This window comes from Xenopus tropicalis, chromosome 3 (assembly GCF_000004195.4).
Source record: "Xenopus tropicalis strain Nigerian chromosome 3, UCB_Xtro_10.0, whole genome shotgun sequence".
Taxonomy (NCBI): Eukaryota; Metazoa; Chordata; class Amphibia; order Anura; family Pipidae; genus Xenopus; species Xenopus tropicalis.
Genome location: NC_030679.2, coordinates 59208495 through 59309553, shown reverse-complemented (window position 1 = coordinate 59309553; position 101059 = coordinate 59208495). Strand labels below are relative to the sequence as shown.

Below are 101059 nucleotides of genomic sequence, written 5' to 3'. Positions count from 1 at the left end.
CTGATGTGCTGAAATTGCGCAAACATTCCTGCCATGGTCTTACACAAATATTGTGGTTGAGATCCAAAAGTTACTAAATTTTCGTATCCAAACGATTGGAAACGGCACAAAATCTCTTTCTGACTTTGAAATTCAATGCATGATTTTGGAAACCTTCCATAGGACTCAATGGCACTTTGCAGCTCCAACCCGGCCCAAGGAAAGTCACGATACCAAAGCTTGAATGAATCCGAAACTTTCATTATCATTGCGCAAAATACGAAAAGTACAACTTTTTCTTGGAATAACGAACGTATCACGAAAAATGTGTACATTTTTAACCATATTATTGTTAACGGTACGAACATTCTTTAAAGTTTAGAAAAAATATGAATTTTTTTTGCCCATCGTACTTTATTAAATGGGCCCCTAAAGGTACATTTATATTCTTTTGTTATATTGATCCCTGTTTGTTGTTGTATTGCATTATTGTACAGCAATTGGTACACAAAAAGCTACAGATAAGCTAAAATATACATTTATTAACAATTTTCTGAATTTCCAATTTCAGATTTTTTAGCACTAAAAGTCGCAGAAAAAAGTTGCAACTTTTTTGAGATTTACTATGCAACAAAATGGCTGACAATCTGTATCCAACAATTTGCCAGCTAAAACTTGTCGAGATCATGTAGACGTTAACAGCAGATGTCTCTTACTTTCCCTGGAGGATCCTTCTTTGCTTTGAAACTTAGAGGTTTTTTTTATGCTGGTTTCTGTGCAACCATTCAAAAAGTGTAGAGGTTTTGGTGCAACAAGCTGAAAAATTTTTTTGTGACTTCTGTGATATTTTCCCCGCATGGACTTTTTCAATTCAGACTTTTTAGTAAATGTCCGACATTTGTGGAAATTTGAATTTTTCAAAAGAAAAAAATGAGCAGTGTTAGAGTTTTAGTTAATCTGCCCCTAAATATATATTTTTTTGTTAGAAAGTGCGGATATGTTATGATGCAGTCTGCTGAGATTATATTTTATTTACATGTGTGTTTGCCCATGCAGATTTTACAATCTAAGGTTCCTACCATGCACAAACTCTGTGGTCAATTTTAGGAATTACGCTTATGATAAATTATAGCAAATCTCCCAAAGCTGGACAGTATAGATTTTTACCTCACAAGCCATGGTCCTGGTTTGACCTGCAAATGTCCTGTTCTGCTGCCAACCACCTTTTGAAACCTTGTCAGCCACAATAAGGGGGAGCATTTAGGAAAGATTTGTGCAAGTGTAGGGATGGGTGTCTGCCAGTGTCGTAGTGGTCAATTTTATCCCTCTTTTCATTATTCAAATTTTGGGAGGTATTTATAGTGCAGTGCTGACCAGCTTCTGTGGTAATGAGGTCCTGAATTTTTCCAGCCTGCTTGGTAAAGGGCCAATAATGGAAGCCAGTGTTGACAACTCCCTGTTTTTAAACTACACCCACTATAAAACCACCCCCATGTTATTGCAAGAACTTTTAAAGGGGTGGTTCACCTTCAAAACAAAATTGTTTAAATGGCTTTTTCTCCACTAAACAAGTATTTTTTCAATATACTTGTACAGGTATGGGATCCCTTATCTGGAAACCCGATATCCAGAAAGCTCCAAATTACGGAAATCCTGACTCCCATAGACTCCATTTTAATCAAATAATTCAGATTTTGAAAATTGATTTTCTTTTTCTCTGTAAAAATAAAACAGTGCTTTGTACTTGATGCCAACTAAGATATAATTAATCCTTACTGGATGTAAATAATCCTATTGGGTTTAATGTTTTATTGATTTCTTAGTAGACTTAAGGTATGAAATCCAAATTACGGAAAGACCCCTTATCCAGAATACCCTTGGTCCCGAGCATTCTGGATAACAGGTCCTATACCTGTACTGCCTAAAATAAATGGTTAACGAGATATCAGCTTGCAAATTTCCAATGTGCCATAATAAACCTTCTGACAGACCTTTCCATTGCAATTGTCCTTCAGCATATCTTTTGTCACACGTATTATGGTCACTGCTTTTTTTAAGTACTATTGTGCATGTCCGGATATATTTTTTTTTTCACTGGACTGCATTTATGGTTAAAGCAGGCCCTGTGGAAACTGCGTGATATAATCTGCTATGGAGGACTGAGTCAGGGAAACCCCCCAATTGGAAAGATAGTTTCACTTATTCCAGTTCGAGCTTTTTTAGGAGTTAGCAAATAGCAAAAGTAAAGGCCACTTGTAGCAGTATTTCATTTTTTTCCCCAATAAAGGACAAGGAAAGTGGCACTGCTGGAGTGTCTTTGTTAGGAAACCACAGCCCCCCTTCCCCCCCCCCCCCAGTGAATGCAAGTGCCAAACTTTGGACCCCAGGCTAGTGCTTCTCTTCAATGAAACACACCAGCCCCGGGATACTTTTTCTGGAGCACCATGCAGCCAGCTTTAGTCTCTTCCTAGGAATCCCTTGTGGCTGTCCAGGACTGAGATCTTGAGATCACTGTAGTTTTGGCTATTATGCTTGGTCATCCAAGGATGAAAAGACAATATTCTATCAAGTTCAACCCTGTAAGCTTCATTAGGGCAGGGACTTATGTGAATGATGTATGATAATATAAACCACTACGGGATATGTCAGCACTATATACTGTATATACTCGAGTATAAGTCTAGTTTTTCAGCACCCAAAATGTGCTGAAAAAGTCACCCTCGGCTTATACTCGAGTCGGGTGCCATGGGTCCTTCTAGACTAGCACCCTCTCTCCTTTGTGTGCAAATTAGGCCACCTGCAACCAGACCCTCCAGTGCCCTCGCCTAGGCTCCCACTAGCAATACTTATTTCCCCTTACATCTCCTCCGGGACTGGGTCTGCTGCCAGTTTGTCAATGTGCAATGAGCGTGGGGTAGTACTCATATTGTTTTTGTTGACCCTCTTCTCCGCTTACAGAACTAGTTTACTGTTTTTCTTTAAAATAAATATTGAAAAACATATACCCCACTGATGCCTCAATTAATGTAATTTTATTGGTATTTATTGGCATTTTTTACAAATAAATAACTGCAAAGTGGGGTGTACAGCTCCTTCTTTATTCAAGTAGTCGGACACCCTATTGATTTAGCATCCCTTGTGTTCCTTAATAGATCCATTAACTTGAATGATTATTTTTTTCCAAATTAAGCTGTTGCTGGCTGTAGCTCTAATATTCTGTGGCAGCTTCTGTTAAATTACCAAGCAGCCTTTGATTGATTGCCCTTAAAAATACTGCAAAGGTGACAGTTGAGGTCCTTATAAAATGAATGGGCACATAATAAATGTTATTAATCAGTGGATACACCAAAATATATGGAGGCCAAAATGGTTATGGAAAAATGACCCAAAGTTTGGATTGTCTACTGTACCACCGTGTCCTGGTGCATAAAGGGTAATAAATATTCTGTGGGTTGCTTAAAGTCCTCCTTCCAGTAAACAGCTTTACCAGCATACAAGTTTCTTCCAGCAAAGTGTAATTGTTTTTAACAGATTCTGCCCACAATAAACACTCACCTAAAGGATTATTAGGAACACCTGTTCAATTTCTCATTAATGCAATTATCTAATCAACCAATCACATGGCAGTTGCTTCAATGCATTTAGGGGTGTGGTCCTGGTCAAGACAATCTCCTGAACTCCAAACTGAATGTCAGAATGGGAAAGAAAGGTGATTTAAGCAATTTGGAGCGTGGCATGGTTGTTGGTGCCAGATGGGCCGGTCTGAGTATTTCACAATCTGCTCAGTTACTGGGATTTTCACGCACAACCATTTCTAGGGTTTACAAAGAATGGTGTGAAAAGGGAAAAACATCCAGTATGCGGCAGTCCTGTGGGCGAAAACGCCTTGTTGATGCTAGAGGTCAGAGGAGAATGGGCCGACTGATTCAAGCTGATAGAAGAGCAACTTTGACTGAAATAACCACTTGTTACAACCGAGGTATGCAGCAAAGCATTTGTGAAGCCACAACACGCACAACCTTGAGGCGAATGGGCTACAACAGCAGACCCCACCGGGTACCACTCATCTCCACTACAAATAGGAAAAAGAGGCTACAATTTGCACGAGCTCACCAAAATTGGACAGTTGAAGACTGGAAAAATGTTGCCTGGTCTGATGAGTCTCGATTTCTGTTGAGACATTCAAATGGGAGAGTCAGAATTTGGCGTAAACAGAATGAGAGCATGGATCCATCATGCCTTGTTACCACTGTGCAGGCTGGTGGTGGTGGTGTAATGGTGTGGGGGATGTTTTCTTGGCACACTTTAGGCCCCTTAGTGCCAATTGGGCATCATTTAATGCCACGGCCTACCTGAGCATTGTTTCTGACCATGTTTCTGCCCTGGATGTGCATCACACAAATCTCCATCAACTGCAAGATGTTATCCTATCAATATGGGCCAACATTTCTAAAGAATGCTTTCAGCACCTTGTTGAATCAATGCCACGTAGAATTAAGGCAGTTCTGAAGGCGAAAGGGGGTTAAACACCGTATTAGTATGGTGTTCCTAATAATCCTTTTGGTGTGTGTATGATAAATAGGGCTGTTCTGCATTTAGGACTGCAACCTTGCCTGACCCCTAAAAATTCTTTGTACTTATTTATAAATAGAGAAGAAAGCTTAAAAGATAGGCAGGCTAGTATATTTTTCCACAACAAAGGTGGCAGGCATAGGCACAGGCACAGTTCTGAGAATATTCCAGGAATTCGAGGAGTCTCCCTTGCTTTTTGCAGAGTCATAATCCTAGGAATGTATAAGGCAGCAATGAGAAAGAGTAAAGGAGAGGAAAAAGAAGATTTACATGATTGGTTTGTATAAAAATGTGTTGCTAAGTGAATTAATAAAATAATTCAGTGAGAAATGCCATTATAACAGCATGCTTTGGTCCTGTGCGTAGTTTAATTATACAGCCCTATGTATACTGAGATTTATAAATATAGATTTTTAAGCCTTGATCCAAGTACAAATACTGTAAATAACTAAAATGTATGAACATAGTGAATTATGAGCAAACAAATAGAATATTGAATTGTTGCTATCATTGGAAAATACAGTTAATTTTCTACAATGAAAAACAGATTAACATCCCCATTAATATATATTCAACTATTATTAGTTTTACAGTCTTCAAATACAACAGTACATTAATAATTATGGGATGGATTGCACATGATAATAAAGCATTTATCATTAACAAAGAAAAAAAAAGAGGCAACGGTCAAGAAAATAGATGATTTAATCAGGCTTTTGTCAGTTTCTCTTTAATTGCCTCTTCTTCGATTGCAGACTTTCACCTAAGGGCAAGCAATAGATGTGCATTGGGATGGTTTTAAAGTAGCTGGAGACCCAAGGCCTGTGAGAAAAAGTAAAATAGATTAGCTAATATTGCTGTGCTCTCATTACATAGATCAAGTTGACAATGACCATACAGAAACTCATACTGTAGAGAATAAAAACATGTTTTAGATAATGCACTACAAGACTGTGCGCTAGAAGTGTCACTGGGTGGATGGGGCAAATCCTCATTCCGCACACTTTGAAAAATTTATTGTGAACACAAATTCCAAAACTGGGTTTCAGGCAAGATCCCCAAGAGCCCTTTATACTCCTAGGCCAACTGAGTCTTCTGAGTCTTTATTTATCATTTATTGTTTCAATGTTTTTAGTAAATTGTAGACTTAGTGCTCCAAATTATACAAAGACCATTTACATAGAAAACTTTAGAAGCCTAGCACCCTCATAGAAAAACACAAGCAGCCTAAAATACATAGTACATGTACAATAGGTTTAGTATATACAATACAGCATTATAAGCATTTCGTTTTTTTACCCTTAATTCTCACTTCCATGGCATTATATACCTTTGATTAGCAACCTGCACATAGTTATTTTGCACTTAACATTTATTATGTATCATGATAATCATGCTTAAATGTTAACCATGAAGTTGCAGTTGCCTAAAAAGAATAATAATAGCTTTGCGGCCATTAGCATGCATTGCTTTTGTGCCCAACACTAGTAATTGAACTCTAAAGTACCTGTAAAGAGCAAATTAGCCTGGACCATTATTATTTAGAACAATTTTAAAGATAGAAAAAAAAGTTTACTTCTTCTTTAAGGATATAAAATGGGCCAAATGCCCCTGGTTTACATGAAATTCTAATACCCCACTGGCTAAGGGAATCAGCAGATATCACATGGTGTTCTGGTCCATGGGCACCCAAGAAGGTATATACCATGCACATACACAAAACAGGAACAGCACACTTGGAAAGTGAAGTGAGCATGCTCATTAGTAGCCACAGTGTCACATACTGTAGTGATAATGTTTTAGAATTAAACCCCTGAAAATTGTAGGTTATCCCTTACAAAAATTGTATTTTTCTTTGTTAGAAACACACCATTTATAACTGCATAATTACTAATAAACTTTCACTTGCTATATGTGCATGCAGATCACATTTAAAGAAATATAAATAGGCCCCATCAACTTGGTTCACTGTTACCCAAGCAGCCAAGTAATTGCCAGTAACCAGCACCTATAGTTTCTGGAATTAAGGTTAGCTTCATAAAGTTTCTCTTATACTTTAAAGAGGTCTAGGGCAACTCCTGCTAGCTCCTCCTCCTCAGGGCAATCTCCTCCCCCTGACACACAGGGAAACCAACCACTGCTACAATGTTTCTTATGATTTTTTTTGCATCATATTTCCATCTAGGGTCCAAATGTAGTTATTACAGTAAACTCTAACTGTATAAAACAATTTGAGACATGAATCCCTCTTATACACATTTTTTTTTGTCTTATTTGGCCTTTAGTATGCCCTCTATATATGCCCCCCTCAACAAGGGGAGCTAGTGCTAGGCTACTTTATCAATTATGTTATATAGTGTTATGCTAATGGGTTTCACAGTAAATTGTTTTAAAGGTACAGTGTTTTAGAAGAATGTATGTGCTCATGTATGTGCAGTTGTGGTCTCCACACTTTCCCCACAGTCAGTTGTACATAAAACCGATTCCATTAAAGATACTTGTGTGAAAATGCGCTCCTTGGATTTCAAATAGTTGTGCCCAGCTCCTCTGTACTGCTGCTGCTGCCCTAATAACATGGGGGAACCCTGGAGCTACCACCACCTGGACCAGGCAAAATCTCAAGGGTCATTACACAACCCCATGTTAATCCCCACAGTTAAGTTGTGCTAAAAGAATAGGGTGCACAAGTCACTCACAAGCTAAACACCAGAACTGACACCAGGTTTCGCCCATTTGCAGTAACAATAATGCCGAAATTCTGGGGGAAAAAACAATGCATTGTGGGAAAAAAGCATAGTGATTTTAATCGAAATTGCACTTTCCTCACTGCACTTTAGTGAGCTGCTTAATACAATTTGTGAGATTTAAGTGCTCTGAGCATGTGGGATGGTGGAGAGGATGGAAACCTTACTGAAACCTTGGCAGTGATGCTGAAACCATGCATTGATTCAAATTCTGGGTTCATTTAGACTGATTTAGGTCTGTTTCCATTATTAGGGGAAAGCCATGAGTTTGCTGAAATGCTGCATCATGTCAGAAAATAGCTGCCTAAACAGGGGATAGCAGTTATTTATAAAGTTTAAGGTTCATTGTCTTTAAAGTGTTTCAGTTTTAATTATTAAGAATATCATGGCACTCTTTATTTAAGTGTTCTCTTATATAGAATAATAATATGCGGTGTACTAGTGAGTATCAAATACTAACGTGCTATACACATTCCATGTCCACATGTGCACCTCACATAATTGCACACTTAATAATAATAATAAACTAGATTCCCTTTAATATGTGCATACCCTTTTGTGCATTTATTCAGTTTACTTACTTGCTAAAACGCTGACTAACAGTTATATAATGGAAGTTTCTCCATCTGTCTCCGTTTTCTTGTTGCCTAAGAAATTCATTTTCCATCTCCTTTTTCTCTCTTGCTCTTCTTTTTTCTTCAAGATGACCAAGCTACATGTAATACAAACTGGATTAGGCTGCAGACTATACAATATTCTGTTTGTGTATTTTTAGATTACACGCATATACCGGTTACATTTGCTAATCTGTCCATTTGAATTACATAAGGTGACAGTTATACAGATCATGGGCCTAAGCCGAGTGGTCAGTCAAAATTGCTGCCCCGTTGTTATCTGTTCTATTTGGCATAACTGCCAAGTTATTGGGCCAATTGGGAGTCATATAAGTCATTAACCTGGCCTTTAGGATGTAGAAGTTAAGGCTAATATTGCAGAGACTGTGTAAATAAAAAGAGATACGGAATTTGTTGTGGACAGTGGATATGCCCAGGTTTATGACACACACACCTGAAAACACAGATATTTGTGTTTTACAACTACAGTAAAACAGGTGTGCCATAATATTAGCTTTGGTTTATAATACATTGGAGTCATTATTGCCCATAAGTGCAGGAGATAATTTGTGTATTTAAAAATATGCTGTTTATTAACAACAATGGGAAGAAGTAGACTGCAGCAATGCAACAGAAAATGAAATTAATATTGTATAGTAATAGTGTATTTATTACGTTTACAGTATGGTAAATGGAAACTCAAACAAATGCTAATCAGTTCAGCTATTAGACTAACTGGTATATTTTATGCACCACCCTGTTATGCTTACAAAGAACCTTGTACCTGAATGGCCACTAATGAGATTTCACACTTTACTCCAATCTCAGATGAAGTACACTCTTTTCTATTCCTGGAGACCTGCATTCTCTCATTTCTTTTCAGCAATAATGGGAAATGTGATATTGGAGACAATGAGAGAATGCTCTCCAGTGAGTATAAGAGCTTCAATTCATTTGCCTGAATGGAGACAGAAGTATTTTGTAGCTATGTCAGTGCTTTCTTTAGATGCACATTTTATGCCTGATTTCCTTGATGAAGTATCTGCCTGTGAAGTTCTGCTTTGGGAGTTTCATAAAATGTATTAGACTGCCCTTCTTTGCTAGATAGATAGACAGATAGGTGGATAGATTTGAATATCTTCCCATGCATCTCCCATACCTCCTCTAAAAAGGAACACTCCGTTGGCTCTCCAGGATCATTTTCCTGCTTTGGTTCTTCAGCCATTATTAAGCTTTCACACCTAAAACAAGGAGGGGCTTATACATTAATGGGGGGGGGATATTTTATTATTAAAGGGGTAACCCCGTTAGAAGGTTAGCAAGAAGCAGAAGAAGACAAATAATTAGGAAACTATAAAAATAAATAATGAATACCAATTAAAAAGTTGCTAGGAATATGACATTCTATAACAGTGCTGTCCAACCTCTGCGGTACAGAGGACCGGAAATTTCTGGCCTACTTAGTAGAGACCCACATACCCACATTAATGTTGGTAGCTCAGCAAAAACCCAAATGGTTGATGCTCACTGCAAGAACATCCCCCATCACTCATATGTGAAAGAAGTTTATTAAGTCATATTAAGCCACACCCTTAAATTTATATGCCTCCTCCCCTGTGGGTAGCACTGCAACCCCCAGTACATAATAATTACACACCTTTCGGACCTCCTAACAACTGTTTCCAATTTTTTTCCCAGAAAAAAACAAGCCAGGTTCACCTTCAACAAGCAGCATATGGCAGACAGAGTATTGCACACAGACAGCATAGGGCAGGCAGAGTATGGCACACACAGGCAGCATAGGGCAGGCAGAGTATGGCACACACAGGCAGCATACGGCAGGCAGAGTATGGTACACACAGGCAGCATACGGCAGGCAGAGTATGGTACACACAGGCAGCTTAGGGCAGGCAGAGTATGGTACACACAGGCAGCTTAGGGCAGGAAGAGTATGGCACACACAGACAGCATTGGGCAGGCAGAGTATGGCACACACAGGCAGCATTTGGCACACACACAGGCAGTATAGGGCAGACAGGCTATGACACCGACAGGCAACATAGGGCAATCTAAGGTATTACAGATGTGATCAATGCTGGGGCTTAAAGGTGTGAACAATACAGGTGAGTGCAGCTTGAATCTGAGGTGTGAACAATGCAGGGGGCCAGGTCATCTCAGTACTGATATCATTTAAACACAAAGGTAAGACACACAGACAGGTGGGGGGGCCACATGGGGGGTTTGGCTGTGGGCTGTCAGTTGGACAGCACTGTCCCATAACATAAAGCATAAAGGTGAACAACTTTAAGGAATCACAGCAATGCACGAATTTGCATGACTGGAAGAAAATCCTTGGTTTTAAAGAAAAATTGTAATAATATAATATATATTATGTCTGTTTGCAGTTTCATTCTCCCAACTTGAGCACTGGAGTGTGCTTGGCCCTAATTACCTTAATTAGTACATGTGCAATTGCAATTTCATGGCCATATAGCATTATAAAAAAACATTCAATTTAGTAGGGAAGCACCCAACCCACTTTTTTGGGTTTGGCTGAACCCGCCAACACACCCAGCAGGATTTGGCGAATCCCAAACTGAATCCCAATTAGCATATGCTGATTAGGATTGGAAGGGGTTAAAAATCGGTGCCCATGCGGCGCAAAAATTTTTCCACTCCCCGTTTAATCCTTTCCAAATTCTAATTATCAAATGCTAATTTATGCTAATTAGAATTCGGTTAGACTGGGTCCGCAGATCCGGCCGAAACCAAATACTTAAAAAAAAGCTGGGATTCAGCCGAATCCCAAACCAAATCCGGGATTCGGTGCATCCCTTCTATTTAATACTAAGATGTTGGCTGCATTAATCATTCTGCTTTTTGCTCCACGCTGTGCCCAGCAAAACTCAGCACCTTTCCATTGAGCAAAAATTTTCATACAGTTTCAACATATTTCTTTTACAAAGAAAGGATTAACTGTGCAGAAATCAGCAAAACTGCCATTGGTACAGTCAGTAGTGCATTAAGATTGACAGTACATATGCTGCTTGTGATGCATACTCAAGGGGTGTCCTGGAGGGCAGAACATGTGTAGAAAAGAAAGACCGGAGGGCTGATTATTTCTGAATGCACTAAAACCCAAGCACAGAGCCCCATAGTTGATTTTACTTCTACACTACCATTAGACACAAACTTTGCAAACGTTATTCTCCCTGCTTTAGAAGATGACACTACTATAATTTATATAATAAGCTGCTGTGTAGCCACGGAGGCAGCCATTCAAGCTGGAAAAAAGGAGAAAAGGCACAGGTTACATAGCAGATAACAGATAAGTTCTGTAGAATACAATAGTGTTTATCTGTTATCTGCTATGTGCCTGTGCCTTTTCTCCTTTGAATGGCTGCCTCCATGGCTACATAGCAGCTTATTTATATAAACTATAGTAGACTTTCTGAAGTAAACACAACTTTTACCAGTGCAGGGCAGCAGCATATTATATTTTAGTTACTTTTATACACTTTAATTTTTTGGTGTTACTGTTCCTTTAAATGCACCTTCTGCCATCTAGGTGCATGAGGAATTTTCAGTAATAAACTTTACAGCTATCTCACTTGTAAATAATTTGTAGGGTCTTCTTTGGAGAACTGATATTACAGTAGCAGTTCTACTGGCTACTCATTGCAAATTTATGCATCTTTGGGTTTTTTCCCTTTCCTTCAGATTTGCTTTCATTTAAAGAAAAATGTTTCACAATGAGATCTATCTCTTCTATAATATCTGGCTTGGTTGGCAGATTCTTCTTTAACTCTTAGTAAAGTTAAATTGTTTATCTTATTTACAGTAGGCATTTGTTCCACCTGAGGGTGAGACTTTTCACAATGATAGCAATGTTTATACTAAATCGCTTTGCTGTTCTTGTTGTATAGGGTTTTACTTACTGTGGCAAAGGTACATTGAAGGATACATTTAGTTTTTTTTCTATCAGGCCTTGCCTGACCGTTAGACTTTTAGACTTCCTGCAAGATATAAATCTTGTATGTCATTTTGTGTATCTAGAGTTTTTTCTGCCTCTGTGCTACACTAAACTGAATGTGCAGTAGATGCCAGTTTGTTCTACATAAATATGTAGCCAAGTGAAGAAAATGAAGAATTTTGAGTTAAACTATACTAAGTTTGCAAGATAACCCTTCTGAGTACAGCTTTTAAATTAAATTGCTGTTCTACAAAGCACAGAAAACTTCTTAAACAGTGAAGTGTAAAACATCTTGAATGTATTACTTTGGTTGTGATTGTGTGAGACAGAGCTCCATCTTGTCTGTGTGAAGATCATTTTCACTTCTCTGCTCCCTTGAATAGCAGCACTGCAATACAGAACACACAAAGCATAGCTAACGCCTGACCTTCGACCACACTCAAACGCATCACTACACAGAGACACAGAAAGGAACCCGAATCTGTAAGATCAGATATACAAATTCATTGCCTGCAAATGAGTGTGTAACATTGATATGTTCTACACTACACTATTAACGGCAGACTAATAGTGCCAGAAGGCCATTTGTTGCTTTTGTTGTGCTACTGTCTATACAAACAATGCAGTATAAATCTAGTAGCTGTCACTTAGCATAGTACCAAGGCCCTCAAAAAATCTTTACATGTTATCGCAAGTTTGTCAGTGTAAGGTGGCCATACACGCACCGATAATATTCGGCGATATTCGGTGCGTGTATGGTATGTCGGCAAGTCGATCGCAGGAAGCTGCTGATATCGGCCGACTCGCCGATCGGACCAGTTTGAAAATTTTGATCGGGCGCCATAGAAGGCACCTGACCAAAATCTCCCTTCAGCGCTGAATCGGCAGAAGGAGGTAGAAATCCTATTGTTTCTACCTCCTTACCTGCCGATTCAGCCCTGAATGGTGTGTGGCGGATCTGACGATGTTTCGACCATCGGTTGCACGAAACATCGTCAGATCGCCACGTGTATGGCCAGCTTAAAAGCAGTGGCTTATATTCACCATTAAAATGGGGCATGTGAGACAAATAACACGGTGTTATGGGAAAGGGCTTTATGCAATAACAGAGAATTTATAAGCATTGTTACATAATAACACATGTAGTGAGTTCCCAAAAAAGAGCCATAAGCAATGAGCTGTATATTAAAGTAGTGGGGTGCATTAAAGAAACTGTATCTTGTAGCCTGAGTACACAGCCTTCCACATATATGGAATAGATAGAACAGTTGTAGCTTAACCAGTTAGATGGTATTGTTATTGCATTCTCTACATTAGTGATGCACGTCCCGACCCTGGCACTGTAAAGGTAAGCGTGGGGGCCGAAGGGGGGGCATCACAGAGGCTGCCTCAGGGACCAGAAAAGCCCCTGGGAGAAGTGTGATACAGATGAAGAGAAGAAGGTGAAGGCATCAGTGAGGATTATAGAGGACAGGAGAGTAGATAAAAATAGAAGATATGCAAAAAGAAGGAAGAGAAAGGTAGTAGATTGGGGAATGATGAGAGTTTGTGCTATTTTTGATGACGCACAATTCACAGGCAGGGTGCTGTGTTGAAACTGAATTGGCAAGAATTGCCAAGAAAAGTCAAAGGCACAATTTTCATTTTGGGGTCTCTACAAGCCACATACTGAATGTTTTGGTGGGTGATGCTTATTATAACAGTGGATGTCGCTTATAATTGTGGAAGGGGCTTGTTTTTTGCACACTGTGCCCCCCCCCCACCCATTTTTCACCCCTTTAAAGCACTGGCCATAAGTAAAAGGCCCCCTATATCTCTTGAGCAAAAATACACTATGTGCAAAACATCCAAACTCAGTATTATGTAAACTTTTCAGAGGTAAAAATTCAGTTATTAAAAAATGTTAACTGTAGCTCTAAATAGCAGCAGAATGCACTATGACATTGTTTGATGCATATGATTGAAACTTTTATTATAGAAACAACCGTGATCACTTGAAAATGAAGAGACAATTACGGGGGAGAGAAAGAAGCAATTCTGATGGTGTGCCTGACAATTGTGTTCACATAGCGCTGTGGATCAAAAAAAATCAGCTGCGATACTTAATACAAACTAGATTCCTTTGCACGTTTCCAATTATTCAAAGGGAAACTAAACACACCATGTATAATACAAACCTAGCTCAAACAACTGTGGTTCATGTTACCTCATCTATTGTCGCTGGAATATTATGTGTCCTCATTTTTGATTCTCGGTTATGCAGAGCAGCCTTTGGATTCCTTACACATGAATACCAGTTACTTACACTGCTGATACCAGTGAAGTGAGACGCATTTTTTTTTTGTAGCCACTACTGCCACTTGCAAGGTGAAATAATGGCAAATTACTCAGAATTTAACATTGTAATAAAATGCAGTGGCTCAGAATGCACTAAATGTATTATTTAAATGGATTAATTCTATCTGTTTTTCACTATAACTACAAACATTTCAGTGTTTAGTATGTCAGATTATGTGTCTGGGAAGACATATAACTACAAACCGTGCAAAAATAAATTTTCATTATATGTGATCTAAAGTTACCATGAAATTCCTAAAATATATTCACATAAAAAATGAGTAAGCCAAATATCCATTTTTAATTTCTTAATGTGTATTAATAGACCTGTGGATCTTCACCATTTTTCTATTAACATGTGCTTAGAAAAGTCCAGCCAGTCCAAGCAATTAAATAAGCACAAATCCCCCCATGGAATAGAAGGCACAATATTGTCCCAAGTGCAATAACAGCAACCAACAGGATGGGGTGAGGGGGGGGTGCCAAAATGTTAGGCACCCTTAATGATTGTAATCACTTATCTGATACCTCGAGCTGATGCTCTTGTTAGCAGAAACTGCACTGGTCTGGGGTACTTATGAGTGCTAACCACTTCCCTGTTCTTTAATGGTCCCAGACCAGCACACTTACAGTACAGTGGCTTTGGCACAAAGAAGGAAGACGCAGGAAGAGGATCAAACTGTGGTGCTCACTCTCCAGGGCTGTGCCAGTTTTCTGCTAACAGAAGCACCAGCCCAGGGTATCAGGTAAATCATTATAATCATGGGGGGGGGGGGGCACCTCGCAGTGACTTAACCTTCCTTTCTCCTTTAAAGAGATAGTGACACTATGTCACTGTGTCACTATTCCACTATAGACCCAGATATAGATAATCTTTTCTAGCATAAATGCCCCCCTGCCTCCTCACACCAACCCCACTTGTGTGTGGTAATCTACAGCAGCATCCTGAATGGCATGCTTGGGAGCGAGGCAATGCTCTGAAAGGCTGGGGCACAGTTCTGTGTTTATTTGCCATCCAGAACATCATCAGAACCGTACCCACTGCCCAAGCACAACTACATTAATGAAACTGCTCTTTGTCAGAGATCAACGCAGGAATAAAGGCATGGGGGGACCTGCACAAGGAAAGCTTTTAATATCTGGTTTTATAAAGGAATAGTGACATGTTTCTGTTAAAACTTGAAACTTGTCACTATCCCTTTAAATATAATGTGTTTGTCTCAAAATCACCCCTACATTTTATATAAATAAGCTTCAATGTAGACATTAGTGTAGCCATTCAAGTGGAAACAGAGCTACATAGCACACATTTATAAAGCAGATCACAGATGAAATGTATAGAATACAGTGGGCTTAGGTCTTATACAGTATGATAACTTAGAGAAAAATAAATGTTAGAATGAAATTGTATATAAAAGATTCTTTTGATGTATCATTCCATGAGAATATGTAATATTTCACAACTTTATTTTCTATATCATGTTACTTATTTAGTTTAAATGATGCACTCATATGGAATAAAACAACATGATAATCTTTCCTTAAAGGAGAAGGAAAGGCAAAGTCACTTGGGGGTGCCAAAATATTAGGTACCCACAGTGACTTTAATCGCTTACCTTTTACCCCTGGCTGGTGCCCCTGTTGGTAGAAAACCGCACCAGCCCAGGGTACCTGCAGGGACTGTCTCCTGTTCCTTCTTCCATCTTTGTGCGCTTGTGCATGCGCAGTAGAGTGAAAAGCCGAACTTAAACAAAAAAAGCTTTTTCATCTACTGCGCATGCGCCGGCCCAGGGATTCCGAAGACAGAAGGAAGATGAAACACTCGCTGCAGGTACCCCAGGCTGGTGCGGTTTTCTCCTAACAGGGGCACCAGCCCAGGGTACAAGGTAAGCGATTAAAGTCACTAACATTTTAGCACCCCCAAGTGACTAAGCCTTTCCTTCTCCTTTAAAAAAGGGACATTTGTATATGTATATTTTTATTTATATTTTGCTACTTAGGTACACAGGGCTGTACAACAGAACAATAAATCAACAGAACAAACAGATTAATACAATAATCAATACAATGTACAGTTGCAGTAAAGAGTGCTAACTATTGAAGAGACCAAAGGAAGGCGTGCCTTACCTGTAGAGATTACAATCTAAGTTGGCAAATAAATTACAAACACAAATAGAAGGATATTCTTTTGTTTGTTTGTTCTTGTGAAATAGGTTATTTGTGTTAGATGATCAGATAACAGCATTAAAAACTTAATCCAAAATAAATGTATGGTATTATTGGCACTTTAACACATTAACAAATAACAAGATGCTCGTAATTTAATTAAAAAAGTTTTGATATTATACTATGTAAGTAACAAAGGGGAGCAGCACAAATTAGTGCTAGTTAGGAAACACTAAGCAATAGGCATTGTTTCTCTGGGATATCTGTAATCAACTCTCTTCCCTAAATGCATGTTTTTACTTTTAAGAAGTGCAACTGCTTGCATTCACTTCTGAAATAAATGAAGCTTCACAGTTCTAAAGAGATGTCCATACTTCTACTCATCGCAAATGGCTAAGGGCGCTTAGGGATATGAACGCTTATGCTGACTATGTGTAATGTTATAAGTCATAATGACAAACCATAAATGTCCAGGAGAGACAAATGACTGGCTTCTCTGCTGACATAAAGCAGCAAAGGCAACAGAAAGGGAGACAATGTCCATTTCATACTGTGAAACATTCAGCCGTGAAACAAAATAAAATATGAACTCAACTCAATCTAACATTATTTTTATATCTTTGGTTCCAACACCCTTTATGTAGAAATGAATACTAATGTCCAATGGTAGCAGTTACCTTATGTACTTTTGTTGTCCTTTTCTTTAATTCATGGTTACTTTCATGCTTGTCCATGTTGGTCCAGTTGTGTCTTCTGTGTAGAAGCTCGGTACGTGAGTGCGGCAACGATGCAGAATCTTCTGTGCTATGCATTCCATAAATAATGCACTGGTTAAGAATCTACAGTTTCTTTCCCTGAGTTCTAATCCTCTGCAACTGTTCTCATTATTCTGAGCACAGCTATTTGTGCCATAGCTTTTGGCTTGCCCCCTGTAATATAGATTAACATACCTGATTACAGAGATGAGGGTCTTAACAGCTTCAACTATAAGGGAAGGTCCAAAAGAACATTTAGCCAAACAGGGAAGCTGTGGTGGTTATTTAAAGCAACTGCAATCAAACTAAATTCACTAAAGTGCGTTAAAATATGTGCTATTTATAGCATGCGGTAAAATTTTTAGCACGTCTAATTTTTCGCGACTTAACGCACAATTCACTGAAAGCATACTTGCGTTAATTTACGCACGATACTGCATGTGTTATTTCAGTCGCGAAGACTATTTTCGTGCGGTATTTGACGGTACATGCCCTAATCAACGCCTGCGTATAAATAGAAGCATATAAATAGTAGCCGCATATAAATAGTAGCCACATATAAATAGTAGCATATAAATAGTAGCCGCATATAAATAGTAGCCGCATATAAATAGTAGCCGCATATACTGTAAATAGTAGCCGCATATAAATAGTAGCCACATATAAATAGTAGCATATAAATAGTAGCCGCATATAAATAGTAGCATATAAATAGTAGCCGCATATAAATAGTAGCATATAAATAGTAGCCGCATATAAATAGTAGCATATAAATAGTAGCAGCATATATAAATAGTAGCCGCATATAAATAATAGCCGCATATAAATAGTCGCTGCATATAAATAGTAGCCGCATATAAATAGTAGCATATAAATAGTAGCCGCATATAAAAAGTTAGCCATACATGCCAATACTTGCGGAAAATTACTGTACTGATAATGCCCATTTCCCTGCAAACTGGAGGCTGCATCACTCTAGGGCCAAAACAGACTTGAATAAATCCCACAACAAAGTCCATATTGTGTTGCCAAAAGCTCATGAACTGTACTTTTCTATAATTACCACCTGGCCCAAGTAGGTGTTAATTTTCGCATAGACTAATGCGATATTTAGCGCGTCTAAGTGTTTGTGAATCATGTGATAGTGTTATTTCGGCACGCAAATTAACGCACGCGGTAATACTGTAGTGAATTGCACGTTAATTTTCGCGTCTATTTTAACGCAAAAAAGAGTGCAATAAAAATTAACGCACTTTAGTGAATCAGCCCTAAGGTATCTTTTGTGTATACATGTATGGAAACCTGCACTGTTTAAGTATTACTATTAAATGTACTATTTCATAATTTCATTTTGCAGAATAATACAATTGTTGCAAATTTAATTAGTATTAATTCATGTTGGAAGCAAACAAAATAAAAATTCAGCCAAATATAGAAAGTCATCTTATGCTTTATCATTTGCAGATGGTGCCCTTACCTCTTGGGCAGTAGCATCAAGTATATACAGTATTTGCGCTTGATGGTCATGGTAAGGAGCAATTCACAGCACTTCAGTGAGTGTGAAGAGTTTTAATCACAAGTAGTTTTTTAATATCTTTTTATATAGTGCTAACATTGTGATGCAGAAATTTTACAGAGATTATAAATAATTCATATTAGTCCCTGCCACAAAAGAGCTTATAATAAGGTCAACATCACATACACAAATTAAAGTCAATTTCATTAGGAGCCAATTAACTTTATTGTAGGTTGGGGAGTGTGGGAGCAAGACACACATGGGGTGAACATAAAAATTGTTGCAGTGCCCAGGCCAGAACTGAACTCAGGACACCAGCAGAAATAAGCAGAACTGCAAACTACCCAGCCACCATGCTGCCCAATTACAGAATTGCTTGCACATGGTCCAGGCTACTAGAACTCCTATATCTAGGGCTTGAAAACAACCATATCCTTGGGAAATGGCATCTTCATTTATTTATTTAGCCCCAGCAAGGCAGCACTTTATATTCATTTATATCTAACAGGAGCCTTAAAATAGCTTAACAAACAAGGGTTACAGAGTAATAAAGAGGATCAGAGGGCTCTACTCACAAGAGCTTACAATCTTAAGATCTATCCTATCTATTCTATCTATCTATCTCTAATAGTTTCTTTTGGTTAATTAATTTAAAAAATACAAACATACAATTTTAAATCATAAAAGATTTATCCTCAGGATAAAATATATCCTGCGGAAAAAAACAAACAAAATAAAGTCAAACATATTTTGTAATTTGGACATTGATCAATGGTTGTTTTGGTAATAAATTGCCCCAGATTTCTGCTCCTAGATGCCAGAAATGGAATGTATCTATCATTTCAGATCTGAAAATTAAAACCCTATTTGTCATATAGAGCTGAGTCTTTAATTGCACAGTGACACAACTTCATGATTTGAAAGCTGGCAAGCTTCAGACTTTAATCTCAGTTGCCAATAGTGAGTTAGATAAATTGGGTGTATGAGGAATGTCTAAATACCCATAAGTTGCAATCAACTTTCGGGAAACTTTGGTTAATACTGTGTTGGCCTAAATGTAAGTTAAACTAATGAAACAAAGAGATGCTTCATTTTAAAAATTGACCTGGCTCATTAGAACAATCATTTAATGACTGACGGTTTCCTATCAAAATGGACATGTTTTTCACCTTCTTAAATGCAGGATATTTACTACTAGTAAGTTTTATGTGGGCCACATCCTCCAGTACCTTTTTAGACCTATTTCAATTGGTCATATTAAACCAGGACAAGGTTACAGCATTTCTGCTAATGTATCCACACTGTAGTACAGGGCAGATGCTGCCCACCTACCACACCCTCTGTATGCAGTGCTGCTGAAGTGAGGCGAGGTGCAGCTCTTTGCATTCCATTGTAGGCACAAGAGTACAACTTGCAGGGGAAGGTGGCATTTATATGGCATGTTGGTAGCAGTACTGTATTTAAGCCAGATACTGTGTATTTTACAAAGCATAAGAGTAAAATAAATCCCATTGTTGGAATAGTAAACCTTCTGTGTTTAATCAACTGAAGCCAATTTATACTGTTGCAGTTTGCCATACTAAAGAAGTAATGGGTTTTAATTGAATGTATGACTTCTTGATAGCTGGTAGTTACAGTGCTGTAACATTATAGCCTGGAAACAATGCAATGCAAACACAAATTCCCAATCTCAGTGAAGCGCAATGTATGAAGAGACAGACCATACATTTTGAACAATGACATGAGTAGTTTAAGAGACGCACAATAACACTTCCTTCCAGAGGTAATGGATCTGCCATAGAATGTAGTCAGAAGGTATCCGTGTATAGAACTTGATAGGCTTCTCCTTTTTGTTCATGCAGCTGACTTTGTATTCACTGCCTTGCGTCATCTTGTAGTCAGAGAAAGAGAATTGCTAACAAAAATGTTAATATTCTGCTATCTGTATCTGTTAGATTATGTTTTCTCTGCACCTATTTATAAAATCACGACAGTTCACTGGTACATTAAAACATGGAGGGCTCAGCTGATAATGTGCCTGATATATACAGTGGAAATCAGAGTGTAAGCAAGTCATAGTTTTTCCCAACAGATCCACATACCTATGTCAGAACTGTTCAAATGCAAACAGTACAGCATTGCAAGAATCTGTTATAGATTGTACCTTATAAACACAATTGTTTGCCTTCTTCTGCTGACTCTCTCAAGCTTTCAAATGGGGGTCCCTGACCTGCAGCCCATAAACAATTGCTCTGTTAGGATACAATTTTACTGTTATTGTCATTTTTTATTACTTATCTATTTATTCAAACCCTCTGCTATTCATATTCTAGTCTTTCATTCAAACCACTGGTTTCTAGGGTAATTTTGACCCTAGCAACCATATAGCTGCTAAAATTCCAAACTGGAACAGTCGATCCCCCGTGGATTCCTGGTGGATCGTGATCAAGCAGGGGATGCGGAAGTGCTGCGTGATTGCATACGTACGCTGCGTCATGTACATACGCATTCACACTGCACTTCCGCATTCCCCGGTCATCGGTCGTTCGCGAATAAAGACTGGCCACCCCTGCTCTACGTCATACTAAATGTTAATTCAAAGGTAACCAACTCTTCAGTCAGTTACATTACTTTACAACCATACTCTGGCTTGCCAGTTCCATAATGTACATATGACAGGTTACATTACTCTTTGCTAATTTACTTTGGCCTCAGGCTTAGTTACATCATCATGTCCATCAATGAAGCTCTCTATATTAAAGCTTGAGATTCCAAATTATTATAGTTTTCCCATATTATCCCACTACACAGTTACCTCGTTACTAGGAGAAAGACACAGTCCATTACACACAATGTAGCGCTGCATTCATACAATATATCTTTTATAACAGACAACAATTTTAATTTAAAATGTACCCTTTTCATGTGGTTTTGCTTCCTGCTGTGTTGAATCCCAGCTGCATGGAAGGGATGGATTTGCTGTTACAGAGGCCTTCAATGGAATTTACTGTTATAAATCTGAATCAACACTTTGTTCCCCTTCCTCGCAGAGTATTTGTACAACTTCTTTAACCTCCTATTTGCTCTGACAGAGTAATTACTCACCCTCCTGAGCCACTGGCTCCTATGTAAAGTGGGCTTTTCATTCACTCAGCTATGAGCTACAACAGCATGCAGCATGTCATTTCCTGACATAGACCACAGGAGACCTCAGCCAATCAGCACATTGTCACCAACACTGTTACTTACAATAGAGAACATCAGGCACCTTTTCTTTATAAATTAAAAGCTATGGTCTGGTGATGCCCATTTGTAAGTGTGTGTGATGACCTTTTCTATTGTAAACACAAGTGTAGGTACTAAATTGAATGCAATTTGATGCTATTCATAAGAGGTATTTGAATCCATACATACCTCTTGTAAATAATTGTCAGGTGCCCCACAGTACCTGCCCAGCTTGCTCTGATAAGTAGCAAACTAATGGGCAGGAGATGCTTGGAATTTACACCTCTTGCGGGTGGCAATATTTCCAGGGTTCCCAATAGCTGCAAGTGACTTGCACCAAGCAAATCAGATACTAATACTGCTATTAACACCTCACGGTAGAAGTGAAGCCATTCTAGCCCAAATCACACTGAATTTGTCTCCGTGACTACCTGCGATCAATTTGCCAAATGTTAAATTTGCATCCATAATGATGCATTGCATGCAGGTGGTGATGGAAGCAACTTAGCATACAGAATTCTGGAAAACAATGGTGCATTATGATAAAAACATGGAATATTGCATTTAAAAAGTGCACTTTACATGTGCTGCATTCATAACTGATCCCTATATATGGCCATCTGTCTGCTCACTTATAATGAGAAAAATATTTAATTGCTATAGAAAACAGTAATCTCAATGAAAATGTTTGGGTGGCCATTTTAGCAGGCGTAGTGCAGTGCTACTCATTCTGCATTAAGTGCAGTGCTAGTCATTCTGCTTGTTCTGCTCACTCATTCAGTGCTACTCATTCTGCATTAAGTGCAGTGCTAGTCATTCTGCTCACTCATTCAGTGCTACTCATTCTGCATTAAGTGCAGTGCTACTCATTCTGCTCACTCATTCTGTGCTACTCATTCTGCATTAAGTGCAGTGCTACTCATTCTGCTCATTCTGCTCACTCATTCAGTGCTATTCATTCTGCTCACTCATTCTTTGCTACTCATTCTGCATTAAGTGCAGTGCTAGTCATTCTGCTCATTCATTCAGTGCTACTCATTCTGCTCACTCATTCAGTGCTACTCATTCTGCATTAAGTGCAGTGCTACTCATTCTGCTCACTCATTCTGTGCTACTCATTCTGCATTAAGTGCAGTGCTACTCATTCTGCTCATTCTGCTCACTCATTCAGTGCTACTCATTCTGCTCACTCATTCTTTGCTACTCATTCTGCATTAAGTGCAGTGCTAGTCATTCTGCTCATTCATTCAGTGCTACTCATTCTGCTCACTCATTCAGTGCTACTCATTCTGCTCACTCATTCTGTGCTACTCATTCTGCTTTAGCATGCTAATGTGCTAAAGTAACAACAAAAACAACTGAATTGTATCTAGAATGTTTAATTACAGTTTTTGGATCAGAAGATTTTCTCCCATACACATACCTTTAAAGTGGAAAAGCCGAAAGGGAAATAGCAGTTAACTTGCTCAAATTTAAAGCACTCTTACAATGTACTGTGAGTTTTATTTTTAACTGTTTAGGGTAATAGCAGAGAAAATTTGTTGCCCGCGGTTAGATCTGCATAACTATGGGTGACATATCTCCCCAAAATGCTTTCCCACTGGCAATAAGGTGAATTGCCTGTGTAAAAACATAAACAATGCTTTGTTCCAATGTCACCCAAAGTTTCCTGGATTGGGGAGGGATGCAGAGAAATGTCCAAGAGTTTTGAATCCCGGTTCTCATGCTTCTTCCCACTTCTGCATGTAAATAACATGGAGAGGTTAAAAAGAAAAGAGAGCATATGGAATATAAAAGTGGGAAAAAAGATTTTTGGGAGAGAAGTAGTGAAGAGATGGAGAATGTTATATAGATAAAAAAGGTAGAGGGAGCAGAGAGGGTTTAGACAACAGGAGAGAAGATGAAAATAGAGGAAACAAAAAGATAAAATAAAGGTAGAGAACAGTAGCAGACTGAAGAATGACAAGAGGGATAGTGTTGTGTTACAACACACAATACACAGACAGGAGGCTATGTTTGCAGAAGCTGAATTGCCAGCCAAGAAAATACACATGCACTGTTTTTGTTTTTGGATCCCTACACTCCACAAACTTTGCTAAATCTTTGCATACTGCGCACCAAACTGCTCAGTGTATGTAAATAGCAAAGTGGCTTTGCTTTAAAGTGGGTGAAACCAGGAAGCGTTGGTGGGCGAAGCTATTAAAGGAACAGTAACACAAAAAAATGAAAGTGTATAAAAGTAATTACAATATAATGTACTGTTGCCCTGCATTGCTACAACTGGTGTGTTTGCCTCAGAAAAACTACTACAGTTTATATAAGTAAGCTGCTGTGTAACCATGGGGGCAGCCATTCAAAGGAGAAAAGGCACAGGTTACTTAGCAGATAACAGATAACCCCCCATTATATGGGGCTTATCTACTAGTTATCTGCTATGTAACCTGTGCCTTTTCTCCTTTTTTCCAGCTTGAATGGCTGCCCCCGGGGGCTACACAGCAGCTTATTTATATAGAAGCTTTTCTGTAGCAAAAACACCAGTTTTTTGCATAGCAACAGCACATTTTAATTACTTTAAAACACTTTAATTTTTTGATGTTACTGTTCCTTTAACAGTGGGTGTAGATTCCAATTGTGGGAGGGGCTTGTTTTTGGCACACCCCACTATGCACAGTGGACATAGCATTCCTCCACCTTTATTCACTCCAATTCAAGCACTGCTAGCGGGGAAAGTTATTTCTAGTTTCATACAGCTAAAAGTGCTTACAGTTCAGTAGGTCTGTGAGGGCTGTTGGACTGATGATCAGAGGCTTAATTTGATGTGCAGGCAGTGTCTCCAATGAGCGTTAGAGCATTAGGTCCCCAATGGGAGGCAAAAGGTAGACTTAGAAAGCTGGCCTAAGCTAAAGGGAAAATGCAAGTACAGCTGTAATTTCTCCAGCAAGTAAAAGCAGGGACAGATAGCCCAGCAGCCCTCAGTTAAAGCAGTATGAAACTTCTCTGTACAAACACCTTTCTTGCGCCACCCCAGCCCTAAACCATTTGTGCAGTCACTTCTCTCTGAATATGACTTCTTTGCCCTCCATAACTCCTCTGCAAAATCACCTTCTTCACCTCCACACAAACAATATTTTCGCATCATGCACTACAGCAAAGGAAACTTGTGCATGTCTTTCTTGATGTGAAGAAGATGCTTGTGCAACATTCTCCCCAACCTCAGCCCTACTATTGTTTTACAACAAATTGTATATGTGTGATTCAAGTGCTCAGTTTCCATTAAACAATAAAGACATACAATACCTTATATGAACGGCTAAAATGAGTCACTAGAAATTGATAGGTGTAGCCGTATATCAAATGTTACAATAGGGGGGAGCTATAACACACAGAAATGGTTCATGTACTGAGCTGGATCTACACCGATTGATTGCCCTGGATAATGTTACTACTGTATTTTTTGCCTTAAACATATTTTTTGTATAAAGGTAACCATTTGCTCCTATACCCCATTCTTTATGTATCTATGGGGCTGATTCACTAAAGGTCGTTAACGATTAACACATAGGGGGAGATTTATCAATCCACAAACGCTCCAAATGCGTTTTTTTCGTAATGATCGGTATTTTTGCGGCTGTTTCGTCGCCGTCGCGACTTTTTCATATCTTGCACGTATTTTTTGCAACTTTTTCTCCGCCGTCGCGAAAAAATCATATTGTTGCGCCGAGTGCGAAAGTTTCTGATTCATTCAAGCTTCAGTATCGTGACTTTTCTTGGGCCGGGTTGGAGCTGCAGAGTGCCATTGAGTCCTATGGGAGGCTTCCAAAATCATGCAAAGTCGGAAAGGTTTTCCTGGCATTTATGATCGTTCAATACGAAAAAGTTGTGACGGCGATGAAATAGTTGCGCAAAATACGATAAAGTCGCAACGGCGACGAGAAAGTCGTGATCTTCAGAAATTTTCGTTTCCAATCCGAATTTTTCCAATTCAGGATTCGAATTTGTGTTTTGGTAAATCTGCCCCATAGCTTTATGCGTTAAAAAGTGTTTGTTAATTAAGTAGCAATTCATCAAAGTAATTTTGCATGCGTTACTACTCATATTGCATGCACAAAAAGCTCAATTATAGCAAAGCCTTATGTCCATCGCATTGCGGTAATTATCTAATAGAAACAATGCACAAACATATTTGAAGCATTAAACGCATGAAATATGGTGATAATCAGTGCTAATATTAACACCTACTTGGAGTAGGTGTTACTCAAAAAACATTGTGGTTCGTGAGCGTTTGTGAAGACAACATGGAGTTTGCAGTCGGATTTTTGTTGGATTGTGAAGAAGAGAATCAAGTATGTGATTGTCCTAGAGTGATGCAACCTCGAGTTTTCAGGGAAAGATCAACTCTAGAGGGATTATTAGAGGAGGAAATAGTGAGGTGCTTTAGACACGCTGCTCTCTCCCCTCTCCTGCTCCCCCCTCCCTCAAGAATGCTAAGAACTCCCTCCCCCCCTTAGGAATGTGGAGCTGAACCAATCAGCAGGAAGCTTCTTCATAGTCTTACACACTGAGCATGTGGTCTCGGTGCAGGAGTGAGGCATTATAGGAACTTTCTTCACAGAGCTCAGCGTTTTGTTTTCCTATGAGGCTTCTGATCATCTGAACGGGATAAATATTGAGAGACTTAAGGGCACTATTGAGAGAACTGAAGGTATGGCTGAAGCTTGAGATTAACTCTTTATTAGCCTTTCCTTCTCCTTTAAAGGAGACATATTGTGTAAAAGTCAAGGATGTGCCAGTGCATTATAGAAATGTGCTGAGAAAAAAAGTGTTTCAGGTTGATTTATTAAAATCTCCCCCAAAAACCCTGCTCACCCCTCCCATTTTTTCCATTTCCTGCTGCCTCCTTTCCCAGGCTATGCATGGGGCGGCAGCAGCACTCAGCACACTGCACTGTAGGTCAGGAACCAATCAGCAGCTAGGCTGACCTGGGAACTGAAGCCTGTCTTTGCTTGTGTGACTGCAGTGCTGTCTATCCCCCTCCTACTGTGCTTCTGGCAGGGACAATTAGGACACGCCCACCCCTCATTTGAAACACGGACAGGGACCAGGTAGGATCTATAGGGAGCTCTTTTTTAAAAAATAATATGAATTTTTGGTACAAAGTAAAATCAGCACCATATTCATTATTGACTACAAGATTGAAGGAGTTTTTAATTATGCTATAAGTCTTCTGTATTTATGCTGAAGTAAGAATTCTTCTATTCATAGGTAGCTCATAATTTGCCTGAGGATTAGATAAAATGGTCATATTCCCTTTTAAATTGGGGCACAAAGTGTTACATGGTTTAGATAACCAATTCTTGCTCTCCAGAATTTGTTTTTCTTTTACTTTGTCTTTGGTGAAAGGGATGATGTGCTCACAATGGATGCTATACTTTTAACTTCTTTCCTTCATCATTAACCAGATAACAAACACACAGACAAGAAATTTACTTTCTGTATTATGTTTATTATACATTTTTTTTTAAAGAAGTATGTCTTGTATTGGAGAGGAGAATGGCCACAAGTGAACTTAGACAGAGCATCGCCTTTAAGTATTTTTATGGTAGAGATTTCAGGAATGTGAAAAAAGCATATTTGTTGTGTTCATTAACAACTAAAGCCATAAATTAAGACTGATTGACATGGTTTATGAGACTCCAAGATACATATCCATTGCCCCACTGTGACAAACAAATGTCTGCGAATATCTGTGTACCAGCCACCCATCATTCTGGAACACACCTTATGTATAGGCACTACTGTCAGGAAATGACTGGTTATGTGCAGGCTGCCTCTGTCAGAAACATGATCAGTACCTTCATTCTCAGATAATATGTATATTTTAACACACTTTTTGAGGCTTTGGCACCAATTTAACTGCATTTTCAACATGAGTAGGTCTTGTCAGGGCAGGAACTAAGGGTAGCCAGGTCCTTGTGACTGCACTTGCTTGCACACTCATTCATTCGTGCCCTATGAACAAATGAGTGTCAGCAAATGAACACGGGGCGGGCCGCCAACAAACTTTCTGCCTATTGTTTTAATCACAAAATATCTATAGTTTTTGTTATTTCTTGAGCTAGGTAGATAATTAGATTACCAATGCAAAGATAACAAACAGTATTAAGGGGGAAGGGATGGGTTGTATAGTGGTAATATAATGGAGTAGCTTTACTTTCCCTGTTTGCCCTGTTTAGCTCAGAAAAAAACAAAAAACATGGATTATATATAAAAACACTCTCAGGATTTGCACAACAGAAAGAAATAAAGAAATGTATTGGATTAGTCCAATATCTCAGTCACTAGTGATGCTGGCAAAGCAGATTAGACGCAGCATACTTCTACCTAAACAAATATGTGCAGGCGTCATATTGGCACAGACCAGGAATGATGCAATCACACCTCGCATCAGCTGCAATGTTGTTGGATAGAACTTCCCCTTGCGGCAGCAATTACATTGGAATTGTAGGGGGGGGGGTGAAGTTGCATTGTGGGTAAAAATAGGGCTAATTTCATCATTAACTGCTCACTGTAGTAAATTATACATAAATACAATGTATTTTTTTTGGTTGTTCTTTAAATCCTGAGAGTGCAGTCATTTTTTACCAATATGTATATTCCTCACTGACACCTAGGTACTTAATTTTGTAAAAGTAATCCTCATTGGACTACATATATTAAGTTAGTTTATATGTAAATGGAGTTGTAACTTAGCGACTTTTTGTATACTCTTTTTTTTTTTTTTTATACAAACTTAAATATAATGAAGTATTCAACCAGCTCTAAAACTGACTATATCTTGGAAGTAATACAAAATGATTAGGGTATATCACAATTTAGAAAATCATACAAATTTAATATATACATTCATCCATTCAATTTAACTGTAATTCGTTTTGTGTGCCAGTTAACTGGAAAACAAATGTAACATTAGTAAAAATGACATACAGTAGAACCCTGATTTTATGTTTTTCAGGGGCAGTGTAAATTCTGGGAAAATGTAAAATCGAGGAAAACAAATGCAGCTTGTCTGTATGGGACTGTGAAAAAGGGGATCAATTGCATTAAACTGTAAAATGCAGGGAAGTAAAATCTGGGTTCTACTGTAAAACATTAACATTATTAACTTTTTATGGAACCCAAACAAAACTACCATCTAGGTGTATTTAAACTCCAGCTGTGACCGCCAAACAATGTACTTTCCAAGACACATGAGCACAAGTGAGTTAAAAAGTAAATAATAAGCCTGACAAGTCCAGCTGAATTTCTGGATGGATCATCTGTAAAGTTCCCTGCTGTGGGGATGGACCTACAGACTACTATAGTCTTTCTCTGTAATAAGTACAGATTGTGGATACCAATGAACAGAAAAGACCACAATGCTCTAGTTGCACTTTCTATAAAAGTAAAAATAATAGTCTGTGAAGAGCATTCCGGCAAAATTTGGATCTGTTGAACAATTTGCAAAATCCTGTGGAGAGAAAGGAATCTGAGTCAGAATACAGGGAAAACAAAGAGAATCTATATTAGTACATGAAATTGTCTCATGGAAATATCTTATTTAATGAAACAATAAAATATCTGTCTGTGCTTATGTACTAATCTGGCAGTTTACACATGTTGAATTTTATATCCAGGCAATAAAGGAATACTTACTGGAGTAGCCACACGGAAATGAAATGCACTGTCATACAGGCGAGCTACAGGTAGAATCCAGTGGTGCTGGAGGCCCTGCATTGTAAAAAGACAAAAATAACTAGAAAGGGAAGTTTGAGAACAAACTTAATGTTGGGTTGAAAAACATGAAGTCACTGAATGAAATCTGGCTGTTGTTGACCCCACCCACTTTTTCTAACCTTGGACAACAGTTATATAGTAAAAACCACTGTGCAAAGTTTGGGGACCCTGGTTTTAATAGTGTCTGAATGGCAGCAGTTTAAATTTCCCCACTGAAAGTCAACGAGTGACATCTGATGGCTCCACCCACTTTTTCTAACCTGGAACTTCATTTACCCAGTGACTAAGTTTTGGGACCCTAGGATTAATAGTTAAATAATGGCAGCAGTTTAAATTTAAACCAATAAAAGTTAATAGGTAAATTGTGATTGGTGATTGGTGGGTGTGTCTACTTTTTCTAACATTGAGTCAAAGTCACCCAGGGGCAAACAGTGGGCACCCTGGCATAAATAGTGTGAGAATGGCATCATTTTAAATTTAAACCAATAGAATTCAATGGACAAAATCTGATTGGCTGTTAGGGGCCCAACCCACTTTTCCTATTTTTGAACTGCAGTCCCCCAGTGATCAACTTTGCAAAGTATGGGGACTCAGGCATAAAAATTTTGAGACTGACACCATTTTACACTTCACCATTGAAAGTAAATAGGTGAAATGTAATTTGCTATTGGTGGCCCCACCCATTTTTTTCTAACTTTAAATGGAAAATACCCAGTGACTAACTTTGGAAAGTTTAAAAACGCTGGAATTAATACTTAAATAATGGCATCAGTTTAAATATAAACCAATGAAATTTAATGGGTGGAAATGGATTTGCTGTTGGTGGCTCCGCTTTGCAAAGTTTGGGGACCTTAGTATTAATATTTAAAGAATGGCAGAAGTGTAAATTTAAACATCTGAAGTCTATAGGTAAAATCTGATTGGCTGTTTTCTAAAAATAGTCATCCAGTGAAAAACTGTGCAAAGTTTGGGGACCCTGATATTAAACATGTAAGAATGGCAGCAGTTAAAATTTCCCCACTGAAAAGAATGAAAGAAATGTGATTGGCTTTTGACGGCCCCGCCCACTTTTTCTAACCTTGAGTACATAGTCATGCAGTGACTGACTGCAAAGTTTGGGAACCCTGGCATCAAACCAATAAAATTCAATAGGTAAAATGTGATTGGCTTTTTCCAAACTACACCTACAGTCCCCTAGTGACCAACTACACAGAAGGGGTTGTGGGAGCACTCCAAGGCTAAATAGAGTATACAAATACAATGGAAGTGCGACTGATCTGGCCAAATTAACTACAAACATACAAAAAGAGAGGGGGATTGATCAATGCACAGCCTGTAGCCTGTAGAACCAAGCTGTGGTCCTGGCAATCTCTCTCTATAAAAGCAGAAGGCATTGGAGTGACTAAGCCCTCTGACTCAAACCAGCCCCCAGGTCAAGAATGGCAATAGTGCACGGGAGTGCCAGCCTTTGAAAAATATGACCAGAGGTAAATAGATAGGACCACCATACAGGGTTTACCTTGACGTGGTATGGTGGCTTACCAATCTTAAATTCATCATTTTGTAACTAAAAACCCCTGTTTTTTGTCAATACATGCACTAGCATAGATAATTTACTTATGAAACAGGGGACCAGGGAATGTGCATTGATCAATCCCCCTCTCTTTTTGTATGTCCCTAGTGACCAACTGTGAAATGTTTGGGGACCCTGGAGAAAAGACCGTGAGAATGGCAGCAGGTTGAATTTCCCTATTAAAAGTCAATAGGTAAAATCTCACTGGCTCTTGGTGGCTGCACCCACTTTAAAAACAAAAAAAAACTTGAATACACAGTAACCCAGTAACTGACTGTGCAAAGTTTGGGAACCCTGGCATCAAACCAATAAAATTCTGTAGGTGAAATATGATTGGCTGTTGGTGGCTCTGTCCACTTTTCTGCAGTCCCCTAGTGACCAACTGTGAAAAGTTTGGGGACCCTGGGGTTAATTCTGTGAGAATGGCAGCAGGTTGAATTTCCCCATTGAAAGTCAATAGGTAGAATCTGATTGGCTGTTGATGGCTCCACCCACTTTTTCTAACCTTGAACCGCAGTTACCTGGTGCCTAACCCTGCAAAGTTTGGGGACCCTAATGTTATTACTATGAGAATGGCAGCAGGTTGAATTTCCACCAAGTCAATAGGTAAAATCTGATTGGCTGTTCATAGCTCCACCTACTTTTGGGCATCCAGCAATCATCATATTTTCATTCAGGCTGACCCCATGACTATGTGATTCAAGTTTGGGGTGTGTCGCCTCAAAGCTGTAAGATTGGCAGCAGTTTCAATTTGCCCATTAAAGTCAATGGGTGAAATCTTATTGGCTGTTGCTGATTCCTCCCACTTTGGGGTAATCCAACAAATGACGGTGTTTCATTCGGGGTGACTCCATGATTATGTTATTCAAGTTTGGGGGATGTAACAAAGCTGTAAGAGTGGCAGCAGTTTGAAAATCTTCCCTGTCAAAGTCAATGGGAAAATTGGGGGGGTTCGGAGCGGCTCCACAAAAAGACGGGGGGGAGGATCTCTTAGAAAAGCACAAGCAACCTGCTCCGCTATAGGACGAAGAAGTGTGGAGAGTTTGGGTGTTGTACCCCTAAAACTGTAGGAGGAGTAGCGTTTAGAAAATGGGGGGCACTAAGAAGAAGAAGCGGAAGAATAAGCTGAAGTCGAAGAACAGTATTTTGATGCTGTTTCATAACAGCCCCTGTAACTAAAGATCAGACCGTACCATTTTATTGGATGGGGGGGTCGGGCCCGTACCATTTTGTTGGAAGGGGAGTTGGACCGTACCATTTTGTTGGAGGTGGGGGTTGGATGGACCATACCATTTTATTGGGGGGATCGGGTCGTACCATTATATTGGAGGGGGGGGGGTTGGACCGTACCATTTTGTTGGGGGGGGGGTTGGACCATACCATTTTGTTGGAGGGGGGGTCGGACTGTACCATTTTGTTGGAGGGGGGTTTGGACCGTACCATTTTGTTTGAGGGGGTTGTCGGACCGTACCATTTTGTTTGGGTGGGGTTAGGCTGTACCATTTTATTGGAGGGGAGGGTTGGGCCATACCATTTTGTTGGACGGTGGGTTGGACCATACCATTTTGTTGGAGGGGGGGTTGGACCGTACCATTTTATTGGAGGGAGGGTTGGACCATACCAATTTTTTGGAGGGGGGGTCAGACCGTACCATTTTATTGGAGGGGGAGTTGGACCGTACCATTTTGTTGGGGGGGTCAGACCGTACCATTTTGTTGGAGGGGGGGTTGGATGGACCATACCATTTTATTGGGGGGGGTCGGGGTGTACCATTTTTATGGAGGGGGTTTGGACTGTACCATTTTGTTGGAGGAGGGGGTTGGACCATACCATTTTGTTGGAGGGGGGGGTCGGACCGTACCATTTTGTTGGAGGGGGGGTTTGGACCGTACCATTTTGTTGTAGGGGGTTGTCGGACCGTACCATTTTGACGGTGTTTCATTCGGGGTGACCCCATGATTATGTTATTCAAGTTTGGGGGATGTAACTTCAAAGCTGTAAGAGTGGCAGCAGTTTGAAAATCTTCCCTGTCAAAGTCAATGGGAAAATTGGGGGGGTTCGGAGCGGCTCCACAAAAAGACGGGGGGGAGGATCGCTTAGAAAAGCACAAGCAACCTGCTCCGCTATAGGGCGAAGAAGTGTGGAGAGTTTGGGTGTTGTACCCCTAAAACTGTAGGAGGAGTAGCGTTTAGAAAATGGGGGGCGCTAAGAAGAAGAAGCGGAAGAATAAGCTGAAGTTGAAGAACAGTATTTTGATGCTGTTTCATGACAGCCCCTGTAACTAAAGATCAGACCGTACCATTTTATTGGAGGGGGGGTCGGGCCCATACCATTTTGTTGGAAGGGGAGTTGGACCGTACCACTTTGTTGGAGGGGGGGGGTTGGATGGACCATACCATTTTATTGGGGGGATCGGGCCGTACCATTTTATTGGAGGGGGGGTTGGACTGTACCATTTTGTTGGGGGGGGGGTTGGACCATACCATTTTGTTGGAGGGGGGGTCGGACCGTACCATTTTGTTGGAGGGGGTTGTCGGACCGTACCATTTTGTTTGGGGGGGTTAGGCTGTACCATTTTATTGGAGGGGAGGGTTGGGCCATACCATTTTGTTGGACGGTGGGTTGGACCATACCATTTTGTTGGAGGGGGGGTTGGACCGTACCATTTTATTGGAGGGAGGGTTGGACCATACCAATTTTTTGGAGGGGGGGGTTTGGGCCATACCATTTTGTTGGAGGGGGGGTCGGATCATACCATTTGAGGGGGGGGTTGGACCATACCATTTTGTTGGAGGGGGGGTCAGACCGTACCATTTTATTGGAGGGGGAGTTGGACCGTACCATTTTGTTGGGGTGGTCAGACAGTACCATTTTGTTGGAGGGGGGGTTGGATGGACCATACCATTTTATTGGGGGGGTCGGGGTGTACCATTTTTATGGAGGGGGTTTGGACTGTACCATTTTGTTGGACGGTGGGTTGGACCATACCATTTTGTTGGAGGGGGGGTTGGACCGTACCATTTTATTGGAGGGAGGGTTGGACCATACCAATTTTTTGGAGGGGGGGGTTTGGGCCATACCATTTTGTTGGAGGGGGGGGTCGGATCATACCATTTGAGGGGGGGTTGGACCATACCATTTTGTTGGAGGGGGGGTCAGACCGTACCATTTTATTGGAGGGGGAGTTGGACCGTACCATTTTGTTGGGGTGGTCAGACTGTACCATTTTGTTGGAGGGGGGGTTGGATGGACCTTACCATTTTATTGGGGGGGTCGGGGTGTACCATTTTTATGGAGGGGGTTTGGACTGTACCATTTTGTTGGACGAGGGGGTTGGACCATACCATTTTGTTGGAGGGGGGGTCGGACCATACCATTTCGTTGGAGGGGGGTTTTGACCATACCATTTTATTGAAGGGTCAGACCGTACCATTTTGTTGTAGGGGGTTGTCGGACCGCACCATTTTGTTTGGGGGGGTTAGGCCGTACCATTTTGTTGGAGGGGGGTGTCGGACCATACCATTTTGTTGGAGGGGTGGGTTGGGCTGTACCATTTAGTTGGAGGGGGGTCGGATCATACCATTTTGTTTGAGGGGGTTAGGCTGTACCATTTTATTGGAGGGGGGTAAGACCATATCATTTTATTGGAAGGGGGTTGGACTGTTTGGGTGTTGTACCCCTAAAACTGTAGGAGGAGTAGCGTTTAGAAAATGGGGGGCACTAAGAAGAAGAAAAAGCCGAAGAATAAGCTGAAGTCGAAGAACATTATGTTGATACGGTTTCATGACAGCCCCTGTAACTAAAGATCAGACCGTACCATTTTTGGCAGAGGGGAAGGGTTGGACCATACCATTTTATTGGAGGGGGGGTCGGGCCTGTACCATTTTGTTGGAAGGGGGGGTTGGATGGACCGTACCATTTTATTGGGGGGGTTGAGCCGTACCATTTTATTGGAGGGGGGGTTGGACTGTACCATTTTGCTGGAGGGGGGGTTGGACCATACCATTTTGTTGGAGGGGGGGTCGGACCATACCATTTAGTTGGAGGGGGGTTTGGACCATACCAATTTATTGAAGGGTCAGACCGTACCATTTTGTTGGAGGGGGGTGTCGGTTCATACCATTTTGTTGGAGGGGGGGTTTGGACCATACCATTTTGTTGGAGGGGGGTGTCGGACCATATCATTTTGTTGGAGGAGTGGGTTGGGCTGGACCATTTTATTGGAGGGGGGTCGGATCATACCATTTTGTTTGGGGGGGTTAGGCCGTACCATTTTGTTGGATGGGGGGTGTCAGACCGTACCATTTTGTTGGAGGGTCGGGTCAGGTCATACAATTTTGTTGGAAGGGGGGGTCGGATCATACCATTTGAGGGGGGTTGGACCATACCATTTTGTTGGAGGGGGGGTCAGACCGTACCATTTTATTTAAGGGGGAGTTGGACCGTACCATTTTGTTGGGGGGGGGGTTGGATGGACCGTACCATTTTATTGGGGGGGGTCGAGCCATACCATTTTATTGGAGGGGGGGTTGGACTGTACCATTTTGCTGGAGGGGGGGGTTGGACCATGCCATTTTGTTGGAGGGGGGGTCGGACCGTACCATTTAGTTGGAGGGGGGTTTGGACCATACCAATTTATTGAAGGGTCAGACCGTACCATTTTGTTGGAGGGGGGGTGTCGGTTCATACCATTTTGTTGGAGGGGGGTGTCGGACTGTATCATTTTGTTGGAGGAGTGGGTCGGGCTGTACCATTTTATTGGAGGGGGGTCGGATCATACCATTTTGTTTGGGGGGGGTTAGGCCGTACCATTTTGTTGGATGGGGGGGTGTCAGACCGTACCATTTTGTTGGAGGGTCGGGTCAGGTCATACCATTTTGTTGGAGGGGGGGGTCGGATCATACCATTTGAGGGGGGTTGGACCATACCATTTTGTTGGAGGGGGGGTCAGACCGTACCATTTTATTGGAGGGGGAGTTGGACCGTACCATTTTGTTGGGGGGGGTCAGACCGTACCATTTTGTTGGACGGGGGGTTGGATGGACCGTACCATTTTATTGGGGGGGGTCGAGCCATACCATTTTATTGGAGGGGGGGTTGGACTGTACCATTTTGCTGGAGGGGGGGTTGGACCATGCCATTTTGTTGGAGGGGGGGTCGGACCGTACCATTTAGTTGGAGGGGGGTTTGGACCATACCAATTTATTGAAGGGTCAGACCGTACCATTTTGTTGGGGGGGGTGTCGGTTCATACCATTTTGTTGGAGGGGGGTGTCGGACTGTATCATTTTGTTGGAGGAGTGGGTTGGGCTGTACCATTTTATTGGAGGGGGGTCGGATCATACCATTTTGTTTGGGGGGGTTAGGCCGTACCATTTTGTTGGAGGGTCGGGTCAGGCCATACCATTTTGTTGGAGGGGGGGTTGGATCAAACCATTTTTTTGGAGGAGGGATCAGACCGTACCATTTTATTGGAGGGGGAGTTGGACCGTACCATTTTGTTGGGGGGGTCAGACCGTACTATTTTGTTGGAGGGGGGGTTGGATGGACCTTACCATTTTATTGGGGGGGGTCGGGGTGTACCATTTTAATGGAGGGGGTTTGGACTGTACCATTTTGTTGGAGGAGGGGGTTGGACCATACCATTTTGTTGGAGGGGGGGTCGGACCGTACCATTTCGTTGGAGGGGGGTTTGGACCATACCATTTTATTGAAGGGTCAGACCGTACCATTTTGTTGTAGGGGGTTGTCGGACCGTACCATTTTGTTGGAGGGGGAAGTCGGACCATACCATTTTGTTGGAGGGGTGGGTTGGGCTGTACCATTTAATTGGAGGGGGGTCGGATCATACCATTTTGTTTGAGGGGGTTAGGCCGTACCATTTTATTGGAAGGGGGTTGGACTGTACCATTTTATTGGAGGGGGGATTGGACCATACCAATTTTTTGGAGGGGGGTTTGGGCCGTACCATTTTGTTGGGGGGGTTAGGCCGTACCATTTTGTTGGAGGGGGTGTCGGACTGTACCATTTTGTTGGAGGGGGGTTGGACCGTACCATTTTATTTGAGGTGGTGTCGGGGGATGGGGGGTGTTAATGATACAGTTTCATGACCCCCTGTAACTAAAGATCGGACCACACCATTAGCAGTTCACTGTCATTCACTTTACTTTCCCCTCCAGACTCACTCTGGCATCAAACCAATAAAATTCAATAGGTGAAATATGATTGGCTGTTGGTGGCTCTGCCCACTTTTCAAAGCTAAAACTGCAGTCCCCTGTAGGTTGAATTTCCCCATTGAAAGTCAATAGGTAAAATCTGATTGGCTGTTGGTGGCTCTATCCACTTTTTCCAACCTTGAAGTGCATTTACCTGATGCCTAACTCTGCAAAGTTTGGGGACCCTGATGTTATTACTGTGAGAATGGCAGCAGGTTGAATTTCCGCCAAGTCAATAGGTGAAATATGATTGGCTGTTCTCAGCTCCACCTTCAGGCAGTCAGGCTGACCGCAAGACTGTGTGATTCAAGTTTGGGGAGTGTAGCCTCAAAGCTGTAAGATTGGCAGCAGTTTCAATTTCCCCATTAAAGTCAATGGGTGAAATCTGATTGGCTGTTGCTGATCCCCCCCACTTTGGGATCATCCAACAAATGACGGTGTTTCATTCGGGGTGACCCCATTATTATGTTATTCAAGTTTGGGGGATGTAGCTTCAAAGCTGTAAGAGTGGCAGCAGTTTGAAAATCTTCCCTGTCAAAGTCGATGGAAAAAGCGGAGCGGCGCAACAAAAAGACGGTGGGCGGGATCTCTTAGAAAAGCACAAGCAACCTGCTCCGCTATAGGGCAAAGAAGTGTGGAGAGTTTGGGTGTTGTACCCCTAAAACTGTAGGAGGAGTAGCATTTAGAAAATGGGGGGCGATAAGAAGAAGAAGAAAAAGCGGAAGAATAAGCTGAAGTCGAAGAACAGTATGTTGGGGTTTTCAACCCAACATAATAATGTCATAAGAAGGCAGATTCTGACATGAAGGAATCTCTTGAGTTGCCTGTATACAAACAGGAATTGTTAATCACTGTTAAATGATGTCTGTCTAGCTACAGGCTTATGGGATTATGTATGTACTGTAACTTGTATTAATATGGTGATACTTGTATCTGCAGAGCTATATGTTTCCATTAATACAATATACAACAATGTCAGTAAAGAAAACATAGAAAATTACATCAACAATTAAAGGGGTAGTTCACCTTCAAGTTAACGTTTAGAATGTTATAGAATGAGCAAATCTTAACAACTTTTCATGTTTTATTTGTTATAGTTTTTGAATTATTTGCCTTCTTCTTCCTACTCTTTCCAGCTTTTCAATGGGGGTCACTGACCCTGGAAGCCAATAACATTATGCTCTGTGAGGCTACAATTTTATGGTTTCTGTTATAGTGTATCTTATCTTTCTATTCATGCCTCTTCTATTCATATTGCAACAAGATATTTGCTAAAATTCCAAGCTGGAGCGCTGCTAAACAAAATGCCTAATCATTAAATATACATGATAAAATATGAAGACCAAAATTTCTCCCTATATCATACTAAAAGTTAATCTAAAAGTGAAGAAACCCTTTGAGTGTTAAGATAGCAGGTAACAAGGCAAGGGTTATAAATGCAGCAGTTCAAAATGGTTGATATAATCAAATATTATGTTTTTTGCTGAGCGAAAGTGGTTTGCAGGGGCTATTCTGTACCCCCCCTTCCCCCACCACCCAATACTGTATTGCTGCTGTCCCCCCCTTGTCCTCCATGCTTACTGTACCTTGTCTGCACTCTGATGGGAAATTCACCTATTTGAATTTCCAGTAAAAGAAACAGCATTTTGGTTCTAAATGTTTTCATGGGAGGCATTTTGACACCCCTGGTAACCTGCTAGACACTGCCACTAGAGACAAGGCTCTCACCTTTCCTTATGACAGAAGCCGCCCTGGTGGCTAGGCAGAGAAAGTGACACATTTCGGCCATATTGAGAAGGGAAAAGCAGCAAGCTTTGATAGTGTTGTTGATATTATGATAGAAAGTTTCTCAATGGATGTTATTAAAAATGGGGAGTTATACCCTATCACCCCATAGGTGAAGTCACAACCTGCTTGCAAAGACATGCAAATGATAGCCTATTCAAAAAAGCCAAGAAAATAACAATTTGTCATTGCAAATCAAGATGTTTTTAATTAATAACTATGAAATATAATAGTGTAACTTGTTAGTAACTGAGATTTAACAAAACATGATCACCTTATGATAAAATGAATAAATAAGGCCCTTTTTTCACAAGCTTTACCTAAGAACAAAGTAAACTTCTATTTGGTTCACAGTAATGCCATAGTTGTGCAGAAAATGCAAATGTAATTTGTTGTTGTTTGCAGTTAGTTTAAGGAGCAAAGCAGAGATAGACCTGGAACTAATCTAAACTCCAAAGCACTACTTCCTAGTGGCATTAAAATAAGAAATATGAGTGACAGTTAATAGGAAAATGGTTTTTCATTTCACGCTTTAATAGAAATAGCAGAGATATCATCTATAACTGATAGCATAAGTATTACATATAAATTATATATGCTGGGTTCAGCATCCTGGCTTGAAAAACCACCACAAACCCCAAAAGGATGTTGTTAAGACTTTAGAAAGTCCATATATCCCTATTACATCAGCTCATTTTTGTGACAAAAAGGCATTTGTGTATTCACTTTAAATGCTGTATGGAGAAAAAAAAAGCTGGAAGGCATCAGACCAACAATTTTACAGGGAAAAGTGTTTTTTTTTTTTCATTTGAATGATATTCCTACAAGTTGTGAAGCAGGCAGATAATGGGGGGTGGGGATCAGGAGAAAGTAGGTGGATACTGGAAGTGGGGGGGAGTTAGAGCCCCCTGGGAGGGAGCCGGAGAAAGCAGGTGGACGAGGGGGTGGAGTTCAGGAGAAAGTATGTGGATGCTGGGGGGGAGCCAGAGGAAGCAGGTGGACGATGGGGGAGTACAGTACAGTGCCTGTACTGTATTAATAATAATAGTAATTAGTAATAAATGTGATTTAACAAATATCAAACTCATTTGTGATCATTTGTGCGGGAGCAGGGAAGAGCAGGATGAAGCTGGTGGACACGGGGGGGGTAGCAGGTGGATGCAGTTGGACGCGCGGGGGGGGAGTTGGTAGATGCCGGAGGAAGCAGGTGGATAATGGGGGGGGTCAGGAGAAAGTAGGTGGACAATGGGGGGGATCAGGAGAAAGTATGTGGATGCTGGGGGGGAGCCAGAGGAAGCAGGTGGATGATGGGGGGGGATCAGGAGAAGCAAGTGGACAGGGGGATCAGGAGAAAGTAGGTGGATGCTGGGGGGGGGGGAATAAGGGTATGCTGGGGGGGGGAGCCGGAGAAAGCAGGTGGATAATGGGGGGGGGGGTCAGGAGAAAGTAGGTGGATGCTGGAAGAGGGGGGGAGTTAGAGCCCCCGGGGGGGAGCCGGAGAAAGCAGGTGGACAAGGGGGTGGAGATCAGGAGAAAGTATGTGGATGCTAGGGGGGAGCCAGAGGAAGCAGGTGGATGATGGGGGGGGGAAATCAAAGCACGCTGGGGGGATCCGGAGGAAGCACGTGGATAACGGGGGGAGATCAATGGGGATCAGGGGTCAAGAGAAAGTAGATGGATGCTGGGAGGGGGGTGGAGTTAGAGCCCACTGGGGGGGACAATGGGGGGGGGATCAGGAGAAAGTATGTGGATGCTGGGGGGGGAGCCAGAGGAAGCAGGTGGATGATGGGGGGGATCAGGAGAAGCAAGTGGACGGGGGGGTGGAATCAGGAGAAAGTAGGTGGATGCTGGGGGGGGATTCATAGCGTGCTGGGGGGGAGTCGGAGGAAGCAGGCGGATAATGGGGGGCGGGGATCAGGAGAAAGTAGGTAGATGCTGGAAGTGGGGGGGAGTTAGAGCCCCCTGGGAGGGAGCCGGAGAAAGCAGGTGGATGAGGGGGTGGAGATCAGGAGAAAGTATGTGGATGCTGGGCGGGAGCCAGAGGAAGCAGGTGGACGATGGGGGAGTACAGTACAGTGCCTGTACTGTATTAATAATTATAGTAATAAATGTAATTTAACAAATATCAAACTCATTTGTGTTCTGTGTAGTGTGTGCCATTTGTTAAAGAGACATTTTATTGCATAGGCTGCTTGGAAACTGATGGGAGGGGCCATTGGGGGCGTGGGAAGAGGGGTGGCCCAGAAAATTTTGTTGTGAGGGGCCCTGTGATTTCTGATGGCGGCACTGACAATGGCTAAACGTTTCTAAAAGAATGTGAATGAGCTTAGAGCTGTGTTCAGAGCTTAATTCATAAAAACTCACCCACATTCTATTCATTCCTATGGAAAGGGATGGTTTATATATGTTCCTTGAGTTAGAAGTATAAGATCTAGACCTGAGACAAAGAACCCTACAAAGTGGGATTAAAGGGACACTGTCATGATTTTTATGGTGTACTTTTTTCTAAATTACACTGTTTACATAGCAATAATTCACTCTATTATTTAAATTTTATTCTTGAACCAACAAATGTATTTATTTAGCTGTACTATTGGTGTGTAGGCAGCCATCTTAGTGCATTGTGCCTGAGTCTGAGCTTTCACATTAGAACTGTTTTTAGGTAACCTATTGTTTCTCCTACTCCCATGTAACTGGAGGAGTCCCAAGCTGGACTTCTTACTATTGAGTGCTATTCTGATATCTACTAGGAGCTGCTATCTTGCTGCCTTCCCATTGTTCTGCTGATCGCCTGCTGGGAGGGGTTGATATCACTCCAATTTGCAGCTCAGCGGTAAAGTGTGACTGAAGTTTCTCAGAAGCACAAGTGACCGTGGCACCCTGGGAAATGAAGAATATGGCTATCCCCATGTGAAATTTCAAAATTAAATATAAAAAATCTGTTTGTGTTATTGAAAAATGGATTTCAATGCAGGATTCTGCTGAAGAAGCTCTATTAACTGATGTGTTAAAAAAAACATGTTTTCCCATGAGAGTATTCCTTTAAGGGATTTTAAATAAAGTGAACTTTTCCTGAAATAGAGGAGATATTCTTTTTACTATTGGTAAAATGTAGTTCTCCTCCCTTACCATACAGTACGGAAGATGTAAACCGAATATTTGTTTTATTTACGTAATTACACTCCGGCTGCTTGACTGACCTTGATACAGATAATCCCATTGCCAGCTATAGGCTAATGTTGGATTGATAGGAGTACAGGCTTGTAGTAATTTGGTAGCTGTCTCATTTAATCAGCAGATGCAGACAAAGAAGCCCTGTACAGCTGTACTATTTACATTAATAATAATGACAGTCACTGCTAGCTTGTGGAAATAGGCTTCAGTTTTCAGTTAGTTTTAATTACATTACAGCTTCATTTTATGCAATTAATTTCTAGCCGATGGCACAGGTAAACAAGCAGAAAACAACAATGCAAAACGTATGATTTTGGACTTATTTTTAATCTAATGAACAGATGGAATTAAATAATCTGAATGTATTTGGAGTAATTATTAAAAGCATACAATATTCAATATTTTTTCAGCTCAGTGAATATGTAATCCTCTGAAAAGGAGTCTTAAAAAGCAACTATAATTTAATATGATCTGTTTATCATTGCCTGTCTGTGGAGTATAAAAATATGAAATACAGATTATAGGCTTAACCCTGTCATATCCCTCACCATATACAGGTATTTGTGGAGTATTGCACTTACACACAAAGCAGGTAAAACCCCTTATTATCATCACTATGCAAATTTCCACCTGGGCAGTAACCAATAAAATTTCTCCTTTTCACTCATTGGTTACTATGGGGTTACTGCCAAATGTAAAATTGTGCAGTGTTGATAAAAAAAGAGCCCCAATAAGTACTTACTGCATATCTAAATTCCTAGATCCCTGCTTGCTTCTCTGAGATATGGTGCTGGCAGCCTACAGCAGTGTGAAGACTACAGTGACATCACTGAAATCTCTCTCCCCTTCCTGTAGGCCAATGCACATGTGTGTAACTTGATCCTGTCTGCTGTTCTGAGCTACACATACCCACCAGCCAATCAGAAGCGGATCTGGCAGAGGGGAGGGGGGAAGGGAATGAAACACATGTGTAGTATGAAGCAAGGAGGGAAAGGAAGGGAGAATACCTTTTTAGAGATGGCTGCCTGTTCTAGAAAATGTGAAGTTAGTGTGACTGAGTAAATATTTCATTAGGTGAGCCAACAGTGTGACGTTTTTACTAAACAATAGGAGGACTATTGGGCAGTATGCTTTTTAAATTTTGACTTGCATTCTCTTTTAAGGGCACATTTATGAACAGGGAAAATATACAAAGCGCAAAAAATACAGGTACAAAACACAGAGCACAAAGGTGGACGAATGCCTACATGCCTCACCCCCGCTCACCATTCATATCTAGCACTGCCAAAGCACAACACTGAGCACAGAGACCCATGGCAACTCTCTTACCTTTAGAGTAGGGAGCAAAGTGCTCTAGCAGGTAGTAAATTATCCCTCCTGAGTTCTTTGCACAGTACATTGACAATATTCTACACTAAAACCTTTGTCCCAATGTAGTAAAGCCTGCCTGGTTTTCCAGAACCCCAGTAGTATCCAAAACCAGAAATTTAAAAAGCCACTTACCTGTAAAACAATTCAGTTATCTACATGCATTTCTTATACAATGCTTCTATGCTGGATAAGAATACATTTTGACATTGCTATAGGTTTTTTCTGCTGTGCAGTGTTTCAGCTAAAGTTGAAGTTATTAAGAGAAAGCCTTAGGGTTGAGCTTGTACTGAACCCCTAATGAGGTGTGATCTGTGTTCTGTGGGATATTAAAAATTGCAGGGTGTAGAACACAGGGAGTAATAACCAGACTCCTTAGTGTTTATACCGTCTGGTGCTCCTGGTTTGCACAATCTGAATGACATGGAAGCTAAGGGTTTGTCAGAGCTGCCATACAAAGGCAGTGCTGAAAAGAAAACTTTTTGCACTACAGTTCTACCAGAAGGTTATAAGAGCAAATTCTAAAGATTCCTCTTGTTCCGCAAAGAAGAAAGAGCTACAGGCAACAGTGTTTGTGGTTATCAATCTTTTATTTTTTACCAACTGCGCATCTATAGGTTACTTTATGTCAGGATCCCAAAGTTTCAATTGATTAAATTTAATTTCCCCTGAGAAAATACATCTAAAAGATATGTATACATTGATTATATTTATTATACTTATTTGAAGAACATCCTATTGTTCTTTTTGCCTTTTCTTATTTACAAAGTCTGCTTTTTGCCACTAGCCTAGTATCTTAGCACCTTTTAATTCAACTGGGAACTCAGCAACCAGCATTGTCAGTACAATTCTAACAGCAAACCTGCCCCTGTCAGTCCATGAGGAATGGCCCTCCACCTGCTATGTCGACCTCTGGTGGATTAATCTGTTTTTTTTTTATATCTCTGTACTATGTCATTTGCTTTAAAGAATATTTATACGTTCTTAAGGAAACTTAATAGATGATGATAATAAAAGGACCTATGGAACTCCCTGGTTTGGAAGAAAGGACCTGCTATATACTGGCCACTGCTCCTCCTGATTGAACCATAGTAGTTAGTATTATTTGGCACTGGCAGATTATTTCAGTGACTTTTCCTGACCTTGGATCCCTTGATCCAGCTGCAAGCAATAGCCTAATTAAGGGGCACTTTAAGCCTGCCACCTTCAACAGCCTGTGCTGGATTATTTGCCAATCTACCTTGTTCAAGCCTTGAGTTTCTGTCCTGTTCCCATTTCCTGTAAGTTGGTTCCTGCCTAGACCTTGTTTCCCCTACCTGTGCTTGGACTTACAGATTTCTGACCCTTGGCCTGTTTTATAGACTTTAATTACTTTTTGCCTGCCCTGACCTTTGGCCTGTTCCATGAATTCTGCTGTCAGCCCTATTCCTGTTTTTGTCTTTTTCTGCCTGGTAGTAGTTATACTGTACTTAAGCACCTTTTATCTTGTTTAACCAAAAATCTGAATAAGACCAGGGGCCACAGTGCAGTGTTTGTTGCCACTGGTTATAGTGCTTGGAGTAGGGACCTAGCAGGAGGCTTAGATAGTATCCTCTGCACTAGGTTAAATAAATCCTATAATTAAATCCTTTTGTTTGTGTCAGTCAACACATTACAGAACCAGTTAACAAACAGTGGGAAGAAAGACCAGTAAATGGACCCCAATTAAAACCTGCTTGTTATTGGGTAAAGAGTATGTTTGCTTCTTATTGGATCAGTAATTTGACTGACAGTATTGTTTTAGAGAATTCATTTATTGTTTTATGGAACTGAGTGTTTAATTTGTTGTTAGAATAAATTGTGCGCCACAAAATTTTCCTTTCTGCCACAAGCAACTATTTTGTCATTAAAATGTAGCTTGGAATATGCTAGTTATTTACACCATTATATATTACATTCATTCTGTAAGTTATTTTACATATCACTGGTATATCCTTTTGTGCCCAAACTTAATTTTGTTCGCATTCTTCACTAGAAATTAGTGATGAGTGAAATTTTTGCAGCAAAATTTGACACAACTGCGAAAAAGTCAAAAAAGTTGTGGTCACACATTAGCTGCATTTCGCAAAATGTCTGCCGTTTTGCAAAGTAACAGAGAATAGATTTGCTTATCACTACTAGAAATATGTCTTTTGTATCATTTTTTTTACCTGCATATATGGCCACAATTACATATATACCCCGAGAGATATTCATTCTCTGTATTGGGGTTATTTTCATATACATAAAGTATTCGGAACAAACAGCACCCCATGCATGGATTGTACATACTCACATTAGGCTTTTTTTTATTAAACTGATTTTTTTTTTATATTACTGTTATAAATAAGAATGACAAAATTTACTAACCTGAGTTGACTCTAAAGAATCGTCCCTCTTGTTCCTTAAGTGTGTGGCCCGATTACAGATATTACCAAGTGTAATTTTACATTGGTAGACAATTAATGGCTCCGTTGTGCTTTAAGAATAAAAACAAATGACAAAGTGGGCAAGTGAGCTGCAAGAAATAATATATACTGATTATTTTAGCACACCTTCTGCTTTCCTTCTTCATATATTGTGTAAAACCATATTAACGGGATTTACTGCTTTCCAGCCTTATTCAGTATAATAGTAGCTACTGCAGTGTGCCAAGAAAATCAAAAACATATGTTTCTTTCTTTTCCTGTAGAGGCTTCTAGGTAGATCATTTTAAAACAGACAATATACCCAAACAAATCTTTTTGCATTATGGTAAAATGTTTCCATGAAGTTCTATTTTACTATGTTTGAAAAAATAAATGCATAAATGTTTAAAATGTTTGAATACATATATAGTAAATTATAAATGCTTCTTAGGTCCCTGCTTTAGGCATTGTATAATACAGCAAACTAATAGCAACATTTATACTATATACAAATTAGCACAGGGTAAAAAAATGTTCCAACTCTAATATTTATTTGTAAATTCCATTTCCATACAGATTAAAGTGTGTTCTGAAGTGTGTCCACTTGTTTTAGAACTTAAATACCCCTACAACCATGGGCGTCCACAGAAGGGGGCAAGAGGGGGCACTTGCCCCCCCCTGGAAAAGTAGCAAAAAAACCAAAAACCTTACTCCGTTTCTGCACTTTCCCCTCAAGCCCGTTTTTGCTGTGCTCCGATTGGATCTTTCTTCTTGTGGATTCACCAATCAGAGCACAGCTTCCTTGACAGACAGTAAAATTGACCAATCAGAGCACAGATGCACACAGGGATCGGGAGATTTTGCAAACTGGAAACAGAAATAAAGACTGAAAAGATGAATCTGCAGCTGTAACTTTACCTGAGAACCAACTCTCAACTTTTGCTGCAGTTTTCATCCCACAGGTACTATACAGTTCTAAAGAATCACTAGCTGACATTAAATTGTTTAATTTATAATCTATCCCCTACCCTAACACATGGAGGGTAAGTTAACTCTTTCCCTCTGAAAAAGCTCATTGTGAGTTTATATATGTGTTGTTGTTTTTTGCACTTACTATTTTTTTTTTTTTTTTGTCATTGTTTTGTTCATTTATAGTAAGTTACAGTGGGGCCAATGTTGTGTATCAGTGCCAGTGTTATAGTGCCAGGGCCTGAATATCTGCCATTAATACCCACTGCTCCTCACTGTATATAATGTGCTGGGTTTGTAAATACGGACTGCATCTCACTGTATATAATGGGGAGTCAGTACCCACTGCCTTTCTTGCTATAAAACTAACATAAACACATCTAAAGGGGTGGTTCACTTTTAAGTTAACCTTTAGTATGTTATAAAATGGCCTATTCCTAGCAACTTTGCAATTGGTCTTCCTAATTAATTTTTTTGAATAATTTGCCTTTCTCTTCTGCCTCTATACAGATTTCAAATGGGGGCCAAAAAATATTGCTCTGCGAGGCTACAATTTTATTATTATTATAATTTTGTATTACTTATTTTTCCAAGTAGGCCCCTTAACTATTCATATTCCCATCTCTTGTTTAAATCACTACCTGGTTGCTAGGGTAAATAAGACCCTAGCAACCAGATAGCTGCTGAAATACCAAATGGAGAGCTGCTGAACAAAAAGCTAAATAACTGAAAAACCATTAAAAATAAAAGTGAATTCGAATGCGAACTACCCCTTTAAGCTAACTGATCCCAAACACAAATGTTTGCAGATCCCCTAACAGAAGTGCGCGTATGAATACTTTTACTACTAATACTAAACATTTTAGGGTAAAAAAAAAAAGCACCCCCACCCGCACTTTTGTACAGTATCCCTGGGAGTCAGTGGGAACGGCAAGAGGTAGTTGGGAGGTTAACTTTTTACGTCAGCAGTGAATCCACTAAGTGTCACATTAGCTGTAGGTCAGTCTGTGTATGGGCCATATTTAGCCTCCCCTAGTATCATCCTGCAAAAAAAAAAAAATATATATATATTTATCTGTTGCAGGATGATGCTAGCTTACTTGCCCCCCCTTGGAAAATTTTCTGCGGACGCCCATGCCTACAACCATCAGGGCAAGATTAGCAACATTCTTATTTGGACATAAGGCTTTGATCCCTTTAAAGTCTGCATTAAATGGCATTGAATTCATTTTTATTCCTGTTAATTTCACTCCAGGTGAGTATTTAAAGTTGCCCATTAGTGTTGTGATTCAGAGCCACAGTAGTTAGGAGCCTTGGCATAAGAGTGGCAGAGTATGTTGAAATAGTTGCAAGGCTAGACAAGGTCCCCCCTACCAATATATACACATTTTACACAACATTGGAGGAGCAAAGTGACAGAGACTGAGGAAGGTATGAAAAGAAGTAGATACATTGACAAGCTGACAAGAAAAGAATGGAGAACATTTTAAAAGCTGAATTTTTTTTGAAGGACCAGAGACGTAAGAGATTAAAAGATAAATGTGACTTTAAAAATTGCTTTATACATGAATGTCACATTGGGGGAGGGGGGGGTCACTGTGGGGATATCATTTATAATAGCTTAAAAAGGGTGGATAGTCTGCATATGCTGGATTTACACTAAAGTATGAGCACAAATATTACTGCAGAAATGAAGACATTGCGTGTTCAAAGATATGTGGGTGTATTTAAAGAAATCTATTATGAAACATAATTATTATGGAACTCTTCAGTTACCATGCAGAGCTCCAAGTGCACTTAGTTAGTAATGGGGCTGCATTCGATTTCTAGAATTATTTATAGAGAGTCTTGACTTGTTGTTTAGTTTATGTTTGTAGGCAGTAATACCCAGTACTTAATGTTCCAACTCTAGTAAACACAAGGGTGCCAGGAGTTGTAAATCCAAAACTTTTTTATTTCTTCTTTTAGCCCAAATTCACTCAGACACCAGCAATGATTCTTCAAACACTGTGTAGTTTTCATAAGTAGCTTGATGTGTGTGCTTTTTTTAATCTCAAACAACATTTAATAGATTGTATAAATTATTTTTTATAAAATAACCAAAATTAAGGCTCAAAAGATGCCCTTTATTTCTTTTATCTGTTGTAATATATGGCACAGTGACAAACCAGGCTTTCTTCTTAGCCAGGGGTGACTACAGATGTATACAGTCTATGATTAAGTGCTACTTTTTTAAAATGGAAAACATATGGTGGCTCAGATGATGTCTTACATAAAAGTTTTCACTATATTTATGTGGCTGTTGGGGATCCTTTGAATACCTATCACCTTGTTGTTTTTAACTGACTCCAGATGTAATTGTACAGTAAAGGTATGGCCTGTTACCCAGAATGCGCTGGACTTGGTGTTTTGCATATAAGGGATCTTTCCATCATTTGGATCTCCACTAAAAATCATTTAAACATTAAATAAACACAATAGGATTGTTTGGCTTTCAATAAGGATTAATTGTATCTTAGTTGGGATCAAGTACAAGGTACTGTTTTATTATTACAGAGAAAAAGGTAATAATTTTTAAAAATCTGAATTATTTGATTAAAGTGGAGTCTATGGGAGATGGCTATTCTGTAATTCAGAGTTTCATGTGCTATATTTTATTTGGCATATTTTATTTTGCGCAATATCTGTCCATTCACTATGAATATAATATTATGCTAATGCATTCGCAACACTTATTATGTTTTAATAATAACACATTTAGAATGTTTTTCTGTTTAATCAAAACACTTTTAACTCCAATCATCAAAGAGCAGCAGTGTGTTTCTAGCTGCCCTGATATGAACTCCTTTTGTTTGGCAGTAGCCAAGTCATTGTATTAAATCCATATAATTTGTGTAAATATTCTGTAAACCTTTACAGGCGTGGGACTTACAAGAGGAAAATTAGAAGTAGCTGCTCTAGAAAATATAACACAAAGGAATCCCACTCGCGTATACATTCAGTAGAATTGTACAAAAAAAAAAAACAAGCCTTTGTGCTATCAGTTTTAAGTTGCTTTTGTTTCTCTTACCGCAGAGCAAACAAAATGAGTGCCACATTTGAGGGAAGTAGAAAACTACCTTCCATACTTGGGAGTTATTGACATATAAGTAGTGTGCTGTAGGAGTAAATGCGGTTTCCTTGAAACCCCTCAACTGAGATTGTCAATCTATTGTGATGATTACATACCTAAATGAAGTGTTTAACTATATTTTAAATTAAAACAGTAACAAAAACAAGGAAAGGGTTCATCTTTATTAGCGGCATCACTATATCACTGTGTGTCTATACATACACAGATATATCTGTATTTTGTAGTGGCAAAGGTACTGTCTGTCTTTTTACCTTATATATATAAAAAAAAGACCTTTGCCACTACAAAAACACCTTTTTTGGCTGACTTTTATTATTTTACCATGAATGTAATGCCAGTGCTGAGAGCATTTTTTGTATTAGTTCAAAGCTACCTTCTGTACTTTGTCCTTGAAGAAACATTTTATCAGAACTCAACTCAAGAGAACTCATGGGGTTTATACTTTGCTTTCATTAGTTTAACCACTGAAGGACACGACCTAATCTAGGCTGTATTAAAACATTCACAAGGCTGTACAGACAAAGCTTGTGTAGAGAAGCATAGCTAAGAGCCTTCAGATTGTTTCATAAACAGAGAATAAATATATATATATAGCTATCTATCAGACATAACATTTTTGACATTTAAAAGATACAAATTTTGCTTATAGGTCAAAGGGATGACTTACAAACAGGGGGTGCTAAGTAGTATGCTTTTTGTCCATAATGCCCCTGCCCCTGCCCTTTAATGCACAGAGGGGTGTAAGTTGCATGCAAGGGGTTAAATGTGGGTGGGCCAAACCAGGAAATAGGGATTCCTTTGGACTTCCCTTACCTGTGTGTCATGCACAAGGTGCTCTATTGTCAGTTGCAGGGGCACAAGACAGCAATATTCCCCAGGCAATGTTGGCTGTATAAGCAAGTAAGTAGAAATATTGACACACAAAAATAAATTACAGTGCTGCAAGGAGTGTTCAGAACAGAACATAAGTTATTTAACATAGGGGGACCCTATTTTTTTCCCCCCCGGACCCTCCTACAGAAGTAGTAGTAGTAATAGTAATTTTACATAGATTTTGGTGAATACTGTGACTGCATCATGCTCTGCAATGTAAAAGCAATGTAACAGCAGCTCAGTTGTTCGCTGTTAAAATTGTAACACCATAGCCTGCATACTGTAATGCAGACTGCCCCATGGGAAACAAAAAATGTTGATTTTATTCAGCTACAAGAGGATCACACTGCAAACTTTTATTCACAGGCTAGAAAGACAACCCTTAAGAGTGAAATTTACTGTTACTGTTTACTGTTATCTACTCAAAAAACATGTAAAATAGTAATAAAATATTATAATATCTTAACACACATATCTATAATGAAAATAAAATACAATTAAAAGAGAAAGAAAAGTGAAATTGGGGGGAGGGGGGTGCCAAATGTAAGGCACCCACCCCAGTGATATATATAATTACTTACCTGATACCCCAGGCTGGTTTACCAGTTAGCAGAAAACTGCACCAGCCCAGTGTACTTCTTAGGGAACACTATGAAGCAATTGTGTTCTTCTGCTTCTTTCTTCAACGGCCCTGGGCATTTGCAGTGCAGTGAAAAATAGCTGGCTTTTTGCCTGAAGTTTGACTTTTCACTACTGCACAAATGCACCCAGCACAAACAAGGAAGAAGCAGGAAGAAGGTCCTTTTCCTCTCCTTTAAACTCCTGGTCAGAACTGGTACAGCACATTAAATTTATTGGGACAGTTTTACAATAGAAATATATTTTCCTAGGGTAAACTACATTCATAATAATACAGAGCCTTCACAAAATGATGGACCTCAAAAGAAGTCTTGAAATAAGAAAAAAAATTCCAAAGACCATTGGGCTAGAGGGTGATCATATTCATACCATTGTATGATATATATATAAGATAATTCAGATGAGCCCTATAATAGTGGAAACTCCTATACACAGGGGCTCTAACTTCTCCTTTACTTATATTAACGGAGCTTCATTGATCACTTCATATTGGATGGGATTTCTGAGGAGTAGCTAATGTTGTTTTTTGCATAGTGAATTTACTTCAGTTCACTGCCAAGTGACAACAGTCTGCCCTGGTAAAAGCACTGATTATTTAAAAGGTACTTTTAATATCACTTTGCTTTGCATATCTTTCAGTTTATAATTTTAAAAATTATGTTCTTGACTATGCCCTTACCCAAATCAGGCCAGCCAGGCTAACACATGAAGCCTCACTGCTTGTCTGCCATGGTCATACTGCTTTTTACTACCTCTTGTTCATGGAAACAAGGTTTTGTTCTTTGAAAAATTTATTCTTCCTATTCTGCAGAACACAAACTACATCATACTGCTTTAGCCTATAAAATAGCAGTACAATACCAAATATGTTAACATATGAAAATATAATTATCATTATTATCATCTTTCAAGTAAGTAGTCAGAAAAAAAAGAAATTTTAGGAGCATTTAATACGACAAAACCCATAAAAATATTTTTTTTACTTTTTTGTGATTTCTATATAATGCAGTTTCATACTTACTTGATTTCCAAAGTCATCCGCATGTTGATTGGTGTATACTTGCTCACTGGTATAACATAGCTGTAGTTTCCATTCCTGAAATGAGTAAAAAAGTTTACATTTTGTTTTCTTTGATTTAATTATAATCAGCATGAAAAAATGGCTTTGCTTAAATGCTCAGTGTGTAGATACAAAGGAAATTCTATCCAGTTAATGATCCCTACTTCTCAGCTGCATATAAATATTACCTTTTATTTTCTTACCTTTAGTACGACACTGCTAAATATGTCAGTAAGGTAAAAATAAAATGTGATAATATTGTAGAGCATGCAAAATATGTAAAACAGTTTATGTCTATCATTGGAGACCAATTGCGAGCTCAAATCCAGTGTTACATGGTTGTAATGCAGCCATAAGGGTTACAGTTTAGTTCATGGCACATATGCTGGCCTCATGTTGATTTATGCCTCGGTGTTGTCAGTTATGACAGATTGGCCTTTGTGAGAGTCTTATTAATAAGAACTAGTGAATTCAACTTATTTTTCCCAAAATATGTGCTGAATAATCAGTAATAGACAGAGCAGCTGTTAACTGTGGATTTCATACTACCACAAAACCATTATACCAAATAAATAGTTCTATAAACTGAGGTTAACCATATGTCTTACCCACAATGCAAGCCTTTACTGCAATAGTGACGGTCTATTATTTGCTGATTCTCCAGAATCTGTATGGAACTGATCGATGTATCAATCCCTGTAACAGCAAGGGAATAATATAATAATATGGAAAACAGTGATATAGAGTAGCTATAAACCACTCTAAACGCTTTAAAACAAAGAACAAATTTATAAGTGTGTCACAAGGTGCTATTGAATCTAAATCATGGATAAACTCATACACACAAACAGCACCAAACATAACATAAAGTTTATTCATAATGCAGCTTATAGTGCAGTGGCTACAAGTATTTATAGTCATTTTGTGTTCAGTGTTCTCTGATTAGAAATACAGTTACATTTTATGGGTTTACTTTTTGTCTTGGGACTGTATTTTTGTTTGTATTTCATGCCTACCCTCTTAGCCCCCCTCCGTCATTACTTATGCCCATTACCATGCAAATAAGACCAAATAATAAGGTCAAATAGGATTAAAGCTTTAAAGCAACATTCCACTATAACTGGTTCATTTGCCTGTATCATTCCTGTATCTATGCCTTATGTCAGCCTGTGTTTTCTGATTACAGTACTTTATACTCTGTATACTTTTACATTGTGCTAAACAGGAAGATAATTTCATCCAAAGTCACTTATGCACTCCTGTATAGTTGCTTTTGGCACCACTGCCTTTGTCTTGACTCGTTTAATGAATTTTGTGCATCCATTGACACAGGGGAACCATAGAGGCCCTTCCGAGTGACACTGTGATGGCAGATTCTATCAGTGCCTTTAAGAGTGGCTTGGATGATTTCTGTGAGAAGAGTAATATCCAAGGCTACAGTTAGTTTAGTATGGGTATTGCTATTGTAGGGAACTGATAAATTGTGCCCTTTATCACTGGTAGTCCCCGAGTTATTTGGACAGCTATAAGGGTCCTTCACTCCACTTTTTACACAGCATGATAAATATACCCCTAGGTGTGATAGACAGGCAGGCAGCTTCTGGCTTCGACAAGGATTTGCAGAGGGATTATCATCCAGGGTGTAATACTGCCCAGAGTAGGGTTACCAGTGTACAGACCTAGGGCTAGATAGAGGATCAACTAGTTTTCATAACCTGAAAGCTGGGGGTAACCCATTGTGCCCTGCAGGGAGAGCCATTGTGACCATTTGTCGTGAGTACTGCCTGACCTGTAAGATGCTAACTACCTGTATATGTACCTGTTGTTACTCCCAAGTGGCTGTGTAAATAAACAGTTCATGTTCACGTTAAGAACCACTGGTGCCCATTTCATTGAGAGTTATAGTAACACAACACCCTGGCCTCCAATTCAAGCGAGGTCTCACGCCTGAGGGAATACATCTAATCCCGGGTGATATATGGGGTGGTTTATGGTAAACATCAGGAAGTAATTTACCATAAGCTTACACTAAATATTGTAATACATATGAGTATATAGGTATGTGTGACATATATGCTTGGGGGGCTCATTTGAACTTGATGGACTTTTGTCTATTTTAACCCAAATTAACAATGTAACTATTTTGCAAACCCCTATCCTGCAACATAAGGGTTTTAAACATTTCAAGCAAGGAGATTGAAAGGTATTCACTGTGGATTTCAGTCAATTATTTATCATTACAACAGGAATTAATACACAAGTCTATGTCTTGTGCTGCCAAACATCATCTTACACATAAACATATTTTTATATTATCAGAAAGTTATTTTATAACATAAGATGACTGATGATCCACAAGAGCAGGATCCATAGTAAGCAGCAAATTGTTCTCATGGAAACTGGAGGCAAAGACTGCACCCTTCAAATGCCTTTCATTATGGCATGATCACAGTGCAGAAGCAATCATTTAAAATGAAAAAAAGTAAAATGTAATGTTTAAAATATAGTTCACTTACAATCACTTGAAAATGGAGGTTTATCTGGCCATCTCATCTTGCTTATGTTTCTTTTGAGACTTCCTAAACAGCAATCATTGTTCTTTATTACAAATCAATAAAGTCATTAATTTCAGACTTTCTACGTTTCATTTTTTGTAAGGCCAGTGATTCATTTATACAAATATACATGTACTGTATGTGCTTTTAAACAAAAACACCAACATCACAATTATAAATCCATTACAACATTTTTGTCAGTACGAAATATGACAGTAATAAGGATCCCATATTAAAAATGTATTAAAAATGTAAGGATATTGGTAAGAATAAAAATGTTTTAGGTTTTAGTCTGGTCTAACAGAATGCCCTTCACTTCTGTGTGACCCATATATACAATAACTGATAACTGGAATAAAAGGTAGGAAGAGAAAATGAAAAAGGACATATCCAGGTCCAAGATCTTTGTTGTCTGTCAAAAGCCAGATTATGGTATATATTTTATAGGTCTGTCAAAACCAGCAATTTTTGTACAGCATCACATAATATTATCTTTTACAGTACTCATGAAATGATATGAGACCAGATTGATTAAATTAATCCTAGATCACATTATTAGGATTTGTTTACTAATTAGGTTATTAGGATTATTAGCCAGAATTTGGTTATTCTAAGCTACCTATGGCTTTTAATGACAGAAAATACTAAAACTGGAAACTCAATACAAATATTGCACTAAGAAGTATATGTGCACTAAGCGCCGCGGTAGATGGGGAGATTAGTCACCCGCGACAAATCTCCCTTGTTGCGGGTGACTAATCTCCCCGATATGGCATCCCTCCGGCTTGAATGTAAATCACCGATGGGATGGCATATGCGGCGCTGCGTTTTCCTGAAATGGCGAAAGTTGCCGTGAGAGGAAACTTCTGCGATTTCGGGAAATCGCGGCAACACATATGTCATCCCACCGGCGATTTACATTCAAGCCGGTGGGATGGCATATCGGGGAGATTAGTCGCCCGCAACAAGGGAGATTTGTCACGGGTGACTAATCTCCCCATCTACCACGGCCCTAAGAAGGCCCAATTTGTTGCTGGTATCTGATATACCTTAGTATATACCTTAGTATATCAGATACCAGCAACAAACTGTGCCTTCTTAGTACACGTATACTTCTTAGTGCAATACTTGTATTGAGTTTCCAGTAGGAATGACAGAACAAGATGGCTGGTTTCTAACTGACAAGAATGAGAATTACTCTGGATGCACTTTATATGTGAATAGGCCATTGTGTGGGTTATTTGGCCATTAGAATTAAGATTCTTCACAGGTACTTACTTTTTTTAAAAGTCTTTGTTTCTTCATAAAATATATTTCTTAATGTTGGTTGTTGAAGTGAACAGCAATGTTCTTCCTCACATGGCAAAATATCACAAAAACTGATTTCTCTTCCACCTCCTCCTACAGGTTGGGTTGTTTTTGCTGTGGTAACTGTACTTTCACTTAACCCTTGAAAAGGGAATACAACATTTAACTGACTAATAATTTACAATATGTAACTTAAACAGGTTGGCCATCCCAAATGTGATGTACCAAATACATTTAGGGACAGATTTATGGACTTGATCTTTAAGAATAAACCTAATTGTTGTGCAGATCCCATTTTTTGGTACTTATCTATTTCAGTTTTTCGGGAATTGTCATGAGGGTTCATTTACAATATCACCAGGCAGGTTGGCAAGTGTGCTAAGGAGCACAAGATCACATCCCTTAGTGCTAATTCAGGCAAACTTCAGCCAGGGAATAAGGTTGCACACCTTGCGCTGAAAACAGTACCTTCGGCACACCACTTACTTTGTTTTATTTGGTGCATTCAATTCCCGTGCCGATTCCAAGCTCAACCATCCAGTAGAAATTTCAAATAGGGAAGAAGCACATCTTCATGCTGGCAAATGCCTTTAACACATTTATTTGCAGGAATCCAAAGCACAAGTTTTCGGGGACCAACCTCTTCCTCAGGTGCAATACAGACACAGTGAACCCAACACTTTAAATACCATGTAAATCATGTGATATAAACATGTGACTTTTTAACCCCCTTTTAGGCTGTGCAATTAAAAGTCCCATACAGCCATTCCATATTTCATTAATATAGTACTCAAAGATCCAATTAAGTGGTGTGCCGAAGGTATTGTTTTCTGTGCACACCTTGCACTGCACAAGGCTGCACAGTGCAAGAATGCATCCCATAGTTCTTATTCAGGCAGCACTTCTGAACAGGAGAATGGCTGCAGTGCAGTCCTGGACTGGGATTTAAAATATGCCCTGACATTTCAAGTACACAGAGGCCCAAACAGCCCCCCACCAGTCCAATAAATAGTGTTTGACTATGGCATCTTACAGCAGCCCCTCAGGCATTTGCCAGAATCCACAGATCGTTAATCAGAGACCTATTGTTCTGTGCACCTCGCACTGGATAAAATCCAGCAAAAGATGCACACAGGGCAGGCAGTAAGGGCAATGTCGGACTGGCTCACCAGGATATCAGGAAAACTCCCTTGCCTTGTATGCCTATACCATGACCAATAATCAGTTCTGTATGAGAAGAAGGAGAAGAAATGGAGGAAAGGATATATTATAGTATGTAAAAAGAAGTAATTAACAGACTAAAGAAAGTGAGTGAACAGAGAAGGGGAGAGTGGGCCTAATGTCTAAGGTTTTCTGGTGGGCCCTTGGCACCCCAGTCCGACTCTGAGTAAGGACATGGCCTTTTTATGGCCTGGATCCTCAAACAGGGTCGGACTGGGTGGTACAGGGCCCACCGGGGCTCCCGCCCCAGGGGCCCTGCAGGTGCCCCAGCCAGCCGCGTCCCCTACCCCCCGCCTGACGTCCTCCCCGAGCGCGTATAAATTGAACGCGTCAGGGGAGGAACAGTCAGTAGGGGGAGCTCCGGCAAAGGTCGGACTGGGCCGCTGGGGCCCATCGGGATTTTTCCTGGTGTCCCGGCGGCCCAGTCCGCCCCTGTCCTCAAACGCTCCCTAACTTGTACATCTGAATGAAGCGCAATTAAGGGGATGCGTAGGAGGCAGGAATGGGGAATCCTTAGCCGCCCGTCTTGAATAGAGCACTGGAAAATGTAGAAACACAGAGAGCAGAGACCTGTGGCAGTTCTGCATAGCACAATGCATGGTGCAAAGTGCAAAACGTTGTATTTTCAAGTATTATCTTTGTATTTTCTTGCCAAAAAAAAATTGTGCACTAAAAACATTCAAAGCAATGGGGACATTAATGAGTGTTTTAACTGAACTATTCCTGCAATAGAAAATGATCTTTTTTATTTACCACTGAAGTTAGTTATCGTAAACGTAACATAAACATCTAAAGGCAATGGCCACTAAGGCTGCATGTTTTGTAATGTAGTATTGGAGCAATATGGATTTGCATCACTGTGGCAATATGTACTGTGAAATGAACTTTCAAGTGTAGTATGCACTTTAGTATACACTTCTGGTGGTAATGCAAACTTTAACCTGCAGTTTTGACAGCAATGCATTTGTTGATACTACATTGGCAACTAAAACAGGAATATAGCCAAAATAATTTAACTAAAATAAATATTGTTTTAAAGGGGCATAGTGAGTGAAGCTATAAAGTTTTCATTTCAAGACATGGGATCATACAAAGTGAGCCATCATTAATTACATTTAACAGTGCTCCTAAGTTGAATATAATTTTCTTACCATGCATGTGAGTTGTGTGAAGAGAGGTGGCATCATATGTGCTTGCAACACCTGTAACATTATTTCTGTGGGAAAAAAGGTACATTGCATGCATAAAAGAGGGCAGAAATCCAAGACACAAACTATTTCAATTTAGAATATTTTTTACATGGATTAAGAGCTCCTCGAGTAAGTTCTGGTTAGAACAGAGCGTCCAGCTACTATTTGTATTTATATACACAGACCATATCTAAAGACAAACATGTGCTTTGGTATTTAATTGTATGTTTGCCCATTATTTTTGTACCATTTTAGCTGCAAAATTTACCCACAACTGAATTTTTTACAGTGAGAACTGTGAAGTTGCAGCTTTCTTTTTCTGAATCAGTTGTACTGGCAGATAAATTAGATAGCTACAAGAAGGGCTGGGTGGCTTTTTAGCAAGTGAGAAAATACACGGTTATAAAAAATAGCTGTTAGTGCTCAAAATACAAATAACTATACAGAGGTGCAGATTTGCAAGTTTCTGATCTACAATTGCAACCACACAATAGTTTCTGACCCCTAACAACTCCATTTTGGACCACTCACAGGCACTATGGTTGGAGACCAGGGAAACAATACCAGTTTTGCACACTTAAAGCATATAGTCATATTTGTTTTTTAGGTTCTGATAGATTCCCTTTAACGTATTATTCAAATTCTACAATGCACAACCTCAGACCAGAGATACTGAATAACTTAGTGTGAAGATATATTTATGAAAGTCATCTTCTTTCATAAGTATATATCTCAGTTGGGATCAAGTATAAGTCAATGGGAGATGGCTTTCCTGTAATTCTGGGTAATGGGTTTCCAATTAACAGGTTCCATACCGGTAATGTGAACGTTTAAACATAAAAATAATGCAAACCAGTTGCCATGGGCAACACAGCTGAACATTTTATAGACATTTTGGTTTGGCTCTTAATTTCTACCACCATAAACAATGTATGGCCAATTAACCTTCTCAGAACTGTGTCATTTCCCTCCAAGTCAGTTTCAGATTTTGTGTTTCAAAGTTTTTCTAGTGGACCATGATTGTAAAATGGCTTATAAAAGCATTATGTTGGTGATTCTTTTATTGTGCAGTCATCATTTGATATGCACTGGTGTTTAGTATTTGATTGCTAATATGGTTATTCAAAACAATGTCAAAAACAATGTCACTATCGGCATGCAAATATAAACTTATATAAAACTTACGATGGTAATGGTTCTCGTTCAATGGCTTCCTCTTGGACATAAAGAATATATAGTGTAGAAATGGTCAAGGCACTGAAAGGCAATAATTGCATCTAGATTACAATATACACAGCAACTAATCAATTTGACTGAATCTTGGGGTATATTTTTATTTCATTGTTATGATTACGTGTATGCCATTTGTTGTGTCCTTTCTAAGTTTATGGAAATAACAGATTGCTAAGTGCACGTGTTAAATAGAATAAATTCAAAAATCAAGTGGTTTGGTCTACTCTATTAGTTGAATATAAACAACAGAGGATGTATGCACCTTAATCATCATGAAGGGGCTTAAAAGGACATTATACACTCCTTTTAACATGAGTTCAAAAAGTAGGGCTTGTGCGTACTTTTTGCTATTGTTTTAATAAATATTAATATGAAGCCAGCTTCACTTTATTACTTCCTGTCAATTCTGGTCCAAAAGAACTTCAAAGGAGCTAAATAAACTAATTACCAGTCCACAGAGAAGCCCTTGATAATGAGCTGCTTCTTAATGGGCTGCTGCTACCTAGAGAAGGAAAGGGTTTATTTGTTTAAAGGAATACAGGAAGCTCTGCCCTGTTTATAAAGGAAGTGAGAGGGAGAATTTAGTGAAAAAAGTCCAAATTTCAAATTAGTGCTTTATAATGGCAAAAATCGGAAATTTTTTAATGAAAACAATAGGCAGAATGTAATGCAACACAAGTCCTATATATTGTGTTTTTAGCAAAGGTGTTTTTACTGTCACTTTAATCAAGAGTAGGTATAAAGATCAAATGGTCACCAGGGAAACCCCACTTATTCCCCTACATACCCCTGTATAAAGCATATGTAAGATTAAACGCCAGTAAGAATTAAAGGACTAGTTACTCACCATAGTGTCATAAGAGTGATGAGGGATATTACTAAAGCATGGAAAATCCTTTTTGAGCATTGTTCTTGTTTTGTTGAGCTCTAGAATGATATATACCACCAAGTTATTTCGTAACAGATGGCAATTAATAAGGGTAAATTGCACACAGGGCTGTTTCACACACTTTAAGCATTGCTTTTGTAAGAAGCCCAAAAATGTTACATTATAGTTAAAAAACATATAGTAAAGCTCTTATTGTGTTTGTATGAGAAAATTTTTATATAAGGAGCAATATTCTAGGTATTTTGTGTGATAGTTTTGGGTTACTTAAAATGAGGCACTTAAAAGCCTGCGCCAGCTGCATAGGTCATCAGCCTAGGAATACAAAAATAGGATAAACACAAGATAAGGCAGCTTTTCCCCCTTTTTTAGCGTTATAGCAGCGGTGGAGCACTGCCCCCTAAAATACTTTAGCTTAGGTATGAAAGCCCAAAGCCCTGCGCAACTGTGGTTTGTATCAGATTTTCAACACGGATATAACACGTAGCTCACATTATCCTGAGGGTGAGAGAGCTTGAGAACATACAATTCCAGACTCAATCTATAGCATTCTGCAGCTATTACCCTTGCACTAACCTTTTTAACTTTAACTGGAACTGGCTTCCTTTGAAGTGGAACGTGACTTAATCTGCTAAGGCCCCTGAAAGAAAATAAAAGATTTGGGATATTTTTTTTTCCTGGTACCATGTAAAATGAAGTCTCTGTGATTTACTTTGTCACATGGCACTTAACATTAATCCAGACATTCATAAAACAAATCCCCTATAACCATGAACTCTGCTCTAGCTAAGAAATATCAAGAATCATGCAGTTGATAGTTAAAAATGTAATAGTTTTATTATATGTACAAATGATACAATAAATGGCAAGAAGTGTAAATGAAGTTTTCAGTCCCAGAATAAAAACTGATTGTGGAAGACAATGATTTAGTTGCTATGCACTGGTGACTGCATATAACAGTTTAAATATAAGCATTCTCTAACCGTGATGGAGATCTTGGTGGTGATTTGGCCTGAGGTTTTTCACTTGTTGCTGACTTTAGGCTACTTATCCTTTTGAGCTTGGCAAGCTTCTGGTTCCACAGCTCTAACTCTTCAATCCTTATCTCAAGGTTATTGGTAAGCTTGCAGAGCTGTTTCACTGCACCTACATTCTCCATAAAAATTTGATCCTAAAGAAGTAATTCAAGAATTAAATGTGCCCAGATTCTTATATTACCTAAATGCAAAGTTACATCTTATCATATGGATGTGCTTTCTAGATATAGGGCAAGGTAAGAACAAAATTCATATGAACAAATTTATGAATATGCTTTCTTTTTATGCCTTATGCATTACAGTACTGCTCACCATGCACTAAACTATTTGACAATGGTACACTGTATACTAAACATTATTTTAAGGTTTTAGTCCTTGAAAGAAAATGGTATTACCTTATTGACCATCAAGAAATTTTCAATTGTCTCTCCATTATCACATGTAACATTGCCAGCTTCTTTGACGGCTTGTGGCAAAACATTTCTCACTTCCTGTGCAATAACACCTAAAGAAAAAATGTAAGCATCTCATTTGTAAGTACAGGTATAGGACCGATTATCCAGAATGCTCGGGACCAAGGGTATTCCAGATAAGGGGTCTTTCCATAATTTGGATCTCCATACCTTAAGTCTACTAAAAAATTAATAAAACATTAATTAAACCCAATAGGATTGTTTTGCATCCAATAAGGGTTATTTATATCTTAGTTGGGATCAATTACAAGGTTCTGTTTTATTTCTACATAAAAAAAGGAAATCAGTTTTAAAATTCTGAATTATTTGCTTATAATGGAGTCTATGAGAGACGGGCTTTCCGTAATTCGGAGCTTTCTGGATAACGGGTTTCCGGATAAGGGGTCCGATACCTGTACAGACTTTGGATAACAACAATTTGTTAGGATGCTTAATATGGTGACAATAAAAACATACTTTTAACAAACCAAGTGCCGTAGATTGTAGAATCTATTTGCTAGCCCTATGTTTTCATGTTTTGCATATGCTGTGGGAGAAGTACGTTGCCTAGCAAAATGTGGTGACAGTCAATGCTTAAAGGAGAAGGAAAGGTTAAGTCACTTGGGGGTGCCAAAATGTTAGGCACCCCCAAGTGACTTAGAACGCCTACCTTGTACCCCGGGCTGGTGCCCCCGTACGGAGAGAACAGCACCAGCCCGGGGCAGCTGCCGGCGCTACCTGCTTCCTCCTCGCTTGCGCGCGCATGCGCAGTAGAGTGAAAAGCCGAACTTAAACATTAAAGTCGGCTTTTCACTCTACTGCGCATGCGCCGGCCCACGGATTTCGGCAGCAGCGCGCAAAGGAAGGAGGAAGCGGTGTCTACAGGTGCCCCGGGCTGGTGCTGTTTTCTCCTAACGGGGGCACCAGCCCGGGGTACAAGGTAGGTCATGTAAGTCACTTGGGGGTGCCTAACATTTTGGCACCCCCAAGTGACTTAGCCTTTCCTTCTCCTTTAAAGTTTTGGTTTTATTAAAATTATTTACACATTGAGTTTGGTTTCTCGTAATTTCTATTTGTTATTACATGGGATTATTTACCGTTACCCTAAGGGGCAGATTTACTAAGACACGAACGCTCCGAGCGTATTTTCGCCAACTTTTTCAACGCCCCTGCGACTTTTTCGTACATTTGCGAGAAAAAATCGGAAAGGTTTTCCCGCTGTTTACAATCATTCAGTACGAAAATTTTGTGACTTTCGGATCGCCAATACGATATTATCGTGACTAATATGATTTTTTTGTAAGCATTTTCATGATATTTGCGATCTTCAGAAATTTTTGCATCCAATCCAAATTTGTCCCATTCGGGATTCAAACTCGCATTTTCATGAATGTGCCCCTATGTGTAAGATCACTAGGGCCAGTTCACCTAGCAATTAAACCAAAGGCAAAGGTCTGTGAAGGCTGACAGGTAGGCTGTAACTACAGGGCACTGCCGCACCTTGTAAGTTAGTGCTGGACAGACATATTGCACATAAAGGCTCATTTACCAAATGATATAACTGCAAGTGGTGGTGCATTAATGGGGGCACATACAGGGAAAATTTGTACTAATAGAATGGGTGCACTGCACTTAATGTTTGTCATAAGCAGGTACTAAATGCAGGGCTCCCCTGTGCCTTGCAGCCCTGCCTGGAATTCCCTAGGTTGTGTGTTAAGAATAAAACAAAAACTGAGTGTCACTTAACTTTCTTCCAGGAAAGGAGTTTAGCTTGCAAACCTTTGGTAAAAGGGGCAAAGTGCAAAAAATATTGTGTGGATTATTTGCACTTTGCTCTACATTTCTAGATACTAAATGCTTTCGTTTCTTATTTTGTTTTTCTAAAAACTTTGTTGGAAATGTATGAACAATAAATCTGGTCACAGTCATTTTCAAACACAAACTGCTAGTGTAGCCTAGTGTATTTTTTAAATATGTGTCTGTCTGAAAAAATGGTGATCATGTTAGATAATCCCTTCGATTATTTTTTGTTTGCTTGCTTCTTTGATTCTTATAAGTCCAAGTAGCAAAGTATATGGATCTGGCTTTATTATCAATCACACAGACTCACACATATATGTATTACCTGTTTCATGGGTGGAATCTATTCCCATAGCTTTTGCAAATTCAGGCTTGTAGTCATACTCAACAAGCCTCATCTGGGCTATTCTTCTTAGCTGCTCCAGTGTGTCAGCCTAAAAATAGGTAGTAAAGAAAGTACTTAAGATATAAGGGCTGATTCACTAAGGTGCGTTAAAACGAGCGCTATTTACAGCATGCGTTAAAAATTTTATTGCGTCTAATTTTTCGTTTCTTAACGCACGATTCACTAAAAGGAATCGCGAAGTCACGAAGACTATTATTGTGCAGTATTTGACACAACGCGCACAGATTGTCACCGCGTGCAAAAAAACGCACGCCATATTAGCCATACACGCCATTATTTTCGTAAAACTACTGTTCTTAAAATGACCATTTCCCTGCAAACTGGAGGCTGCATCACTCTAGGGCCAACACATACTTGAATAAATCACACTGCAAAGTCCATATTGTGTTGCCAAAAGCTCATTAACTGTACTTTTCTATAATTACCACCTGCCCCAAGTAGGTGTTAATTTTCGCACAGACTAATGCGATATTTTGCGCATCTAAGTGTTTGTGAATCATGCGTTAGTATTATTTCTGCTCGCTAATTAATGCAATGAGGTAAAATTAATGCATTCGGTTGCGCGCTATTTAACGCACGTGATATGCGACTTACCGCATGCAATAATACTTTATACTAGCGAATCACGCGTTTTTTTGGCGCATCATTTTTAACGCAAAAAAGCATGAGATAAGCATTATCGCACTTTAGTGAATCAACCCTATATTCTCATGGACTCACTGTTCCGAATTCAAATGCAAGCTGTTTTTATGCCCTTGTCATATTAGCTGACTATATGAAAGACAGCAGCAATGGTAGCTTTCACGTAGAAAGAGCATTCATTGGTGCATACCCTACAACCAAGATTAGAAAAAAAAAGTTTTATCCTGCTGAACATCAAAGAATGCGAGGGTCAATGCCAGAAGCACTTTAATAACATTTGCAGCAGTTACAATTGACTAGCCTGGAATATTTAAGAGGGAGCGGGTCATGCTGGGGGGTTGGAGTTGACTTGTATGATATACCAGTTGAGAATTCAGTAATCTATAGTTTCAGTGAATAATGCAAAGTTCATCTAAATATAAGTCCCCTGACTGCTTTTATAGCTGCTTTTGTTTTAATTTAAGTAGTTTATATAGATATTTGCAGCTTAGTGATGGAAGGACTAAACAAGAATGTGGCTTCAAGTATTTTACTTTTGTAGTTGCAGTGACATCAAAGGCAACTGATGCCATGCTAAATGCAACTGAAATTGGCCCATTTGTTATGAGACTCTGGCTGCAGAGTGAATATTTTCTGCTAAGAAAAAAAAACGTAAGCAAAAGATATGCTGGGTTCAAGCCTGCATGGTAAACTAGTAAGGGAAGTTTGAGAACAAACTTCATGTTGGGTTGAAAAACGTGAAGTCACTGAATGAAATCTGATCTGTTCTTGGCTCCTCCCACTTGGACCACAGTTATATACTAAAAATAACTGTGCAAAGTTTGGTTTTAATAGTGTATGAATGGCAACAATTTAAATGTCCCCACTGAAAGTCAATGAGTGACATCTGATTGGCGGATGGTGGCTTCGCCCACATTTTCTAACCTGGAACTGCAGTTACCCAGTGACTAACTCTGCAAAGTTTAGGGACCCTAGGATTAATAGTTAAAGAACAGCAGCAGTTTAAATTTAAACCAATAAAAGTCAATAGGTAAATTGTGATTGGCGGTTGGTGGCTCCGCCCACTTTTTCTAACCTGGAACTGCAGTTACCCAGTGACTAACTATGCAAAGTTTAGGGACCCTAGGATTAATAGTTAAAGAACGGCAGCAGTTTAAATTTAAATTTTCTAACCTTGAGTCAAAGTCACCCAGTGACAAACAGTCACTTAAAACAGTCATACTTAAATAATGGCATCAGTTTAAATATAAACCAATACAATTTATTAGGTGGAAATGGATTGGCTGTTGGTGGCTCTGCCCACTTTTTCTAAACCTGAATACGTAGTCAGTGAGTGACTGACTGTGCAAAGTTTGGGAACCCTGAAATAAATAGTATGAGAAAGGCAGCATTATAAATTTAAAAAAAAAAAATCAATAGGTGAAGTCTGATTGGCTGTTGGTGGCTGCACCCACTTTTTAAAACCTAAAAATGCAGTCCCCTAGTGACCCTGGTGTTAATACTGTGAGAATGGCAGCAGGTTGAATTTCCCCATTGAAAATCAATAGTTAAAATCTGATTGTCTGTTGGTGGCTCTGTCCACTTTTTCTAACCTTGAACCGCAGTTACCTGGTGCCTAACTCTGCAAAGTTTGGGGACTTTATTACTGTGAGAATGGCAGCAGGTTGAATTTCTGCCAAGTCAATAGGTAGAATCTCATAGGCTGTTCACAGCTCCGCCCACTTTTGGGCATCCAACAATCATCATATTTTCATTCAGGCTGACCCCATGACTATGTGATTCAAGTTTTGGGAGTGTAGCCTCAAAGCTGTAAGATTGGCAGCAGTTTCAATTTCCCCATTAAGTCAATGGTTGAAATTTGATTGGCTGTTGTTTACCCCTCCCACTTTGGGTCATCCAACAAATGTTGCTGTTTCCTTCTGGGTGACCCCATGATTATGTTATTCAAGTTTGGGGGGTGTAGCTTCAAAGCTGTAAGAGTGACAGCAGTTTGAAAATCTTCCCTGTCAAAGTCAATGGGAAAATTGGGGTGTTCAGAGCGGCGCCACAAAAAGACAGGGGGCGGGATTAAGAAGAAGAAAAAGCGGAAGAATAAGCTGAAGTCGGGGTTTCCAACCCAACATAATGAAATGAATCTTCATGTTGATTCTATACATTTCGAAACTTGAATCCCAACCTACTAAAAACAGATTAGACTTTTTCTCTTAAAGGTTAATGTTTGAATTTTTATAAGTAACATTAAATGTGATGCTTGCATTGCACTTGTTGTGTAAATGGAAGTGAAGCAGTGGTCCTTGGGCTCACCTCTTGGATATTCCTTTTTGCTCGACTGTCAGAAGGATGCATGACCGTCCCCATCACTTTCATGTTGCCACATACAACCAGTGCTTCATCTGGTGTGTCAGTGTTAATTCCAACTCGCCCATGAGAGACTACTGTCTCTGGGACATGCCCGCGCTGCCACAGGACATCATTATCATTCTCAAATTGCCCAGGGTTGGATGCCTACAAAATATGAATGTCAGAGATACAATAACAGCATAAGAAACCTTCAGGGAATCTGTCAGCTTGGTACATCTTCATTTCTTTATAATAGCAATTTCTTGCTGTTTTTTCATAGTGTTAAAGTTTTGTATTCTTGTAATGCAGCATTCTGCCCTGTAACATTTTTGAAATTTACATTAAGCCAGTGTCAGTGCTAGTCTGCAGATACAGATATAATAGTTACAGTCAGCAGTTGTTTTCACAAGGGTGCCTCAGCCCTCAGAGCCCAAACTTCAATTAACTCTCTCTATCTCAAGCCTGCTTGAGTCCCTTTGCTAGCACTTCATAACTAGGGGTAATAACCCTTTTGCTCTCTTCAGTGGTGCTTCTGGAGACACACAGAGCTACTAGTAGCAGCTACTTGTCACGGCTACTAAAATAGACAATGCTGTTCATACTGATACTGATAATTGTCTCTAAGTGTGTTTTACGAAAGGCAATCCTCAGTATTGTAGCTGTGAAAAAGTATCAGCTACTAGTAGCTCCATTTGTCTTCACCCTAATAGTTACATTGCAGCAATTGTAGCCTGCAACTTGTACAGTGGGAGTGCCACACAATTAATGCAGCTGAATATTTATCAGTTCTTATGGGAGATAAAATATGTAGAATAAGGTTACTTCAGAGGATCGGCAAAAAAATAGCGTTTGTGTAAAATGTCTTTTTTGAATATTAAGTTTTACAGTGTCTTTAAGATGCACCCTAATAATTTTTCTTTTTTGTTGTTTTTGTGCGTATCATGAATGCACCTAGAATTTTGCAGTTTGACAGGATGAAGGCAGAAACAAATCACATTTACAAGGAAGGTAGCTTCACCATTTAGGCACAAAAATGATGATTTAGAAAAAAGATAAAATGCTTTTTTGCTACACTATATTAATTATGAGCCACATATAAAAAAATTCATTTTTCTGATAGTGTTCTCAAGTCCAAGTCTGACTTGAGAACTAGAGAAGTCTCTAACTCCATCAATGTCATATTTTCGGCAGGCTGGAGGGACAAAACAGGGCTCCCATTACAATGCTGTGTCTGCTATTTGTTTGTGACCTAAGGATTGCACCCATTTATGAATGCAGCAGCAGCGATACATACCTTCTGGTGATGCACAATAACATTCCCCTAGAATGCCACTACATTACACGTCATTCAAAATGTGTCACTCAGGACAAACAAGGCAGACATAGTAGAGAACCCTGTTATTTACAGCATTAAGTATATAACCCTTTCTTGGCTGTATTGCCTAAATCTGTCTGTCTGGCAAAACACCATTACATTTACAACCCTCTCTCGCCTTCACAAAGGTGGAGGAAGGGTTAGAGGAGGCTGAACTGCAACTCTAATGACACAAAGTGAAACAAAGGCTGCCCGCGGTTCCTGAGCCAGATCATTTATTAAAATATTTCTCATTATATTCAGAGAGTTGAGAGTTCTCTTGGGGTACTCGCAGGCTCCTGGTGTGTCAGGCTGTTTCAAGTGATCACACAGAATTCCCATTGCTCCTACCAACTAATGTCCCTACATTTGGTGAGTACCATCTGGGGAACTACCCCACAGTAAATCTCCTCTGTGAAGCACAGGCTGCTCTTTCTAGCTAACACTTCTCAGAGGGTGCTTTTACAGTATCTGCTATCCATGACACTATACTTCCTTGACAGGTTCTATTTTCCCGACTTTACTAAGGGTCCTCTTTTTCTTAGGCCACAGAGTTTCTTACTGGGACCATACTCCCCAGACTCCCCTGAGACTTCAGACTCCAAAGAGGAAAAGCCATGTAATCTCTCCCCTTAAATAAACCATGGGCCCCTTAAATAAACTGTCCCTGGGCCTATGGGAACACATCCCTCATCAGGGCAAAGGTTACAAATATTTGGCCTTTTGCTTGTTTTGGAGTTAATTTGAATTCTACATCCTTAGCTTTAATGCAGTTCTATTACAACCTATGGTAGTCATTTACCAGTCATGGTATATGGTGCCAATACCTACCCTTACAATGATTCTTTCTGAGACATGAGCAACAACTAAATATGAATCCTCTTGACAAACAGCATACAGACCAACTACCAACATGAAATACCTGGGGGAGAGACAGAGCACATAAATTACAGCAGATACGTGTAAAACACCCAGCTCCTTACACATATAAGAGATATAATGGTGAAGATTAAACTGTGTATGGGAACATATTTATTTTAAAAGCCCTAGTCTTGTTTACAGTTCAAGACTATATTATTATTTTAGAATACTCTAGGTTATGATATAGGAACATATTCACTATTACTTTACAAATGATAATAGCTAAACCCTAAGGGGCTGATTTACTAACCCACGAATCCGACCCGAATTGGAAAAGTTCCGACTTGAAAACGAACATTTTGCGACTTTTTCGTATGTTTTGCGATTTTTTCGGATTCTTTACAAATTTTTCGTTACCAATACGATTTTTGCGTAAAAACGCGAGTTTTTCGTATCCATTACAAAAGTTGCGTAAAAAGTTGCGCATTTTTCGTAGCGTTAAAACTTACGCGAAAAGTTGCGCATTTTTCGTAGCGTTAAAACTTACGCGAAACTTTGCACCTTTTAAGTTTTAACGCTACGAAAAATGCGCAACTTTTCGCGTAAGTTTTAACGCTACGAAAAATGCGCAACTTTTTACACAACTTTCGTAATGGATACGAAAAACTCGCGTTTTTACGCAAAAATCGTATTGGTAACGAAAAATTCGTAAAGAATCCGAAAAAATCGCAAAACATACGAAAAAATCGCAAAATACCGATCATTACGAAAAAAACGCAATCGGACTCATTTCGACCCGTTCGTGGGTAAGTAAATCAGCCCCTAAGTGTTTAGAGCTACCAGGTCATCTGCTGATTGGAAGAAATCTATAAGTTAGTCACACACACATTGTATAATGCAATCTGGTTGGATGCTGATCAAACTGTACTGTGATCTGTGATTGTCGGGTCCCCCAAATGTTTATTGCATTTAAACCACACTGATTCTTATCAAGCCCTGTTGCAGAAGCTTTATATATAAGTCCTCCAAGTTTTCAGTAAATGGGATATCAGTAAACTGGATGTCTATCTACCTATCTAATCAGAGTACCACACAGGTACAGCATCTGCCATTTTGTTCAAGCATTTTCAGGAAATAAGAAGAATCCTTGTCTTGAGTTTAGCCTAACACATAACATAACCAGCACACACTAATCACTGTACCGTTGGTCGGGGTTTGGTTTTCCCTTTTTCCTCATGTTATTAGCAGTGGTTTCACTGAAATGTAACCTTCCTAATGTTACTTTGGTGATTTGGTCTGATGGTAAATTTATCCTGCAAAATAGAACAAATGTAATTTCCTAGTTACTACTTCAAATTTACAAATATAAATCACTCCATCCATACTACAACAGTCTTAAGGTGGCCATACACCTCACCAAAACAGCAGATCTTCTCCCAGTATGCCAACCTAAGGTGGGAGATATCAGGGTAATTCCATTGTTTGGCCCTAGGGTCGGCAACGATCCAATGTGGACCCCGATCTGATGGAAAATCAAACCTGCCCAGGTAGACCCACTTGGAGTGCCCATACAGGGGTAGATAAGCTGACGAATTGGTCTAATGGACCCAAATCAATAGCTAAAATGTTTCCGTGTATGGCCACCTTTAGTAAAGTAGGTAACGACAGGCAACGCAAAGGGTGCAACGTGTGCCTGCAAGAGGCAGTATACTTTCTTAATCATGAGTTCAATGAATAGCGCTTGTGCTGAACATTCTTTTTGCTTATTATTTGAATCAGGAAAAATCTATGGTTTTTGGTATTTCTTGAGCTAAACAGGACAAACAGGAAAATTCAAGCTACTCCATTTTTGGTTGGTTTCGGTAGATAATTAGATTATGAGTGCACAGATCCTCCTATGTAATGGGCTTCTGTTACAAAAAGGGAGAAGGGGGAGGTTGTATACTGCTATTCTAATTGTCTACCTCACAAGATCCAAACATGGAATAGTTTCAGTCTCCAGTTATGTCCTGTTTAGCTCAAGAAATTTTAAAAAATATAGAATTTTATATTCCAAAATATATGAAAAAAGTTTCTTACGTAACAGGATTAAAGGGTCGCTTGCTGCGATCAGATTGGGACTGTTCAATTGTGATCATCTGGTTTGTAGCTTCTACCTAAACAAATGAGAGAAGATCAGCACTGTGTTAACAGCTCTGCCATAAAATGAGATATGCAATAACTTTAGCTATACAGTTATAAGAAACAGTAAAAATAATAGGTAAAGCTTTCAATATCCAGAATACAACTTCAGCGTGTTCCAGCTGATAGTCCTATACATCTACTAGAAGAGGACATACGTGAACAATTATTAACTTTACATGAAAATGAAGTGGAAAATTTGGCAAAAAATAAATTATATTTAAAATACTGCAGAGTTTCTGCAAATTAATGTTAGTGTACAATATGTTGTAAGTCTTGCCTTTGGATATGGGCAGCAGACACACAGAGAGGAATACTTACTTTAACACCAAAGACTTTTAGGTTAAAGCTTTCAATTGCATTCAGACCCAGCTGTGTCTTGACATATATAGGGCTTCCAAGTACTCTCATGTGGACAGTGACCTGGAAATGGTTCTTCTTCTGGCAGACATATGCCTCATCTACTGTTGAGAAATTAAATCCTTTGTCTGTGATTACTTGGTATCCCACTGCAGGACTGAAAGAAAGAACAGGCTCTAAATTTAGGTTGTTCAACAATATTGATTCTTTCCTTTTTTACAGTTTAGACTTGATAAATATATAGAAATCCTGACCTAACAAAGTGGTATGGGATTTATACAGAACCTGTTACCCAGAAATCTCAGAATTACAGGAAGATCATCTCCCATAGGCTCCATTTTAATCAAAGAATTCAACATTTTCAAAATGATTTCCTTTATCTCTGTACAGGTATGGAACCCATTATCCAGAATTCTTGGGACCTGGGGTTTTCCGTATAAGGGGTCTTTCCGTAATTCGGATCTCCTACCTTAAGTCTACTAAGAAAATTATTTTAGCAGTATTTAAACCCAATAGGATTGTTTTGCCTCCAATAAGGATTCATTATATTTTAGTTGGGATCAAGTACAAGGCACTGTTTTATTATTACAGAGAAAAGGGAAACCATTTTTAAAAATGTGAATTATTTGATTAAAATGGAGTCTATGAGAGATGGGCTTTCCGTAATTCGGAACTTTCGGGATAATGGGTTTCCTGATAAGGGGTCCGATACCTGTAATAATAGAACAGTACCTTGTACCTAATTGTAACTTAGCTGCATGAATTAATACTGGTGGTAAAACAACCTAAATGGGTTTATTTAATGTTTTAATGATTTTTTTAGTAGACTTCAGGTGTGGTGATTCAAATTATGGAAAAATACTTTATCCAAAAAAAACCCAACCCCCAATTTGCGGTTATTTTGCTTAATGACAGGCATGAATAAGGCATTTCCCTCTGATTAAGACAAATTGCTACGAGTCATGTCATTTACTTAAATGTTAACAAAAGGGATGGCATTTTCAGGAGATTTGTTACCCGCGGTAGCCTTAAAGGCTGTGGCAGACGGGGAGACTAGTCGCCCGCAACAAGGGAGACAATCTCCCCAAAATACCATCCCACCGGCGAGTATGTAAATGGCTGCTGGGATGGCATACACGCACCGCGATTTCCCCGAAATCGTGGAAGTTGCCTTGAGAGGATTTTGGGGAAATTGCGGGGCCACGTATGCCATCCCAATGGCGATGTACATACTCGCCGGTGGGATGGTATTTCGGGGAGATTAGACGCCCGCAACAAGGGAGATGAGTCTCCCCGTCTGCCGCAGCCCTAAGGCAGGGCAACAAATCTCCCTGTGTACCATTGCCCTTAAGTTAGCTGGTTACATTTTCTGTGGTTTTAAAGTTATTTGTAAATATAATTGCTATTGCAACCAGTATCGGTCTGTCTGTTTACATTTTCTGCACTCCTGGCTCTGACTCCTGAAACAATGTCACGAGCCAGCTGATTAAAAGACCTAAAGTAAAACTGACTCCTATGACATTGTTTCAAGAGTCAGACAATTTTAAATGCAATTACCATTACAAATAACTTTAAAATGATATTACTTAATATATATTGGAAAGTTGCTTAAAATTACATTTTCTTTCATTAAACTAAAAAACTTTTTTGGATGAAAGACCCTTTACATAATTTTGAGCTGGTTAGTAACCTTCATTTGTCAGGAACATATTCATAATTGACATCTAGAATATTTTTGCTGCCAAAAGTTACTGACGTGTGCCTAGGATTTCTTGAGACCTAAACAATAAAATATACACATATAATTTAAACTGCCATAACAGTGTTTGTATTAAGATAACAGCTTGAGCTACTGAATCCATGAGATGTGATCTAAACTAGCAAAATATGGCAGATAGGTACCCTCTAATCATGTCTAAGGCAATGCCTATCCAAGCAAGCTTTACCTTTGTGCTTTGCATTTCCACCTTGTATTTGTTTATAAATACTGTATATTGTTCTGCATTAAATATCTATGTGTACTATAGGTATGGCACCTTTTATCCAGGATGCTTGTGACCTGATATTTGCGAGATAAGGGTTATTTTGGATCTCCATAGTTTAAGGGATGGATTTATTAACATTTGAATTTTTGCAGTTTTATATATATATATTTGTTAAAACCACGACTAAACTCATTTCCAAGAATGTAAGTCATTTAGCAAAAAAATCGGAATTGAAAAAGTAAGAACAAAAAAAGTTGCAAAAAATAATGCGAAAACTGTGACGTTTTTGATTTGTTGCATAACTTTTTCGTATTATGACACAAAGCCAGCACACAAAAAACAGAAAACCTCTAAAACCAAGAAAGATCTTCTGATTTTAAAAGGAACATCTGCCATCACGACAGGTTTTGGCTGACATATTTTTGCATTTGGAATTGGCGTGGTTTTTTGACGCATAATAATTTGCAATAAAATCACAGATGTTTTGCCACAACAAAATCAGGTTTTTGGCATCAAAAAACCCAAACTGAAAAAATCAAGCAGTAGTAAATGCCCCCTTAAGTCTACTAAAAAATAATGTAAACATTTATTAAACCCAATAGGATTGTTTTGGCTCCAATAAGGATTAATTATATCTTAGTTGGGATCAAGTACAAGGTACTGTTTTATTATTACAGAGAAAAAAGAAATCATGTTTAAAAATTTAAATTATTGATTAAAACGGAGTCCATGGGAGATGCCTTCCAGTACATCAGAGCTTTCTGGATAATAGTTTTATGGTCAACAGATCCCATACCTGTATAGTCAAACCATGGAGTATGGAAATACTGACTAAAGTTACCATGTTCTAACTGTGGGTGGGTTTGAATCATTCAGGCCATCTTAATGACAGGTTATTGAATGGTGGGAATCCACATTGTGCAAAACCCCATTTTGGTACAGTTTGTATTTTCTGCTATGTTAGTTTACAAGTCTAGGACCAGTTTAAAATAGGTCAGGATAATTGAGAGAGTACAGTGTTAGAATGCCTTTAGGTAGAGACATCTAAAACTTGGCATTTGCTAATTAACATTATGTTTAATTAGCTGTGGTGAAAAAAACAGTAGGTGCTTCATTGCTAAAGTATTGCATCTCTAACTGGCCCAAATGGAAAAATGTATGGTAAAATACAAAAAAATGTGATAAATGTCTTCAGAAGTTTTTCAAAATAGAGGAGTGCTCAAATATTTATATAATGTATAGTGAGAAGACAAAGAATGAATACTGTAAAGCTCTGCAGTTTTGCATATCATGGCCTGCCAAGTTTTTTAGTTGTCTGTGCTAAGACTAAAGGTACTGCTTGACATACTTATTCCTTAAAATAGCGAATACACACCCCATGTTATTTTCTTCAGTTTTTTCACTGGTAGTTTGATCAAATCATCCGCTGCATTTCCAGCTAAGTACGGTCTTTTTATAGTGCATATGCACAGGAGGGAGTTAGAATGATAACATATATTGGCTGATGTGCTTTTCAGCCAGTTGTTACAGGATATTGTAACAGAGCACATAACAGTATTAACTGAACTATAGCTATAAACTATAACTGTATAACCAAAGACAGTCACTATTCATTGGGCTGGTGGGGGGGCTCAGTGTCCAGGCCTGGACTAAACTCATATTCAAGATGATGTATGAAAATATCATCAGTCATGAAACCCATATTGAAGACAAAAACCCCCTTCCCATATACAGTAATGCACACAACCAAGTGGCAAACTGACCCTGTAGGTAGAAATGCTCATAAACACTCAAGGACACCTGTTGTTAGATCTGCTTTAAAGAAAACACAGCTCCTGTTATTCAAAGCCAAGTGATGTGACTTGCCAGAAACATTATAGCCTATAACTCACTGACCATGTTATACTAGATAAAACTTTTTTAGATTTTGTATTTCTTTGTTTTTTTATAGACATAGTAATGGTTGGATTTTTCCACACTTCTCCTCACCTTTTCATCTTATAATTTGCTTTCTAGATAAACTCCAAATAGAACACATGAAGATCTCATCAGATTTCCCCTAAACTTCAAATGCCAGGGAGCCAGTAACTGTAATTGAGCCTCTGTCTTTGTTTTTTATCTTTCTGCTGCACAGAAGTATGACAGCAATCTTATAAGCAGAATGTAATCCTCAATGTTTACTCCCGTCCCAACCAATTTATCACATGTGAACAACACATTTGCATTTTGATGTCTGTATCCATTAGGCACTTGATATCTGACAGAAATAGAACATTGTGTTCCCTTTCCATGTTATTCTTCTATGGTGCAAAGCCCCAGTGACAAAATGTGCCTGAAAATTAATTTTGAGATGAATGGCACTGTCAACTACAGAAAGAAGTATGTGTAAAGTCCAGACAAGGTACTTTTCTCATTCAAAGCACCTCAAAATATATTTGAGGGGCAACTTATAATACAATAAGATTAGTCTTATAATTCTGATAACTGCTACTTTTGATAATGTCTTTGGTATAGGCTGATGGTGTTACTGTTGTAGTTCACCAATTCAACTGCTATGGATTGCAAATCCCTGTAATAGAATATGAACTGGCAAATAATTTAACAATAAATGCTAGAAGAGATTTTAGCAAGTAGCAAATACTTGTGTTTTTTCATTATATATCATAAAGAAGCAATGCCATAAAAGTTCGTATTTAAATAATGTAATGCAGTTCTTTGTTTTTAGGATGGATATACTATAAACATTTCCACTGAAGCCCAGATACTTACAGCTTTTCTGCGTTCGCATTGCACAAGTTACACCAGTTTCCTGTTTGGTATGGCTTCCATGTCAGTGACTGATAACATTTGTCTGTTGAGGAGACTGTCTGGCCATCGCTTTCATAACCATTCACATCAATAATGCAACTGGATGAAAGTGCTGTATAAATGAAAATGTATGTATATCTTTATTTATATAGTTCTATTTGTATATCAGTGCAGTCCTTTTTTTCTATACATCCATTGTCTATACTGATATTTAGGGGAAACAAACAATGTAATAAATAAATATTTAATTGATACAGTAACAAAAATTAAGCCACAGGTGGAGCCACAGTAATCTACCCATATGATGCATAGAACATACCATTTATTAAACTAGGACAGGGTTGCAAAATTCATGGAGAACTGAAAATTCTTTATTCTGATAACAGTATGTCTATAGACAATTGTTAGGGAGTATGACTTACCAATAACTATATTTCTTTTTATTTTTTATTGTTGTACATAATTCCATAAAAAAATATACAGACTGCCCATTTGCTGGTTGTAGATCACATCACTCCCAGCTTCTGTCTGCTGATGCCTCTTGTGTTTAACTATACATTGGACAACCATTTGGGAGTGATAACCTTGCAAGTTAGCTGGAGGTGTATAGATTCATATACAATATTGAACTTCTGAAGAAACAACAGTGGCCAACTCTATGTTGTAGATCCTATGATACCAAACTTTTCTCAAATGATCCTTCTACCTGGGCCTCACTACAAACTGCAGGTAAATCTTACATCGTGCATAAATTCATAGTGAAATGGTTACATTCTAAATAAAGTGAAAACGAATGTAGGACTGGGCAGATCAGCCAACTGACCGCCCAACCTCCTCGAGCACACATACCTTATACTTAACTTTGCCGCATTCAAGTGACGGGGGGGAGTGCCAATGCTTGGGATCAGGTCTGGGTCAGTGAGGCCCACCAGGTTTTATTCCAGTGTCCCGCCTGCCCAGTCTGACCCTGCAATTATCAGTAAACAATATCTGTATTTTTTTAAACTGATGTTTTTAGACTTTTTTTTTATTTAAACCTTTTTCTCCATTCAAGCTCTACAGTCTAGGAACATGTTTCCTAAGAAATAAATTAATAAAGTTATTGGTGATCATAATTTCCCTTATTGTTATGAACTGTATATGAGTGCAGTCATAATGACTGTTTTCATACAAAGCTCAATCTGAGTGCTGGGAAAGACACACCAGATTTACATCATTGACTCCTGCTGAAGCAAAATTCCATTTGAACTAAATCCCCTGCAGTTTGCTTTTGGCAACTAGGAAATGAGCAAGCTGTGTATATAACTGGCAAATAAATGTGTTATATATTGGTGTGCATTTGGAGCATTACCACCTTAAGGCTCTATAGATATTGCTGAACTGCAAAACTGGAATTCCACTGAAAAGCCTAAGGTTGCTCTTTTTGTTATACTTACATATCAACGGGCCAATACATGCTGCCATAAAATACTGCTGTTTTTGCCATTACCGAAACAGTTATTATAAAGTCAGATATTTGTGTGTGTTTCTCTAACTACAAATATTAAAAGGCATCAATAAAGCTAATAAAATATAGATAAATAAAGATAACACTAACAAAACATAAATACCCCATAAACACAGGAATTTGGCTATTTCTCTAGTTTAAATTGACCTCTATAGAGACATAATTTGCTCTGGATCAGCCAGAAAGTAGGCAGTTCTTACTTGAAAAAACACAAGTTGATGAATTTGTTTACTTTCTCAACTTCATCTAGTATGTAACCATACAGGTATATCAGAAGATACAGCACTAGACCTGTTGAGGGGTCTAGGAGTACAGACGCACAATTTGAATCATTTTTGTAAATGTTTGGGAAACCATAAATAAAGTTTGTAGTGTGGCACAGTAATTTCTAGTGAAAGCACTGGTCTTCTATGATAAACTGTTTTGAAACACCCAGGTATTTTATTTAACTCTCTATCTAATCTCTGAGGTCAAGCATTCAATATTGCTGATTTCTTGAACTTGACCACTATAATTCCCAAGGTATGCCAGTTCTTTCACCTAATTAAATGAGGTTTCAGGAATAACACTTAATTAATACTATGTAGCATTAAAAACTGAAATGTGTTTTACATTGCTGAGTGTCCATGCTCCATGGTGACCACTTGTCTTTGTCATCCAAATGCGAATGCTTTCTTTTTTTATTTGGTGAAACCGCACCACTAAAAATGAAAAAATATAAATATTGGAACTGTAAACCATACAAATCATAAATATTATTGATATGTGAAACCACACCAGCATTTAAGACAAAAATCTTTGTATTTTTAGAGGTAATTCTTAGTGAGATTTATATAATATATTCAAGTGACAATTGTGGCCTATAAATACCATCCTTTTTAGTATAATAGTACAAGTTGAAATCCACTCTGTCTGCACTTATGGACAGATCCCTTGTCCTGTCAGTGCACACAGATAGAGGGGATGAAAAGCAAAAACTACCCATACACTAATAGCCTTTGGTTGGAAAAGGGACTAGTAATCAGTAAGTCATAATAAAATCTTTTTCTCCACAGTCTTTGCCTGTGGATAGTTTGAATGTATGTAGAATGTGTGTAGAAGAGATATAACAAAATTAATGAATTCACATCTCTATCCTTTAAAAAATATTATTGTCTGAAAACAGCCACCTTTTTTCCACTTAATATCTTGAGTGTTTGATAGGAAGTTATGGTTTATGGGCATGGGCGTCCACAGAAGGGGGCAAGAGGGGGCACTTGCCCCCCCCTGGAAAAGTAGCAAAAAAACCAAAAACCTTACTCCGTTTCTGCACTTTCCCCTCAAGCCCGTTTTTGCTGTGCTCCGATTGGATCTTTCTTCTTGTGGATTCACCAATCAGAGCACAGCTTCCTTGACAGACAGTAAAATTGACCAATCAGAGCACAGATGCACACAGGGATCGGGAGATTTTGCAAACTGGAAACAGAAATAAAGACTGAAAAGATGAATCTGCAGCTGTAACTTTACCTGAGAACCAACTCTCAACTTTTGCTGCAGTTTTCATCCCACAGGTACTATACAGTTCTAAAGAATCACTAGCTGACATTAAATTGTTTAATTTATAATCTATCCCCTACCCTAACACATGGAGGGTAAGTTAACTCTTTCCCTCTGAAAAAGCTCATTGTGTGTTTATATATGTGTTGTTGTTTTTTGCACTTACTATTTTTTTTTTTTTTTTGTCATTGTTTTGTTCATTTATAGTAAGTTACAGTGGGGCCAATGTTGTGTATCAGTGCCAGTGTTATAGTGCCAGGGCCTGAATATCTGCCATTAATACCCACTGCTCCTCACTGTATATAATGTGCTGGGTTTGTAAATACGGACTGCATCTCACTGTATATAATGGGGAGTCAGTACCCACTGCCTTTCTTGCTATAAAACTAACATAAACACATCTAAAGGGGTGGTTCACTTTTAAGTTAACCTTTAGTATGTTATAAAATGGCCTATTCCTAGCAACTTTGCAATTGGTCTTCCTAATTAATTTTTTTGAATAATTTGCCTTTCTCTTCTGCCTCTATACAGATTTCAAATGGGGGCCAAAAAATATTGCTCTGCGAGGCTACAATTTTATTATTATTATAATTTTGTATTACTTATTTTTCCAAGTAGGCCCCTTAACTATTCATATTCCCATCTCTTGTTTAAATCACTACCTGGTTGCTAGGGTAAATAAGACCCTAGCAACCAGATAGCTGCTGAAATACCAAATGGAGAGCTGCTGAACAAAAAGCTAAATAACTGAAAAACCATTAAAAATAAAAGTGAATTCGAATGCGAACTACCCCTTTAAGCTAACTGATCCCAAACACAAATGTTTGCAGATCCCCTAACAGAAGTGCGCGTATGAATACTTTTACTACTAATACTAAACATTTTAGGGTAAAAAAAAAAAGCACCCCCACCCGCACTTTTGTACAGTATCCCTGGGAGTCAGTGGGAACGGCAAGAGGTAGTTGGGAGGTTAACTTTTTACGTCAGCAGTGAATCCACTAAGTGTCACATTAGCTGTAGGTCAGTCTGTGTATGGGCCATATTTAGCCTCCCCTAGTATCATCCTGCAAAAAAAAAAAAATATATATATATTTATCTGTTGCAGGATGATGCTAGCTTACTTGCCCCCCCTTGGAAAATTTTCTGCGGACGCCCATGTTTATGGGTTCTCTAGGGAATACAGATCAAAACTCTCTTAAGCGGTAACCAACACCTTAACCTCTAGAAACCCAAGTGAATGAAAAAAAAATGGTCCTTGCTGGTCTGTAGTGAGGAGATTTCTTCCCACTGACAACAAACAAATATTTTTGCTGCCACCTACCCACTTAAGTTCATCCTGTGTCATTAGAGATCCAAATTTATATCATGTAGTGTCCATATTAGTTTTCTAATTGAAGTATTTGTTATATATTAAATGTGAATGCTTTTTTATCGATACTAATATTGATCTTGATGTTAATATTGTCATATTTATATATTATCTATATTTATCTATTATATTACAATAAATGTAACTTGAACATTTTACAATGAAAATTAAGCTAAGGTTAAACAAAAAGGAATTTCAGTTTCTATATATATTACCTGATAGTTTGGGACAGTGGTTGTTGAGTAAAGGGATAGTTGTAACCTGTACAGTTTGGCAGAGTAGAACCATTCCAAGGTGTTTCAAGGTTATTTGCTTTCATGCAGGTGTCTGGAGAAGCACCAAGGGAGTGGCTTCCAGGGCTGGTATCGATGGACCTTTCAATGTATCTGCAGGATCCTGAAGGTGTAGAAGATGTGGGGTGAAATCCATTTGACCAGCAAGATGAATGCATCAAACCTGAAAGAGAAAACCAAACCCAAAATTGTTTAGATAAACTTCCAAATTTATTAAGTTAAATTACATCCTAGCTACTGTGTAGAAAATCATAAAGAAGCACATAAGGCAAGCAAAAGCAAGTTTAAGGGGAAACCTCTGTATTTTAGAAATAGGAATTATTGTACTTGCATAATATCTTGGGGCCTGCATCTACCCTTCCAAAAAAGAAATAATGATTGATGGTATAGTGTAACAAAGTATAGTGTAACACTCAAAATACTTTCTCTTCATAGAGTTTCTACTTTCAATTCTCTTTAATTATGTTGCTGGCATGTCTTCAACCATTTCACTCTTCACAAAAAGCAGGAAAATACACAGCAGGTAACATTCAGAGATTGTTCATGTAATATGCATTTTATTAATCATTTTGGGTTTTTTTGCATTTTGCATTCCATGTTGTCTCTTTATTTTTTTCCTACACTGTAGCCATTGGGTAACTGTCAACAAATAGCGTATTAGGACCTCAACACTTGTTAGTATTGGTCATTGTAGCATGCCTTAGCAAGATGGTCAAGTATCAGTTGAGGTATTTACCAGTAGATGCTTTGGGTGGCACTTCCCAATCAATACAGAAACGTCGGTTGTACATGCAATTATAATACACTAATATTTGTTTGAACCACAAGACCCTTGGTGCTGGTTGTGTTTGATTTGTGCACAGGGGCAGCTACATTGCAGCAACTTTCAGAGTGTGGTGCTGTCGTGTGGACTTTTATATATACATATATATATATATATATATATATATATATATATATATATATGTGCTAGACATTAAATACAGCACTGATGACTGTTAAATTGTTGTTTAAGTCAATCAATGTGACCCTTCCCTGATTTCACAATTATGTCTTTCCTGACATCTGCAAGCAGTCAAACCTTACTTGTGCTCACTACACCAGATGGGGCCACAAAGGTTGAAGTAGATGCTCATGTAGCAAATGATTAACTAGTTGGGTAGTTAAGAAAAGAAATACTTCTACTTTTATTTTTTAATATATCTACTTCTATATTTAAGTAGTAGAGTATCAAGAATCTAGAATGCTAGAAATAGGGGTAGAGGGCCAGCTCACATTGTTTAGCACAAAACAAGGTATTAGAAAGCAGCCTTTCTGCTGAACATTCAGTCATATCACCCTCTGCCCCCTACTGTACAACAGTGTGTACCTACCACTGATTTGCGGTGGTGAACATGGCTCTGATCCAGAATCAGGTGGTGAATCAGGTAACCTGGGTTGAAGAAATAAATGTTGATTTATTGGCACATAGCTGTTGGAAAAATATTGGTAGATAATTTCCTTTTGAAATACATTTTTGATAGATTCACTAGTTACTGGGAAGGTAAAAACATACTGTACTATATTTCAGCAAAGGCATTACCATCCTTGCCTACCATGAAAGTAAACAGTGCTTCTATCACATGTTGATAGTAAGGTATTTTTTACTTCATAAATGTTAGCAGAGTGGGTCAGGTAAGAAGAACTCTAACAATGAGAGGGTCAAATAGAAGGAATTCTGGAAAGGAAGGCCAATTTTGTTAACAAAATTGACATGGCATAACCCTAGAGCAGGGCTGTCAACTAGAGGGCCCTGGGCCCCCAGTCTGCTCAAAGGCTCCATAGACTTCACTATATGACATCATCATTTTAATTTAATCTGACCCTTCAACATACTAAAAGATAAGTAACTGGCCCACCACATATTATCAGTTGGACAGCGCTGCCCCAAAGGATGAAGTTCACCCACTGGGCTTTAAAGGGACAGCCAGGGCAATATGCTGATCAGATTCCCAATTACAGGTCAGTTGAGTATCTCCTCAACAAAAATGCTTTTCTTGTGGCTCCACTTCTCTGGCTCTACATCTACGCTGATTGTAAAACCCTGGTGGTGGGTTCAAACAATTACTAGCTGTTTTGATATGGTAGCAAAACTGTATGTGCAAACTAGCATTGGTGGCACAATTAATATTCAGGTATACAAGTACAGAGCTGCTGATGTACAATGCTGAATGTAAATAAATGCCCAGTGGGTGTCACAATCCATATATTTTTTTACAAATGCTAGATAGAAGCAATATTCTCTTACAGGGGTCCAAAAGCAAAATCACTGCTGATATATTGTTCCAACATGCTTGTGTCCACCATTGGGTTGTCCAAAGCTCTGTGCACATCCTGACCTTTAAATAGGAGAATAATATAGTTTAATTATATTGCTTGGCTAATATGTTATAACAGTATATTTAAATTACAATTGAAATGACATATTTTGGAAGACCACATTATACAAGAGTAAATGTATTCCGAGTGTTTGACTTCCCTATGCATATCATTACTTCTTCACAGTGTAATTACAGATGACATTGCGTTGTATTGATGACCTGACAGTCTGCATTTCTCTCTGATATATATATCCAAGAAAGAAAGTGTTTTTCAGATAAAAAAAAATGTGTCCATGAAGATAACCTTTAAATTCCCTGGGATTTGGTGTTCCAAAAATATACAATTTACCTGTCTTGCTCATTTATTATAATCTATTTTATAATCAGCTCACACTTCCATGGTGGATTCAGATAAAAATGAAAATAAGAACATCACATTGGGCATTAACAAAAAATTAATTAAAATGATCACATTTGTATTACTGCATAGCACAGGGGTGGGCAAACTACGGCCCACGGGCCACATCCGGCCCCTTGGCCTTTTTAATCCGGCCCGCCGCCGACGCCAAGTCTCATCACGCGAGACTTGGTGTCATTGGCGGGCCGGCCCGGGGGTGAGTAAATGTGGCCCATGAGCCAAAAAGTTTGCCCACCCCTGGCATAGCACAATGAGATATAAAAGAACTGTTAAAGGGGTGGTTCACTTTTAAATTAACTTAAAGTATAATGTAGACATTCATATTCTAAAACCATGGCCTTATTTATAAATATATATATTAGTTATTAAAATTGTTTTCAAAAAATTAAATATGCCCCCAGTCTCCGCTGCATATTTAGTTAGAGCATATATGTCAAACACAAGGCCCGGGGGCCAAATTCGGCCTACCTGGCTGTTTTATGTGGCCCTTGGTGAGTGTCTGACCATCCAGCCTGATCAGTTTCCATTTTCCTCACATAGTAACTAAGACTAAGGGGTATATTTATCATGCTGTGTAAAAAGTGGAGTGAAGCATTACCAGTAATGTTGCCCAAGGCATCCAATCAGTAATCAGATTTCAACAGTAGCAAAGCATCTATTGGCTGCTATGAGCAACATCACCGGTAATGTCTTACTCCACGTTTTACACATTGTCATAAATATACCCCTTAGTATCTTACTAAGTATATTAATAAAAAATTTGGCCCGCGACTTAGCCTGTGTTTAAGATTTCGGCCCCCTTATGTGATTGAGTTTGACACCCCTGAGTTAGAGGGTCGGGTCATGATGCGGAAGTGACATCATGTGCATTCTGTTGTCAATATGCTCCCAGGTTACCGCTGCGGAAGAAAAAATGTAATTGCAAAAAATTGGCGATTCTTATTGCTTATATGTCAGTATATAAATAAATATATATATATATATAACATGAAATCAGGACTGATATATATATAGATATATATATATTGTTTAATATGTTTCTATTGTCAGTGTTAATTGAAACTCCATTGGGCCACTTTGCCTATAAACTTTCAAAAGCAATTATTTTCCCAAGCAGAATAGACAGTAATTGTAATTTATAGTATTAATATAAGTGTATCAAAGGGGTAGAGTAAAAGTATTAATGTGGCCCAGTGAAAGGCAGGAAATTCAAGCAAAAATTTCAGTAAATCTAGTCAGGGCCAGTGCTGGTTATAGCACATAACACACACAGTCTTAAGGCTTGTGTACTCACATATTATGCATTTTCTTCCTCTATCACCATATTTTCAAAATATTTGACTGATTTTTATCTGTTAGCTGTAGTTATCACTTACCCTGGTTGTGATGGGTTTTCCAAGTAAATAAATATAAAATAGCATACAAGAGAGCAAATCAGCGTTGCGGGGGTGCAGTACCAATACAGCTAATATATTAAAATATAAATAAAATTAGAATAATTGTAATATTTGTTAAAAAATCACACCAACAGCTTAGGAATAGATAGATAATAGATGTGACCATATAAAAGCATCCTTCTTAGGGGCTAATGAAATGGCTATAAATAAGGTGCTTTTAATGCATTCAGCAACATGGAAGCACTGTCACTGCAATAAGAAGAGTAACGCATATTTTTTTAAGTTTTTGACTGTCAGTGTTAACAGCTTGCCCATGTTATTGTCAATAGCAGCAATGATGGCAGCAACATGGTTGGCCTGTAAACAGGACAAGAGGAACTCCGCACTATACACTGTAAAATGTAAGGATGTTAGAAATGACTGAGGAGTTTCATAGCAATATAAAGGCACAAAACTGATGGCTGAGATTTTCAGTGTTTTTAAATAGGTTGTGGAACTCTGAGGTGACTTCTGATACCCTCATATTTTAAAACAGGGGGTTCAATATTTTGTTTTATATGCAAGTTTCAGTGAGTCATGTGTCACCAACATGACCAAGAGTTTATTATAAGTGATAACATCACTGATAAGGATATATATCATGGGATAATCATTGTTCTTGATATATATATATATAGAAGAAGGCTGAGGCACACACTTATGGGGATAACAACTTGGGTGCAAATCTGAAAAACAATGTAAATATGTAACAAATGTTGATGCACACCAGGAAAATTTCAGTAAAAAAAAAAATATTATTTTATTCAGATCGACGTTTCGGTCCTCACCCAGGACCTTTTTCAAGATAAATCTTAATAAGATCTTGATCAAGGTCCCGGGTGAGGACCGAAACGTCGATCTAAATAAAAAAAATTTTGATGAAATTTTCCTGGTGTGCATCAGCATTTTTTACATATATATATATATTTTTTGGCTATTTTTATATATATATGTGTATATATATAGGGGCTGATTTACTAATCCACGAATCAGAATCCCGAATGGGAAAAAATCGGATTGGAAACGAACATTTTGCGACTTTTTTGTCTTTTTTGAGATTTTTCCGTCATCGGCGCAACTTTTTCGTAGCTGTTATGACTTGCGCGAATTGTCGCGACTTTTTCATAGCCATTACAAATTTCGTGAATTGTCGCAACTTTTTCATAGCCATTATGACTTTCGTGAATTGTCGCGACTTTTTCATAGCCATTACGACTTTCGTGAATTGTCGAGACTTTTGCATAGTCATTACGACTTTCGCGAATTGTCGTGACTTTTTGGTGTTGAGCGCTCGAAAAATTTGCGACAATTCGCGAAAAAGTCACAAAATACCGTTCGTGGATTAGTAAATGTGCCCCATAGTGTTAAAACATATATATACAGTATATTGTGACTGAAATTGAAAGATAAACACATTTTCATGAATTTATCATGAAAATTATCATTATCACGCAATACATAATTGCCCTAATTAGTTGTATGTTTTCATGGTGTACTTTGTTGGGCAATACATGAACAAGCAATAAACTGTATCTTCTACTAACCTTCAGAATATGGATCAAGGATAATGTATTGTTTTATAGAATAATACCTAACACTTTGGAAGGTCATGATTTTATTATAAGTACTTGTTCCCTTCTGAAAAGAAATGCAGAAGAGTAGAATTCATTAGCTTAAACTGGTCTATATTGCAGCAATGCAGTATCTCATGGCAACAAAACAGAATCTAGTGTAATAGATACATATTAGTATAAGATGTTTAGCCATGAGGTTTGCTCACATCTAACAGTTACATACACACAGCTCAAGGGGTTTATAAGCACCGCCAGGACCACCATCAGAAAATTTGCCCCCCCCCCCCATGAACACAAGCTCACAGTACCAGAATTTGGCCATGCCCCTTGTGTGTGCAGTATAAACAGCTGATATTGCTTTATAATAAGCAGTTTTTATAAAGAGTTCCATTTATAAATGGACAAAACGGGCGACAAAATAATAGCCGCGGGCGACGAAACAATAGCGCGCGACAAAATAATAGCCGCGGGCGACGAAACAAGAGCCGCGCGCGACGAAACAATAGCCGTGCGACAAAATAATAGCTGCGGGCGACGAAATAATAGCCGTGCGACAAAACAATAGCCGCGGGCGACGAAACAAGAGCCGCGGGCGACAAAACAAGAGCCGCGGGCGACGAAATAATAGCCGCGGGCGACGAAACAAGAGCCGCGCGACAAAACAATAGCCGCGGGCGACGAAACAAGAGCCGCGCGACGAAACAAGAGCCGCCGGCGACGAAACAAGAGCCGTGCGACGAAACAAGAGCCGCGGGCGACGAAATAATAGCCGCGCGACAAAATAATAGCAGCGGGAGACGAAACAATAGCCGCACGACAAAATAATAGCCGCGGGCGACAATTTTTTTTGTCGCACGACATTTTCGCCGTTTCGCGAATTTTTCGCCGTTCTTTTCAAAGATTCGCGAATTTTTCAGCGAAGCGAAACGGAACAGATTCGCTCATCACTATTCATATGTACTAAATCTTTATTTTTAGCATTATATAGGGCCAAATACAATTGTGTTCAACATAATCTAAATACATTAAAATGTATTCACTGTTTTTCATTAGTTATGAAATCCTTTATATACTTTTCTTTTTGCTGTTAACCTCCCTCCCTTCCCTCTGTAATCAGGAGAGTTTGTTCAAGCAGGAATAGTAAGTTGTGTGTAATGGAGCCCTTCTCTTTCCAGATGTTTTTAATGTGTCACACAAAGATCCGGCCTGCCCTTAATCCCTCTTTACAACATTCAGCTAGTACAGGTGTATCAAATGTCAGTCTTGGGCTCAAAGAATGATTGAGTCATTTGCAGTTGATAAACGTTTGAATGAGCAAAAATAATCTTTGTAATATCTTCAAAACAACAAGAAAATAGTTAAACCTGTGTTTGATTAGTTACAACTGCACAGGGTGGATCTTTGCACATATGGCTGGGAAGACAAGAAGTAAATGGGTCTGCTTCATTTAGATTGTAAGCTGTACAGAGCAGCTACCTTATTACTTATTGCAACCATACCATGTATTTACTTGTCTTTATTATCATACTTTGTAATTATCTATTATTGTAATACCCCCTGTTTGTTGTATTAATTTATTGTTCTACTGTACAGTGCTGTGTACATTAGTAGCACATTATATATCGATATATATATATATATATACATAAGTGATTACAAGCATTTGCTACCACACTTGTGAGTTCAAACTGCTGTCACTAGTGTTTCCGTTTCTTTTTATAAACACATACATGTATGAAACTAATCTTGTTTTGGATTCTAACAACATCCCCCCTCCCCATTGCTACTTGTCCATTCTGAGCTTTATTATACTTAGCTTATCTCCTTACTAAGCCATGGTGAGTTGGTTGGGATATAAAGCAAGTTCCTCCTTTTGCATAAGTTAAAAGTTGCTCTGACATCTAAGGTTAGTGCTTTCTGACATATGTATAATTTGTGCCACAGGATGAATTTACAAGCAGTGAGGCTCACTAATAATGTATTTTGCCCTCTGATACTATCAAGCAAAATGTTATTTTTATCAGTTTTGTTGTAGTTAATGCTCTTGTACCACCGATGAGTTATGTCAGTGGATTTTCAGTACATACCCAAACAAATAAATAAGGTTGAGGAGACTGCCTCATACAGACAAAATCAAACAAAAGGAATTCTGGGAATGAATTCCAAACTCTTAAAAAAATCTCATTTGTAGAACCACATGGTGACTCTACCTAAGCTGATCCGAAAACCCTGCACTACATTGATGAGCCCCAGAAAGGGCGAAACTGGTCTGTAGTTGGGAATCTGATCAGCTATTGTCCTGGCTTCAGCTTCAAACCCAGTGGGTGAGCTGTAGCCTATAGGATAAACCCATGTAAATGAGATTTTTTTAAGAGTTTGGAATTCATTCCCAGAATTCCTTTTGTTTGCTTTTGTCTGTATGAGGCAGTCTCCTCAACCTTATTTATTTGTTTTTGTAGAACTACATGGTGACTCTACCTAAGCTGATCCGAAAACCCTGCACTACACTGATGAGCCCCAGAAAGGGCGAAACTGGTCTGTAGTTGAGAATCTGATCAGCTATTGTCCTGGCTTCTGCTTTAAACCCAGTGGGTGAGCTTTAGCCTATAGGATAAACCCATGTAAATGGGATATTTTTAAGAGTTTGGAATTCATTCCCAGAATTCCTTTTGTTTGCAGTACATACCTATAAAGTATTCTATTGAACTTAATCGTCATCACACCAAACAAGCAGCTTGAAGGACATGCACTAGATAAGTAGCCCTGCCTTTTATTTTACTATAAGAAAGAATGTGACCTTCCAGCTGTTGGGATAACAGAATACTCATGCAGAAAACAAAGAATATCTATGAAATATCTATGACCAAGGACTATGAAAATTAACTACACTGTGAAAATATAATGATTTTTAAAAAATTGCCATTTCCTCTAATCCAGATGGCACTGCAAACTACTGAAATTGTGTCAGCATCCCTTTAAGGATAATTAAGGCTGGTCGTATGCAAATCTTTTGTTCCAAACCTGTGTCTCTGGGCTTTTGAAATGCTAGTAACACCACCTCTGTTTTGCAGCAAGGTCATTGCCTCTGGTAATGCTCCTCTTTGCACTTAAAATACTGAGCCTACACAGCAATTTTGAGCAAATCAGACTTCCTGTTTTGTAGTATAACAGAAAGGCCCTTGTTGGAATTATGCTAACTAGAGTAAAACAAATCCCTACCCATTTATAAAATATGGAAAACTTCTGGTTATGGAATTCATACCACAAAATAAAATAAAAAAAAAATATGCCGAATGCTGTTAATATTGCTGTTTCTTGTGAATAGTTTCAGCATTTTGTAAACTGTAAAAATGTTTACAGTCACCCATAGATGTTATCCATTTTTAAAATAAATAGATATTAGAAAAATATTATTAAAGCAGACATTACATTTGCACAACCAAATTGTATAACAGCAGCTAAAACAGACTGGCACTATTAGTCAGTTCCCACTTGGAATTGTTCAGTTCCCAGTGTGAGAATACTCATTTAAAAATGCTTTCAGAATCTTTAGACTATTTCTGTTTGAAAGAAACTCTTATAGTATTATATATTTACCAATTCTACCAATTTGCATTCTCTAAATGCAAATTAGAAAAACACACAGTCGAGTTAGCTGATTTAAGCAAATGGATTTTTACGCTCCAAAAATGGCTTACATCTGTTATTATACATTATGCCAACTATGATCTGGGCAGTCTATAGAACTTTTTTACTTTGTGTTGTATAAAGTACAGATATTAAAGTATAGATATTAGTCCAGTTGTAGGAACTGTAATGGGCACAAATTAGAAGCCGTTACACTTCTGACCTTAGGCTAGTGGGCCATAACATAAAGAACACCCAAATTCTATCTTTGTCAACTAATAAGAAACAAAATATACATAATAAGCCTTTGATATACCTCCTTTGGGCAGAATTTGAAAGTTAGGCGCAACAGATGGCTGGATATAAATTGGAAGCAGGATGTTAAGACACATTGGGCCTGATTCACTAAAGTGCAATAAAATGTGCGCTATTTTTAGTGTGCGCTATAAATTTTACCGCGTCTTAATTTTGGCGATTTTTCGCACGATTCACTATAAGTATACTTGCGCTTTTTTACGCGCGATATTGCATGCATTATTTAACTCGCGAAGACTATTTCAATGCGGTCGCCGCATATGAATGGTAGCATAGAAATAGTGTATAAAAATTGTCACCGCATATAAATGGTGTATATAAATATTAGCCACATATGAATGGTAGCATATAAATGGTATCATATAAATAGTAGATGCTTATAAATAGTAGCCACTAGTGATGAGCAAATGTGTTCTGGTTATCTTTAGTGAAAAATTAGCAAATCTTTCGAAAGATCCACGAAACGGCAAAAATGTTGTGCGGGCAAAAAAATTGTTGCCCGTGACTATTATTTTTTGACGCTTGTATAAATTTTTGGATGTGCGTTGAATTTTTGCGTGGCGAATTTTTTCATGCGTTTTGCCATTGGCGGATTGTTTTGCGAAACGCATGAAAAAATCCGCCGCGAAAAAATTCAACAAACATCCAAAAATTTGCTGCGAATCCATGCCTGGCGAAACATTTCATCACTTGTAGCCAAATATAAATAGTCGCGCAAATGAACGCACGCCATGTTAGCCATACACGCCAATACTTGCGGAAAATTACTGTATTAAAAATGAACATTTCGCTGCAAACTGGCGGCTGCGTCACTCTAGGGGAAACACAGACTTCAATAAATCCCACTGCAAAGTCCATATTTTATTGCAAAAAACTCATTTACTGTACTTTTCTATAATTATCGCCTGCCTGTAGTAGGTGTTAATTTTGAGTAAAATTGAGTAAAAAGACACATACTTGAATAAATAACACTGTAAGTCCATATTTTATTGCAAAAAAATCATTTACTGTACTTTTCTATAATTTTTTGCCTGCCTGTAGTAGGAGTTAATTTTCGCATAGCCGAATGCGATATTTAGCGCGCAAAAGTTATAGTGAATCATGCGATCGTATTCTTTTCAGCGCCGAAATTAAAGCATGCGGTAAAACTAGCGCAAGAAATACCGCATGCGAAAATGGCGATTTATCGCACGCGATAATACTATGGTGAATCACGCGCAAATTATCGCGTCTTTTTTATCGCACTTTAGCGAATCAGGCCCAATACCTTTTATAACTGATTTGTGTGGGAAAAAATACAAACTTTCATTTTTTTTTTTTTTTAACTATCAGCCATAATATAGCCAAGAGTCAAAGACTGAATCTCTAGACAGGGAGTCAAGAAGCTTAATGTCTAAAAAATACAGATCAGTAATGGCAGTGAATGTTTCAATTCAGATTGCATTACATTTTAGAAAGGGGCACTTTCTTGCCAAGGAAAAACAATAAACAAATGCAAAACAAGACAGTGCACATTTGGACTACTACCTCTATAATTTATTTCTGATTTGAAGTGAACCTAGCAGATATTTATTTATCTCTTTAATGGAAAGAAAGCTAAGTAAGAATTAGAGAAAATGTGCTGACAGAATGGGGAATTAATCATTCAGCTTATTTCCTCCTTATATGTCACTAGGCTAATCATGGGCGCCTTGGGAACTAGAGTGAAAATAAAAATACTTTATCAATACCATACAGTGCACAGCAACAATTTGACTGCCACTGCTGTATTCTATGTTTCCAAATTCCAATGCAGAGATGGATATATATACATTTAAAAATTGTCACATGTTTAGTTAGCCATGTTCTTAATTAAAAGACATGAAAGTTTGTGTTAATTGTGCTGTACCTTTTATAACTGCTATAACCATTAAAATACCCCAGCAATCGTGAACACAGAGGGCATCCTCAATATTAATATAGAATTGTGACCTCAGTCACAGTTCCCGTGTAAAAGAACACATTCTGTACTCACTCACAGTCCTAGCCCATACCCACTTGCACTATTTTTAACCATATTCATCATATAAAGTTTAATTAGGGGCCCATGGATCCCCAGACCTGCATGTGAACCTGTACATGTGAAGTTTTGTGAAATTCACACTTATACTTATACAGTACTTGTTCCTGAACACTTGTAGCATATTACCAAAACAAAAACATAAGGTGTTTGTTTGCTCTGACAAAGTAAACACAAGATCATTAACCCACAGTATGTAAAACTAACCTGTTCATGTGAAGTATTATAACTATGTAATGAAATATAGCAAGAATAAACTGTATTACAAATCCTGAGACTGGACTGAATATCTTTGAATCCTGTTTGGGGTAGAAATCCTTAGAATGTTATAAAATTGTGTCTGCCCTTTCTTGTACCCTTGTTTAAGGAAGAAGTTCCAGTAGTGCCTACTAAAAATAACAGAAAGCTAATGTCAAAGCAATGTGTCAGAGTGCTCAAGGGAGATTATCTGTAATATAGGACTTGGCAGTGTACCCAGACTTTACATTAAAGGGACAGGAGCAACTGCCCTGGAACCTTCTGTAATATAATTGCAACTTTAACCTCAGCAGATTTGATAGTCACAAAGTAAAGAAAATTATATTCTGTGTTCCATGCAGGCAAGCAGTAAGGAATATAGATAGAACAGAGCTCAGGGGCCACAAGTGACAATCTCAGGGGTTGAATATAGCCTCAGGGGTTGAATATAGCCTATTACTTTTACATCATGAATGCTGACTCATATTAACCTTACATGTCATTTTGAAGGCAAGGAGTAGGGCTCTTTAAATAAAAATCACATGTCACAACCGTATCATTATATTGTGTGTGTGTGCTCCTTACCCCACACAAATTGAGCCTAGCTGTACGTATTTCCCACGTTCTGTACTGCAGGAACAAACAGGTACCTAGCAGCAGGTCTGTTGTGGTGTGTGACAAAACATTCTATCCATGTGAAAGAAGTGCTGTCCAGTTGTTTCATTATAGTGGACCAGTTATTCATTCACCTATTTAGTCAGTGACACATGGGATGTTCATTAGTGCTGTATTTTCAGTTAAAACTGATCAAAAATATTAATTCTATACCAAACATCCCTGTCAGTACTGTCACCAACCAGTGGTGGTAGACAGCATTCAATACCTAAATTTGTCCGATTGTTTACAGTTGAGCTGTAGATAATACATATTACAAACACAGAAATATATTTTCTTATAGTTAAATGGAGGCGCTGTGTGCTTCAGAAATAAATATGATACAAATAAATACACATGCGACTATTGATCTCTGAATTTGGAGGAGGAAGAAGGTTGTAGAACCACAATTCTCAGGCTGATTAAATCAATAGAGCATTAGTGGTTTTTAAAACAAATGAAGGATAGCTCTTTATTGACTGGAATGTAGAACAATCTTTAGGAGGATAGTCTTTGATACTACAATTGTTCAGTTACTCATGAATACAGCTATCAACAATTGGGGTCCAATCCCAAGTACACGCCCTCCTAGTGGAACCTAGTCTGGAACACATCTCCTACTAAGTCTGTACACTTAAATCTCTACTCTGTCGGTGGTACACCCAGAAATGTTAATCCTTTTTGAGCTTAGGGCTGCTCAGTGGCTACCCTGATCCTAACTCTAATCCTGCTATTACAAAACTATCCTAACACTATCTTTACCTACTGGGCCTACCTCTGCCTGTTTAAAAACAGAAATTCAGCACTTTAAGTTACCAGGAGTGACTTTTACTGCCCCTGGTAACTTTGGGGCACTGCCGTCCGAGTTGAGTTTCTTAACTCGCTTCATTGCAGCAGCATCCCTGGTAGGGGCATTATTTCCCATCTCATGCATTACCAACAGTTTCATAGCATAGTACAAGACTGCACTGATGAGAAAGCAAGTTCAAAGGCTGATCTCAGGCGAGTGCTGATTCTCAACTAGGTACCCAATCACCTCCCCCCAAAAGCTCTGTATCGAGGGACAATTGTGTGCCAGATGTTGGAAGGATGCCTCTAAATCCTGGACACCTGGCCTCTGAGTGCCTGCCCATTTTTGGAGTTTCAAAAGAGTAAAAAACAATTGGTGAATACATTTAAATTGTTGGACTACCAATACTACAGAACTGTACATTGCCATCCCTTTGAGAAGGTGTTTAGTAAAGTCTGGTTCATCGCAAAACCTTGGTTCATCCCATTCCTTCATGAGAAATGTCTGCACCTCACAGTAAAGGCCTACCCTTACCCCTTTACTGTGATCGGAGCCTACTAGTCACAAGTAGCCCTGTTATCAGTACAACCAGCATCTTAACACAGAACTTATATTAAACGATAAAACTTTATCACAACTTTGTAAAATGGAGGACTGAAGCTGCGGAAAAATATAAACTTATAAGTGCAATAATACATTAGGCTTGTAATTGCTGCAGTCAGGAAGCCATATAATATTAAATGCCCTATAACCCCAAACAGCTGCATCCTGTTTATTTGAGTGGTAAATATTCTCCATCTGACAGATGCTATCTCTACCACACACACTTCTGTGTTCCCAGAGACCTCAACTAACCCAATGCCATTAGCGTGATGATGCATATTGGAGACCTTATTTTATGCCACCACTTAGGGCCGTGACACACGGGGAGATTAGTCGCCGCATACCGAATCACCCTAGTAGTGGGCGACTAATCTCCCTGAAATGCCATCCCACCGACTAGAATGTAAATCGGCGGTGGGATGGCATACGCAGTGCCGGGATTTGCCGAAGTCACAGAAGTTTCCTCTCAAGATTTGCATTCTAGCTGATGGGATAGTATTTCGGGGAGATTAGTCGCCCACGACAAGGGAGATTTGTCACGCAGCGACTTATCTCTTCGTGTGTCACAGCCCTAAGGGTGAAAAGGAATTAGGGTAAAAAAAATCTTGGACTCAATCTTTATCTCCCTAATGGGGTTGGCTGGCATCTCTGCTAGTATCTGTCACAGGCAGAGCACCCTTTATACAAATGAATGCAGAACAGCCGCTAGCAGGTAACCCTATTTTAATCAGCATGGTTAAAAACTTTTATTGACACTGCCTCTAGTTCTCTTTTTGTAAACCAAAATATTTTCCATTGTGATATACAATTTAATACAATTTGAATAACTGTAAAATTTCCACTGATACTAACGGTTCTTGTACTCCTTGTACAGGTGTAAATGTGTACCAGTACAGTGACCCATAGAGACCAATAAGATATTTAATTTCACTGCACTAAGATGATCAAAGCTAATACCTGTTCACTTACTAGGGCTGCACATTTGTTACTAAAAGGGCCCCCTGGTTTATAATAAACATGTGCAATAATCCCATGAAGGAACAATTAAAATCATTAAAATAATTTGTCTTAGATCTCAGCCTAAAACACCTAACTACTGCTTAACCCTATTAAACAGGTTGAGCTTATTGTACTTATTTTCATTCAGTAAATAACAAGCAGCTCACACTTAAGTAACAACACTGGAAACTCTCAGTCTAAACCAGGCTCCATGGGTCATGGAGCAAGTTAGTTGCCTGCAGGGGCGGGCCGAGCCGACCGGGCGCCCTAGGCAACCCGGTCGGCCACCAAGTCCCTGCATTATTGGGGTGAGATGCATACCGATAGTTCATTCCCCCCGCCATGTAATGACAGGCGGTGGGGGCAATGAAACCAGAGCACAGCACAGACTAGGGGTAGGGAAGAGAGGCTCCTGCCTGGCGTCCCCCAATCGTTGCACCCTACCCTCTTCTGCCTACCCCTAGTTCCGGCCCTGGTTGCCTGCAATAGATCTCTGCTACTGGGGTCCACTAACTGCACCAGCAACAATGGTAATAGGCATTAGAAAGGCCTACGTGTCGGTCTTTCCACTGGTGACTCCTATTGTTGCCGGTGGAAAGGCATTTTAGAGCAGTTAGTCGCCCCCGGTAGCAGAGATCTATCACGGGCAACTAACACACTCCGTGGGCCATCAGCCTTAAACTCCCTCCTATTTTCTGATACATTTTGTGTAGTTAGCATATGTTTACTTATCTCCTCTTAATTAAACCATCACATCATTTATATCATGAAAGCTTGTTCTAGATTTACTGCTTATGTTAACAATATTGTTGTGTTAAAAAAAGATCATTTAGTATTCGTTACAATCTGGAAAACTCTGCAGAAGCGATTGAACACAATCTGTTTCTCCACCTGACCAATAATGTAGATAGAGTTGAAAAGTAGCCAAAAAAGGAAAAGAAGAACAATGAACTTGTGCAGAAGGCTCATACTGTCCCAATCTGGTGTATACAAATGTGTCTGTGATTTGCTCAAGGCTTGTGTCTGAGTCAAAGTTGTGCAATGGCAGAAGCAGTGTGTTGTGCAAGAAAGACTGAAACTGCTGATGATTAAATTATGGCTTTTTAACCAACAAAGTTTAAATGATAGGTCAGTACTAAGGAAATCTTTAAACATTTCCCATAGAATTTGTTATTTCCACAAAAATAAACAACCCCTATTTGCTTGTCACCCCTTATAACTTTATTTAATGGAAAGTGCTCTGGCTGACATGCATGGAGCAAAGGCAGGTGACCTGAACATTTTTGTGCATCTGCCGGGGAGCTTATCTTTAAATAGGATTTTGAGTAAGTAAATTAGGGTTCAGATTATTTTTGATATTTGTCCATATCTTCTATAGAGGATTCAACTTGCACCACCCTCTAAACTGCGCTCTGCACTGAGTGCTGGATACATGCCTCCATCTCTTTAGAATTAAGCACAACTTAATGCAGGCAGAATGGTGGGGGGACACTAGGCATATACATGCTTTGTCTGCCTACACCTAGTTTTGGGTCCTGGGTGATCTTAAGATGCTGGCATTTTTCATGGTAATGAAAGGGGGCTGTGCAGTCAGTGAGGGGTGGGTGGTTTGCCTTAGCGTGCCGTTTAATTCTGGCCCAGCACTGACAGTTCACAAGTCTCAGGAGGAAATCAAGTGCAAAAGAAAATAAGCATGCCATTTATTATGGATTAATGCATATTCTTGTGTACGATTTAATACCCTACCATACAATACTCTGTAAGTAGAATGAGTTTACTTACAATCAGTTAAAATCATTTTGGGGTCTGCAAAACAAAGGTTTACGTGGGAATAGAACAGTTTTAATCCCTTATAAATGGAGATTAACAATTTCCAGTTTTGTATTGTTCCATGCCTTTAGTTATGTAATATATAAATACCTTCCTTTGTTGGTGTTTCCATTTTGTTTTACTAGTCAAATGGATACCACCCTGTGCATATAAAACAAGTAGTGACGCCTATTTACATTTATAGCCACAGAATTACCACAATTCCAGAATATTTTTGTTCTAATTTAACAGATTAATGTAGGAAAGAGTTTGGCTTTATTAAAGCATGAATTACAGAGTTGTTTGTAGGTGGGGAGTTCTGATATAGCTGAGCCAATGTAATATCAGTCAGTGCCCCACTTCCAAACATAAAGCAGTTTTTATTTTGTGTTATAGAAATAATAATAATAATAATAATAACACATTAAACCATTTGTTTCAATAAAACACCATTTTTAGAAAAGAATAATTACCTTCAAAGAACTGTTGCAAAGCTTCATTTTCCCCTAGTACATCCAGTCTGTCCATGATACCTTTCCTGAAAGTCTTAAGCAGGACTGTAGCTTTTACAAGACAAGATGAAGCTTTTTAGTTACGCTTTCAGACACGACACTGCTAGGCCATGATTCCAAGAAGGGGTTGCGCTGTAAGTATTCATAACACCTCAAGGCTTAACTGATCTGTGGAAATCCAGGTCTTCATCATAGTTACTGCCCTTTTCTTCACTCCATTGCCATGAGAATGTCACTAACATTTATTTTTAAAAAGAAATAACAAAGTAAGTAAAGAAGCTTGTTTTTTTTCCTTTAATTATGAACAGCAGGTTATGAAGAGCTCATTCTTTCCTGGCTGTAAGGACCTTTGATCTCAGTGATCTACATAGCTCATGCGTACACACCAAAGTAATAATCATTACTTGTTATCTAACATTTGTCCTTCCATGCAGCAAAGATATTTTTATGATTTCAGTGAGTAAGCAGTACGCCTCTTCAACTCTGATGATGTGTTATGTTCTTTGAGGAAGCAAACCACTTTCAAAGAATGTCTGTTAAACTGAAAATAATATGCCCATTTTTATAATAATCATTTAATTAGTACACAGGGTTTAATAGGAAATTGTACCTATGAATAGTGTATAAATTTACAGCAATTAAATGTAGGTAGGTAAAGATACTGCACACATCTGATTGGCCTCTTTTGGTTCATCCCTCTCTGGAGGGAGTGGTGTGGTGCTGGGAACCTGGAACGGAGGTAGGTTCCAGTATAGGGTAGTAGGTGCCAGGATAGTTTTGTAATATCCGTGACTGTGAGTGAGGGGCAGGATCAGGGTAGTTAGTAGAGCACACCGAGGCTCCAACAAGGAGACCAGTAAGGGTAAGTACCTTGTGGTGACAAGGCCATCAGTATAGGGACTCAAGCGGTCAGGCTTAGGGATAGAGAGATTCCTGGAGTATGGGACCACTGTGAGCTTTGCATAGTGCTGGGGATTAATTCACCAAGGCAGGCAATATTACCTCTGTGGCGTTGTGAACGCTACACCTGAAATTGTAGCTAACTGAAAAAGTGATTGAAGCATTTACTGTATGTTCTTGTACCATCTGAATCAGTACCCATTATATAATATATATAATTATATTATTTATATAATTATAATTTAAAAACAAAGAGTTTCATTTGTTTTTAAAGAACCCCATCTGGCCTATGGTGGATATACATTTAAGTGAGGGCCTACCTGAGTGAGAAGAGTCTTGAGTAACATATGTCCTAGTGGGAGTTAACTGGGAGTAGACACCAATCTGCACAAGCTTGAGGTATACCAGTGGAGGTAATAGTCCCCTGGGGTCCCCTGACTCCATCTACATAACATTTAGTCGTAGTTACCTGCAGGCTTCTAGCAAATATAAAATACTTTGCTGCGGTGTGAGGGAGAGGCTGAATACATGGGCAGTGCAACACCTAATGCATAGGCTACTCTAAAGAAGTTC

General features: G+C 38.9%; 1 protein-coding gene across 1 annotated transcript; it reads right to left on the bottom strand.

The window, feature by feature from the left end:
* Positions 1 to 27363: 27363 nt before the first annotated feature.
* myrfl (myelin regulatory factor like) lies at positions 27364 to 99924 on the bottom strand. The gene is made up of 25 exons (XM_031898926.1): positions 99548 to 99924; positions 84481 to 84571; positions 83567 to 83625; positions 82116 to 82356; positions 79608 to 79696; positions 77450 to 77600; positions 72657 to 72852; positions 72234 to 72310; positions 71357 to 71467; positions 70125 to 70215; positions 67904 to 68104; positions 64877 to 64985; positions 62695 to 62804; positions 62246 to 62433; positions 61839 to 61902; positions 61224 to 61303; positions 60329 to 60400; positions 59105 to 59169; positions 56703 to 56873; positions 55386 to 55448; positions 53478 to 53565; positions 52831 to 52905; positions 46158 to 46266; positions 29574 to 29648; positions 27364 to 29388 (listed from the first exon to the last, which is right to left on the bottom strand). The coding sequence occupies exons 1-25, from the start codon at positions 99600 to 99602 to the stop codon at positions 29302 to 29304; spliced, it is 2718 nt and encodes a 905-aa protein (XP_031754786.1). The 5' UTR covers positions 99603 to 99924; the 3' UTR covers positions 27364 to 29301.
* Between the last annotated feature and the right edge of the window lie 1135 nt (positions 99925 to 101059).

What these genes read in the sequence shown, in the direction of transcription:
- myrfl (XM_031898926.1), bottom strand. Translation starts at nt 99,602, where the DNA reads ATGGACAGACTGGATGTACTAGGGGAAAATGAAGCTTTGCAACAGTTC. An exon ending in TTTGCAACAGTTCTTTGAAG is followed by an intron (nt 84,572 to 99,547) that starts GTAATTATTCTT and finishes TCCTATTTAAAG; the next exon opens with GTCAGGATGTGCACAGAGCT. An exon ending in GAACGAGAACCATTACCATC is followed by an intron (nt 59,170 to 60,328) that starts GTAAGTTTTATA and finishes TTTTTCCCACAG; the next exon opens with AAATAATGTTACAGGTGTTG.